The sequence below is a fragment of the Antechinus flavipes genome, chromosome 2, assembly GCF_016432865.1.
Source record: "Antechinus flavipes isolate AdamAnt ecotype Samford, QLD, Australia chromosome 2, AdamAnt_v2, whole genome shotgun sequence".
NCBI lineage: Eukaryota > Metazoa > Chordata > Mammalia > Dasyuromorphia > Dasyuridae > Antechinus > Antechinus flavipes.
In genome coordinates, this window is record NC_067399.1 from 278,944,254 (window position 1) to 279,088,432 (window position 144,179).

General features: G+C 35.8%; 2 protein-coding genes across 5 annotated transcripts; both read left to right on the plus strand.

The window, feature by feature from the left end:
* The first annotated feature begins 12,742 nt into the window (after positions 1 to 12,742).
* On the plus strand, positions 12,743 to 34,736 carry BLOC1S6 (biogenesis of lysosomal organelles complex 1 subunit 6). Its single transcript, XM_051977266.1, has 5 exons — positions 12,743 to 15,602; positions 22,459 to 22,600; positions 28,059 to 28,146; positions 31,268 to 31,354; positions 32,089 to 34,736. The coding sequence occupies exons 1-5, from the start codon at positions 15,500 to 15,502 to the stop codon at positions 32,218 to 32,220; spliced, it is 552 nt and encodes a 183-aa protein (XP_051833226.1). The 5' UTR covers positions 12,743 to 15,499; the 3' UTR covers positions 32,221 to 34,736.
* Positions 34,737 to 35,383: 647 nt separating this feature from the next.
* On the plus strand, positions 35,384 to 103,158 carry SQOR (sulfide quinone oxidoreductase). 4 transcript variants are annotated; one of them, XM_051977267.1, is made up of 11 exons: positions 66,670 to 66,765; positions 67,462 to 67,612; positions 74,234 to 74,484; positions 80,838 to 81,008; positions 82,552 to 82,605; positions 91,613 to 91,807; positions 94,189 to 94,398; positions 98,958 to 99,141; positions 101,303 to 101,370; positions 101,573 to 101,751; positions 102,508 to 103,158. In XM_051977267.1, exons 2-11 carry the CDS (start codon positions 67,588 to 67,590, stop codon positions 102,563 to 102,565), a joined length of 1,395 nt encoding a protein of 464 aa, XP_051833227.1. In that variant the 5' UTR covers positions 66,670 to 66,765; positions 67,462 to 67,587; the 3' UTR covers positions 102,566 to 103,158. The 4 variants fall into 4 exon arrangements, with proteins under 4 accessions (XP_051833228.1, XP_051833231.1, XP_051833229.1 ...); XM_051977268.1 differs by lacking the exons at positions 66,670 to 66,765; positions 67,462 to 67,612 and adding an exon at positions 35,384 to 35,500; XM_051977271.1 differs by lacking the exons at positions 66,670 to 66,765; positions 67,462 to 67,612 and adding an exon at positions 46,923 to 47,020.
* Positions 103,159 to 144,179: the final 41,021 nt, after the last annotated feature.

The window sequence follows — 144,179 nt, forward strand, 5'->3', positions numbered from 1 at the left end:
TCCTTATTTAATTCCAATTTATAGTAACAGTTTATCAACTTCAGTCAGACCCACTCATTATATGTTACAACAGTGTTAGGGAAATTCAGAGGCTTGACAGATCTTTTTTGGGAAAAATAACAAGTTCTGCTTAAGATATATTTAATTTGAGATATCTTTGGTACATCTGATTTGGAATGTACAATAGATAGTTAGTAATATAGTCCTATATTTCAAGAGAAAAATACCCTTGATTTAGTATCCAGATATCTTGATCTAATAATCATTTATAAAGGGATGAAAACTGAACCATGGGAGTTGATTAGATCAAGAAGAAAAAGGAAAAGAGGGCTCAATGAAGAGAGGAATATCAAGAAATCCCAGAAAGGAAAACATACACAGGAAGAGAGCGTGATCAATGTTATCAGATAATGCAGAAGTTAAGAAGGAAGGGACTGAGAAAAAAACTATTACATTTAACAAGCCAGTTTATTATAGGTCGTTTCATTAATAGCTGAGGATGGACAGTTTGTTTCTTTTTAACCCCTTTGTCTTATTAGCAAGAACAAACCAGAGTGTAAACTGTTAGACAGTTAAACATGAAATGGCAGCTGGGTGTTAAGCTCCAAATGAGCTCCAATTGTCCTGGCAATTTTACCTAACGCGTCTTTTGCTTTTGTTCCTCAGGTTCCAGAATTCTTTAGCTAGTCAGTCCTCTTTGCTGCCCATGAAGAGTACAGGGCATAAGAGAGTAATAAAGCTCTCCTTCAGTGTTGTGGAAACATTTCTCTCTTTCCAACTGGTTAGACAAAATGGATCCTAATACTCCTCTCCATTCCACCATCTTCTTCTCATATCAAGTTTATTATTGCTCAGGAACTCAGAGTTAGATCTGTGGGCACTCAACAGAATTTCTTGCATCTCACATGATCCCTGAAAGTTTTTGAAGTCCTGCAACAGTCTTTTTATGTGTTAGGGAATCCAATGATCCCAGAAGATTTTGAAGTCCTGCAACAGTCTTATTTCCAATGATTCCTGAGAGTTTTCAAGTCCTACAATTTTTGATGTCCATGAATCAAACACCATAATTGCCATGCTCTTTCAGTGGTGGGCATAATCAGCAACAGAACCATCTGATGTTTCTTGGGTCTTCTCTTTTGTTTCAAGGGTCTGCTCTGTCTCCCTCCAATGGACAAGGTGAATATGGCTCATTGGCACCCATCTGATTCCTTTTCCACCTGTGGAAATACAAGCAAACCCTCTCCCCCAAGCAGTTAACCTATCTGGTCCCTTCCATTCACCACTTTCTGAGTCTCTCCACATCATCTGGCGATTATCTTAAGATAGTGGATCCACTCCCACTGGACACTGCCCTTCTCGTGGGTTATAGCCAGTGTATCTTTGTCAAAAAGATTTAGATTTAGGGTTAGAGTTAGAAGTTCTCTAGGGTTACCTGTAGCTCTCCCTTTCTTTTCTTTTTGGAGGAGCATCTTAATGTCTCAGTTTCTCTTCTCTACTATTGCATGTGTGTGGGTCAGAAACCATTAATAAAAAAAACTGGAGAGATCTCTAGAAGCAAAGCAAAGTTTATTATACAGGAAAAATCGGGTGTCCCACCGAGCAGACAATTGAAGGGAGGAAGCACAGTAGGGGGCAAGGGTGCGCGCTTTTAATCCCTAATGCAAATTCCCCCTCCCACCACTGAGCCTCATTCTTATTGGCTGAGGATTTTACATTCTTACCCAAGAAATTGAACTTGACCAATAAGTACATAGTTGCCCATATTTGGCTGAAATAGGGAAGATAACAAGAAGGGGGCTTAAGTATGCCCTTAGGGGGATAACAGGGAGGAGACTTTATTGTCCTTAAGAAGATAGCAGGGAGGAGACATTAAGTATGCCCTTAGGAGAATAGCAGGGAGGAGACACTTTAAGTATGCCTTTGACTGAATGCTTAAAGTCCTTCAGGCCTACTCAAACTTTGAAATAGATGAAGCCTTACTCGATTTTCACAACTGTCTTGAAAGATCTCACCTTATCTCGTTCACCTGTCCTTGAGGATTAAAAGGTATGCCAGTGATGTGTAAAATCTTGTACTGTGCATAAAAGTGTGCAAAATGTTTGGAGGTATATGCAGGACCGTTGTCTGTTTTTATGGCTTGTGGCACACCCATAATTGCAAATGCTTGTGTGAGGAATTCAGTGACCACTCAGGGCTGTCTCTTTTGCTGCTGGTATTGCAAAAGTGAATCCTGAAAAAGTGTCTACCACAACATGGATAAAAGACAGACAACCAAAAGATTTATGATGGGTCACTTCCATTTGCCAAATTTCATTGGGTCTCAAACCATGAGGGTTTTTCCCTGGAGGCAGTGTAAGAGCATGGAAAGGAAGGCAAGCATCACGCAGAGAATAGTAAACTGAGGTGGGCTACAATTGTATGCTTGACTTTCCTTACCTCATCCTTATCTCTCACTCTTTTGCCCCCATTTGTTCTCTTTCTCAACTGCTGGATTTACAAAATAAAAGAAATGAAAATATGGCTACTTTTAAAGGATTTAAGTGACAAGTACTTACATAAAAAAATGAGAGTCCTAGGTTTTACCCTCATATTTCAATTGATTTGAGTAGAAATTACAGTCTGGATTAGGTTTCCAGGCTTCAGGTGGCAGTTTTTAAATCATAGAGGGATAGGAAATTCAGAGGATCAGGAAAAAAATTGCTAACACTCCATATAAAAATGATGACTGAACTCTTAAACCAGTACATAGGGAATTAGGCCAATAGAGGAATGCTGTGGGCATAGTACCTTCTTTTTTTTTTTTTTTTTTTTAAATAACTTTTTATTGATAGAACCCATGCCAGGGTAATTTTTTTTTACAGCATTATCCCTTGCATTCACTTCTGTTCCGATTTTTCCCCTCCTTCCCTCCACCCCCTCCCCTAGATGGCAAGCAGTCCTTTACATGTTGAATAGGTTACAGTATATCCTAGATACAATATATGTGTGCAGAACTGAACAGTTTTCTTGTGGGTATAGTACCTTCTTAAGGGACTCCTTGAATAGGAGGCAGGCAGATGGGTAGGGTAATGGTAAGAGTGGGGAGACAATGCACTTTTTTCCTTTTGGAACTTTGGCCAATACTCAAGATGAGACCTGGGTTTGGAGGCCCCAAAAGGACTAAGCAATGACTTACCTCAGACAGACAGGGACTTCAGCACAAGTTATGAAAGATTGGACAAAGGCATATGGCTAGGTCAAGGTTAAATTCAACAGATATTTGTTTATCACTTAGTGTGTGTGAGACACTGAGCAAGTTGATGAGAATGCATTGACCCTCCTTTTCTACAGTGCTTTGCACTTTGTAGGTACTTAAAACATTTATGAACTGATTGAGATTCTTATATTTTTTGAACAATTTCCCCTTCCTTGAATACTGCCAAGCCAAATAGCTCCTGTCACCAGACTTTCTTACCCTCTGCCCCTTGGGATTCTTACTTACCTTCAAAGCTCAAGTCAAGCTCACCTTTTTCTGATCCCTCACTTCCACAGGTGCTAGTAGTTCCTTTTCCCCAAATTGCTTGTGTTTATATATGTATATACACATTTGTATATACATACATATACACATATATTTATACATACAGATATATTTATATGTGAAGGGACAAGATTAACAAAACTTTGAAACTAGTGTTCATGGAATCCCCAGTTTACCGTTCTTGGTTGTGACTCGGCTATTTTAATACCTGTTTTTTTTTTTTTTTTTTTTTTTTAATAATTCAACTGGATTTTTTGAAGTCTGTTTTGTTAAATCAAGAATTCTTGGTGGGTTAGGGATAGAGCAATTCTTCAGATATCCCAATGACAATTTTTATAGAGCTATAATTGTAATGCCGGAGAAACTGAGGCAGGAGAGAGATTAGAGAGATTTAATATTTTATTAATTGGAGAGTAAGATTGACTGGACAGGACTCTCGTCTCAGATTATCCAGTCAGACAGAGATAAGTATACTGGGACCAAGGAATCCATGTTGGTCCCAGGGCTGGAGGACCCAAAGAATCCAGCGTCCAGCATACAGCTGCCAGACGCCATTCTCCAGCAATGAATGAAGGACCCCCAACTTCTTAAATACCTTTTTGGAGACAAAGAAGAGAAAGGGAGGGAAAGTTTTTTTATCAGGGAGGGGAAGCCATGAAACCTAAAAATTCCAGAGACAAAGAAGTAAAGATATCATGGGTTGGTCTTGGAATATTCTAAAGGAATATTGTAAATCCATAAGAGTCAGGAGAGCTACTCTTTTATCTTGCTAATTTATAACCCAAGAGCGAATAATCCTTAGTTTTACTGGGTCAGAGACAGAACAGTTAAGGTAACTGAGACAGGGAAACTGAGTCAGGACAGTTAAAGAAAACTGTGGCATAACATAGTAAACTACTGATTACAACTCCAATATTTTCCTGCTGAAATATTTTACAATGACTTTTATTTTATTCAGTATCATAGATTCTTGGCCACTGTAAATTCCCTTAGAAACACATTCCTCTCAAAGATTTAGAGCTGGAAGGAAATGTAGAGGCAGCTAACTTTTTACAGATGAGGGATTGAAGAAAATAAAATAAGTAGCCCAGGATCTGTTAGTAAGAATCTGAAGGTAGGATTTGATCCTGGGTCTTCCTGATTGAAAATCTAACCTCTTTCCCACTATATTAGTGGTTTTCAAAGTGTATCCTGAGGATCTCTGAAAGCCATTTTAGAGGGTCTACAAATTCAAAATTAGTTTTTATTTCTAATGTGGTGAACATCTGTAAATATAACCTACATAAAAACTCTTTGGACAGATCCTCAATAGTTTTTAATAGTATAAAGATATTGAGAACAAAAGTTTGAGAACCACTACATTATATCATATTGCTAATTCATATTATAGTGGAATTTGATAAGATGCCATTTTCTCTATTCTTGCAAAAATAATGTAGTATTTGGGTTAATTGTTCCTTGAATATTAAATTTTATTTATAAATACATCTGAACCTGTTTTCCATCCTGTCCTCATTTCCCCCATTTTGGGGGGATTCATTTATGGCTTGTTTAGTTTCTTTTCTGAAATTGGGCTTTTAAATTTTTGTATTTTTTATTCTGTCTGAGCATTTTATATATTTATAATTACTCCACTTAATTTATCATTTTATTGACATATAATTGAGTAATAATTTAATAACTCTTTATGACTTTATCTGTTAATTTTCCTTTTTGATAATCTGATCAGTCTTTTTTATCTTTTCCTCTAAAATTACCTAATAATTTATGTTATCAGTCTTAAAAAATTAGCTCCTACTTTTATTTCTGAAATCATTTTTTCCCCTTATTTTCTCTCTTCTTTGACTTAGCACAAACACATACTCTGGAGCTAATTTCCTAAACCTCCCTTCAAACTAGTAATTCAGGTTCCCAGAACAAGATTCATATTTGTCCCTTAGAATCTAAAGGTAGTTCTGAGAGGTTGTGGGGAGAGTGTTTAGTTCTATGGCTCAAAGCTTCTTAAACTGTGGGTCATCACTTCATATGGAATTACATAACTGAATGTAGGGGTTGCAAAAAGTTTGGCAACAATAAAAGATATCAAATATTTTGCCAAAATGTAATTCTTTATGTAAAAATAAACAAGAACATCCATCTCCTTATTATGCAAATTTGCTTTCATTTTTAATAGCAAAATTATATGTATACCAAAGAATTGTTTTAAAATAAATTTGTGATTTATTATCAGTAAATATTTGATTTGTATACTTAGATACCCGGGGTCATGTAAAAATTTCTCAGGCAAAAAGGGGTCATGAGTGGAAAAAATTTAAAAAGTTCTGCTACTGCTCAGAAGCCCCCACCAGTGATTTTCCTCATGATATCCTCTTGTTATCAACCAGTCAGCTGGATAATTAGCTTTAAAGAAGGAGTATTTATTATGGTGTCATAGAAAGAATAGTAGGTATAAAACATAGTCCAAAAAGGCTGTAACACTCTCTTATCAGTATATATAGATTCCAGGAGAAAACTTAAGGTTAGAGAGGATATGGCAAAAGTGGTAACTCACAGATCTTGAAAATCCTGTGGCTATATCCTTCACAGTATTCCCCTTAGGAATAGTGTTATTTTCCTGTTTTTGATTTTTCCTTACTAGATTCATTGTTTAGCTTTGAAAATATAACCAGGGGGGCAGCTAGGTGGCGCAGTGGATAGAGGACCAGCCCTGAAGTCAGGAGGACCTGAGTTCAAATCTGACCTCAGACACTTAAGACTTCCTAGCTGTGTGACCCTGGGCAAGTCACTTAACCCCAATTGCCTTAGCAAAAAAAAAAAAAAAAAAAAAAAGAAAAAAGAAAATATAACCAGGCTATTTATGGCTTCTAATGCAGTAAATGTCACCAGGGCTAACGTTCCAGAAAGATGGTAGTATGTATGCTTGATCTTCTAAACTTCCAAAATTTATAAGGTTCTTCTCCAACCCTGGAGAGGGTGCAGAAGGGACTGAAGTAATTCTCTTACAAATAATTCCTTTTCATGAATTAAACTGGTATGCTCCCTTTTAGCATACTCAAATTTTTTGGGTTCTGAATTAGCTCCTAGTTTTCTACAATCCCAAAGTGATGAAGAGTCTTGAGTCCACTGCATATGATAATCAGTTGAAGGAATCAGGTATTCTTCAACTGAAGACTTCAGGAATGTTTAGCTGTCTTACTTAAAGAGCTTGTCTTTGACCCTTGAGAAGAGACCCAGGAACAATGGGTGGAAGTTGTGAAAAGGGCTTGATGTTAGGAATTACTTCCTAACATTTAGAACAACAAAAGTGGAGTGAGCTGTATTAGGAGGTGGTGAGTTCTTTCTCCTTGGAGGGCTTCAAGAGAAGCTAGATGATTACATTTCAGATATGTTAGAATCAGATTCCTTTCATGTGTGTGTTGTAGTAAAAATGGGCATTGAAGTTTCCTTTTTTTTTTTTTTTTTTTGTGCTTTTTGATGAGGTGATTGGGAGTAAGTGACTTGCCCAGGGTCACACAGCTAGGTAGTGTTAAGTGTTTGAGGTCAAATTTGAATCCAGGTCCTCCTGACTTCAGGGCTGGTGCTCTATCTGCTTAGTTGCCCCCCTGAAATTTCTTCCAACTCTCTAAGTCTGTGATTCTTTAATTTTCTGTACCTGTTTCCTCCTCTGGAGAAAGAGGGGCTGAACTTGAACATTTAAAAGATTTCTTCCAGTTCTGTATCTATGATTTCCATTCAGTAACTGCCAAAGTTACTGTCACAATTAATATTTCTAGTATTCTTTTCAGATTCTTAGATTTTTTTCTTTGCAATATTTATGTCTGAAAAGAGTACTCTGAAGTCTCTAATAAGTACTGCTTTATTATTTCTTCCTGTAGCTTAGCAATTTTTAAGATGCTATGCAATTAACACACACACGTATCTATATATTAGGACTGATACTGTTTCATTATCTAAGGTGTTTTTAAGAACAATTCAATTTCCCTGTTTTTTTTTTTAATCATTCCTATCATAGTGTTTCCTTATCTAAGATCATGATACCTTCCACTGCTTTTTTAAATTCACCTAAAGCATGCTACATTTTATTCTATTCCAGTCCCTCATTTTAACTGTGTTAAGTTTTATGTTCCAACTGTTTCTTGCGGATTCTTTTTAAATGGATATATTTATTTCATTTTCAATAACGGCATGTTCCTCTCTATATCATTCCCTCCTTTTTATCCCTCCTTCCTTACCAATAAAAAGATGGGGAAAGAAAGAGAATGAGAGCAATGGAAGTAATATATAATTAATTAGTGTGGTCTGATCCTATTCTTTTGCCCTTCTCTTCACTTAGCCCATATGCTAAATGAAGCTCAGGTTATTTTTTGTTTTTTCTCTTTCTCCTTTTAGCTATTCCTTATAATCAAATTTCCATAGGTTTTTTTTTTTTTTTTAATCCTCTCTCTTTCTCTCTCTTTTTAAAATAAAGCTTTTTATTTTCAAAACATCTGCATGGATAATTTGACAACACTGACCCTTGCATATCCTTGTATTTCAGATTTTCTCCTCCTTCCCCCTACCTCCTTCTCCCCTAGATGGCAGACAATCCAGTATATGTTAAACATGTTAAAATATATATTAAATTCAATATGTATAAATTTATCCAATTCTCTTGCTACACAAGAAAAATCAAATCAAAAAAAGAAAGTAATTGAGTAAGAAAACAAAATGCAAGTGGACAACAACAAAAAGAGAATGTTATGTTGTGATTCACATTCAGTTCCCACAATCCTCTCTCTGGGTATAGATGGCACTCTTCATCACAGGATCATTGGAACTGGCCTGGATCATCTCATTGTTGGAAAGAGTCACGTTCATCAGAATTGATCATCATATAATAATGATATTGTACAATGATCTCCTGGTTCCGCTCACTTCAGTTAGCATTGGTTCATTAAGTCTCTCCAGACCTAAAATCATCCTCATGATCATAGAACAATAATATTCCATAATATTCTTATACTATAACTTATTTAGCCATTCTCCAACTGACGGGAATCCTCTCAGTTTCCAATTCCTTGCCACTACAGAGGGCTACCACAAACATTTTTGCACATGTGGGTCTCTTTCCTTTCTTTAATATCTCTCTGGCATATAAGCCCAGTAGTAACACTGCTGGACAATTTGATAACTTTTTGATCATAGTTCCAAATTGCTCTCCAGAATGACTGGATGTAGTCACAATTCCACCAACAATGTATCAGTGTCCCTGTTTTCCCACAACTCCTCCAACATTCCACATTATCTTTCCCTGTCATTCTAGCCAATCTGACAATAGTGATATCTCAGAGTTGTCTTAATTTGCATTTCTCTGATTAATAATGATTTAGAACACCTTCTCATATGATTAGAAAGTTTTAATTTCTTCATCTGAAAATTGTCTGTTAATATCCTTTAACTATTTATCAATTGGAGAATGGTTTGAATTCTTATAAATTTGAGTCAATTCTCTGTATATTTTAGAAATGAGGCCTTTATCAGGACTCTTAAATATAAAAATGATTTCCCAATTTATTGCTTCCCGTCTGACCTTGTCTGCATTAGTTTTGTTTGCACAAAACCTTTTTAACTTAATATAATCAAAATTATCTATGTGGTGTTCAATTATGAGTTCCAGTTCTTCTTTGGACACAAATTTCTTCCTTCTACACAGATCTGAGAGGCAAACTATCCTATGTTTTTCTAATTTGCTTATAACATCACTTTTTATGTCTAAATCATGAACCCATTTAGATCTTATCTTGGTATGTGGCCTTACGTGTGGGTCGAGCCCTAATTTCTTACATACTAGTTTTACAATTTTCCCTGTAGTTTTTGTCAAATAGTGACTTCTTATCTCAAAAGTTGGGGTCTTTGGGTTTGTCAAATACTAGATTGCTATAGTTATTGACTATTTTGTCCTGTGATCCTAACCTATTCCACTGATTAACTTCTTAGCCAGTACCAAATGGTTTTGATTACCACTGCTTTATAATATAGTTTTACGTTTGGCACAACTAGGCTACCTTCATTATCATTTTTTTCATTATGTCCCTTGAAATTCTTGATCTTTTGTTCTTCCAGATGAATTTTCTTACTATTTTTTCCAGATCTATAAAATAATTTCTTGAGAGTTTGATTGGTATGGCACTAAATAGATTAATTTAGGGAGCACTGTCATTTTTATTATATTCTCTTGGCCTACCCATGAGGACTTGATATTTTTCCAACTTATTAGATCTGACTTTGTGTGGAAAGTGTTTTGCAGTTGTGTTTATATAGTTCCTGACTTTCCCTTGGCAGATAGATTCCCAAATATTTTATACTAACAACAATTATTTTGAATTATCCTCTGTCTTAAACTACCTTGTTCCTTTCTGTGCTTATTTTTTCTTTCATGGGAGAGACTTGATCTTAATCCTTACATGATGAAGAGCCAAAGATGAGGCCTATCATACCTCTGATACCTCTCTCTCCTTAATCTTTCCTGTGTGTGTGTGTGTGTGTGTGTGTGTGTGTGTATGTATACATATATGTATATGTATATATAAAAAAATATATATATTTAAAATTGAGTTTAATGTATCTTTATATCAAACATTACATGTCTAACCCTTCTTTGCCCAAGTCAGAGAAGAGTGAAGATCAAAAGATATTCAATTCTCAAATCCCCTTCTAATTTTATATATTCTTACATATTCCAATTATACAAAATGGTAACTTCCGTTTTTTCCTCAATGTGTTCAATTTCCCCATTCTTTTCTTTCTGTTCTTAAGATCAATAAACTAGAACAAAACCACCTAAATCCCTCTGTAGCCCTTAAAGATAGTAGGATACTAAAAGGCTATTTGTTGCTTTTCCTCAAAGGAAGGAAACACTTCTACATTTAGCTTCTTTCAGATGCTAAAATGTATTTACCTTTCAAGGTTTCTTCTCTCAATTCTTATGTTTGCTTTTCAAGATCAGTCGTTTTTCATAGAAGATACTTTTATTTTTCAATCTTTTGGCTTTGTTCTAATATTTCTTATTATCTAAAGGGATCATGGGGTTCTCTTTGTTCCATTCTATTTTTCAATGGCTCCACTACTTGAATAAGCTTTTCTCTTTTCTGCTTTAAGCTTTTTAATCTACTCCCTTTTCTTTATTTTCATAAAACAAATAAAATAATACAAAACTACATTATGGTCTTAAATTTCCCTTGTAATGTTTTCTCTTTGACCCTTCAAAACAGTGGGTTCTAAGGAGACAATAGTCTTCTCTTCTATTTAGACATAAGTACTTAGATAACTCTTAGTTCCTTTAACTTGTTCAAATGTTTTTACCTTTATAGGTAATGTTTTTCATTTCAAATAAAATACTCATCTCTGATTTTCTTAAGAGGAATGTTTAAAAGTCATTTATCCTATTAAAAGCTTTTTTTTTTCCTGTCACTGTTGAAAACAAATGACCAAAAAGTCAGAGTTTATGTAATGATTGTTAACTCTGAAAATATACAGGTTGCCACAAACTTATTAACTCTGAAAAATATCAAAGAACTCCTATAGGTTAGGAGTTTAAGAAATAAAATTAAAAAATAAAAACAAAGAGCTTATAGTCATAGCAAAAAGTTTTCTTTATTTTGTTAGAGGAAAGAAACTAAACACATGTGCCAAGGCCTCCTCTAGTAGGAAAGATTTTATTGAGGCCAAATCTCAATTCATATAGCAATGACTATAGTGAGCTGTGTCCTGACAGTGAGGCATAACACCAATAAGAGAAATTTAATTCATAGCAGTGCTTCATGACTGGAATTTGGGTCCTGCAGATACTTTTTTCAAGCTCAAAACCCACCTGAGGCTGGTATGAAATAATTCTGGGATTTTGCTCTGGTAGAGTTCATCTAGAGCTGGGCTTAAATTTTTTTTACTCACAACTCCTTTTCTCCCAAGAAATTTTTGTATGACTCTAGGTATATAGGTATATAAGATAGATATAAAAATCAAACATTTACTGATAATAAATCATAATTTCATGACCTCCCACATTGTTATGAAACCTATATAGGGTTGAGAACCATAGTTCCAAGAAGATCCAGAGGGTGAATGCAAAAGAATGTTTTTATGCCAAGCACAGGGACAGCTTGCTTCTGGGGCCTTAGTTCTAGAACACAGGGTATCTCTAATAGTAAAAAGAGAGGGGTGATCTTAACATGGGAGTCCTGACATTTCCTATCCTAATAGAAATGACTGCTCCCATGTGGGCAGTTAAAGCAGGTATTCAGGAACTAGACTAGGTAAGTTAGCTGTTTCTTCCTCTTTGTTTTTGTCTGATCATAGACCTGAACAGCAATCCTGAGATGGATATGTTCAATCTTTAAGGGAATGTCATGAATTTGAGAGTGGAAATGCTGGGTCCTTACTGGCAGTAAAGGGAATTATGATGTTGAAAAGTTGGCCACTGATGAAAAGATGAGTTCAAGTCTGATCTGGCTGACTAAAATCAGTTCCTAGAAGAAATTGTTTGGACAGTACATAACTGATATGAAAGTGTATTAAAATTGTCTTTTGTTCTAACTCCCTTAATTATTCTTTTTACTACTGTTCCAATCAATATAGTAAATAAGGTTAAGGTAGCTGGTAAAAGAGGCATATTAATAGGAAGTAGGATTATGAAGGGGAACCTGAAAATCACAAAGAAATCATCCCAATTTGAAGGAGCATAATTGTACCATATAATCAAAATTTATATTCTTGTAATATGTACCTCCAAAAAATCATTAAAAATGACTCTTGCCCCTGAGCAGTCTTCTATCTCATAAGGATCCATGATGCTGGAGTGCTAAACTCCAATCGGCAATTTCTTTAATGACTTTTACCCTTTTCATCTCTCTTTTTCAAGATGCCCACCTCCCTTTACCATTCTATTTTCCATCTCTATATTGTCTTCCTCAATGTTTCCACTTTTCATTGCTTGTCTTTGTATTTCTTTTGCTATTTACCCTTATGCCCATTGTAGTTACTGAAGTGTGATTGCTGTTCTGTTTCCTACTGCCAATCATAACCTTTCCTGATGAGTACCCAAGGAACTGAGTGCACATACCCTTATTTCATAAGTTCATGACTTAATTATTAATTCAAATGTGTACTCATGATTCCCACCAAATACTTTGTGTTCTGATGGTGTTCTGGGCTAGGCCTGACTGAGTTTAGTCTCCTGTATGAGATACTCAAATCCTCAATACAAGAACAAAACGAGATGTTCATAATTTATTCAACAATTAACGAAGAGATTTAGCTATATAGAAGACAAGGATATTCAACAAGAATAGGCATTGAAGATACTTGGAGTAGATTCATCTGGTCAGAGTTCCTTTGCCCGAGTTGCTCATAATGTTTTACAGCCAATCATCAGAGAGCCATTGGGATTCTTAGGAGCTGTTTTGTATTCCGGCAACCAGGATAAGACATCAACTCTTGAACTTTTAGCTCCCCTGGATGACCCAAGGGGATCCAAAGATAGTCTTAATACCTTTTAAAGAAAAATAATTCTAACTTGTCAGGGGAAGAGGTAAGGAGAAGGAGGAGAGAGTGGGAAAAGAGAAGATAAGATATTGTTACTACCTCCTATAAGAGGTACCTATAAGAGGTAGTACTCAAGTTCTCTGCTGTGCAGTTATGAGCCTTCTGTATCTAGTAATTCTGTATAGAAAGTAAAAATCTGTCCCATACTTGAAGGGAAAAAAAAAAGTATAGAATCAGATAAGTTTCCTGCCTATGTTAAGTTTACGACTTTAGAAGTAGTCTGGCATAAAGAACATTGAACAACATTGAGTCTTAGCTTTTACCTGTATTGAAGCTATGATCAAGTCATTTGATCTTACTTTCCTTATTACAAAAATGGAGATAATCAAGATTATCCTGTCTATTATCTGAATTGCTATGAGGAAATGTGCTATTAGGTCTCATTTGTTGGCTAGGCTCTGACAAATGGATGTGTGATTACTTTAATATGGGTATTTCCTTCATAGCTGTAATTGTAACTCTTTCTCCTCCCTCTCTACCCTTAACTCTGTTTTATGATGGGGAAAAAATACTTGGGATAATTGAAACTTTTATGTTTATTTTAGCTAAGTAAATGAATTAGCATATGAAATTATAATAGATATGACTTTTGGGTCACTTAACCCCTGGGTCCTCAGTCAGCATAACTTCATAAATTTAATAAAATTGTAGTATTGAAAAATCAAATCATTTGAAGAGTTTAAAAATACTTTTTTATTAAAGTAAGAGTAAGGAAGAAATGAGGGTAAAGGGATGTATGTAAATTAAAGGAGGGGTTATAACTGGAAAGCTTCACCTATCTTTAAACACAAGTATTTATTGAGTCCAATTCACTTTACATATACAACAATAACCTGTATACTAAGTACTATGGGCCACAAACAGTAAAGATTTACATAATACATGTAGCCATTATAGAATATGGTCATAATTAAATTCTAACTGTGTGATTAAGCATTTAGTGTTTGTTGACTAAATACTTAGGAAATCAAAGAAAAGACTTGGAGGATCAACTTGGGCTCCAGTAATCTTCAGGAAGATTGAGAAACAAGTCTTTTTAGCAAACAACACTCACTTTAAAAGTCAGAAAACTGGTATTCAGGGTTTACCAGACTTATCTAAAAGCCACATATGTATTTATTGGTATAGCGTGGCCTTGAACTTTGATCCATTACTTTATAATGGATTTTCTCAAGGTTCATTTAGAAAAAGTCATCCAAACCTAGTCATTGAATCTAGGCAATTACAAGCGTCTTAGATTTCCAGGTTGAGGCAACCCAGAAGTCTATGCATAGAATGCTTTAAATTTCTTAGGTAAAAGGGATAATTTTAGATACTAGAGTTTTTTTCAGAGTTAGTTTGGTTGTATCTGGACATTTTACACATTAGAAAGCTAAGGCTCACTCAAGTTTGCATGATGTAGTAGCAATAGAGATCCCAAGGAAAACAAAACAAGAAATCTCAGGTCACTTCAGGAATGGCGCCATTGGGAGTGATGTGGCCCACCATCACAGAACATGTGAGAAAGAATGGGAGTACTTCGTGTTTCATTAAGGAAGAGGTCGGTGTTAACCCCCGTAACTACTTCTCATCCATCTCCCTATATCATTCACCCTACTCTTTCCCCCAACTCCCCTTAACCAATGTTCTCTATAAATTTATCTGCTTGCTTCTTGCTCTCTGCTACCTTCCTCTCTTGGAATTTAGTTAGCTTTAACTGACATTAAAGTTATAACAAAACGTTGCCTCTTAATTTGGAGATTATCAAAGCCTCTTAAATTTTTCTGGGGCACTTGTATTCTCAAAGTAAAACAGCAATGTTCTGGGCTCACTTCGGAGTTCTCGTTGCATTCACGGATTTTACTAATTAGAAAGTTAAGGGTCACAGAATTGTACTGCTACATTACAAGGCCCGCCCTCAAGGAGCTAAAGGCCGCCAGGGCTTAGCCAAGTGCGGAGATAATGGGCCTTTATCCCAACTAGGGGAAGGGCGGGATTTAGTTTTCTTTTTTTAGCAGCTCGGTTCCCACTCACACTTGATCTTTTCGAAGTTTCCGATTAAAATTTCCTGTTAAACGGTTCCTCCGTCCGCTTCCGACTAAAAACAAACGTTCCCAGTTCCACAGAGATACTACCTCGCAACCAGGCGACTAACGAATGACACCGCCGAACCTCGTGTCACGTGCCCTAGACCTTCCGGCGGCACAAAGTAGCGGCGCTTTGACCGCCTTCCGGACCCCTTTTCACGTGATCAGCGTTTCCGTTTCTGAAGTTTCCTGGTGCTACTGGAATCCGTGTCCGTCCGGGCGGGAGGGAGAGGCATTGCTGTGTCTCTGGCTGTCACCTGAGAGTTCTGGCCTGATAACCCCCTCTCCTTTCCTCTGCTGAACCTGGCGCTTCCTACAACCTGCTGCGAGAGCGATGAGTGTCTCTGAGCAGCAGCAGCAGCTGCAGCTACCGCCGCAGGACTTGGTCCCGCCGGAGCCGCCGTCTCTCGGTCTGGGCTTGCGGCCGTCCGCAGTGAGTACGTAAGGTGGAGTGCCGCTGGGGTCAGGTGGGCCCTAGGGGTCCCAGGCTGGGGCGTCGCACGGCCCGCGTAATGTATGGGGTAGAGGGCGGAGGGCGCTTCCGAGCCGGAAGGGGATCTTGTTCTGCTTCCTCATTTTATAGATGGGGAAAACTGAGGCCCTAAAATAACTTGCCTGAGGTCACGTGGGTAATACGCCTCGGAGGTGTGATTGCAGCCCAGGTCCTTTGACTTCGGAGTCACTGCCCTCTCTACTGCAGGGTTTAACTCCCTTCTTCCTAGTGGGTTGAAATCTGCTTTTGAAAGTCTGCTGGAGAAATCACTGCTGTGATGAAAGACCTGTGATGAAAGGTCTGAAGATCTCCTTAATTTGCTCTGGCCTGAGCTGGGCTTACTGTGTCTGAATAGAAGCTTAATTAAACACGTCTTATCTTCTTCCCTCTCCCCTACCTCCCCCCAAAAAAAGATTTAAAAAAAAAAAAAAGAAAAAATTCTACAAAGTTATTTTATCTAATTTCAGGCCTTCAACCGCTGTTTGGCAAGTCTTTTTTAATTTTAGATTTTATTTTGAAATTATGAGACAAACATCAACATACAAAACCAGAAACATTGCTGTGTTCACAGCAGGCCATAGGAAAAAATTCAATATGAAACAATTTCTATTTCAAGAGAACCTGTGTAATAAACACTATACATTATTTTCAAAGCTGCCTAGATTTTCTTTGCTTCCTTGCTGGTTTTTGCTCCCTGCTGTCTTTTTTTACTACTCCTTCCTCCTTTCCCCCCAAAAAGGCTACAATTAAGAGTGGAGATGTATACACACACACACACACAAACATATGTATAAACATAATACTCATACATATATATATTATGTCATGCTGTGCTTTTTTCCTATCATCTGTTTTTCTCAACATGGGTTAGCATTTTTTCCTCATAAATTCAAATCTTTCCATGTTTCATGTTTTTCTAAATCAACCAGCTCATCATTTCCTACACCATTCTGAATTCAGATAGTATCTTCCTTCACAGGGATCTGAGGTAATTTTGGGTATTTATAATATTGTTGCTCAAGTTGTTCTTAAAATAATACAGCTGTTATTGTTTAAAATGTTTTCATTATGCTCATTTTGCTCTTTATGATTTCGTGGAAGTCTTTCCATGTTTTTCTAAAATCATTGAGCTCATCATTTCTTATAGCAGAATAATATTCTATCATGAACAGATAGCATAAACAGATGTTAAGCTCCCCAGCTGATGGGCGTTTTTGGATTTCTAATTCTTTGCCACTATAAAGAGATCTGATATTAATATTTTACAGTATACAGATTCTTTTCCATTTTCCCTAATCATCTTGGGAAATAGACTTAATAACTTTTTGGGCATGCACAATTCCAAATCTCTCTCCAGAATGGGTTGGATCAGTTCACATATCCACCAATAACAAATTTAAGGTCCAAATTTTTCCATACTGCTTCCAATATTTGTCACTATCCCCTTGTCATTTTAATCAATCTGATAGATATAAAGTAATATCTCAAGGTTGTTTTTAATTTGCATTTCTCTTATCAGCAATGATTTAGATAATTTTTTTTTCATATGACTATAAATTGTTTTGATTTCTTAATTGGAAAACTGGCTGTTCCTTTCTTTTGACCATTTGTCAATTGGGGAATAACTCTGACTTTCAAAGATTTGACAAAGTCCTTGGCTTTCTTGATGTTCTCTTCTAGTTGTCTGACCTTTTGCTGGATCATCATCGATCATCTGTATCCTGCCCAATAAGCAAAGAAGTCCCCCTAAAAAATGGTGTAGGTCCTTTTTATAGGACCAATTCTCAATCCTTGACTTCTCTGCGAAGTTTCGTTAGTTCTAATTGCCTTTAATACTTATATCCAGCAGCCACCTCAAATTTAATATGACTGAAACCAAATCATTCTTTAATACTCTCCTGACTTCTGAGAATCTGCCCCCTTTTCTGACTTTTCTCTTTAAAAGGTGCCATTATTTTATTAGTCATTGAAGTTCAAAACTTCAGTTATCATCTCTGAACCAAGGTCTATAGCTTTTGTTTTCATCTTGTTTCATGTTGTCTTTGGCATCCATCACTTCATTTCTCCTGTCACTGCCATCAACCTAATTCATTAGCCCTTTATTGTCTCTTGCAAAGACTTCAGATTTCTTTCCCTTTCTATCCATCCCACACATTTGACACCTGAATTCTAAAGCATAACAAGCAATATTGCCCACTTCTTCATAAACTGTGGATCTCCACAGCCAAATTTGAATCATATCCAAATCTACAGCTTAGTATTTTAAGATCCTTCACAATAATCTTGTCTCATCCCATCTTTGTTAGATTTCTTTTATATGATTGTCTTACATATAGCCTGGACTGCAACAAATAAACTGCTCTCTCTTCTCTGAACACAACTTGGCTTTTCCAGTCCTCCTACCTTTGTTTCCATGTTCCATTTGTTTGGAATGGCTTACTGATGAAACCATTTGTTATTGTTGTTGTTTAGTTATTTCAATCATGTTCAACTCTTTGTTATACCATTGGATTTTCTTGGCAAAGATACTAGAATGATTTTCCTTTTCTTTTCCAACTCATTTCATGGATGAGGAAACTGAGGTAAATGAGGTTAAATGCTTTACCTAAGATCATACAACTAATAAATGTCTGAGACTGGATATGAATATGGGAAATTGAGTCTTCCTGACTTTAGACCTGGCACTATAATCCACTGTGCTACCAGTCACACCTATATCTTAATTCTCTGCTTAAATGACATCATGAATCATAGATTGAGATGAAAGGTCCTTTGGAGATCATTTTTTCCCATCTTGCTCATTTTTCTAGATGAGGAAACTGAGAACCAGAGAAGTTAAGTAGCTTCTTCAAGCTCATGCAAGTGAATAAGTAGCAGACTTGAAATTTGACTATCTGTCTTCAAACTCCAAATTCAGTGCTTTTTTCTCAAACCTTAGGACTCTGTAGCTCTTATGATACATACTTTAGTCTGCCTTCTATTTTGCTTATTTGTTTCTAGTACCAGATTATAAACATCTTGAAGGCATGGACTTGTTCGTAGTAAGAACTCAGCAAACATGAATGAATGATTCTTTTGGGAGTACACTAATGTAGTTAAGTTTTAGGTAAAAATTTGAAGATCTACATATGAAAATGAAATGACTATGCTATGTGAATGAAGGTACACGCATTATTGTTCAAAATTAGTAGGACGGTAATTGAAACATTTTAAATTTTTGCTCTGATCTGAGCAAGAGATCTGAATTGAATCTGAGTTCTTTTACTTATTACATATATGAATTTAGGCAAATCATATATTAACAATAATGTAAGCTGAAAATTTATGGCACCTACATGTGACCAGGCATTTTACAAAGATTAGTGTATTTCATTTGAACTTTACAATAATTCTAGGTGGTATGTCCTATTATCCGCATTTTTCATTTGGGGAAATTGAGGAATATAGGTTAAATGGCTTGCGCATAGTCATGCAGTCATTAAGAAGCAGCTAGCAGAGGCTAGATGTGTAATCTCATTAATATGATTACTCCCTCAAACATATTCCCATCTTATCTTTTTGGATTATTATTCATATCCTTCTACAAATCTTCCACATGGGGACTAACCCATGTGTTGGAGCTTTCCTCTTAAATCTCTTGATATTGCATGATTAAAGATTATTGGTTTAAAGTGTTTATCAGTGTTATTTTAAATTGTAAAGTTATTTTAAATTTTTTTAAATAGCTTTTTATTTACAAGTTATATGCATGGGTAATTTTACAGCATTGACAATTGCCAAACCTTTTGTTCCAATTTTTCCCCTCCTTCCCCCCATCCCCTCCCCTAGATTGCAGGATGACCAATATATGTTAAATATGTTAAAGTATAAATTAAGTACAAAATAAGTATACATGTCCAAACCGTTATTTTGCTATACAAAAAGAATCAGACTTTGAAATACTGTACAATTAGCCTGTGAAGAAAATAAAAAATGCAGGGGGGGTAAAGTTATTTTAAGGTACATATACCAATATTCTTCCATAACCTGATTCTTTTATGTTCTAACACTTTTTCTTTTTCTTTATTTTTTATTAAAGATTTTTATTTTCAAAACATATGCATGGATAATTTTTCAACATTGATCCCTGTAAAACCTTGTGTTCCAAATTTTCTCCTCTTTCCCCTTACCCCTCCTGTAGATGGCGAGTAATCCATCATATTTTAAACATAATACTTTTAAACATAATACAATATATGTCCTAACACTTTTTCTAGCTTTCAAATTCTATGGTTCCATATTTTTCTACCTGACATATTTAAAATTTTAAAAACTTAAATTCAAAACTTGCTTACTATGTGCACAGACTCTAACTTAAAAGAGAGCATGTGTACCATGCCTTAGTTAGATTTTTGGCATCTTTTCCACCAACACAATATTCTGTAGACAGTTCTTGGGCTTAATAAATTTGTTGAGTTTTATTGCATTTGCTTAAGATGATTAAAATACCGTATCTATTATAAAAGAGATTATATAACCTAATAGGAAAGACAAGACAGGAATACAAATTAGAATGTAATTAGAATGTAGAACTTGCATAGGGCAAGTACCTTCAAAGTGCAATGAGAAGTTCAATAAAGGAGAAATAATTTTTCTGCTGAGAATATCGGGGAAAGCCTGCCAAAGCTTGATTTGGCATCTGAGCTTGATCTAGAAGGATTTCAGCAGAAATGAGGGGGAGAAGAAGAAAGAGAAAGTGTAGGAATATATTCCAGGTGTAAAGAGTTATAAGTAAAAAAGACAAGGGATATTAGTTCAGGGCCATTAAGTAATGGTCTAGTTTGGTTAGAAGAGAAAATGATTTGAAGGGGTGTGATGAGAGATATCAGGTTGGAAAGAAAAGTTAATCATTTTAAGGGTCTCAAATGCCACACTAAGGTGTTTGGATTTTATTAGTAAGTCAGGGGCATCCAAATTTTTTATTAGTTCACTACATTATTGTACATGTGCAGGATTCACAAATTTAACATTTAGTTTCAATTGTAATTGTTAATTAGTGTTATAAGACTGCTAGCCTGACATCTAGTGGTAATCAGTGTGTTGGGATTTTTTCCCCCCTAAATTCCCAAATAGGTTTTAACTTAAGGTTCTTAATAGTCACTTAAAGGTTTTAAACCAACTGTAGAGATTTTTGAGTAGGGATATGATATTGACCAGAACTGTACTTTGAATATACATTAGTGAACTTAATATTGAGTATATTAGAAAGACCAGGTCCTGGAGGTAGAGAGGGAAGAGAATAAGTATTTATATGGTACCTGCTATGTGCCTGGCCTGTGCTAAGCACTTTGCAAATATTGTCTCATTTGATCCTCACAAGAAACCTTTGAGATAGATGGTGTTATTATCCACATTTTACAGTTGAGGAAATTGAAGCTAATAGAATTAAGTGATTTGTCCAGGCTCATATGGCTAAGAAGTATCTGCTTCCATTTAGCTGTTAGACTATTAAACTAGTTCTCACAAAAGGTAATTGATATTGGCTTGAAGTAGGGTGGTGACACTAGAAGTAGAAAAGAGAAGGCAGAGAGTAGAGACAACATTCAAAGATTGTATAGGTTCTGACATCTGGTTGGCTGTAGGAGGAAGAAAAGATGACTGATGGTGTTAAGCATGAACAGGGAAAAATAGGGAAGTTTCAAAGGGCAGATTTTGGGGAAAAGATCACTTCTCTTGTAGGTGCAGGGAGTTTGACGTGTTTATTTACGCAATCCTAGACTTTTAAACACTTGTAACAATTTTCAGCATAACTTATTTAGGAATAATTGTCCTATACTATTTGTGAAAGATTTGTGAATTGTTATAGATTTTTTTTCCCAGTCTTCATATGTTTGAGTGCCTATTAGAAATACATCTAGCACTTTTCTAGGAACTTTGGTGATACCAAAAAAAAAAAAAAGAAAAAAGAAAAAAAAAAGAAAAAAGAAAAAGGGCATAGTTCTATGCCCCAGAAAATATTTATAATCTAGTTGGAAAAATGGGGCAACTAGATAGCACAGAGGATATAGTGCTGGGCCTGAAGTTAGGAAGATTCATTTTCCTAAATTCAAATCCAGCCTCAGACATTTACTAGCTGTGTGATCCTAGACAAGTCATGTAACCTTTTTTGGCTCAGTAAAATGTAGCTGGAGAAGGAAATGGCAAATTACTCTAATATATTTGCCAAGAAAAGTCCAAATGGAGTCACAAAGAGATCCAAATGAAATGACTGAACAACAAAAGGATTTGGAGAAACAAGATTAATATAGGCAGTTCATTAAAGGCTGTATTTTCCCAATTGTCTTTATTTGATTGAAATGAGAATTGAAAAGAACTCTTAATATTTTCCCAGTTCAGTTTTATACTTTTACCATCATTGTGCTGATTGTAAGTGAAAGAAGATACTGCAGTCCTATGGAAAGAATATGCCTCTGGATTAAGAGGATTTGAATTCAAATTCTCCTCCAATCCATACTATCTTTTTGATTTTGGGCAGGTCAGTTAACTTCCGTGGGCTTCAGTTTCCTTTTTTATAAAATAAAGAAGTTTGACTAGATGATCTTTGAAAGTACCTTCTAGCTCCAGATGTATGAAATCTAGATGCTTGAAAATGCTTTCTAAAATTATATTTTTGTTCATGTATATTGTGCTGAAGAAAGAAATACATTTATTTTACATTAGATTTAGCTTAAACTTTAACCATAATACTTTGTTCTAGTAGAAAATTTAAGACTGAATAAGTCTCAACAGTTTCTTCAATATTTTTCCTGCTTGGGGCATAGGTTCAGGTGATGCTTCTCCAGATGAAGGGCTAATGGAAGACTTGACTGTTGAAAATAAAGCTTTGGAGCAACTAGCACAAGGATTACTTTCTCATTATTTACCAGACTTGGAGAGATCAAAGCAAGCCCTACAGGAACTCACGTAAGCAAATCAGAAACTGTTATGAGCTCATGCATTATGCTTTATTTATTGAGAACATGGGAATGGAAATTGGGAGATTTGGACTTAATATAATATTTAGGAAGCCACTTTATCTCTAAATCTGTTTCCTACTTTGTAAAATGGGAATTATATCTGTCTTGTTTGTCCCACAAGATTGTGAAGATCAGAACACATATGTGAAAATGCTTTGTAAAATGTAAGGTATTGTTTTGCCTATACAGTTCTATCTAGCTTGTGGTAACATAGCTGCTTTTGATGTATTCTTCAGGATGTTTTTTATAACATTTAGTTTTGATTATTTCTAACAATTTACAAAGTGGTAATAGAATGCTTTTTAACGTAGCTGCAAGACATTGTCTATTTTTTCTTCTTATTTTGGGCAGTTATCTCCAAATCACAAGTAGAACCTGGAATTAGCTATAGTTGCCATTATTTTGTGAAATAATCCATTTGATTATCTTATGGTAAAATTTGCATGTCTTTGTTTTAGAATAGTTTAAGAAAATTCCCCATAACATCTTTGTTTCAGAAGGCAGATATTTCTAATGATTCAGTGATTTGTTGTTGTTAGTCATTTCAGTCGTGTTTGACTCTTTGTGACCCAATTTGGGGTCTTCTTGACAAAGATATTGGAGTCATTTGCCATTTCTTTCTATAGTACATTTTACAGATACAGAAACTGAGTTAAACAGAATTAAATGATTTGCCCAGGGTCACACAGCTAGTAAATGTCTTCCCATTTACCTGTCCAGATTCAATAAATACTTTGCTTTTTAAAAAAATGAGAGATGAGAGAGTATAGACATTATCTAGACATGTATGGTCAAGAACAATAACTCGCCTAGAAATCAGACGTACTCACTGTTTCATCAGGGGGATAAAAACAACCTGAAATTTCTACTCAGAGTGAGAAGCTAAATATGTCTGACTGTTGTAGGCCAATGATTTACCTTAAAACTCAGTTCAGGGGCAGCTAGTTGGCACAGTGGTTAGAGCACCAGCCCTAAAGTCAGGAGGATTTGAGTTCAAATCTGGTCTCAGACACTAAACACATCCTAATTGTATGACCTTGGACAAGTCACTTAACCTCAATTGCTTCAGCAAAAAAACAAAACAAAAAAAAAAAAACCTCACTTCAGAAGTGACAGTTTATCAGGTTAACAAAGGGGCAACATTGTCAATACCTATTTACGTAATATCATTAGCCAATGATTTTATAGGTTTTATACTTGGGCAATGATCAATTATGAGTCAATAATGATTTTTAAAATTTTACTTTAAAAATTTTCAGTAGTTTATTTTCCAAATACATGTAAGATAGTCAATTTTACCTTGATCTCCTCCCCAAAACAACAAATAATCTGATATAGATTAAATATGTACAATCCTTTTAAATATATTTCCATATTTGTCATGTTGTACAAGAAAAATCAGATTAAAAGTGAAAAAAATCATGAAAAAGAAAAAAACCAAAAAAAACCCCAAATCAAAATACTATGTTTTGATCCATATTGGATCTCCATAGTTCTCTCTCTGAATGTGGGTTGGAATTGCCTTGAATCACCACATTGTTGAGAAGAACCAAGTCCATCACAGTTGATCATCACATAATCTTATTGTTGTTGTGTACAATGTTCTCTTGGTTCTGCTCACTTCACTAAGCATTAGTTCATGTCGGTCTTAATAGGCTTTTTCTGAAATCAGTCTGCTCATCATTTCTTATGGTATACAGTAATATACCATAACTTGTTTAACCATTCCCCAACTGATGAGCATCCACTTGATTTCCATTTCCTTGCCACTATAAAAATGGCTGCTGCAAACAGTTTTGCACATGTGGGTCCTTTTCCCTCTTTTATGATCTTTTTAAGATATAGATACTGCTGGATCAAAGAGTATGCACAGTTTTATAGCCTTTTGGGCTTTAGTTCCAAATTTCTTTTCAGAATGGTTAGATAAGTTCACAACTCCACCAACAATACATTAGTGTCCCAGTTTTCCCTCACCCTCTCCAACATTTATCATCATTTCTTGTCATTGAAACCAATCTGAAAGATGTTAAGTGGTACCTTAGAGTTGTTTTAATTTGCATTTCTCTGATTGATCAATAATGATTGAAAACATTTTTTCATATGACTAGAAATGGCATTAGTTTCTTCATTTGAAAATTGGCTGTAGGATGAATACAGAGAGGCTTGGAGAGACTTACATGAACTGATGCTAAGTGAAATGAGCAGAACCAGGAGATCATTATACACTTCAACAACGATATTGTATGAGGATGTATTCTGATGGAAGTGGATTTCTTTGACAAAGAGACCTAACTGAGTTTCAATTGATAAATGATGGACAGAAGCATCTACACCCAAAGAAAGAACACTGGGAAACGAATGTGAACTATTTGCATTTTTGTTTTTCTTCCTGGGTTATTTTTACCTTCTGAATCCAATTCTCCCTGTGCAACAAGAGAACTGTTCGGTTCTGCAAACATATATTGTATCTAGGATATACTGCAACATATCTAACATATATAGGATTGCTTGCCATCTAGAGGAGGGGGTGGAGGGAGGGAGGGGAAAAATCGGAACAGAAGCGAGTGCAAGCGATAATGTTATAAAAAATTACCCTGGCATGGATTCTGTCAATATAAAGTTATTATAAAATAAAATAAAATATTAAAAACAAAACAAAACAAAACCCCCCCAAAAAAGAAAATTGGCTGTTCATATTCTTTGACTATTTCTCACTTGGGGAAAGACTTGTATTCTTAAAAATTTGGGTCAGTTCTCTGTATATTTTAGAAATGAGGCCTTTATCAGAAACCCTGAATGTAAAAATTGCTACCCAGATTTCAGCTTCCCTTCTAATCTTGACTGCATTTTGGGCAAAACCTTTTTAATTTAATGTAATCAAAATTATCCATATTGCATTTCATAATGTTCCCTAGTATTTTGGCCATAAATTCCATCTTTCTTTACAGATCTGACAGACTATCCTTTGTTCTCCTAATTTGCTTATAGTTTCATCATGTATGTGTAGATCATGAACTCATTTTGACCTTATTTTGATATAGGGTGCTAGGTGTGTTAGTCAGTGCTTAGTTTCTGCCAAACTATTTTCCAATTTTCCCTAACAATCTTTGTCAGTAAGTTCTTGTCCCAGAAACTGGGGTCTTTGGGTTTATCAAACACTAGATTACTATAGTCATTGACTATAGTGTCTTGTGTCTTGTGTAACCTATTTCACTGATCAACTACTCTATTTCTTAGTCAGTACCAAATGGTTTTGATGATTGCCACCTGACTGCATTCTCCCCCCCCCCCCCCCCCTTTATATTGTTGAAAGTGGATAATGCATATATGTTTGTAGTATTTTTGTAGTGTCTGAGAGGTCTTTGTTAACCTTCTTTAATGCTTATAATGTTTATAATCTCACTCTTTTTTCTGGATGCCCCAAATATTCTTTAAACATCCAAACCATATAATTTGCTGAATAACAGTTACTTTGTTTCTTGAGAGCTAAGGAGCATCACAAAGAATGCTGTGCTTATGATCTTTCTGTTTCTTTACAGATTTCATTAGCAACAATTGTGTTGTAGAAAAAATACTGAGTTAGAAATTGGGAGTTTGGGGGTTTAATTTTGGCTCTGATAGCCACTTATGTGAGTCAGCAAAAACCTTTTGGGTCTTAGTTCCTTCATCTTTGCAATGAATCCAAGGCTTTAATCTTTATAATTCTGTGATACTAAGTAGCCTTTGTGGTTTAGTGTAGACTGAAAACCTTTTTATTTTGTAACTTACTAAGGGTAAAGAGTCCTAGAATAAAATGTGATATATTAGGACTTGGAAGAACTATTTGCTTATACATGTTTATGCTCAGCCTTATGTCTTCAATACTGGGAAAGGGGAGGCAGACAGAGGGCGGAGAGGTAATCATTTACTACTTTTGAATGGAAGCAGATTCTTCAATGATTCATATTGAATAACATAGTCATGGCATATATAAAATGAAAATTTAAAGATTGATCTTTACCATCTTAAGGATTTTGTAATTTTTTTACTGTGAAATTTATAGATGGTTTAGGCATTTTCATTTAATTTGTCAGTGTAATTAAAATTTTAAAAAAATTTTCCCCAGTTACATGTAAAGATAATTTTTAACATTCATTTAGAAAACCTTTTTGAGATTCAATTTTTTTCTCTCCTTCCTTTATTTCTTCACCCCTAAAACAGTAAGCAATTTAATATAGATTATTCATGTTCAATCATGCAAAACATATTACCCTATGTAATAATTTTTTAAAACTCCAAAGTGCTATATTATAATTTTGTTTTTAAATTTCATACATTGCTGATTTCTATCTATAGGTTTATTTTTGAAATCTATGGGGCAAGATATTGTGCTTTAGAGGCTTCTTTTAATTGTTTCTCACAATCATTCTAATAACACAGGTTGCCTAGGTAAGCTAGTTTATCTGACTGTGCCACATCGTGCCCCCTGCTTCTGAACAGATTTTTCCTCTTCTGAGATCAGTAAATGTAGCAGATTGTAGGAAGTCAGGTGAGCGTCTGGCCTGTAGGATGTATAATCTTTATTATTGGAAGCTTCTTTACTCTTTTTGTTTCTTTGATGTTTGTCATGTTTTGCACTCTTTTTCTCTGAAAGTTTTAAAGAATAAATTGCACAACCAGATGACCTCAGGACCCTTTGGCTCTTTATATTTGACCCAGGTTTCAAAGTATAGTGAGGTCATGTGAAAGGGAGTTGGAACACTGGTTTGTTTGTTTGTTTTACTGGATAGACTTAGAATCATCCTATTTGAAAGACTTAAGGGATTTAGAAATATTATTTAGTCTGATTCTTCTCTCTGCTCCTTAAGATTTGTTCAGGGTCACCTGACTAATTAGTGATAGTCTCAAGAACACTTGGTTCCTGGTTAACAGCTTTTTTTCTTCTACCAGATTGTGACTTTTAGCTTTGGCTTCTTCCAATACCATTAATGTTACTTAAAATATTTAAAATAGGAAGTTTTACTATATTTGCCTTCCCAGTATGTTGTATTAATGGGAAGTATGCAAAGCGCTAAGGATTTTAAAGAAGGCAGATCAAAAGTTCATTTTCTTTTTGATTCTAAGTTGGTAGAGAGAAGGTAATGATACTTTAACTTTAAATTATTAAATTGACTTTAATGGAATCTGAAAGCTGGAGTTTGGCAAGAATAGGAAACAGTTGACTACTAGCTGCTTTCTGTTGTTTTGTAAAAAGTTTTACTGACAAAATAAACTTGGAAAAGATTAGATTTTCTCCAGACTTGTTCTCATATTCTTCCAAATTAATTTCAAGCTCATTGCAATAACCAACATTGAATTGTTAAATTGAAATATGGAATTTAAGGTGGTTTTATTTCAATCCTCATCTCTATTTGCTTTTGTTTCAGACAGAACCAAGTGGTATTACTAGATACATTAGAGCAAGAGATTTCAAAATTCAAAGAATGTCATTCTATTTTGGATATTAATGCTTTGGTAAGTCTGTTTTAGTGTCTGTGTTTTAATAATATTGCAGTTTAATGTTAGCTGAAGTAATTTTTCCAACCTAATATTGTTTTGATGTAGAGGTTTCTCTACCTTTTTAGAATTGAAAAATGAGATTTTTACAAAAACTCTTTAAATGTTTTTAATGTTTTATTAAAATTTGTATTTTTCAGTTACATGTAAAACAATTTTTTACATTTATTTTTAAAACTTTTTGAGTTCTTGATTCTCTCCCTTCCTTCTCATCCTCCCCCAATTGAGAAGAAATAATAATCTCTGATAATATTAATATTTTGAAAGATAATTTGTTACATAAAAAACCTAGTTGTATTGTCATTTAAGAGTTTTTATAGGAAAGGTAGGGTCAAGATGGTGAAGTAAAGACAGAGACTTTGTAGCTCTTTTTAAACTCCTTTAAATAAATGACTCTAAACAAATTTTAGAGCATCAGAACTGCACTAAAAGATGAAACAGAAAAAATTTCCAGGCAAAGACAACTAGAAAGTCAGCAGGAAAGGTATGCAGCAAGGTGGGAGTCTAGCCAAATTTCAGCCAGCACAGCCCCAGCCTCAGCAACCCAAGACTGGGCCTTGGGGCCTTTGAATCAGTGACAACATTGCTGGTTTCCAGACCTCTCAGCCCAGAGACACCAAAGATGACTTGAAAGGTCAGCAGGAAAGAGTTCTCGGAAAGGAAGGATTGTTTTTTTTCTTTGAATTTTCAGAGCCTGGATCAGTATCTTATATTTAGTGAATGTTTACTAAATGCTTGTAGAATTTAATTTTCACTTAAATTGGTTAAACTAACTAGTGGAATAGTCCCTGATATATATATATATATATATATATATACACACACACACATACATATTACATAGGTTTCTTTGGTTGTATTCAGCAGATATTTGGTGTATAGTAGGTCAAGCCAGGAAGCTTTATATCCCCTCCTAAATGCAAACACTAGATGTAATAAAGTGACAGAAAGAAAATAGTGTCCTGGGTCTATAAAGAATAGGAAGGGAAATCCTCTTTGAGATATTTTTGTTCAGTGGGTCATGTCAGAGCCTTATATACAACCTTTGACAAGAAACATGAAAAATTCTTGACTTTCAGCTAGGAACTGAAAATTGGAGAGCTGAGTTCTGTTTCTCTGCAGATAGAATTATAGTATGTCATTAGTTTAATTCATATGGCCTAAAGAATCCCTTTTACAATACCCCAAGAAGTGATCCTCTTTTGGAGAGCTGTCAGGGTTAGAAAGTTTTTTTGCACATCTATCTGAATCTCTTTGTCACATTGACTCCTTGCTCCTGATTCTATCCTCCAGGACAAGAACAAATGTACATTCTTCTACATGGCAAGCTCGTAAAATATTTAAAGATAGTTATCATGTCCCAAACTTTCTCAGTTCTTTAGCAGCCCGTAGAGCATGATCTTGAGCCTCTTCATTGTCCTAGGAGATCCTCTTTCTCACTTTTCATTGTCTTTCTAAAATGTGTCATCCAGAGAACACTTGTTTCAGTTGTATCCAACCAGGGCTGAGTATATTGAGACTGTTACTTCTTTTCTTAGTACTATCATTTAGTTCTTAAGGTAGCCTAAAATTGCTTTAGGCTTTTTGGCCACCACTTCAGTGTTTGCTATGTAAGACTCTTAATATATTAAACTTGCACTTTACTAAACTCTACTAGGTCTTTTCTCAATGAATTGTCATCTAGCCAAGCTCTTCCTGTCTTGTAATATGAATTGTATTTTTTTCTTTTTGAAATCAATTAACATTTTGATTTTAATTTCATTTGATTAGATTCAGGCTACTGTTTTAGCTGATTTAAATATTTTTGCTTCTGACACTGTATGTTTTCTCACCCTCCTAATGTTTCACTTGTAGTTTTGATAATCATGCCATCTGTGCAGTACTGTGTTCTGGAAATAGTGTTGGCTCTAGAGTCAGAAATTCTTCTAATCTTTTCTCTGGTTACTAACTTTATGACACCTTGGGCAAAATATTTAACCCTTCTGATTCTCAATTTCAACTTTAAAATAAATGGGTTGGACTAGAGGACCTCTGAAGTACCTTTAAGCTTTAAATTTATAATCCTATTACATTATCCAAGTCATTGATTAAAATGTTAAATAATACAAGCCTCAGTATGTTCCTAGGGCATGCCACCAGAGACCTTCCTTTGAAGCTTACATTGAACCATTAAGGTCAATTCTGGATGCAGACACATGTAGATAAAGAACATAAAACCAATAATTACTAAGATCTGATTTGAATACAAGATCAGAAGGTTAAGTTGCAATTTCTGATTCTTGTTAATCTGGACTATTTTCTTGACAATTAATTCTTCCTTTTTCTTTTTTCCCTCATCCTTTCTAAGGAAAAATTGTTTTTCTTCTTCCACCTATACCTACATTACTTCTTAATCTTCTCTAATTTGGGATCCTGCTTTTTTTAGGAAATCCAGTCATCTTTAAGATATTGGAGGCTATCCAGGAAGAAACCTTTCCATGGACATATGTACCTCCTTGATTATAGCTCAGGAATAATATTGGGCCTAATCATAAGTAGGAAAGTTCAAACTGATGTTTCTTGGGTTATTGAAGAGGATCATAAGATCAGGCAGTACTGTTTTAGTTCTATAACTTAGTACTTTTTGTCAGGCACTTAAATTAACCTTTTGGGGCTCTTGACTTAAGTTAGTGAAATGTAGGCATGAATTTTAAAAAACTTTCAGCTTCTTCTGAATGTAACTAATAGCAACTGAGTAAAGTAAAGCAACTTTAATTCCATATAAGATACCTGTTTGTGCAATGACTGATTTAATTGTATAGCAGATTTTAAATAAAGAAATGTCTTTCTATCATGTAGTAGATATTATATTTATTGTGTACCAGTGTTATCTCTATTCTCCCTCCTCCTACCAATGGCTTTTAAAGTATTGCATGTGGTTTTTAAATGTGATTTGTAGAGTATAATTAAAACATGAAGATAATGGATCACAAAACTGATCAAATTTAGGAAGACTTGTTTGGGATTTGTACCACAAATTTGTTTGGCTATTCCAGTGAATTTTTAACTTGAATCCTAATTTAGTTTTTCCTGTTTTAAGTTTACAGAAGCTAAATACTATCACAGCAAGTTAGTAAATATAAGAAAAGAAATGCTGATGCTTCATGAAAAGACATCAAAGTTAAAAGTGAGTTGAATAACTTTTAAATATATTTTAATTAGTTGGAGAGATTTAATGCTGTTTTTCTTTTTTGTTGAGGGTTCCTAGTAATAAACTTTTAGATACTTAATACTTTTGTCACATTTACATTTTAAATGAACTGAAAGTGATGTTTTTATTTATATATCACATAAGATTTATTGATCTTATAATATATTTTTTAAAGATAATGTGAATTACTAGATACCTACAATTATAACAATATTGATGAATTATAGAAGAGAACTTGTTCTCTGATTATGGAGTTTCTAAGTACTCCATTTAGTTGAAATATTCAAGCAATTAAGCAATTCCTTTGATATAGAGACTCTTTATAATAGGATAGACTATTGGGATTTACTTAAGATTATATGAAACAACTGAATTTATGCAGAAAAGTAAGTCTGAATGTGGAGAAACAACACAATATAAAGACTTTGCTGTTTTGATATTCGAAAGACCTGTTAATAATATCGATTCCCTTTTACACACTGTCTTGATTAACTAGGGCAGGTCTCTCAGTGTCTGAAATGATTGAGTTTCAGAGCAAGTGATGACTTCTCACTAGGAGTTTCTTATACAGATGAAACCAAGGTCTAGATCAAAAAAAAAAAAATGCTAGCCTCATAATAATATGTTGCTCTGTCTGTTTAGTGGTGAAGTATTTAATTAAACCTTGATGTTTGGTACAGTTCCTTGTTTTTGTTTCTTTTCTAACTTAGAAAAGAGCACTTAAGCTCCAACAAAAGAGACAGAAAGAAGAGTTGGAGCGGGAACAGCAGCGAGAAAAAGAATTTGAAAGAGAGAAACAATTAACTGCTAAACCAGCTAAAAGGACAGAAAAAAAAACCTAAGAAGCACTCATCCTGCTAATGTATATATGTTTATTTTTATATGTATATATGTATGTGTGTACATATTTTTCCCCTTCCCCTAATCCATATTCTTTGGATTTAAGAGAGTTTGATTTAAGAGAGTAGGATCAGTTTGATGTAGTGCCTTATGCCATTGTTCAGAATTCTAATGTGTTTTGCACTCATTGAATTGCCATGTTTTCATTCTAGTCATTTAGGATGCCATGTTTTTTTATTGGTTGTCAAAATAGAAAACTGTTGTAATGTTTAATTTTTTTTCATCTTAACTTTTCTCATACTTTAAAAAATTAACTGCATTTTTGCCTCAATACATTTAATGATAAAATGGCTTAATATCATTCATTGTACATTTAATAAAAGTATTACTTTGTGTAGTATTCTTAGGGTTGAAAGAGTAGTAAGATTCTGTTACTGAACACATACAAAATTTTAAATTTGTTTTTTTTTATTGGAATGCCTTGCTCTTTTTTTGAGCCAAAAAATGGTGATTTTTGATTCTCAGCTCCATGATTAAATTTTAAAAAATCTATTGCTTTTGTTAAGAAAGAACTCTACTTGATATTGCTATGCCAGTTGCCTAATAATAGATGTCATTAACAGGAGGTGATTTTGTAAAGCCTACGTGAGTAGGTAGGAATTTTTTCATGGGAAATTTTAACACAGGAAATAAAGGCATGGTGGCATCTTTGAGATAGGAAAGTGAGTAAAAGGAAACAAATTGTCTTTGTAGAACAGAGACCATCTAGTTTTTTTCCTCCCACCAATTTCAGGCCTCATATATTCTTAATGATGTAAAATATTTTGTATTTTAAATTGGACTGTTTGATCTGTAAGCTGGTATTGTAGGGGTACTGTGGTACTCTGACCATTAACTTCTTTACTTGAATGTTTATGATATTTAATAATAGTTTTCAAGCACTGAAATGATAATTAAATAGATAGGGATACTTGGGACCCATTTCTTGACTCATCAGTATGGTCTCTTAACTTTGTCTTGTGATTTTTTGTGCGTCATTAGTGCTTACCTTATTATTCCATTGCTTCATTTTTAAAATTAAAATGATGTGTTGCTTATCCATTTTATAATGATGCTAATGGATTGAAGAAGGTAGGTAAAGAAAGTCTAACCCCAAAATGAATTCTTTTAAGAAAGAGACACACCATTGTGAAACTTAAATCTTTTTCAGAAATTGTTTGAGTCTCGCAAGGAAATACTAAGTAGGAAAAATTATAGTTTCACTTTTTAAGATCCAGAGTGTGCGTATCCCTTTTTTAATATTAAGGGGTATTTGACAGTTGTCTCATCTCTATCATATAGGGAATGAGCAGAAACCTAGAAGGATATGTGATTAGAATATATATCTTTTCTAATTCACATGACAACTTGCAGATATTTTTTATTAAACTAGAATCTACCTCTGGTCACATATCAGGCTAATACAGAAGGAGAGGAAAATATTTGATTTTTGGAAGAATGCAAAAAAAAAAAAACTAGGTCCATTAATATCCTTTGATTATTTTTCTTCTCAGGTTAATGACTAATCATCATAGTACATACCTATCTGACTTTACACTTATGAATGTTAAGTTTCACATGGCCAAATGTTGAGATCTCTATACAGAAATTACATGGATAAATTAAAAAAACTTGCAGAAACAATATGAAAAAAATTTCTGTGTATAATTTGGTAGAGTTGAGTGGTCTTAAGTTATTGACCTAGTTTAAAATTATGATATATCCTATTGTTGTGTGATCAGTTCTGTTATCTGCCTATTTAAATTTTTTTTTCCAAGAAAGACTTTAAGACTGAACTCTTAACAGGTAGTAAATAGATTGAGAATTCTAGGTTGCATGAGTTATTCATTTAATTTGCCATATTAAAATAGTTGATGAGTTTGCTATGTATGGCAAGGCACTTATGGTTTATTTTTTTGCATTTTAATAATTTGTATAACAAGTTGAAAAGCTGATATGTAAATAACCAACCATTTTTAGGTTGTAAGTCAAAAAGTACAGTTATTTAGTAATTGAAACAGCTTACAGATTTAGCTTTTTCAAAATATTACAAAGCTCTTGAAGTGTATATAAGAATATAAGTGTGTAAGAAATTGAAAGTTACTAACAAATTCATTTGTTACTATATTGAGCACAAAACCAATAAAAAAAAAGCAATGACTTGATCCTTAGAATCTTTTCAGTCTACTTTTTAAAAAAATCATTCCCTTTATTTTAAAACTATATCATGGATGTACCAAGGATTATTTTGCTTTTACTTGTGAAATTTTAAAAATACTGATTTTTCAACCAGGTCTCATATAGTTTTTACAGACATTGAATGTAATTCAAGTTGTGCAGGTACTGAGATTTTTTTTTGATAGTTGTCAAAACTTATTCTGAATATACTGTATATTCCTTCATACATTAGTCTGGTTTTTGAGCTTGTAAAACAAGGAATATTTTTTACATGTTTAATAAAAAATGGCTTATGATGAAATTTTATGATGTGCTATTTATTAAATACACTTCGAACCAGCAGTTCTCATAAACTGCAGTTGTTCAAACACTAATTCTTGTGCCCTTCACTCCTCCCTTCCCTCTGCCTCACTTTTCTTCCCTTAACTTTTTCCATTCATCAGTCTTCCAAGTTTATACATATTTTACATAACTATTCAGGAATTATTTTTCAAAAAGGTCATAGGATGTTCTATTTCAGCTAGACCAAAAGATTCTGCGGTATTTGGGGACTTTTGCTCATACTAAGAATAGTCGCTGCTACATGGCCTAAAATTGAATAAAAGAACAATCTGAGTGAAGTCTGGAGGTTGTGGTGACAATGGCAAGTTCTGATCTTGTTCTGCACAACTTGATGACAAATACAATCTACCTGATGAATTTCTGATATGTTACCCATCCTCTCAGACTAAATATATTCAAAAGTATATTTCAGGAAGCCTTTAATGCCCAGTTTAGAAATGTATCAAAGCTGAAATTGACTTGATACATTTCATGGATTCACCATTATCCTAGACTTGCTTTACTAGCCAATTGGAAGAGATATGCAAATGAATTGGCAGTGATGAGGTAAGCTTTTAGCATCATAATCAAATATTTATTGAGCTGCTAGTTATATCCAAGATACTGTGCTATATAGTCTTCAGGGTGATATGAAAAATATAAGATGATATAAGAACTGGAGGGCCCCAAATTTAAATCTATTTGAGGAGACATGAAATGTATATGTGAAAAAATAGCTACAATGTAAGTACCAAATGAGTGGTATTACAATTATAAAAGTTACAATTTTATATATGAACTTGGAATGTCTTAAGAAATGCTATTATGGTCAGATCTCTGCTTCCAGGCCACCTCTGCCCTCTACTTAGGAAGTGGAAAAATGAACTCTTTGTGTTATTTTTTGGTGTGATAGCTTTTTTTTTTCTTTTTCTTTTTCTCTCTTTTTTTTTTTTTTTTTTTTTGGAGATTCAGGGACCAAAACAGACTCTAGTGGCTCCAAAGAAACTACTCTCCAACTGAGATAGAGATACTAGATTTTACATTATAACATCCATCAACTTTAGGCAAAATAAATAGTTTGACAGAAATGCTGATGGGATGGAAAGCCATGGAGTAGTCCCAGTAGATGATTGAGGAGACTTTTGAATATGGGATGGCAGTGGGAACAGTTCTGTCCTTTAACCCAATGGCTTGTGACTAGGTTCGTTACCAATTTAGGTTATGACTGGCTTATAATAGATGACTTTTGCTGCCATCTGCTGACTATATAGTGTCTTTTCTATACTTGTAGTTATATTGTAATCTGTAGTCTATTTTATTACAACTGGGCACAATGAGATTTTTGCCAATTAACAGATTTTCTTTGTGATCTGAACTTTATTTTATTTTATTCAAGCTTTTTATTTTCAAAAATATGCAAGGATAATTTTTCAATATTGACCCTTGCAAAACCTTGAGTTCCAATTTCTTCTTCCCCTTTCTCCTCCACCCCTCCCCTAGATGGCAAGTAATTCAGTGTATGTTAAACATGGTAAAAATGTGATCTGAACTTTAAAAACAACACTGTCACTACCATCACCAATACTACCAATCCAACCCACAACTTGTTTGGGATTATTCATTTTGAAGCATATGGAAAGGTTTTTATTTTTATTTTTTTAATTATTATTTTTAATTATAGCTTTTTATTTACAAGTTATATGCATGGGTAATTTTATAGCATTGACAATTGCCAAACCTTTTGTTCCAATTTTTCCCCTCCTTCCCCCATCCTCTCTCCCCAATGGCAGGTTGACCAATACATGTTAAGTATGTTAAAGTATAAATTAAATACAATATAAGCATACATGTCCTAACAGTTATTTTGCTGTACAAAAAGAATCAGAGTGTGAAATAGTGTACTATTAGCCTGTGAAGGAAATCAAAAATGCAGGTGGAGAAAAATATAGGGATTGGAAATTCTATGTTATGGTTTATAGCATCTCCCAGAGTTTTTTTTTGCTGGGTGTAGCTGGTTCAATTTATTACTGCTCTATTGGAACTGATTTATTTCATCTCATTGTTGAAAAGGGCCACGTTCATCAGAATTGATCATCATATAGTATTGTTGTTGAAGTATATAATGTTTGGAAAGGTTTTTAAAGCAATCTCTTGTCTGAATTGGACCTTTTCTGTTTGTGCTAGAATTGAAGTTCTTTTCAGAGGCTTTCTTGTTAGCTGTCTATTCATTCCTCTAGCATTAACAAAACTTTCCCCTGTACTTGAGCTACTTTTAATCTGCATTCTTCACTGCTTTCTTGAACTTCTCCAAAATGGACAGTTGATTAGAATGGACAATTGACTCTAGAAATGACTAGAACAAACATGTCCCAATAATTACCAATGACCTAAATTGCCCTCGAAGGGTTTAGTCTTAATCTTTTATTAACTCCTAAGCCTGGCTGCACTTGCAGATGTGTATTTAGCCTTGTTCCAATTTTCAGTTATTATTATTTTGACTTCTTTATACTTGCTTTTATCTTGGTCACTAGTTCCCAAGTCACAATCCACTTATAGACTTGCCCTTGTATCTGAACTCTCCAGGGTTGAGCCATCATCATGACCAGCTTCTTCATTCTGGACTGTGAGTTTCAAGGTTATGATAGTACTCTGATATAGCATAATGTATACACTGAAGCCAGAGCCAAAAAGTACTTCTGTCCCTTCCTTGACATCAAGTCCTTTTAAATTCTCTTTGTAGGTGGCTGAAATCAAATTTAAAACCTAGCTAGTTATGTGAGATTTTAGTTTTAGCTGAGAGACATAATTATCTTGAAAAATGACAGTTTGCTTGTTGAGTTAACAAACATCATGACAAAATTCCAAACTCAGTTGTTGATCCTCATTTCTATAGATCTCCTACTTTTGTCTGAGATTGCAAACCAAATGTATAATCATTTATATAGTGCTTTTAATGCTACAAATGCAGTTTACACAATCTAGTCTTCACAATAACCCTACTAGGTAGATTTGGACCAGCCAAATCCCTACACTGATTGGTATAAAGAGCTCCTGTTGAGAAACTTGACTAGCAGACTAGAAATTATCATCTCATCTTCAAATTGAAGCCTTGTAGAATTATATGGATCACTGAGAGATTAAATGACTGGTGCCCTGTGCCCCATAGCTAGTATGTGACAAAAGCATCACACACAAAAGCAGGATCACACAGCTAGTAAGTATCTGAGACTTGATCTGAACTTAGTCCTCCTGACTCCAGGATTTGATGCACTATTCCATTTATCACCTCGATGCCCTGCTAAGTTTAGTTTACTATCTATATGCCATATTAGATGATACAAATAGTATCCTTAATTTACAGAGGAGGTAACTGATTTAAAGGTCATAACTTGATCAAAGTCATTCAGTCATTGAGTGGCAGAAGGGATTGAATCTGGCTCATCAATCACCATGCTGAGAGCCGAGTTGCCTTTAATCTTTAGAGATTGATCCTTGTATCTTTTCTTCCCCTGGTTTTCATTAGATTAACCCAGTTGTGATGCCAAAAGAACCAGAAAATCATCACACTCATTTTGTTAGGATAGAACATAGAGAAGAAGTAATGCTATGTTAGTCTAAATACTATTTCATTCATCAAATAAGATTAGTTTTTGTATTAATAGATGTTAAAGATTTTATGAAGCACAGAACAATTAAATAAGATGATTAATTATATCATCATAAAGGGCTAAGGACATCATAAAGGGCCAAGTTATGCAATATGGACAATTGGAAAATAGGATCATATACAATGTAGTATTTTCAGATCAAAAGAGCCAAGTAGATTTTATGTTACACTGCCATCTAGTGTCTTTTTCTGGTTCCTGTCTAAGGTTCTGACTTAACCAGAATTTGTCTCTACTTCCCTTTATGACTCTGCAATAATTGGTATGTGCATTGATTGTCACTACAATATTAAACGGCTTCCACAAATTTTCTATACAACTTGGACTTTAAACATTAAGTTTGGAATAACTATTTGAAACATGGAAACGTTTTTTAAAAGCCTAAAATCTGAACCCTCATCAAATTTTGTGCTCCTTCTGACTCCCACATAAATGCAAGTCTAGAATGTGTTCTACTCAATTCTGACTGGAAGGGTATTTAGCTTCTTTCAAAGCATCAAATATACCACCTCTGTAGGGAAATCTAGGTGATGATGCTTTCTTCCACTTGAAATGAGCTTGTTTTTGCTTATCTGGAGAGATGTTACATTCCTTCAGTAGAATGTAGACTTCAGAGTAGGTTGTTTAGTCTTTGTATCTTAAGTGCCTAACAAAATGTGCAGTATCTTGCACATGGTAGATATTTTAGAAATAGGGAGTCAGTGAAGTTTTTTGAGCAAAAGCGTGATATAGTCAGATCTGTGCTTTGGGAATATTAAATTGGTGACTAGTCTCAGAGGCCTGATTGAAGAGGGGAAAGTAAATGGAAGCAATAACTTTTTTTTTTTTTTGGCTGAGGCAATTGGGGTTAAGTGACTTGCCCAGGGCTGGTGCTCTATCCACTACATCAACTAGCTGCCCCAGCAGTGACTTTTGAGAACAATTTTAATAGAGTGGTGAATGCAGAAGCCAAATTGCAAGAGTCAAAGGAGGTCAGGAAGTAAATATAGATACTGAATCTACAGACCAATGTAAGAAATTTGAAAATGGATAATAAGAAAGATGACAGTAGCTAGATACATAGTAACTATAAATGGCATAGATACTAGAGTTGAGGAGCAACTTGGTGGTACAGATAGAGTACTGAGTGTGGAATCAGGAATTTGGCCTTAGACACATAAGATCACTTGCTTGGTGATCTTATGCAAGTCACTTAATCCTGTTTGCCTCAGTTTCCTTATGTAAAATGAGCTAGAGAAAAAAATTGTAAGCCACTCGAGTATCTTTATCAAGAAAATGACTGAAATAACAACAATGAATAACAATAAAAGAGAGTAAGGAAGTTAGGATTTAAGTAAAGAACCTTAAAGGTGTGTCAGGTTTTACCTGCTCATTTTACAGATAAAAAAACTGTGAGAGTTTGTGACTTGTGTAAGATCATACAGCTAGTAAAAGAGTTAGGATTCAAACTCATGTTCTCTTACTCCAAATTTAAAGTCAAGGGGGAGAATATGTAGGATTGGAGTTTTATAACTTTTGATATCATAATACTGTTTGATCACTGTAGTTTTAAAAATTGCTAAGATGTTTTCTAGAACCATCAAAATTAAACAGCATTCTGAAAATAGAAGTGTTCAATAAAGAGAAATTTAAAATGCTATTCATCCAAGGACAACATCAATTTCAAAATCAAAGATTAGGAAAAACTTTTATTTTTTATTTTTTTGCAAGGCAATTAGATTTAAGTGACTTTTTCAGTGTCCCATAGCTAGTAAGTGTTAAATGTCTGAGGTACACAAGTTTTCCTGTCTCCAGGGCCAGTGCTCTATCCATTTAACCATCTATCTGCCCTAATTAGGAAAAACATTAATAAAGTTGCCAGAATTAGAGGTTGATCTTCCACTTCAACTCTGTTGTATTTTTCTTAGTTATATTAGAAATCACTATTGACAGGTCAGGGTGATCCTTAGAGCAACTCTGAAATTTGCTAAAAACTGCTCTTGAGATCCTTTACCAGGTAAAACTGTTAAACCAATAAACATTTACAGTTATCTCTTCCACATTGTGACTTTCCCTATTGAAGTTTTGATATATTGTGGGTTGGCTAAAGAAGTTAAATGGGAATTTTGGGGAGTTTTGTTGAAATTGCAGTAGGCAATCAAAGACCAGCAGGCAACATAGAAAAAGTTCTTTTTCATATAATATTTTTACTTAATACTGACCTACATATAGCCTATGATCAAATACTTAACCCAAATTTTACAATAAGATACTTTAAACACCCCATAAAAGAAAAAGGAAAAAAAAAACACAAACCTTCTCTTGTACTAAAAGAGTCAAAACATTTTCTGTTGATTTTCCAGATTATGGGGGTATTGTGCCTATACTTCCAAGATATGAAAAGTTTAACTATTAATTTATATGCAGGTCAGTTGCTATGTTAAGTGCTAGGGATATAAAAAAGGCAAAACATCTCTTGCCCTCAAAGAGCTTCTATTCAAGTGAACAACTATGAATATCCAAGATAAGGAAATATTTTCAAAAGGAAGAGACTGGTATGGCAATGGAGATGATGGAGTCAGGAAACCTCCAGAAGGTTAGGATTTGAGCGGAATCTTGTAGGAAACCTGAGAGGTCAGGAAGTGAAGAGAGAGAATTTCAGATAAGGGGAACAGCCAGTGAAAATGCTTGCAGTTGGGAGATACAATGTCATGTATAAGGGACAACAGGAAGGTCTGTGTCACTGGATTGGCTGGTTGTTGTCCTTTGTTCTCGAAGAGGACTAAAATGGCATCATTATGTTAGAGTCATGTTACAATGTGTCTGACTGTGGCTGATCAAATCAATATGAGTTTGGAATTCCTTACCACACAACAATCACAAATACTTCCTATTAACATCTGGGATGGCTTCTCTGACTTTGTGCATCTCTTTTTTCTTCTGAGCTAATTCAATTCTACTTTGCTCATAGAGCACAGCATCTTCTTTAATGAGGGCACACCATGCTGTGCCAGTGTCTTCTATGTCATACAACCAATTCTAAAGTTCTTGAGGGACCTTGAGAGTGTCCTTAGATAGCTTTTTCTGACTACTTTGTGAGCATTTGGCCTGTGTGATTTCTCCTTAAAATAATTTTTTTGGCAAGCGTATATTTGACATTCAAACAATGTGGCCAGCCCAGTTGAGTTGTGCTCTCTGCAGTAGAGCTGGAATGTTTGGTAGTTTAGTTTGAGAAAGGACCTCAGTGTCTAGTCTCTTCTGCCAGATGATCTTCAGATGTGAAGACCGCGTTAGCACCCTGGTTACCTTAGAATCAGCCGGAGTCAGGATAAACAAAAGTCCTTGGTTTTTATTCTTGGTCTTTAGGGGTAGAAGTGAAGGGAATGGATACAAGCTCTCCACAACCTCCTCATCTACCACCGAAATGACTCTGGCTTGTCTTGTTCCACCCCCTAATCCCTCCTGTAATTATCTGTATACCCTAAAACATCGAGCCAGCACAGAATAGTGGGAAGGATCATTTTCTAAGCATATGCGAATAGAGTATTGTCCAATCAGTTGTTAGCCTTAAGTGTTCGGTTGTCTGATTCCAGTGCATCTACTCAGAGTTTCAGCCCTTTACATTCAGACTCTTCTTAAGACAATTCAAATGGAAGTGATTCAGTTTCCTGGCATGATATTGATATGCTATCCAGGTTTCATAGGCACACAACAATGAGGTCACACACAATTTCACAGTGGTGAAGTTTTGAATGCTGTGCATAAGTTCTCTTACCTTTGTAGTATACTTTCCATGGATGTCCACATTGATAATGACATTTACACTTGCATTGCCAGAGCTAGTTTGGTGTTTGGGAGTCTCTGAAGGAAAGTGTAGGTAAGGAGGGATATTGGATACTGGATAGTAGAAACTGGAAGGAGTAATGTATAAGAAAGGTGGAAATGGGTTTTAAAAACCAGGGAAAGATATATAAAGGATAAGAATTTTGAACAATATCTTTAGCCCTTCTTGCCAATCTTTGTTCTGCCATTGAAAATATAAGGAAAAGGAGAAAGCATCCTCATTAATAGTGAGTTTGAGACTGATTGACAGTTATAGCCCTTATCTTAGATATAACCTTTTTTTTAAATTTAATTTTATTTAATAATAACTTTGTATTGACAGAATCCATGCCAGGGTAATTTTTTACAACATTATCCCTTGCACTCGCTTATGTTTTGTTTTTTTCCCCTCCCTCCCTCCACCCCCCCCCCCCCAAGATGGCAAGCAGTCCTATATATGTTAAATATGTTGCAGTAAGATATAACCTTTTAAAAGCAAGAGCAAACACAAAAATAGAACCAAAGTTGAGAGGAACCTCACAAATTGGAGTTTGTTACCTGGAAGGGGCAATTGGTGGATAGAGCACATGGCTTGGAGTCAAGAAGACTCCAAGTTCAAATCCAGCCTCAAACACTTACTAGTTGTCTTTTCCTGGGCAAGTCACTTAGCTCTGTTTACCTCAGTTTCTTCATCTGTATTTTGAACTAGAGAAGGAAATGATAAACCTCTCTAATATCTTTGTCAAGAAAACTCCAAATGGGATCATGAAGAATTGGACACTACTGAAAAATAATTAATCACCATCATCAGAAAGAAAGCCTGTGGATCTTTGAAGCCTTTCTGTAGAACTATGAAACCATCCTGAGGTCCTGAGATGGCTGAGGCTGGAGGCGTAGTGGTAGAGCAGCCAGGAACCAGCTTGGAGTTTCAAAATGAGAGCCAGTGGTGGAGTGATCTGTCCTTATTGGTGACAAGAGTAGTTTGTAGACAACACTAAGTTCTCTGAGACTCTTGCAAAGAAGAGGACTAGTTTCTGGACCATGTGTAAACGTTATAAGATTAAGCAGGAGCTAAGGATTATCAAGGAACAGAGATCTAAGATGGAGAAGGAAAGTCAGACGTGGCCCATTCACTCATTAATCCTGACAGACAAGTAGATAGACAATGTAGGTTTGAGAAGGTTGACTCTAGTTACTCTACATGCTTTCTCTTTGCAGGATGATTCAGCCCTTGAGTACTGCTACTACTGTTATTACTACTGCTGTTGCTAGCATTTATATAGCTCTTTAAGATTTGGTAAATGTTTAAAAATATTTCATTTGATCTCACAACTATGGTAGATATTATTCCTGTTTTACAGATGATAAAATTGAGGCAAAGGTAAAGGCAAATCTTTGATTTGAAGTTAGGTTTTCCTGCCTTCAGGCCCGATACTCTACCCACTGTGGGATTGCTGTTCAAGAAAGCCAAAACCCATTTGGAGAGGGAAAGCAAAGAAAAATAATCATCCTGAGTTGTTTTTTTTTCTTTCCATTTTTGAAAAATCATCCTGGGTGTTGTTCCCTCCCCCATCCCCCTTTTTGAGGTTTTTGGTTGGGTTTGATAAAGCCTGACCTATTTTGGTATATTGTAACACTGACTCACTTGAATGAGAACAGAAGATGTTTTTGTCCCTATCTGGAGATAACATAATATTTTGGGGTGGGGTACTTAGAATTGGGGGAGTCCAGAAAGGCTTTTTTCCCCTTTTTTCTTTTTAAGGATATAGCAAGGGAGTTGCAAGGAGTTCCAAAGGTTGGAGATGAGGATACTGAGCAGCCCAGAGTAGGAGAGGAGGGGGGAAGCATAGATAAGAAAAGGAAATATCATGTCTAGAGAAAAATAAATAGGCCAGTTTGACCTCAGTGAAGCATATAGAGTACATGAGGAGCAAAGATGTGTACTCAGCTTGAAAAGATAGGCTGAAGGCTGATTGCATAGGGAGCTAATTGCCAGAAAGAATCCACTTTATCCTAAAGGCAATGGGATGTCTCTGAAGCTTCTAGAACAGAGGAGTGACTGGCACTCTCAGAGACTTGGCATCATGACACTACATCCCTGGGCATCCTTTTCAGGACTATGGAAAGTTCTCTTTTAACTCTTGGACTCAGTGGTCCTAGAACTACACTCTTTAAGTACTGCTTACCATCCCTTGCCAACCCTCTCTCTGACTTCTACTCTGCAACCTCTCATTTATGCCATGCAAATTTATCCCCCATTTCTGAAATTTGTTTTACCTGATTATAATCCCCTATCATTCTTTCTCAGTGCCTTTCTTCTCCTAACCCTATTTATCCTCACCTTGATTAGCTTCTAATATTCTTTAGCTCAGTATTTTTCTAAGTTTTTAGAAAATCGTCCTACCCTTTAGTACTTTCTAAATACGAGGTATTTAATACTATATCCCTCCCTTCCCAATCTTATTTCTTTGTTAACAAATCCTTGCTCCTCTACTTTCTAATATTTTACTTTGTCACACCCTGATGCTAGATTATTTTCATCATTCCCCTGGTATTACCTACTCATGTGGCAAGGGGGAAAGGGAATTAAGAATTTATATATGACACATAGTAGGTGCCAGGTGCTGTACTAAATGTTTTACAGATACTAGCTCATTTATCATCACAACAATTCTGCAAGATAAGTGCTATTATTATTCTCACTTTACAGTTGAGGAAACTGAGGCAAACATCAATTTACCTTGTCAAGTCACTTAGTCTCCCTTACTTGTACACTAGTGAGTGTCTGAGGCCTGATTTCAATCCACATCCAATGTCATATTTCAGATACTTCTGTTTTTAATTGGAGGAAGTCGCTTAATAGTGCTGACTGGGTTGGATGCAAATTTTTATTATCTCAATTCACATATTATCTCACTGCTTTCTGGTGGAGGTAGCGGACAGGAGAGAGAGTGTGCCATTTACTCCTCTAATAGATTTTCTTTTCCAATTACCACAATCGCTGCTCTAAACCATCTTTTCTCTCACAAGCTTTTTTCATTTTATTTCCCTCCCTTTATACTTTTAGTTGAAGACCATTCATAGTTAGGTATCTGTTTTTTGCCCCTTCTCCTTTTCTCACAACTTCTTGATGTCATCCCCTACTATTTACTCTATTGGTATTTTGATTTTGTTCCCATCTCTCTTTCCAATAGATTGCTCCCATTCCTTCCTATTATTTTTCATTTTCCTATGTCTTTCCTATAGTCCTATAGTCTACAAATACAAATCAGGAGAGATGATGGGAGAGAGAGAAGAACAGGGAGAGGGAGAAGGAGACAAGCAGAAGAGAGGGAAAGACAGAGAGACAGAAACATAGAAAGACAGAGAGATAGAAACAGGAGAGATACAGAGATAGAGATAGAGACAGAGAAAGAGACAGAGAGAAACAGTAATGGGGAAGCGGGAGGAAGGAGGAAATGAAGGGAGAAACAAAGGAGGAGTGAGAGGAAGAAGGAGAAAAGGGAGTTTAGAACTGAGCCCTGATAACAATCACACATAAAAGGTGGGACATGGATGATGAACCCTCAGAGGAAACAGAGAAGGGGCTGCTGACTGATAGCAAGAAAATTGTTATCATGAAACTTGAGAGAATCCAGAAATGATGGCCATTCCACAATGTCAATGCCTTAGAGAGGTCAACAAGACTGATAGTGGGAAAAAACTCAATAGATTTAGCAATAGATCATTAGTAACCCTGGAGAGAGAGTTTCATTGCAATGATGGGAATGAAAGTCAGATTGAAAGTAGAAGCAAAAAGAGGAAATAGTATTTTCTAGAATTTTGTCTATAAAAGGAGAAAGAACTGTGCCATGATAGCTGGGGGAATAGTGTAGAATCTACAGAATTTTTTTTTTTTTTAAAGTAGAGGATGAATAACAGATCTGGGCTTTTTTGCAGACAGTAGAATAAAGAATCAGGGAATAAGCAGAAACATAATTTATTTCTGCCCATAAACTCTCCTGCCCTGTTTACGTATAACAATCATGATAAAAAAAAATCCCTTCCCAAACAAAAATAACAAAAGCCTATTATAGAATTTCTAAAGTCAATCTATTACACTAGGTCAATCACATTTATTAAGCAACTACTAGTGTCAGGCACCATACTAACCGCTAGGGATACAAAAAGAGGCACCGGGTGAATCACGGGATTGGATCAATAGCTTTGTCTGCAAACAAAAAAGCGCTAAAACCTCTGAATATAATACCTTTTACTCCCTTTCCACCTTTACTGAGTTTTAGTTTCATATTTTCAATCTTGTCATCATTGCTCAATACCATAGCCTTCTTGTGCAGGGAGAAATTTCTCAGCAATTTAAGCCCTATTCCTAGGAAAGAAGAAGATCAGTGTGTTTACAGGAGGCTGCGAACTTGGGGGGTGGGGAGTGTGTCACACAACTGCAGACTGAGGCCTTGGGCTCACTCGGACCCTCAGTTAAGAAGGTATTTGTCTTTCGGGTCACCCGATGACCAATTAGCGTCCCGGGGCGTTTAAGTGCCTCGGTCCGGCGTCTGTAGGAACTTCCAAGGTGAGGTGGCGTGCCTCAGAGCGAGGTCCTTTCCTCCCAGCCACCGCCCCCGGGCTCCTGAGGCTGGGCTGGACTTGGAAGGGCAGGGCAGGGTAGGCATTGACGTCGGGTTTTGGCAGAAGGTAGGGCGGAGTTCTGTGCTCTGTGCTGCCCGGGCCCTGGGGAGGAGACACCCTGTTGCTCTGCAAACGCCCCTACTGGCTTACTACCTGCTGCTCTCTCTCTTGGGTAAGATGTACTGGGTCGGCGACTGCTAACTGGGAGGGTAATTTGGCAGGGGGATTCTACACCGTCCTGGAAGACCGATCTCATCCCTTTGGGCTGGGCTGTCATCCCAACTCCGCCCTCTTCTCACTGGAGTCAAAGCCCAGGGGATTCGAACTGTGTAATTAATACGCCCCCACTGAAGGGCCACCGGTGTGTCTGAGCCGGAGCTTGGGGGCAAGCAGGTGCTTCATTTAGGCACCGGTTAAACTTGCTTTCCTACCTCTAGAGTGCTTAGCTATTGCTGCTCTCTTATCTTTCACCTCCTTTGGGGAGCTTCGGACCTGGGGAGACAGCTGAGAATAGGGATTTGGGCCGAAGCATGTCTGCGTTTCTCTTGTCTCTGTGTTGACAGTCTTTCTGTGCCGGCTTTCCTAAGTTTTAAACAGGCCGAGGGCCGGAACTGTTTTCCTCAGACTCTGTAATATTAATTACACAAACTTTAGGAAGCGTAACAGTGCTCCGTGATAATATAGAGGTCTGAATACTGTAATGTAGAAATCAAGAGTTCCTGGATTCCAAGAGGGTAGAACTGCAGACTCTCAGGAGTGTGTGTAGGTAGCAGCTGAGAAAAACACCAACTTCTGAGCGTCGTGTGTGAGTGTATGTTGGGGGTGGGAAAGGGTACAGGTGGGCATAGATGCAGCTGGCTGTAGTGGAGACAGCTTTGGATTTGGAGGTAGGAAGATTTGAATGCTTGAAATATTTCCCAGTCTTGTGACTCTGAGCAAGTACTTAGCTTCCCCCAGCCTCAGTTTTCTCCATCTGTAAATGATGGGGATGATAATAGGATCTATTCCTCCACATTTTTGCAAACTAAATTAGATAATGTCCTTAAAACATCGTGCAAATTTGAAAATGCTATGTTTTTAAAAGTACAAGGAGTCTAGCTAGATACTTGAAAGATAGAATTGACAACTTGTTGGATTCTTGCTGTTAGCCCTCCACATTGATTACTTAATTTAATTTACTTGGTCTTCTCTGGATGTGTACTTGGAGTGGAAAAGAAATGTTTTTGAATTTTTCGAACTTGCTGCATAACCAAGGACAAATTATTCAATCTATTTGCCCCTTTTTCTTTATGTGTAAAATGAGCATTATATCTCTAGTGGGTTTATGAGGAAGATCCAGAGAGGTACGTACAAATGTTTTGTGGTTGATTTTCAGTCATTTCAGTCATGTCTGACTCTTCATGACCCCCATTTGTGGTGATTGTTTTGAGACACTCAGAATTAAGTGATTTGCCCAAGTTAGTAAATTTTGAACTCTGAAATTTCAGATGAGTCTTCCTGACTTAAGGCTGGGACAAGTACGTTGCACTATTAGTACAGAGTTTTATAACTTAAAAAAAAAATCTGATTGCAGTGGAGTATCTTCTAGTAAGGGAACTCCCTTTCTCAGTACAGTTCAGCAACTGTTTTGAAACTTGAAGATTTTTTTAAAAATATATTTTATCCCCTCCCATTACAAATTAAAACAATTTAAAAACTGTTTAAAAATAAAGCCTTGTATTATAAAGGGTCCAGAATATTGAGAGGTTCAATGATTTGCTCAGGATCACAGTTAGTACTCCGCAGCAGTCTAACAGATATTCTCATATGGATTTGTGTTTCAATATAACTGTGTTCCACCAATTGAGCAAAAACTTTTAGATCTAGTAGTTGATCATATTGAGCAATCTTTACTTCTTTCCTTTTTTTTTTTTCACAGTTAGTACTCCGCAGCAGTCTAACAGATATTCTCATATGGATTTGTGTTTCAAATATAATTGTGTTCCACCAATTGAGCAAAAACTTTTAGATCTAGTAGTTGATCATATTGAGCAATCTTTACTTCTTTCCTTTTTTTTTTTTTTTTTTTTTTTTTTTACCCTAAATAGCTCTAAATGGAGAAAAGAACCAGCTGGAATCATTTGTATTGTGAAAGGGAATGGTTGCTTTTAACTGTTCAAAAACAAAGCTGAGAAGACTAGTGGTTTAGAAGCTGAGTGCTTGAATTTTATATTGCTTTTTTTTGCTGGGGTGGGGGAGGGAAGATATGGTAGAGAGGCAGAATATGGTATAGTGCATCTATCTCTGCCTTGAATACAGAAGACCTCCATTCAAATATTGTCTCTGTCATATATTGACAAGTCTTCAGCAAAGTCATTTAACTTCCCAGTGCCCTAGGCTATTCTTCTCACAATATAAGTGAAGGTGATGTCCTGCTTTGGTAAGGTGAGTTTCTATCATCCAGCAGCATCCTATGCAGAAGAAATCACAGGATCAATCTCTTACTATTTCTATAGTTAGTTTCTATCCTAAACTAAACTATAGTTTAAATAGAGGTGGTAGTCTAGAGGGCTGTAGCTAAACCGGGTTACATGTGGGATGATCTAGAGAATCTGCCAGAAAATAGAAATGTTGATAGAAAACTCACATTCCATACTAGGGCTATTTCCCACTTTTATCTTGTATTTTTAAGCCAGTTAATCAGTTAATCCTGTGAGTTATAGCATAGGAAGTAGCTTCTAACGCATGAAGCTAGGTAAATGACATCGAGTTTTGGTGGCCTTGGTATTTGTATTCCATTCCCTTTTTTCAATGAACTCTTCATTAACCTCAATCTCTTTTCTTCCCATAAAGTCCTTCAGGTAGCAATAGAAGTGGGACCAGGTTGGTATGGAATGAAACCAGTGTGCTCTCTGCTATCCTTTATTTTTTTTCCTTTTAAGTTCCTTGCCCTTTAAAGCTTATATAATCTAAGGAATGTTGGCTGATGTGGAAAGAAAGTGTTTGGGAAGAAAAAAAAACAAAAGAGAACAGTTAGCTCTTTCTGCAGTGGTTTAGTTTGCAAAAGAGGAGAGGAAATGAAGAAATCATTGCTCAAGATAAGTGGGATCTGGAGATGCTTTTCAAATCAGCTGTTTTTGCTTATTTCAGATCAATCAACAAGTATTACAGTAGTTTCCATGTACCAGCTAAGGTGATACAGTAGATAGAGTGCTAGATCTGGAATCCAGAAGACTCATCAGTAAGGAGCTTTTGTTATTTTTTGTTTGTTGTTTAGTCATGTCTGACTCTTCATAAGCCATCTGAGTTTTCTTAGCAGACATTGTAGTGTTTTGCCATTTTTTTCTCCAGCTCATTTTACAGATGAGGAAATGGAGGCAGAAAGGATAAAATGACTTGCACAAGGTCACACAGCTACTGAATGTCTGAGACCAGATTTGAACTCAGGAAGAAGGGTATTCCTGACTCCAGGCTTGACACTTTATCCAGTACATCACTGTCAAGGCACTTTGGGACAGCTTTAATTGCTAAAAAGTCTTTTTACTTATCCTGAACCTAAATAAAACTCATTCTGTTCTTCAGGGTTAAGCAGAAAAAGTCTAATGCATTATAGGACAGCTATGTGCTGAAGCCTCTAGAGATAGTTTTCTATGTCCTGTTTTTGGTTTCCAAGCAACTTGCAACAGAATAGCTCCATTTGTCTCCAGGGATAAATATTGAACTCTAGACTGAATTTTAATTAAGTTTTATGTAATAATTTTCTACCAGGGAGAGCCTTTATGCAATTAACTTGATCGACTCCAAAAGAATAAGCATTTATGTTTTAAGTGAATGACATTTAAAACTCTGAGGGACCTTCAAGATCACTGGTCTAACTTCCTTCATTTGTAAGATCAGTAAACTGAGGCTCAGATAAGTTGTGTGAGTTTCCTAAGATTACATCATGAAGTAGGAGAGAAGAGGATTTGAACTTGATTCACTTAAGGCAGTGAAATACAGTAGTGGAAAGTGTACTGGATTTGGAGTCTGGGTGGACAGGTTAAGTCTGGCTCCACTAATTACTACCTGTGGGACCTTAGGCAAGTCAGTCTCTCATGGCCTCAGTTTCTCAACTGTAAGATGAGGAGGATGATGGACTAAATTAACTCTCAAGTTCCAGTTTAAACTTATATTGTTGTTGTTTGTCCTTTGTTCTGGAAGAGGGCCATGACATAAAGGAGGTGATGCTATCACATGCAAGGGAATTGGATTTAAGTGAGGGAGGACTGTGTAAAGTCATCTGCCTTACTTTCCCCTCCAGAGCCACTTGGGTCTAATGGCCAGATATAGAGCAGGATTACTGGAGGTGGGCCTGGATGAAATGGTAGACCTTGGCCTTTTTAAACTAAGATCTTAAAGAGTTTCAGTTTGACTGAGGACCTATTTAATAATTAAGGTAAGGCTAGATAGCAATTGAGGCAAAGAATCTCCTCTTTCATCTAGTAAAAAAAATAAAATAAAATTATTACTTATATAGTGCTTTAATGTTTGCAAAGTGCTTACATTTTACCCCTACAACTATTATTATTTCCATTTCACAGATGAGAAAACTAAGGTAGAGACAAAAGTTAAATGACTTATTCAAGGTGACATGGCTAATCATTGTCTTAGACTGAATTTGAATTAGGTTTTCTAATTTCACATCTAATGTTATATCCACTGGGCTGTTGTCTAACTACCTATGATCTAGCATCCTGGGGTTTCAGGTCTTTTCATTTCCATCCTATTTGCCTAGATTATTGTAACGATCTCTTAAGTATTATCACTAGCTACTGTTATTAAAATAATATTGTTTAAGTAGAGAACTGACTATGTAACTACCCTACTCAATTAACTTCAGTATCTTCCTTATCACCTCTAGGATAAAATATAAACTTCCTTATTTAGATTTTAAAGCGCTTCATAGTCTGATTCCAGCTCACCTTTCCAGCCTCAGTAAACACTATTACTACTTCTTTACTTTTAGATCTTCTTGCTTTCTAGTCCTTAACCAAGATACTTTCATCTCTATGATTTTATGACAAAGTAAATCTTAGGCTTAAAGCCCAAAACAGCTTAGATCAAGACCCAACAATCAATGACTATATCTCCCAATGCTCTGGGAAGTCCATGACAATCAAATCAATCAAAAATTGTTTATTAAATGTCTACAAATGTGCCAGGCACTGGAAAAAAAATACAAAGAATTAAATAATCCTTCCTCAGAAAGAACTTAAATTCTTTTTTTTTAAATAGCTTTTTATTTACAAGTTATATGCATGGGTAATTTTACAGCATTGACAATTGCCAAACTTTTTGTTCCAATTTTTCCCCTCCTTCCCCCATCCCTTCCCCTAGATGGCAGAATGACCAATACATGTTAAATATGTTACAGTATAAATTAAATATAAAATAAGTATACATGTCCAACCTGTTATTTTGCCATACAAAAAGAATCAGACTCTGAAATATTATACAATTAGCCTGTGAAGGAAATCAAAAATGCCGGCGGGCAAAAATATAGGGATTGGGAATTCAATGTAATGGTTCTTAGTCATCTCCCAGAGTTCTTTCGCTGGGTGTAGCTGGTTCAGTTCATTACTGCTCTATTGGAACTGATTTGGTTCATCTCATTGCTGAAGATGGCCAAGTCTATCAGAATTGATCATCATATAGTATTGTTGTTGAAGTATATAATGATCTCCTGGTCCTGCTCATTTCACTCATCATCGGTTCGTGTAAGTCTCTCCAGGCTTTTCTGAAATCATCCTTTTGGTCATTTCTTACTGAACAATAATATTCCATAATATTCATATACCCCAATTTATTCAGCCATTCTCCAATTGATGGGCAGCCACTCAGTTTCTAGTTTCTGGCCACTACAAAGAGGGTTTCCACAAGCATTCTTGCACATACAGGTCCCTTTCCCTTCTTTAAGATCTCTTTGGGATATAAGCCCAGTAGTAACGCTGCTGGATCAAAGGGTATGCACATTTTGATAACTTTTTGAGCATAGAGGAATTTAAATTCTTAAAAAAGATTTGGAAAAATCTAATAGGGAAATAATAAGTATGTGTAAAAATAATAGAAACAGCATAAACATAAAATAAATGAAGATTAAATGTATACAAAAAAGTTATATAGAAGGTAGTTTTGTTGGGAAGATCAGGAAATTCATGCAGAAGATATGGTGTATGAGTTGCATCCTAATAAAAGAGACTCTGGGATCGAGTTAAGAGAGAGTATCTTCCAAAATGGAAGATGGTCAATGGAAGGCACAATAATGAAGCAGTGGAAAAATTGAGGCTAGAATTCAGATCTTTTCTCAATCTATGACATTGTACTACCTTTTGTTGAGCTAGAGAGCAGATATGTTCACCCCAAAAGATAATGTTTTTCACCCAACTTAGAATGGGAGAAAATTTGGTTTTCTAGAGGTTTGAGGTGGAAATATAGAAGTTCTCTGGGTTCCTTCATGTCCAGAACTTTGCTCAGTTCCTTAAATATAAATAAGTCCTCAGGAAACACTGGTAGGTGAGAATAATGTTTTAATGGTCAAAATTTCTTAGAACATTTTGCTGGGATCTCTCCTTGGTACTTAACTTGCTGTCCCTTCTGTCATAGTTAACTCTTGTACTTGGTCTTTTCTCTATTAGTTTGTATACTCCTTAAGGGTAGGAACTGTGACCTCTGTTCTTATTTCATCTGCATCCAAACACAGTGCTTTGGTATATAGTTCTGAAAAGGAAAACTTTTCTTATTATATTTAAGCCATTAAAATTTTGATTCCTGAAATCTATACACGAAGCGACTTGAACACATGTTCTCCTAAACTATCATTTCTCAAACTTTAACCTCAGTATTTTTTTACACTCTTAAAAATTATTGAGGACACCAAATAGCTTTAATTTATGTGGGTTATAGCTATTGATATTTACCACATCAGAAATTAAAGCTTATAAAATTTAAAAATATTTATTAGTTAATTTAAAATAATATTAAAACCAGATATGCCAATGTAAATAATACATTGTTATAAAAATATTATAGTTGCTAAAATAAAAATAATTTAGTAAAAAGAATGTTATTATTTCATGTTTTTACAAATCTTTTTAATGTCTGCCTTAAGAGAATTCAGCTAGATTCTTATATTTGCTTCTACATTTTTTTTGCTTAAAATAATGAAGAAATCTGTCTTCCCACAGTTAGAAAAGGAGAGAGAATGTTTTAAGAAACAAGTAATGTCTTAGCATTATTGTGAAAGTAGTTTTGATCTTAAAGACCCGTGAAAAGATCACAGAGACTCTAAAAGTCATTGAACCAAACTTTGGGAACTGCTGTTCCAAGCAAATCATGTAAAACTTTAAGCTTTGTTTCATTGTGTCTCCATTTAGTTTTGATCCTAGACATTGAATTCTTGACAAAAATTTGGCTTTTCTAGTTGGCCAACTCTCCACCTATACTTTGCTTATTAATAGCAGCCACAGTTCAGCTAAAAATCTAAAAAGAGAATTCCATTCCCCTTAAAGGGGAGATAGACATTTTTATGCCCATTTCATAGGTGGAAGAAGACCAAAGTTCTAACTAGGAAATACTATGGTCACTTCAGTTAAGTTAATTTTATGTTTCAGAACTTTGGATTCTAGATTTCTCCCTTTTTCTCTAGATTATCTTTAAAATGAAGACATTTAACTATATCTCCTCTGAGGTTCTTCACAGCTTTTAAATTTATGATCTTTTCCCTTCATTTATGTTCCTCAGACTAGTTTTTATGTGTGTGTGTGTGTGTGTGTGTGTGTGTGTGTGTGTGTGTGTGTGTGTATGTTGTTATTTCTAGGAATTGAAAGGGAATATATAAGATATCCTTACTAGTTAGAATGAAATGTGACATTTTGAAAGAATGGGACTGAGTAATTTCCTACTTATTGCAAATTGGAAGGGAAACATCCAAGGTCTTTTTTTAAACTGAAACAGAACGAAGGCAAATATTTACAAATTTATATTAAAGAACACACTTTTTATGTACTTAAGTGACCCAATTAATATGACTGATTTTTTTCCCTTTTTCCTTGATTAGTGACTCATAAGTGGCAGAAGAGATATCTTGTTTGAAATTTTGTTTTTTGTTCATTTCTTATTTATTATATTGATTAACAATATTAGTCATTTCTTTTGCAACATTTGAACATAAAAAAAAAAAACCCAGCACCAAATAACACTCTCTATTCAGTTAATTTCATAACTCTGAGATTTTACAAAGAATTTTTTTTTCTAAGAGAAAGATTGTTATACCTATTTTATATTTGAGAAAAACTAAGGTTCAAAGTGATGAAATAAGTGATCTTGAATAGGGTCATCCAGCTAATATTTAGATTTCAATACCAAAGTTGTTTTTGCATTACACAGGGGAACTTGTTTGGGAATAGATGCCTTGGAAGGAATGTTTGAGATAGCAAATTTCTCATTGGGAAGTGGGAGATCTTAAAGAAAGTAACAGTGGGTAGAGCATTGGAGTCCTGGAGTCAAGAAGGCCTGGGTCATTATTAGCTGTGTGACCCAGGGTTGATTTAACCATGTTTGCTTTAGTTTCCTCATCTGTAAAAATGAGCTGATGAAGAAAATGTTGAGTCACTCTAGTATCTTTATCAAGAAAACCCCAAATTTGTCAGTTGGACATGACTGAAAAGACTATAACAACAAAGAGTAATTTTCTTTCTGAGCCATCTGTTATTTATTGCACACTATGTACATGCATATATGCATATGTACATTTGTGTGTGTGTGTATATGTATGTATATGTGTTTTATGACTTTACTGTCCCTTGAAAAACCAGTGCTTGCAAAGACTCATAATATAGAAGAGAGTGGAGAACGAGAGATCTCCAAATCTGGCTCCCTACCCCCACTCCAACATCACTAGCCAGTATATTCAGGCTTCCTGGTCTTTGGCTATTGACTTAATCTTGTTCTCCTACTGGAATAGTCACCTTCAAGCTTAATATTTAAACAAATGTTCAATATTTAAACTGTTCTGGGGCAGAGATCTACCATATTCTCTTACAGAGTTGAATAAAAGAGAACTTTGTGATTGCTCCATTTAAAAAAAATTTACTTGTTAGTTGTGGAGGGATCTAGTGCTAAACATACAAAGCAATGATACCATTAGTCACCAACAAGGCAATGATACAATTAGTCACTAAGGTAGATGGCCAACAGACAGGGAGCAGCCTGATGAATTCCTGAGTTACAACATATTTTTGGTTTTCGTGACCTGGCACTTTTTTCATCTCTTACCTGGCATGGGACCTTTAGAACATATTGAGTAATCAAAATTCCTCCTCCCTGTTCAGTAAAACCATTTATGTGGCCTGTTGGTAATTACCAAGACACTTCCTTCTCTTGTCTTGTAGATCTAGGGCTGGTAGGGACTTCAGAGGACATTTAGTTTAATTTATTATTTTGCCAGTGAGAATATTGATGTTCAAGGAGAGCTACTCTGTGAACCAATTTGACATCAGGTCTTAATGATTCTTTCTTTAAAAAATAGTTCATTTATTTCTTCCTCCACATTTTTTACTGTTACCACCATTGTTTAGGCTCCTATGACCTCACTCACATCTGAGCTACTATAATATTCTCTCTAATTCTATATTCCTTGAATTTCTCATTCTTCCTATATGCTGCTATCATGGTAATTTTTTCCTAAAATATCAATTTCATCTTGTTTCAGCCCTCCTCAGGAATCTATATTGGTTCCCCATTGCCAACCAGATCAAATGAGATAATATATGGAATGGATTGTTCAACTCAAAGCACTATGTAAATTTTTATTGTTATTATAGAATAGAGTCTAAAATCTTTAGTTTGACATTCAAGGTTCTTCACATTATGGTCACATCCTATCTATCTGCTTGTTTTGTCTCATCCCTCCCCAACAAACACTTTTCTTTCCAGTTAGGTCTGTTTTCATGAATGAACAATACTCTTTCTACTTGGATGTACTGACTAACACTTAAAATTATCATGTTTCAATCCTCCAGTGGATCTCTGCCCTTACCAATGCAGGTATTAACTATAAATCACAAATTATCCAAGGCTTCCCATCTTGTGCTATTCTGTCCATATCTTCCCATTAGGTTATCACAAACAATCTGCTCAATGTGGGGAACTTGTTCTCTTGACGTTGTAAGGATCACAACAGGGCACTTGAATTGTTTAATAATCATTCTTTGTTTAACAATTTTCCCCCTTCTTTTAATTCTAATAGAGAGATATATAGTATAGTAGGATTACAGAAGCTGTAGTTCTATACCATACCATACTGTTTTCTGTACTACCAGATTTGGTGCTAGAGAAGCCCTTTCACTCAGGGGACTGGGCTTCCCATTCTTAGACTTCCTGGCTTGATAACAAATCCCCACCCTTGGGATCTTCAGGACCCTGATAATTATAGTAAAAGTTGTGGCTCATAAGTGCAGTAAAAGGATAGGAAAGGGAAGTAAAAAGGGAACAAACATGAATCATGTATGGGAAAGGTAGACAAATGTTAAGCATAGAAAGAAAGAATCACAGTGTGCATTAACACAATTATTTAAACAAAATTCAATACCATAACAACTGTTATAATTTGCTGAGAGCTCACCATAGTAAGTGTCATCAGAACATAAAACAGTTTAAAAGGCTGCCAATTAGTCACTTTATATTTTACCTTGGTCAGGCACTATTTGATCAACTCTTCTGGTAAAACAGACTAAACCATTCTCCTATCAGTGGTCATTTTTTCCTTAGGGCACTGGAGTAGTTGTCAAGTTTTTTTCTTTTCTCTAGCCCAAACAATGATCAATAACTCCATTGGATGCTATTACTGCCACCTTGCTAGAGAATGAAAAATCGTGAAAACTTACAGGTCAATAGTTATCCTGTTGAATAATCACAAAAAGACACAAGCCCTCAGGGGCTCTCAGCAAAACTTATTTGGCTATGTTCCCTGCCACTAGCGCCATATGGACTGGAACACCATGATACCAGGATGGTGTCTTTATCCTTTTACTGGAGTGATGTCTTGCCATCTGGAGAAACATAGGCAAGATAGTGCGAGCTAGAAATCGTCTGTTCTTATCTTGAGCCATGTTGCTATCACGTAGTTCTAAGGGTAGGACTGATGACCACTGGATCAATCAAGCAAGATCTGTTGCTTTATTTCAAAACATCAAGTCCTTTCAGCAGTGGGTCACCACATGTCTACAAGCAGATTCATCCCAAATTTCAATATGATTGACTAGTACCAGGCAGGGACCAGGTATATGGACCAAGAAGTAGTCCCTCTAGGACAATTGACCCATATTATATGATTATTGTGAACCTGATGAACATAATAGACATGAACATTTACCATACAAAGAAAAAACAGGAAAAGAACACTATATATGAAACTCAGTCTCTATAATCAGGCAATTAAAAAAAGTATATTTCCAATTTAACATGACAGTTTTTATATTGCCATACCTGTCTAAGTTATCTTCTGAGCTTCTTAAATCTGTGTTCTACATATTTCTTTAAAAAAATGATTCATTGATTTCTTAATTCTGACTGTTCTTTATTTTCTTCCTTTTTTGGTATCACTATCACTATATATCCCTACTTGCACAACAACCCTATGTATGTTTTCCATCATAACAAATAACTATAGGCAAACAAAACATATCAACACATTAGCCATGCTTGAAAATGTATGTCTCACTCTGCTTTTTTAGGTCATTACTTAAGAGATGCACCTTTTACTCTTGCCAAATGCCCAGTAAGTTTTTTCAATCATATGTCTCTTTGAAGTATGATTCTTCAAACTCATCAAGTCCAAAATAAATTTATGTTCTCTCTGATTTCCAATTTCTCTTCTTGGTTCCTCTGATTTTGTCTCCCAATCACCTTGCCATTACACTTGGATGAGCATTTCTGACCAAAAAATTGATCAGGTGTTTTTCAATTCATTCTTCCATCACAGGCTCTTTAGGTACCATCCCTTCCTTTTCATTCTCATTAGTCTTAGCTTCATTCTGTTCCTAACTACCTTTTGTCCGATATTTCTGTTGTAAAATAAAACTTTTATAGTCTTCCTTCCTTCCTTCCTTCCTTCCTTCCTTCCTTCCTTCCTTCCTTCCTTCCTTCCTTCCTTCTTTCCTTCCTTCCTTCCTTCCTTCCTCTTCCCTCGAATCTCTCTTCCTTCCATCTTTAATTTAGCATCACTTCCTAACAGTTCTTTCCCTCACCCCCAACATCATAGAACAAGATTCCCATCTTGCATAAAACAGACAGAATAATAAATGCTGGTAGAACTGATGAAACTTTGATTTTTCACTAGTTCCCATGAAAACAGCACCCTTTGGATCTAACAGAATTTGAAGGCCTTTGTTGGTGCCGCGTTGCCCTTGCAGTTGTTAACAGCCAGAGAATCTGGGCTTCCCCTGTATTATGGCTAAACTCAGATGAGCCGCACAAACTTAGGACAAATATCAAAGCTTTGTCAATTTCAATGAAGTTTGATTAGATATGCTAACATCCCCTAATGAGGATATCATCCATTAAGCAAACCATTAATATAATGATCAACATGAACATAATCTAATTTCCTGATGGTTATCAGCCAGCTAATTAGCTGGTGCTAATTAGCTTGATAATGACATGTCTCAGCAGACATTGGACTGAGCTTTCTTTTATAAGCAGTATCAGATATGAATCCTTCACTTTGCAAGAATCTCCATTTTCTAGTCAAAGCATTCTGTAAATAATAATAATAGTTGACATTTCTCTAGGACTTTTAACATTTTCAAGGCACTTTTATCTATTGTCTTATTTCAACCTTGTAACAATCTAGTCGGGTAAGTTCTACATCTACAAGTGTTATTTATCCAATTTTAGAGTGTTACAACAAGCATATTAAGTGGAAAACAAGAAAAAATAACTTAAAAGTCCTAAATATATAATTTCTGCCCTCAAGGAATGTACAGTTTAATGGGAATGTCAACTTGCAAACAACTACGTACAGTCCGTGGAAGATCTATACAGAGCTGGGAAGGGATCTGGACAGTTCTCTTGTGGCTAAATTTTGAAAGAAGTCAGAAAATCTAACAGGTGGCGGTAAGGAGAGAATGTAAGGAGAGGCAATGGGAAGCCATTCTCACGCACATAAACATTTTAAAAAATGGAATGTTGTGTCCATTTAACAACATTAGGCCAATATTTTTGGATCATAGAGTATGTGGAGGATAGTCAAGTACAAGAATAACTGGAATGGTAGGAAGGGACTCTGTAGTGAACGACTTTACAAGCTGAAAGATAAAATTTATATTTCATTCTGGAGGTAATAGTCACTATAGTTTATTATTGTTCATTTTGGGGGTCAGCTAGTTGGTATAGTGGATAGAATGCTGGGCCTGGAAGCAGAAAGAGCTGAGTTAAAATCTGTCATTAGACATTTATAAGTTGTGTGACTCTAAGCAAGAATATTAGCCTCTGTCTAGCTCAGTTTCCTCATTTTTCCCAGGGTTGGTGCAAAGATCAAATGAGATAATAATTGCAAAGTGCTTAACACAGCCTGGCCCATAGTAAGTTCTTTATCAATAGTAACCATTATTATTAGCAATTATTAAGTGATACAGTAGATAGAATTCTAGACCTGGAGTTAAGAAGATGAGTTCAAATCTTATCTCAGATGCTGCTGATATAACTATTGACTGCCTCTGTTTTTTTCAACTGTAAAACAGGCATAATAATAGCACCTGCTTTATAAGGGTGTTGTGAGGATCCAGCAACATATCTGTAAAGATGTCAGCACAGCGCCTGGCATATAGTAGGTGTTAATAAACTCTTATTTCCTTCCTTCCTGATCCCAAGTCCCACAGTCTTTCATTTTTACCACATCGTCCCTGCTCATTGAAAATTACAAAACTGTTTCTATGTGGAAGGAGGACAGTAATTCAAATGATGGAAAACCAGGGGCAAAAAGAAAAGTAATTGTTTTGAAACCAAGGTTAGAGAGGAAGTGTGTGGTATTAGGGCTAGAGAAAAAACAGCCTTGAATAAGGGTGCAGTTGCCTTTTTTGATACTCAATGGCTATGGGACCCTGAATGTCAACCTTCATTTATCCTCTCCCTCAAAAAAGGTTCTAAGACTAAATACAGAATCATAGATTTGCTTTGGTAGAGTGAATTTCCTTATTGGGAGTTCTCTTCATGAATAAAATCTCAATTCCAGAATAAACCTGGAAAATTCAGATCAAACAAACAAACTTCAACCAGACAAAAATGAAATCTAACTGAAATCAAAGTTAGAAATGTGAAAACTATAGAGACAAGCAAACATTTAGCCAAAACTCCTAAAACTTTGCTTTTCCTTCTGGTACAATAGTGATTCAGTCCTGGGTGTTCTCCTGACAGTAAGAACTGGCTGTAAAGGAGAAGCCAATCCCATACTGCTGGAATTTATGGTGTTTCATCCGTTTCCATTTTCAGCATTCTAACCTTTGAATATAATATCAAACTATTGTTAATTTTTTGAACATTAATGTAAGAAGAAGCTTGGCACGGTCTGCTGGACTTGGCGTCGGGAAAGCCTAAGTTCAAATCCCAGCTCTCTCACTTAGTTGTGTAACGATGAGTGAGTCAGCTTCCTCATCTATAGTATGGGAATAATAATACCTTTTGTACCTTCCTCACGAGTTTATTGTGAGGTTCAAATGAGATAATTAAGGCTTCATGTTGCAAACCTTTAAAATGCTCTATAAAAATCAACTATTATTCCAATGAAATATTAATATCTTGCTAAGAAAGTTAAAAACAAAACTGCCAAAAAGAATTACAGAATCAGCGATTTAAATTTTTTTTTTTTCTGTCTTGAGTCTTGTATCTAAGGACCAATATGTCATTCCCTCTCCAAAGACTGTTTAACTTAAAAATTGAAGTTAATAGGAATATATAAAACCAATGTGAGTCCAATGTATATATGCCTACAATGATGACCCATTACTTTTCCTAACATACTGTGTTGCAGTCAGATGGGTCTATTGGCTGTTCACAACATCTCATCTCCTGTCTTTCAGCACTGGTCTGTGAACGCTTTCCATCCTTCTCTCAGCCTCTTGGAACCTCTTTTGTAACAACAGTCTTGTCCAGCTCTTCGTGATTCGGTTTGTAGTTTTCTTGGCTGGAGTGGTTTCCCATTTCTTTCTCCGGCTCATTTTTACAGATGAGGCAGACAAAATAAAGTGATTCTCCCAAGGTCACATGGCAAGCCTAGATTTCAACTTTCAATAGGTTTTCCTGATTCTAGGCCCAGTACTCTATCTACTTTATGGCTCAGCTTAGGAACTGCTTGTTAGAAGAGGCCTTAGTTGACTTCCTCTGTTTTTAACAGTTTATTTTGTAAATTAATAAAAGTGTTTATATCACTTCTCCAAGTAGAATGTAAACTCATTATTGACTGGGACTTGGTTTTAAAATTTTTTGCTTTATCTTCTCAGTACCTAGAATAGTGCCAGGTACATAGATATTTAAATCCTTTTTGAATTGATTCAAATTGAAAATAGAAATTCACTTTTCAGCAAACTATTCTTATAGACAAAGGGCTTTTTGTTTATAAGAAGCAAAAGTGTGAGCAGTGGCTAGAATGCTAGCCTTAGAACCAGGAAAAATTGAATTCAAATAAGGGTATGATTGAACCAGTTTGGGAGTGCCAGTTGTGAAATTTTTAGTGGGAATATTTATAGCGCAATAGTTGGCAAACTCTACCATTCAGGAGCTTGATTTATTGTTTTGTTTATTGTCTAGGTTTAAAGTATTAAATAATGCAGATTAAACTGAAAAGTATGCATAAAGTTTTCTTAGAATAGTCTTAGTTAATTATTGACCAACATACTTCTGGTTCAAGCTCCATTTCTGGCACATATTGGTTATAGGACTGATTGTAGACAAATCACTTCAGGATGATGGATAATTCTCTTAAGCCTCTATCTTTCAGAAATGGTGATGACCTGCATTGATGACATTTCCTCATCTGAAAGTTCCAATGGGAATGGAATTCCAGGTCCAGTCTTTACCTTATTTATTTATAATGCATTGTTTGAAAGGCAATGGTTCAGAGGTTCAAAAAAAGTACTTCAAATGGGACTTGAAAAACCTGGGTCCTAGCCCTGTCTTCTTCACCTGTTTCTGGCTGGGTAATCTTGAATCACTCAGTTCTGATCTTTTTTCTTCTTTTGTAAAATAGAACCCATAGTATGTGCTCAGTCTTTTTCACATGTTAGTGAGAATGCATCAAGATAATTTATATGAGAGTCTTTTGAATGATTTTGAACTAAACAACAATGTGAGGTATTATTTTTAGGGGGGTGTTTAGCACCTGTGGTTTGAAGGCTTGCTGAGTTTTTTTCAGGTCTCCTTATCCACCAAGGCACCTCCCTGGTACTCTAAGAAGCTATAACTGTGACCATACTGGGTGAATTGTCTTGTGCAATGTGCTAAGCCAGGTTGAGGGTAACCAATAAGCCAAAATTCCTTTGGTGAGTTAGCAAGGTGTTGAAGCATGTCTTGAAGCAATCCTGTGAAGATTTTCCCCTGCAGAATGAATGAATGAGAACAATTTGTTCTGGTGGCCAGGAAGGTTGCTGAAGTAGCGCTATGTATGATGTATTTAGCCTGATCATACATCAAAGATGCCAAAGTCATCCCCTTCTTTTGTCTTGCCACTGGACTTGGATGGCTCTGGAAGAGAGAGGGAAGCTTGATTTTGTATAACTCTCATTTAAATCCAATTCATGGGCAAGTCAAGACAGCACTCTCATGATGTCATTAGTCGTCTTCAAAAATAAAGGATAAACCACATTATTATAGATTAAGGGATAAAAGCAAAGAGATAAAGTGATCCCAAAGCTCCAAATAGTAGTAGAAAATAGAGTCAAGATCTTAAACTTGATCAACCCCCTTGTCTTTTTTTTAATGACCATATTTAAGGGTGAAACAGAAAGTCCTTAATACTGAGGTCATAACATAAACTGGACATACACATTAAGCCCTTTAACCCTCCCCTTTCTGCCTCTGAGTAATGGATAATGAGACATAAGAAAGTGAAACTTAAGACTGGGATGAGATCTGACCTTTAGAGCTATATTTTGTACTATGTTTTGTACAAACTGGGTAGCGAGGTGGTATAATGGATATGCTGAGCTTGGAATCAGAAAGATTCATCTTCATGAGTTCAAATCTGCCCTCAAACATTTATTAGCTGTGTGATCATGGACAAGTCACTTCACTCTGTTTGCCTCACTTTCCTCATCTGTAAATGAGCTGGAAAAGGAAATGGCAAACCATTCTAGTATCTTTGTCAAGAAAACTCAAACGGGGTCATGAAGAGTTGGACAGGACTGAAATAATTAAACAAGAACAAACATGTAGTATACAGTTGGTGCTAACTAAATAGATGTTGATTAATTAGCTCTTTAAATAGTAGTAACAGAGCAGCTAGGTGGTACAGTGGACAGAGCATGGACAAAGCACAGAGTCTAAATCTGGCTTCAGATACTTTCTAGTTGTGTAATTCACTTAACTCACTTGCCTCCCCCCAAAAAATGCATGTTGAATTTATTATATATTTACAAAGAAAAGAGAATTGTACATTAGCTATTGTACACTCCTTTTTCTATTCTACTTATATAGAAACACTCATTTTGTTTGACATTAAGTTCAGAATGAATTTTTTTCTTTTAATAAGGGAGTTGTACTAAATAATTTCCGAAGTCTAACTTTAAATGCAAATATATTTAGTGTTTATCTTTATTGCTACTGTTGTTCTTTAGTTGTTCTCCATCTCATTTTGTACAGAATCACATAGATCCGTAAGTATCTGAGACTGAATTTGAACTCAGGTCTTCTGACTCCAGCCCAGTTCTATCCACTGTGACACCTAACTATCAATTATTTCCACTAGACTCTTCAAATTTTATTTTCCCCCCAACTTGCTGGGATATCAAAAGCTCTCATGTTTACTACTGACTTGCCCTATCAAAATATGGTTTCTGGGAAGGATTTGAAGTTCATCCATCTTAACATTTAAATTGATAATATCTTAAAATGTTATTGTTGAGTCCTTGTGTAACCCCATTTTGGGTTTTTCTTGGCAAAGATGCTGGAGTAGTTGGCCATTTCCTTCTTCAACTCATTTCCACAGAGAGGAAAATGAGGCAAACAGGGTTAAGTAATTTGTCCAGGGCCCCACAGCTAGAAAGTATTTGAAAACAGATTTGAACTCATTGAGACGTCTTCCCACTTCCAAGTTTAGTGCTCTATCCACTGTGCCAGCTTTAATTATTCCCAAAGATACATACTACATGACTCATTGCAACAAAACTTAAAAACTGAATTAGTGATGCTCCCTGTGGAATTTCAGGCATCAACTAGAGAATCGTGGATCATAGATTTAGAACTAATAGGAATTTTAGAGGTCATCTAGCCCAGCTTCTCTTGTTTTACTGAGGAAGAAACCAAGACATAGAAAACTGGAATGATTTTTCCAGTTACACAGATAAAAAGTACAGAACTGAGATTTGAATCTGGATTCCAGATTCCTAATCTCACACATTTCCCATTATACCAGGTAAAATGTTACTTGGGGCCAAGCAACCTTTCTAGAGCCCCTGAAATCATACTATGACTGCTCTTTTGACTCTGTTTTTTTTTTTTTTTAACCAAAACTTTGTATTTTAATTTTACATTACCACAGAACCATAGAAAAAAAGTTCTTGTCAAAGATATAAAAACGTAGTGACAATGTGATCTGGGCCTCAGTTTTCTCATTTGTCAGATGAGGGGGTTAGTCTGGATATTGTTTTGAGGTTCTTTCTAGCTTTAAATCTATGATCTTATGAGCCTAAAATGATAAAGTGGGATCAAAATAATTAAACACTGATGTGTAAGAACCAGGGAAGTTCTTGATTTTTCCTTTATTTGTATTTTCTTACTTGTTTTGAATGCATGTCAAAATTACCCATAACTGTCATTTATGTTATGCTTTAAGGTTTAAAAAGTGCTTTATGTATTCTTATCTCATTTGAACATTACAACAATTCTGTGAGGTAGGTGCTATAATTATCCTCATTTTACAAATTACAGAACCTAAGTGGAGACAGATAAGGTGACTTGCCCAGGATCACACAGCAACTAAGTATATGGGACAGGAATAGAACTCAGATTTTCCTGGTTTCATGTACAACATTTTATCCAGTATCCTCTAGATGCCTTGAAGTAATTTAATTCAGTGCATGAAACTGAAAAGCATATATGTATTTTCTGTCTCAAGATAAAATAATCTATGAATCTATGAGGAGAGTGTGATTGATAGAAGTGTATTGTAGAAAGAACTCTGCTTTGAAACCTACATTCAAATCCTGACTTTGTAAACTTTGGCATGTTACCTTGTTTCTTGGTTTCCTTATCTGTAAAATGAGTGGATTGAATTAAGTGGTTGCTAAGATTCTTGTCAGCCGTAAATCTGTGATAGATCCTATCTTATTTCCTGCCCAAAAAAATCCCAAATGGGATCACAGAAAGTTGAACTTGAATGAAAAATGACTAAACAATGAACAGCAATCAAAATCGTCTGGACATGATTCTAGCACTGGCTTGTTTGGTGGTTTGTTTAAATGTAGCTAGAAAAAGAATCTGTTTCTCAGTTCATTCCCTTGGATGAAGGCCAGTCAGGTGGCTTTGCCAGCTCAGTCCAAGTACGTCCCTCCAATGTCATGTGATGGGGGAATTAGGAAGCATTTTAAAGGAAGAGACTAGAATTAACTTCTTGACAGAAAAACTGGATCTTCGGGAATAGTGAAGCATTACAAAAGTTATGTTAAGGACCTGAAACTAATAGGAATAGAAGTAAGTAGGAGTTTTTTATGTTTTCTAATCCCATCTTTTAGAAAAGTAACAAGTAATTTACTACTTTCCTATTTGGATAGCAGATTAAAAAATGATTGGGTTGCTTTATTCTGAGGAAAATAATTTCTTTTTTGGATTTCAGGATGTAGAAATTAAAGGATTTAAAAAAATCTTATTTAGATTCAAAACTGTTTTGCATTTAATATAAGATAGAGCACAGCCTTTATTTTTTTCCTTTCCTTTTATTTTATCCCTCAATAGTATTTTATTTCCCTCCCAATTACATATAAACATAGTTTTCAACATTCACTTTTATAAGATTTTGAGTTTCAAATTTGTTCTTCCTTTACTGTCTCCCCTCTCCCCAAGATGGCAATCTAATATAGTCATATTAAATATTAAATTATAGTCATTAAATATATTTTTACATTAGTCATATTGTGAAAGAAAAATAATAACAAAAGGGAAAAACCACAAGAAAGAAAAAACAAATAAAAAAAAGTGAAAATGGTGTGCTTCAATTCACATTCAGACTTCATGGTTCTTTCTCTGGATATGGCTATTGTTTTCCATCATGAATCTTTTTGAATTGTCAATGGAGCATTGTGCTGAAAAGAGTTAAGTCTATCATAGTTGATCATTTCACAGTTTTACTAAATAGAATTTAAACATGCATTACTAAACTACATTTCATAGGAATAACAGTGGCTGTAGGCTCAAGAGTAAATATTAGAAGAGTTCAAGAGTGGGATGGATATTTGGAGAAAGTAGTATATTTTCACTTACCAGAGATGAGTGAAGATTGGACCCAATTTGTTGAATATGCTTACAGGGGATTCATGTGAAGGTAAGAAGTGGAAGATTTCTGAGATCCCTCCTAAGTCTTGTGTTTTATGAATTTAAAGTTTTTTTTAAAGAAAATCTAGATCTTTGATTTCATCCACATAGGAAACTTCCAAAGTTGTAAGGTCTTCTAGTGATGATGAACAATACCTGGACTCTTAACTATTCATCTTTGCTTGTTGCCTATGACATTGATTGTTTTTTTCATGGTCACACACTTTATGTATCCATGTATGTGTATATATATATATGTGTGTGTGTGTGTGTATAGTATAAGAGAGAAAGAGACAGTAGGTTGGAGAGAAAAAAAGTAGATAGATATAGAGATGGATGTGCTGGTAATTGTTTGACAGTTGGCTTTAGGCAAAAAGTATTTGTAAGACATAACCTGGGGGCAGCAAACACTGGAGAAGAGAACACTGACCTCAAGTCAGGAGGATCTGATTTCAAATCTAGACTGAGACACTTTTAAGCTATGTGACTCTGGGCAATTAATGCTACCTCCAAAAGAAACCTTAATCTGCATCATTAACATTTTCTCCACTGCTTTCTTAAATCTAGATGATAAACAAAATAATGATACTTCTGTTAGCATAAGTAAAAGGCAGGACTTCAACACAGACCTTCATGCTTCCATGCTTCCAACACTGGCTTCTACTTATCATGTCAACTGCTATATGTCTCTATAAACAATCATGACAGAAATGTCAGCACTGAAAACTACTTTGTATTTTTTATCTCAAAAGAACTTGGGAATAAATGAGTCACTTAATAGATGGAAAGAAGAATCACTAGGAATCAATTTGTTTACCTTCTAATAGATAGATCTGCCATATAAATTCAAAGGTACGTGAGGGAGCTGGCAATATTAGTGGTTCATGGTGTTTTCAGCATTATTTATTCATTCATTTTTTATTATTGCTAATTTTTGTTTTCTTTAAAAATATTTAATTTCATTAAATATTTCCTACTCACATGTAAAATTTTTTAACATTCATTTGAAAAACATATTTTCTTTTCCAATTATATGTTAAAACATTTTAAAGGACTTTTAAAAAAAGTTTTGAGCTCCATATTCTCTCTCTTCATCCCTGAGAAGGTAAACAAAGATATAAGTTACATTTGTTTAACATTCATTTAAGAAAAATTGAATTCCAGATTCTTCCTCAATTTCTTGTCCTTTCCCCACCTGTTGAGAAGGTAAGCAACATGGTATCAAGTATACATGCGAAATCATGCAAAGTGTATTTTTATATTAGCTATGTTGCAAAAGAAAACATACCCACAAAAATAAGAAAAATAATGTTTTTTAAAAAGTATGCTTTAGCAATGAGATGAACCAAACCAGTTCCAATGGAGCAGTAATGAATTGAACCAGCTGTATACCCAACGAAAGAACTCTGGGAGATGACTAAGAACCATTACATAGAATTCCCAATTCCTATATTTTTGTATGCTTGCATTTTTGATTTCCTTCACAGGCTAATTGTACACTATTTCAGAGTCCAATTCTTTTTGTACAGCAAAATAACTGTTTGGACATGTATACTTATTTTATATTTAATTTGTACTTTAACATATTTAACATGTATTAGTCAACCTGCCATCTGGGAGAGGTGGTGGGGGGAAGGAGGGGAAAAATTGGAACAAAAGGTTTGGCAATTGTCAATGCTGTAAAATTATCCATGCATATAAATTGTAAATAAAAAGCTATAATTAAAAAAAAGTATGCTTCAATCTTCACTGATAGGTTATCAGTTCTCTATCTGGATATGGATAGTATTATAAATTGTAGATTCTTCAAAATTTTTCTCTGTCCTTGTCTTGATCAGAGTAGCTAAATCTTTCACGGTTGATTACAATATTGCTGTTACTGTGTACAGTATTCTTTTGTTTCTGCTCACTTTGCATAAGTCATAGTGGTATTCCTAGATTTTTTTGAAAACACCTTGCTCATCATTTTTTATGGCACAATATCATAATCTTATACCATAGCTTATTCAGCTATTCCCCAATTGATGAATGTCTCAATTTCCAATTCTTTGCCACCACAAAAAGAACTGCTATAATTTTTTTTTTTTTTTTCGTATAATAGATTCCTCTCCCCCTCCCTCCTTTTTTGATCTCTTTGGGATATAGTACTAGGATTATACTATTACTTCTTAGTAGTAGTGCTTCTGGGACAAAAAGCTTGCAGTTTTATAGTTCTTTGGACATAATTTTAAATCATTCTCTGGAGTGTTTGGACCAGTTCACAACTCTACCAGCAGTGCATTAGTGTCTCAATTTTTCCACATCTCACTACATTGATTTTCCAAATAATTCTTTCCTGTCAGTGTGAACTTTTCCTTCTAGAAAGGGTTAAAAGAGTAGAAAAAAGTTCATCTAGCTAAGAAAACCAGACAGCTAACATGTTGGCTGTATCTGACAGGATTTATATATTTTCATATTCATAATGTCCCATTTCTGCAAATAAAGGATTCAAAGTGAAAAAAAAATTATGATTCTTCTCTTGGGTAATTATAATTAGTGTCCATTTTAAATTGTTGTTCTTATAATCATTGTACATTGTTTTCTCAGGGAATTTATTGGTACATTTCTTATTTTTGCTGACCCCAAGACAGAAATTGATCTTTTGTATGGTTGGAGTTCACGAGTATCTTTGTGCCTTTGCCCATCACACCTGGCCAATGTCAGGAATGCATCTTGGTTCTAATGTTAGGTATTAATTTTTTTCTATTATTATTATTACTATCAAATACTGTTAGTCTGCCTTGTTGCTTCTTGTAATTTGTGGGGAAGGTTTTGCCTAATTGAGTCATTAGATTTTGAATTATGGTCCCTGCTTCTATGGGTTAGATGTTCTAGTTTCTAGGAGAAGTACATAAACTTGATTTGCAGTAGTTGTCAGGAAGTTATCTGAAGCTTGGAACAATTTTCCCATAAATTATTTGTTTCTTTAAAAACTTGTTTATCTTTTAAAATTCTCTTGGCAATATCTCAGGCTAAACTGATCTTGAAGAGTTTTGTGTCTCTAGTTGCCTATAAACCAAACTGCTAAGTGTTGAAATAAGGCAGAGGCTGGACTTCTTAGCTGAATCAGAGAAATCTATGGTCGTCCTGCAGCTGCTCACTCAAACAGAAAAATTATAGGTCACCAGAGCAAGAAACTATTTTCGAGAGCATCTAGTCCAGGCTTCCCATTTTACAGATGAAAAAACTGAGGTTCAGGGAGGTTGCAACTTATTTAAGTCTACATAGATCTGAATATCTGGGGACTTTTCTTCTATACTCAGTTAAATAATCAGTTTCCATTCCTCAGGGTTAAAATCAGGCTTCCAGGATTGGAAAACAATTGTTTCCCCTAATGGCAAAGTAGAGATTATTGCAGTCATTTCCCCACATGGAAGATTTAATTCAACAAACATTTATTAAGTTCCAATTATTGTTTTGAAATACTGGGGATACAAAGATCAGTGGAATGATTAATATTGGAAGGGACTCTGGAAGTCATCTAGTTCAATGTTATCACCCTTCCAATTTTTAGAGAAGGAATTGAGGCCCAAGGAAGTCAAGTAATTTGTCCTAGATGCAGGTACAGGGGTCAGGAAGACTGAGTTCAATCTCACCTTAGATACTTGCCAGCTGTGTGACACTGGGCAAATCACTTAACCTCTGCTTGCTTCAGTTTCCTTATCTGTAAAATGGAGATGATGATAATAATAGCATTTACCTCTCAGGATTATTTTGAAGATCACAAGTGATAATATTTGTAAAACTTTTAGCAGAATTGCCTATCTCATAGTAGATTCTGTACAAATGCTTATTCTCAAGCAACAGATCTGGGTTTTGAATGCAGGATTTAAGATCCTAAATAGATTACATTACTTTATCAAGCAAATCCCTATTTAGTTGTCCTTAAGGAGATAATTAAGCAACCTAATTTCTTTTTCTTTTTTTATTGTTTAGATTTTTTTATTATAACTTTTTTATTGACAGAACATATGCATGGGTAATTTTTTACAATATTATTCCTTACTCTCACTACTATTCCGACTTTTCCCTTCCCTTTCCCCACCCTCTCCCCTAGATGGCAGTCAGTCTTATACATGTTAAATATGTTACAGTATATCCTAGATATAATATATGTGTGCAGAACCGTATAGTTCTCTCGTTGCACAAGAAGAATTGGATTCAGAAGGTAAAAATAACTTGGGAAGAAAAACAAAAATGTAATAGTTCACACTCATTTTCCAGTGTTCCTTCTCTGGGTATAGCTGATTCTGTCCATCACTGATCAATTGAAATTGAATTAGATCTTCTCTTTGTCGAAGAAATCCACTTCCACCAGAATATGTCGTTGAAGTGTATAATGATTTCTTGGTTCTAAGCAACCTAATTTCAAGGAGAAGATAATGCTAAGAACGAGGGGGAAATCCGGAAAAGTTTTTTTTTTTTTTTTTTTCCCTTTTCTTTTTTGGAGGCAATCTAGGTTAAGTGACTTGCCTAGAATCACACAGCAAGTATTTGAGGTCAAATTTGAATTCAGGGGTATGAATCTTCCTAACTCAAGGCCTAGCACTTTATCCACTGCCCCACTTAAGTTGAATAGTACAGACCTTCTATTTTATTTATTTATTTTGATGAGGCAATTAAGATTAAGTGACTTACCCCTTTCACACAACTAGTAAGAGTTAATGAGGCTGCATTTGAACTCCAGTCCTCTTGACTCCAAGGCCTATGCTCTATCCACTGTGCCATTAAACTGTCCCCACAGCATACTCTTAATGTAGAAATTGCTTACTGAACTAGTTTCAATAAAATCTTTTTCTTTAGAATATATTGACTTTGTATGTAAAATCTATTTTTTACAATCCCAAGTCTAGATCAGTTTTATTGACATTTTAGTCTTGTTTTAAGTGTGGATAGCTGCTTGCAAATCTGCATCTGGTGATTTGATTAGCAAAGACTTTCTCTCACAAATTGCATTATGGATTTAGAATAAAGTATTTGATTCCTGAAAGATCAATTTGATCCACTGTTACTTCTTGTTTCCATTTATTCAATTCTCACTAGGTCCTAAGCAGTCTGAGAAAAGAAACTCTTTACAATTTCTGTAGATGTTTTTGCAAATTGAATTTAAGGGGCAGGACGCAGAGATATAAAGGTAGAAGTGGAAACAGTGTCAGATTTATATTCTTAGACTCAAAGATCATTGCAGACAGCATTTGCAGCCATAAAATTCAAAGATGCTTGCTCCTTGGAAGTAAAACTGTGCCAGATCTGGACGCATGCTAAATATACGTGACGTTGCTGACAAAGGTCCATATAGCCAAAGCTATGGTTTTTCCACTCAGTGAGTTGGACTACAAGGAAAATCGGACACTATAGAATTAATGCTTTTGAATTGTGGTTCAGAAGACTTTTGAGAGTTCTTTGGATTGTAAGGAGATAAAATCAGACAATATTTAAAGAAATTGATTCAGATTTCTTGTTGGAAGAACATATACCAAAGTTAAAGCTTAAATACTTTGGCCACATAATGTAAAGACAGTACTCTTTGGGAAGATTAAAGTGGGAAAGATTCACTGCAAAAAGAAAAGGGTGTGGCAGAGGATGATATGGATAGGTAATGTCAAAGAAGCCATGAACATGAACTTGGACAGACTTCAAGAGATGGAAGGGCCATCTCTTGCCTCATGGAGGTTCATGGAGTCAGGGAGAGTTGAAAATGGGTAAAGGAATGAATAGTACCTATGTACCAGGTACTGTGCTCGGTCCTAGGGATACTGAGCCGGATGGTCATTGCTTTCAAGTTTACATTCTAATGTGGAAAGATAATTCATAAAGTGAAGCTGGAAGGGAAGAGGGTGATATGGAGGTAGTGGCTGGGAAAGGGATCTTGGTTCTTGATAATATCAAGTGACAGCTCACCCAACGGAGCCCAGCATAGAGTCTGGGACAGACTCTAAATTTCTTTGGGGTAAAGATGGTGTAGAATGAGGGAAGGCAGGAATACAAATGAGAAAAAGTGAGTTTAATGGTCTACTTGTATATGATCCAAAGGGTACTCATGGAAGACATTAAGGATTGAGAATAGTATAAGAATACTCACTGAAAACTGTGGACATTGGTTTGAGTTTTTTTTTTTTTGCTGTGGCAATTGGAGTTAAGTGACTTGCCCAGGGTCACACAGCCAGAACGTGTAAGTATCTGAGGCCAAATTCAAACTCAGGTCTTTCTAACTTCAGGACTGGTATTCTATTCTCTGCATCACCTAATGGTCCCATGAGTTACCTAAGTCTTGAAGATAGACAGGTAATATAATGGATAGAGAGTTGGACCTTGAGCCAGGAAGACAGCTTGGACACGTAATGTGTAAACCTGGGCAAGTCACTTAAACTCTGTTTGCTTCATTTTCTCATCTGTAAAATATTACCATGGGGATAATAATAGTACCTATCTTAGAGGGTTTTCATGAGGAGTAAACTCATTTATTATGATTGATGATCAAGTTCCCAGCTCAGCCTTTGTCACTTCTGTGTATTATTTAAGGAAAATATTATATATGGGAGTTACTTATTATTTATAATGCTGTCTTTTCCCTCCTTCTTCTCTCTTACAGATCGACCAAGACCAAGGATGACTCCCCTGGTCATGGTGGTATCCTGCCGCCCAGTAAGACTTCTGGGCTCTTTCCTCCAGCAGGGAACTCAGCAGGCTAGCAAATTTCAGCTGCACACAGGAACTCCCTGTGCTGCTAAGGACTACTATGAGTTCCTGATACTGGGTGGGGGAAGTGGTGGTATCACCATGGGCTCCCGAATAAAGAGAAAAGTGGGGGCTGGAAAAGTAGCCATTGTTGAGCCTAGTGAGGTAAGTTGGAATTAGAATCGTGTGTGTGTGTGTGTGTGTGTGTGTGTGTTGGGGTAGTGGTATTGTAAAACAACGGTTTTTGAACTTTTTTATTCTTGAACCCCATTAGTAAAATTTTTTTTTTAAATTGGAGTGGGGAGAGACTTGAGAAAAGGACACAGTTAAAAAGGAAGCTTTAATAAGTCAGAAAAGAGATGAAGAGAGCTACAACTAGAGTGGGTGGCTGTGGTAGTAGTAAGAAGGGAACAAATGTGAGATATGTCAGGGAAGAAGCAATAGAATCTGCAAATTAGTTGGATAATAGTAGTTAAAACTATGAATTAATCTTAAGTAGCATTTAATTTTGTTTAATATTTTGTTAATATCGTTAAATAGTTAACAATATTAAGTAGCACTTAATATGTGCCATTCATGTGCCAAGCATTTCACAAATATTATCTCACTTGATCCTCACAAAAACCTAGGATTTAGGTGTATTTTTATCATTCACAGTTTATGGATGGGGAAACTGAGGCAAATAGAAGTTAAATGATTTACTTAAGGCCCTACAGCTTGTGTCTGAGGCTAGATCAGCACCTAGCCGTTTGATATGTGGGTGAATGAGGAATCAAAATTTACACTGAGGTTATGAGCCTGAGTAACTGGAAACTATCCTCAACAGTAATTGGGAAATTAGAAAGATGTAATAAGATCTGTATTCAACCTATCCATGTTGCTGTTTATTCATTTTTTAATTGTCTGACTTTTTGTGCTTCCTTTTAGAGTCTTCTTGGCAAAGATACTGGAGTAGTTTGCCGTTTTCTTCTCCAGCTTACTTTAATTTTGGGGAAACTGAGGCAAACAGGGGTAACTGATTTGCCTAGGATCACCCAGCTCTAAGTGTCTGAGGCAAGATTTGAATTCAGAAAGATGAGTCTTCCTCACACTTTAGACTTTGTGCCACCTAACTGCTCTCCCCAACTTTTTCATGCCTGAACTTGAGTATGTCTGGCCCAGTGCTTTGTTCATCACCCTACCTAGCTGTCTCTGATAGTTCTGCAAAAAGACCCTTAAGATGAAGTATCTGAAAGAGCCAAGAACAGATGGATACTTAATAATCTGTATCATGAGGGGATGCACTTGGTATTTCCTTACAGTTCTAGATCTGTAATCTGAAGGGGAAGGATATGGAAAAGTTTAGATGGATGTAATAGTGGTTTTTGGATTCAAGGGGGAGAGGTACTACCTCTTTTCATGCTGCCATAGAATTAAGAAATTTTATATTGATATCAGGCAACTAGGTAGCATTATCAATAAAATACTGGACTTGGAGTCAGAAAGACTTACTGGCTGTGTGGCCCTGGGCAAGTTATTTAACTCTGTTTCAATTTCCCCAAATGTAAAATGATCTAGAGAAGGAAATGGCATATTACTCCAGTATCTTTTCCAAGAAAACTGCAGATGAGGTTATGAAGAGTTGAACAAGACCAAAATAACTGAACAGCCATATCGGGATAATAATAACACTAACTTTATAGAGTTGTGAGGAGAATCAAGTGAAATAATTTATAAGGAGATTTTCAAACTTAAAAGTGCTATATGAGTGTTATAATATTATTATTATATAAAAACAAAAGTTATTTGCGAAGCTTGTGAGAGAGCCACAGTAGCAAGTTTCAGACCAGCAGTTAGACAGCTCTTTCACAACACTATGAATGTGAGTGGACCCCAGCCCCTTTCTCTCCCTTGTCTCCTAGCACTTTCCTCCAAGTATTATTGTGAAGATCAAATAAGATAATATTGTAAAGCATTCAGCACAATGTCTAGTACTTAGTAGGTACTTAATGAATGCTTATTTCTTTCCTTCCTTTCCCATCTCCAGCTGCATACCTAGCAACCAGGGCTTTGCTTTGGATATTGGAATGTATAAAGAACTGATTTTAGCACCTATTTAGCAGACATAATTAGTTAAAAATAGGAAATTGTAAATGTCATGTTTTCTTTTTCTAACTGTTTCACCCAAAGTGAATTTTGTCTTGCCTCAGATATACAACTTCCTGTGGCAGTGACTTTCCTGGAAGTGACTGTTGTAGAATCCTGGGCTCTCCTATTTGCTTTTCCAACCCCCATGTCACTTGAGGGTAGCATCTTTTGTTGCTTTTCCTGGTTTCCATTTTATACCACTTGCCCTAGGCACAAAAATTACTATATCAGGGACATCTCAATTATAAGAAAATTATAGCATAATTTTCATTAAGCATAAGAAAATTATTTAGACATCTTTTTTTCAAATAAAAATTCTCAACTTAAAATACCAAATAAAAGAGCATTTCCTATATATTTGCATACACATATATTTAAATATATTTGTACATATGTGTATGTGAATGCATTAGAGCAGAATGAAACTGGGAATTCAGATACTTAAAGTGGTATATAAAAATAGAGATTAAAGAATCCTATGCACTTATGAATATTTCAATCAGAAATAAATCATATGAGAATGTAGACCTGGATTGATATGATTTTTTTAGTGGCTAGGGGTTGTACATATGGATAACTTTATTGTTGTTGTTGTTTTTTAAAGCAATTCTTTCTTCTCTCTAAGGAAAGGTAGTTTGAGTACAGTCTTAATAAAGAAGATGGTGTAATAATAATAATAATAACATTTACTTAATGCTTTATTTATGTGGTCTCATTACTAACCATCAACATTACATAGCATTTTAAAGTTTACAAAGTACACTACATAGGTTATCTCATTTCTTTCTCACATCAACCTATGAAGTAGGTGAGGAACCTGAGGTTGAGAGACATAAATTAACTCCCCCAGGGTCATACCACTAAGTAAACATCAGAGGCAGGTTTTAAATTCACTTTTCCTTAGCTCTTATTTCCAGAGCTTGGCCTACTACATTTACCCTGCAGCAAAGAGAAAAAGGAGTTAAATAAATAAATAAATTATAAATCAAGATCAAATAGAATTATTAATGCAGGTTAAAAATTTCCAAAAATTTCAGTGAAATGTTCCCAATTAAACTTTTTTAGGGGGTGCTAGGTCCATTTTTTTCTTTTACTTCTGAATGGCAGGAACTACCTGAGGCAAACTATGTGGAAAACTGGAGGAAAAGATAAGGGGGTGAAGTGAAGATAAGAACAAAATTTCCCACCCTTATATTTGTTTTGACTGAATAAGGAAGGTGAGGTGACTAGGAAATAAATATTCCTAGTCAGGATATATTCCTGAAATCAAATTGTGTTATTTAGAATTCACTGATTGGTAGTTACTTGTCATCAAGTAAGAGTGTAAGAAAATTTCTCATATTTTCCTTTAGATATATTTTCATTTTTCCTCTTTTAAACAGAATGACCATGGAACATCTATGGCAGCAATGTTGTAGGCTCCCTTTTTGACCTTCACTCTGAGACCAGAAATTTGAATGATGCATTGATTGGAGAAAGCAATGGGACTTCAGGGATTAGCTTTGATAATTGACTATAAAGCATCAGGGAATCTTCAAGGAACTTATTAAACTATAAACTACGTGAGCAGGATCTATGATTTTTATCTCAAGTTTGTATTTTCCTAAAACAACATTCTGAATATACAAAGTATCTGATGTTTGAATCCCATTGAGGCTCAGAATAGCCAGAAACCCAAATCTTCTGATACTTGGCTCCTAGTCAACCTTTAATTTCTTGGTTCACTTGCCTCTGTTCCTGTTGTTGGTGAACCACTGTTTATGTAAAAGTGAGCTAGAAATAAGAAACCCATTGCTTTCCATGGTGGCAGCAGATTGATCAATTCCATAGCCACTGCTTATATCCACTATTAGCCATAATGATCTTAGGAAACAATTACAAAGTACTTTAGGGACTATTGACTCTCAGGCTAAGATAGCTTTTTATATATTGGGAGGGTTGGGGAACTTTTCAACAATTTTCTGTTGTCAGAAAGCGTCCGAATATTTGGAATAGTTTTGGATCTATGAAAATGTCTTGGGATGTATATTAGCAAGAAAAAGTCTCCAGGGAGTTCATAGCTATCCCATGTATATTAGCAAGAAAAGTCTCTAGGGAGTTCATAGCTACCCCATGTATATTAGCAAGAAAAAGTCTCCAGGGAATTCATAGCTACCCCATGAGATTATTTATGATCCTTGACTAGTTCTAACTTAGCCCGTGAGATCTGAAAGTCTAAAGAATCCTGATTTAGACTATCTTTCTTGGGATCTTTTCCTCCCTTCTTAAAGGGAGTTGTTCCTTATAACAACTCTGTAAAAAGATAGTTTGAATATTCACAGGCACTGTAATAGCATATAGAGGAACCTTATATGGCTTTAAGAAAGCCATGAAGATCTAAATTCTTGGAACCTTCTTGAAATGAACAAGTTACTTTAACTCTCTGAACCTCAGTTTCCTCATCTGTAAAATGTAAGGTTGGATCAGATGACCTCTAATGTCCCTTCTAATTCTAAATTTTACTAATAGATTGAAATTCCCAAAGTATGCATTAAATTAGGTTGTTTCATCCTTTATCTGGATGCCTGCCTATTTTCCAGCTCAGTTTTTATTCAGAGTATTTTCTCCTAGTTGCTTTTCAGATTTATCCATCCAGTGATTTTTAGACTGATGGACAATGGAGGTCTCTGGTAATATACATATATTAAAATGCTTACACCTGCCTTACATATAATGTATAGTTTATAAACCTTATGTTTATATGTAGTATAGTGTAGTTTAGAAAGAGAGAAAGCCTGGGTCTAAATTCAAGCTCTCTGGTTCATTTGGGAAAAATAATTAATTATTCTCTTAGTGGATCAGATAACTTTTGAAGATTATTAGGTTTGGATGCACATTGGTAGATGCAGTTTCTTCATTAGAGTTTCCTGCAACAATAAAATCACAAGTCTGTCCCTCTCTTTCAAAGGCATTATATAAATATATTGTCTTGCTATGTATTATTACTATAGTTTGACATTGTAATGAATGAGTAATGAAGAGAGAGAAAGAGAAAGAGAGAAAGGATACAGACACACACACAGAGACAGAGGAGAGGGCAAGAAGAAAAGAAGAGAAAGAGTGAAAACAGTTGAGAAAGGGGCAGAAGAGGGAAAGAGAAAGGGGAAAGGGAAAGGAATCATATAAATTAGCAGTATGACACTATATAGAAAGGTGATCTCAAGATCAGGAAGACCTGAGTTCAAATCTCACCCCTGACAGATTGCCTTTGTGACCCAGGGCTGGTCTCTTAAGCTGTGTAGGCTCCATGTAATTCTTTAAAACTATATATTGTTGAGAAGGTGCTGACCTATATTGGTAGGGAAGTCTCCCCATTCTAGAGTTTCCCCTTAACTAATGAATTCCCAGTCCTTATCCCTGTAAGTACTAAATGAGATTTCAGCCAGATATCATTCATACTCACTGAAATGAGTTTTGTTATTAGGGGATCTGATAGATAAAATTCAATTCTTATTCCCCATAATGGCATGGAGGTGACCAAATTCTTCTAGGCCATGCTAGTATAATGTAAACTCTGGTGAGGGCCATCAAACTAGAAGACTTCATAATTCTATAGGAAGTTAGAGCTAAAAGGGACCTTAGAAGAGAGACAGGAAGTATAGGGTAGAGGAAAGAGTTCAGAGACAGGAGACCTAGATTTGATAGGAAGCTCTGTTACCTGCAGCATGTATGATCTTGTCCCTTGCTCTTTTTGGGGAGTCTCAGATACCTCATGTGTTTTCAAAAAAAGGGGGGGGCTAGTTTTTAGGTAGCCCTGTCTATTTCTTTGATAGGTGATTATCAATGAATGAATCATAGGACAATATGATTTAAATTACTTAGAGATCATCAAGAATGACCTCAGAATTTTGTTGATAAGGTCACACAACTAGAAAATAACAGAATCAGTACATGAATTTATTACCCTTACTTCCAAGGCCAAAGCCCTTTCACCTTACCAGATTGTTCTAGTGATGGGATGCTTTCCAAGAACAATCCTAGCCAAATGTGAAAAGGCTCTTCACCAGAAAATTAATCACCATGGATTGGGTATTTTGGGGATCACAATAGCTATGAAGTAATCTGCTAAGTGATAGAAGATCTGAGATCCACAGAGAAGAGAATATCCATCTTGATGAAATCAGAGGCCTTGAAATATTACTGTATCAGGGAGTTTCTGTTGTAATTCTATGGTTGGGAGTATGGCTGTCTTTCAGGAAGCAATAGCTAGGGGGACCTGTGGGCCTAATTTTCAGGAACTTTTCCTTGGGACCCATTTAAGAGATCAGTAATTAGTGCAAGGAGTTATCTTTTCTTCTACCCCTTGGGAACATATCCATTGAGAGGAATTCTTATAATATTTTGTTTTTTAGAAACATTTTTACCAGCCTATGTGGACATTGGTGGGTGCTGGTGCCAAAAAGCTGTCATCATCCAGCCGTTCCATGGCAAGAGTTATTCCATCAGGAGTAGAATGGATCAAATCAAGAGTGAGAGAACTGGATCCAGACAAGAACCGCATCCTCATCGATGAAGGCAAAGAGGTAACTTATTCTTTCAAGGCCTTTCTGTCTCACTTGTTTTTCCTAGGATAATCTTCCTTTCATAGGTCTGATCACAATACTGCCCTGTTTAATAACCTGAAATGAGTCCCTATTGCCTATTAGATAACATTCAGACTTTTTTGTCTAATATAATCCTACTTTTTCAGGCTCAGATCATATTATTCCCCTTTATGCACTCTATATCTTAACCAAGTTCAGGATACTCTATCTTCCAAATATTCCCATGCTTTCCAGTCTTCACACCTTTGCTTACATGGTTTCCTATGCTTTGAAGATGTTTCTTTTCCCTCTTTGCCATTGAATTTTATCAGTTCTTTAAAAGTCCAGTTCAGATGTCATTTCTTCCAGGAAGCCTTCTCATATTTTCCTGTCAGGAATGACACCCCCCTTGAACCTCACTTTGGTATTTAAATGCATTTATTATGTAATCTTGCCTATTGGTTCTCTCCTACACTCCTAAAAGCAGGTTGTTTCTGATGGCTTGCTCTTAATAAGCTTCCATTTTCAAACTGAAGCTACTTTCATCTCAATCACTTTGGAAAATAATGGTTATTTGTTTCCCTAGACTAGAATGTAACATTCTACTACCTATACTTCCCATAGATATTGTCAATTCTTTGATTTTTCAACTTCATCTTAATTTATTTACTGTTTATTCTTTTTCTTCTTCCAACTCATTTATAATTGTTGCTATTTTTAAAACTAACTTCTGTTTTTTTTTTTTCCTAGCTACTTTCTTAACTCCCTTCAAACCCTTCCCTTTCTAGTAAGTTCTTTGCTTATTAGTTACATTCTTCTTATTGATACTTCTTGACATGGCAGTGTCCTTTTGTTCTGTTTCTGTCAACCACTCTGGGTCAATATAAAATTAACATTCCCTTAAATCCACCTTTCTACCAAAATAGTTAAGATAAATTTTTTTGTTCCCAACAGAAAAGGGATACAAATGCACTGTATATTTTTATGGTAGGATAATGTAACTCATCATCCAATGATTATTAAAGAAGAGCAGATAACTTGTTACTTAATTCAACTGTATATTCTCCAACTATGATGGCCCAGCTCACAGGTTACCTATATACAGGTCATCTCTCTCTCTCTCTCTCTCTCTCTCTCTCTCTCTCTCTCTCTCTCTCTCTCTCTCTCTCTCGTTCCTTTCCTCCCTCCCTCCCCTCTCTTTCTTTTTCTACACACATATGCACACACATACCCCTATCCCTCCCTCCCTTCCTTCCTCCCTCCCTTCCTTCCTTCCTTCCTTCCTTCCTTCCTTCCTTCCTTCCTTCCTTCCTCCCTCCCTTCCTTCCTTCCTTCCTTCCTTCCTTCCTTCCTTCCTTCCTTCCTTCCTTCCTTCCTTCCTTCCTTCCTTCCTTCTTTTTTTCTTTCCTTTCTTCCTTCCATCTATCCATCTTAGCATTCTACAGAAGGCTATTTGTTCCTGAAACAATGTAACCCAATTCCATGAGTGCCTATTTTGTACCAAAGTTCTATTGTCTGAAGTACCATTCTTTTTGTATTATAGATTGCTTATAAATATCTCATCATTGCTCTTGGAATTAAGCTGGAATTTGAAAAGGTATGTCTTAAATGATTTTTCTGTTACAGAGATTCATTTATATTGAAGTCCAGTCTTGTATTTTGATTTGGCCAGAAATTTCCATCTAGCTGTAATTGATAATCCAAATTTTTTCCACCCAGTTAAAATGTTAGGTAAACATTTTGCCTATAGGTAAAAGTTAGATGGAGGTATATTTTATGAAAAAAGATTGATAATCATGAGAGAAATCTTAAAATGGAATGACCTCCTTCAGGAGGTGTAGTGGCTTTGAATCCTCACTATGGTCCTTAAAGTAAAGACTGGGTGATCACTTGCCTAGTATGGTTTTGAAAGTATTCTTTTTTGGTATAGGTTGAAATAAGTGACTTCCCAGATCCCTTTCAACTTGAAGTACCAGATTCCATGATTATGGGAAATACTATTATTTCCAACAATCTTATGGGGAATTACTGTGTCAAATAATTGTGTCAAACAACTCCATGTGATTACTTAGGAATAACTGCAGGGATGTAGTAAAATCAATGATTTTATTTCTTTGAGTTCATAGATGTTATCTAAGGAGTATTGTTACTATAATCTAACAGGATTCCCATTATTTGCCTTTCTAGTGCTCTAGTTGGCCCTGAGATCCCAGGATATAGTCTCTGACTTTCAGAATAGTATAAACAAGGAGAGATTTGTTTGAGTGAATTTATGCCCCTGGAATGAATAAAGATCCATTTTTCTCATGTATGTTGACCAAGAGTGGAGTTTATATTCTAACACCAAGTAAATCCAGACTTCCTTAAAAATAGCTGTTGGAGAATGGTGTTGGATTTGACTTCTTCAAGACAGTTTTCTTTAAAACTTAATTGTTGGTTTTGCCATAAGACAGACATTTTTCAAGGCTTCCAACCTTGCTTAGGGGTATCAGTGATTTGATCCTAAAAACGAGGCATCAATCTACCTGCCATCTTTGGAAACAAGATGAAAAGGAAGATAAATTCTTCAGAGATAAGGCAAATCAATTACATTTTTATTTATGCCTGACTAAACATTCAGGATGAGGTTATTGACCTGAGTATATGAGTTGGACCTCTCTATTTGTTATACAGTATACAAAGAGGTGCATATTTTAGTTCATATTTATTAAGAATTTTAAAAAATAGGACAAAGGAACCACACACATGTGTATACACACATTCATATGTATCAAACACATATATACATATACATATAAATACATACATGCATATATATATATATACACACACACATATATTTAAAATGACTAAAATTGGACCTGACACATTTCTAGAGAAAACTGAAGATTTGTGTGAACTAAGGCAGAATGAAGTGAGCCAAAGAGAACAATTTATACAATAAGAACAAATTTTAAAGATAAACAACTTTAAAAGATTTAAGAACTCTGATGGGTGTCATGATAAACCAGTCTAGTGAAGTTAAAGTACACTGCTACTCTCTTTCCAATGATGTGATGAATTTAAGAGCTGCAGAGAGAGGCATATATTTTCATGCATGGCCAATATGAGAATTTATTTTGCTGGGCTTTATAGGCTTATAGTGAGGTATATTTTTTGTTGGCTTAATGGATAGAGCATTGTTATAAATGCACATTAGAATTAATTAATTAGAAAGATGTTTGCTACGTAAAATAGAAATATTAGTAACAGTCTTACTGCTTGGTAAGTTGACTAAACATCAATTTGTAATCACTAACATTTTCTTCTTCTAACCAAAGAGAAGAGAGATCATGGACACATCCAAACCATTATCTTACTGATTTATATTATAGTTTGGCAATGAGATTTGACAGTATAATTACTGTTACCCTGAGTGCTTAATGGACTGCTGCCTAGTGAGTTCTAAACTGTTACTAACAAGAGAACCAATATATCACAAATTGCCAAATAAGTCTTCTAAAGGATTTAGTATCAAGTTCTTACAGAATACTAATAAAAAACTATGTCAAATTTCAAATGTTGGCAAGACTTCAAGTACAGTTCTGGCAATGATTGTTTGCTTTATGAAGACGAACCTAGAAGTACATTGATGCTTATTGCTAGTAGGCTAGCTCCTTGGCTCTGGTAATGTGTGGGGACAAAGAAAAATGCAAAGTATGCATTTTGTCCTGTATGATTCCTTCCTGTTTCTTTGGTGATGGAAGAGTGGCAAAAAAGCGAGCAGAATACTGGTGTTGAGACTCTTGCAGATTTTAGGCTATCTATAACCATTAATTTAATTGTTGGTACTCTAAGTGTTTTAATCTTTCCCGAAATATCCATAAGTGGATATCTTATTGAAGGAATTGAATTATGTTAATCTTGACATTCTGATTGTAAATGAAAACAGAAGACAGATGGAATTTTCATTTAAATGGAAAAAGGGAGTACCAAATAAAGGAGTTGGCAGAATTGGTTTGGTTGCTTATCCAAAGAAACATTATTTTAAAGGACATTTGACTATCTCATTGCAAAAAGATTACCATGAAAATCTTATCTGTTTTGTTGTGGAGGATTAAAAAACAGAGAAATTAAATTTATTTTCACATCCCAGCTCTGCTAATTCTTATTTGTGTGATTGAAGGTAAATTTCTAGGATTCAGTTTCTTCATCTGTGAAATGGAGAATTGGGACCAAGTGAGGACTAAAGCTCTCTTCAGCTTTAAATCTAAGGATGGCGGAGTGGTTAGAGTGTTGGATCTGGAGTTAGGGAAACTTATCTTCCTGAATTCAAATCTGGTCTCTGACACTTACTGACTGTGTGATCCTGGGAAAGTCACTTAAATTTGTTTGTCTCAGTTTCCTTATCTGTAAAATGAGATAAAGAAGGAAATGGAAAAAACGTTTATTCCAGTATCTTTCCCAAGAAAATCCCAAATGGGTTCTGAAGAGTTGGAACTGAAAATGACTGAACAACAACAAAAGAATTATAGAGTAGTTTTTTGGTCTAGATTCTTGACTTCAGTTGAATGAATATAAAATCCAATGAAGAATAGGTATGTGTTTTCCTAAATATTTTTAAAGGACATATGCTTCCTAGTCTTCCTTAGGCATCATTTTCTTTAATTTCTTTGACAATCAAGAAATCCAAATTAAATCTAATTATATCCAATTGAAATATCTTCTGTTTTTTTTTAAACATAAATCCATTTACCCCTTTCCACTCTAATGTAGACAAATTGCTCAGAATCTTCTTCATAGTCAGACAAGTGGCAAAGTATAGAGCACAATGGTTAGAATATTGGACCTGGACTAGGAAGGCCTGAGTTCAAATCCAACTCGGACACTAAAATGGATGATCCTGGATAAGTAACCTCTGTCTGCCTCAGTTTCCTTAACTGCTAAATGAAGAGAAGATTAGCACCTCTTTCAGGGTTACAAGATATTTGTAAATTGCTTAGTGAAGTTCCTGGAATATATTAGGTATTTCATAAACACTTATTTTGTTTCTTCCTAAAAAATGCTTTTTAAACTTGAAGTAATCAACTTCCCCTTAGCTTTAGAGGCAGTATGGTATAATAGAAATAATGCTGATTTTGGAGCCAGTGAAATTTGACTACAAATCTATGATTCTTTTCTCTAAAACAGATATTTTCTATTCCATTAATTTTTGTTCAGAGGACAAAAACAGTTTTTAATACCCTTTAAATCTTCTTTGTCATCCATCTTAAAAAATCCATTTATTTATTATAGCTTTTTATACAAAATATATGCATGAGTAATTTTTCAATATTGACCCTTGCAAAAACTTCTGTTTCAACTTTCCCCCCCTTCCCTCCACCTCCTCCCCTAGGTCATCCATCTTTAAACCTCTTATTTCTACACATCCTTCTTTTTTTTTATTATAGCTTTTTATTTACAAAATATATGCATGGGTAATTTTTCAGCACTGACAATTTCAAAACCTTTTGTTCCAATTTTTCCCCTCTTCTTCCCCTCCCCCAGATGGCAGGTAAATCAATACATGTTAAATATGTTAAAGTATATGTTAAATACAATATATGTATACATGTCCATACAGTTATTTTGCTGCACAAGAAGAATCGGACTTTGAAATAGTGTACAATTAACCTGTGAAGGAAATAAAAAAATGCAAGTGGACAAAAACAGAGGGATTGGGAATTCTATGTAGTGATTCATAGTCATCTCCCAGAGTTCTTTCTCAGGGTGTAGCTGGTTCTATTCATTACTGCTTTATTAGAACTGATTTGGTTCATCTCATTGTTGAAGAGGACCATGTCCATCAGAATTGATCATCATATAGTATTGTTGTTGCTCTATATAATGATCTCTTGGTCCTGCTCATTTCACTCAGCATCAGTTCATGTAAATCTCTCCAGGCCAGTCTGAAATCACCCTGTTGGTCATTTCTTACAGAACAATAATATTCCATAGCATTCATATGCCACATTTTATTCAGCCATTCTCCAATTGATGGGCATCCATTCATTTTCCAGTTTCTGGTCACAACAAAAAGGGCTGCCACAAACATTCTTGCACATACAGGTCCCTTTCCCTTTAAGATCTCTTTGGGATATAAGCCCAGTAGTAACACTGCTGGGTCAAAGTTTGATAAAGTTTTGAGCATAGTTCCAAATCTCTCTCCAGAATGGCTGGATGTGTTCACAATTGCACCAACAATGGTCTACACATTATTCTTAAAAAGTATGCTATCAGGGGCAGCAAGGTAGTGTAGTAGATAGAGCACCAGTCCTGTAGTCAGGAGAACCTGAGTTCAAATGTGACCTTAGACACTTAACAGCTGTGTAACCCTGGGCACTTAACCCCACTTGCCTCAGCAAAAAAAAAAAAAAAAAAAAAAAAAAAAAAAAGTATGTAATCAGATTCTTACCTGGTACTTTAATAGAAATCTTAATAATGCAAAGAATTGAGTAATGTTTTTTTTTTCCTTGTTTCTTGCACTTCCTATTTCTTAGTGTTAAAAGTACTAGGATGTTTCTATCACATTTGAACAAAGTTTTATTTTTATTTTTTGGCAAATTAAAAAAAATTAATTTATTGTTAAATTTTAAATTCTGAACTGTCTACCTCCCTCATTCTCTTTCCATCTTGCATTAGAGAAGATCTTTGACATAGATTTATAAATATATATAAAACCATATAATGCATACTTCTATTTATAGTTTTTTTCCTCTGGAGATAGACAATATCTTCCTTCACAGGTCTTTTATAGTGATTTGGATAATTATAGTACTTAGAATAACCTTATTATTTCCAATTATTCTTTGAACAATATTGTTGTTACCAATACAACATTCTCTTGGCTCTGCTCACTTCACTTGTCATTATTTCATGCATATTTTTATTTGTTAAGGTATGGCATAAAGGGTGTGCTGGAGGCTGTTCTTATTGACTCCAGAGAGTTATGACTATTAAAAAGGTTTGAGAGACATAGTTTCTAGGTAACTTAATAATTTTCTTAATGAAACTAAGGCAGATAATTAGTGAAAAGATGATCATTTACTGGTCTCTCTTAGACTAAAGGCAGTCATGATAGTGGAATCATAAATTTATATGCCCTTCAAAACAAGAGGTGATCTATCAAACAGTAATCAAATTTAATTGGTTAATATAATTGGAGGTGGACTATATTAAAATGACTATCTGAGTATCTCTCTTTTTTTCCTCCTAGCGGCAATTAGGGTTAAATGGTTTGCTTAGGATCACATAGCTAGTAAGTATTAAATGTCTGAGGTTGCATCAGGGCCAGTACTCTATCCACTATCCCATCTAGTTGCCTTCTCAAGGAAGCCTGCTAAGGAGCAGGACATAGTGGGTTTCCCCACTCCAGATTAAATTCCTTGCAAGACTGAGTGGCATCTGTCTCAGACAGAAGGAAGTCAATGCAATCTCATTATCAGTAATATCCATCAAGAAAAGGGAACTTTATAAAATGAGAAATTTAGAAAGAATGGAGAGCCTCTGAATCTCCCCAAGATATGGGTTATTAATAATCATTTCTCACAGAGCCAATTGTTAAATTTTTAGCATGAGCATTTACACTTCAGAAACGGACAAATAGTACAAATCAGAGCTTACTTTATTGTTTTGTTGATTGTCTAGGGGTAAGAAAGTGATGGATAAAGTGGTGCAGATTAAACTTAAAAGTGTGTGTTGCATACTTTTATTTCCTCTTGAAGAGCTAATTGATTTGCCAGAACAGCTCTGCATAAGGCACACATGGACCTTGTAACATCTTTCTTTATTCTCAGGTCCTTTTGACTAAGGAGTAGTAGATTCATCTCCTGTTGGTCTATTATTCACTTCAAAGTGAACCTTTTTCAAGACTGACGCCAGTGAATGGGGGAGACTATAGGAATATAACATAAATTGTAATATTGCATAAACCAGATTTGTTGTGTTGATTGATTCTGCTAATCTTCTTTTTCTCTTTTTTACTTGTTACAAAAGAGTGGCTCACTAGATCAGGAAACGGGAATGAATGTGATGAATAAATAAAAGATAGCATTGAATTTTTTTTAAAGTGGTGTCAGTGGATCAAAGATAAGTATGCCTGGGACATATTGAACAAAGAGTTTAGAAGGGAAAGTTGACAATAATAAAAAAGGAAGTGGAATTATTTTTCTTTTTGTCCTTTTTTTTTTTTTCTTAAAGCAATTAGGGTTAAAGGACTTGCCCAGAATGGCATAAATGATACTTATCTGAATTTGAACTCAGATTCACCTGATTCTTGGGCCAGTGCTCTATTGCTCCCTAGCCTTAATCACTGAATCTCAGTCAAACTGAGACCTGTTGAAGACCTTAGCTTAAAAAAGCCAAGGTCTCCCATTGCATCCAGGACTGTCTCCAGTTGTTCTGATCTATATCTGGCCACTGGACCGGATGTTTCTGGAGGGGAAAGTGAGGCAAGTGACCTTCCACAGCCCTTCTTCACTTCAATCTAACTCACTTGCACATCATGGCAACATCTCCCTGATTTTATGTTCCTCTTTGAGAACAAAGGACAAACAGTAACAATGACAACAGCAACTTATCCCTTAGGGAATGGAATTTGAAGTGAACTTTCAGAAGAAAAATGTGATTTTGTAGCAAAGAACCTGGGCTGAACATCAAGAGACTAGATTTGTAGGCCTAGTTCTGCCACTATTCCAACTATATGATTCTGATTTAAAGAAAAACTTTCTTTAGTTGTAAAATTGGATTAATTAGTACTGTGCCTGTTAAGCTGCTTAAACTCAGAAAATATATCACAGTAAGGGTTAATACATACCGGAGTTGGGTTAATAAAACAGGAGATAGTTGAAGTTCCTTCCCTGGGAATCTTTAGGTTGGCCTGGGAGGACTCCATGTAGTAAAGCCTTTATATGATGGCAGGAGAGTGGGTCCAGGTGGCCTTTGGGAGAAAGGAGAACTTTTCTAATCTGGTGATTGTATTACTCAGGGGCTGATCTTTCTCTGACTGGGAAGAACAACACTCATGTTCCATAAATTAATCTGTGGCATTTTAGTTGGACCCTGGAACCTTTTAAACTTTTTAGAGGTGTTCGCCTATGGTTTGTTATGCCCAACAAGGAGGGGCTTCAGCTCACTACAATGACACAGAGCTATTTTAAATGGAAAAACAGGCATCCATGTGACTTCCTGTCATGTCTGTGCATCTGTGTACTTCTTCCAAGGAAATGACTGGTTTTATTTTTTTCAAAATGAGCAGTATAGATGGTTTCTTGATCTGTGTTTTGACTAAGAATTTGAGCTCAGTGTAATTTTTTTAGGTTCAGAAAATCTAGGTTTAAACTCATTCAATTCTCACTCATTCAATTCTAACCTTCTACCATCTCTTAGTATGGCACAGTCAGGTTTTAAGAGCTCTTCTCTTTACTCCCCTTCCATAAAATGCATATAATACTGGCCTGCTGCCCAAGCTTTTTTTTTTTTTTTTTTGGTGAACTTCCAGAAGCCATGCCCTTGTTATCCTCATCTTCACCCGGGACATTTTCTCCTCACCCTTCAGGCATATGATTCTAGTCCCCTGTTTTCTCCCTTTTGTTTTGAGAAGTATAATCAAATTAATACTGTTATAGCTTCTGAGAAGAAGACAAGAACCTGGATGGAGCCTACTGGTCTGCTTCTTATCTCTGTGACTTTCCTGACCGGATTTTCCTTCCCTAGCCACCATTCCATTACATGTTTTGGTTTCTGTTTATAGTACAGTATTACTACGTATAGTGAGCATCAATGCATGTCTTATATTGAATGTTCATTGAAAATAAGGAAGAAATGCGATCTTATTACTTACTATGTTCATTCTTCATTCTTTTTTTTTGGCTGAGGCAATTGGAGTTAAGTGACTTGCCCAGGATCACACAGGTAGGAAGTGTTAAGTGTCTGAGGTCACATTTGAACTCAGGTCCTCCTGACTTCAGGGTTGGTGCTCTATCCACTGTACCACCTAGCTGCTCCTCATCCTTCATTTTTTTTTTAATTATAGCTTTTTATTTATAAAACATATACATGGATAGTTTTTCAACATTGACCCTTGAAAAACCTTTGGGGATCCCTGCCAACATCTGGGATAGGTAGTCAGCAGGGGACTTCCCCTTCTTTCCCCTACCCCTAGATGGCAGGCAGTCCAATGCATGTTAAATATGTTAAAGTATATGTTAAATATAAAATATATATGCATATTTGTACAGTTAACTTGCTGGACGAGAAAGATCTCATCTTTCATTCTTAAAGAGGACCAATGACATTATAAAAGTATTGTCTTGACTCATATGTGAATTGGATTTAATTGAGGCAGGGCTGTGCTGGGTCATCAACCTCACTTTCTCCACCAGAGTCATTGCAGTCCAATGACAGGATAGAAGTCAAGGTGATTGCCAATGGTCCAGGTTGCAGTGGGTGACCTTAGGCTTTTAAAATTAAGATCTTTCCCTAACCTCCGTTAATCTGAGGGCAATTATGGGGTGTAGTATATATGCTCAAACTTGAGAGTACCTCTGTCTTGTTTTGTTTGACCTTCTTTTTCCCATTTGTTTCAGATCAAAGGTTTGCCTGAAGGATTTAGATATCCTAAAATAGGGTCTAATTATTCCATTGTAACTGTGGAGAAAACATGGAAGGCTCTGCAGGGCTTCAAGGAGGGCAATGCAATCTTCACTTTCCCAAATACTCCAATTAAGTGTGCAGGAGCACCACAGAAGATCATGTATTTGGCAGAAGCCTACTTTAGGAAGGTATGTTTCATTTCTAAGGTTGAGAAAGTGATGTGTAGTAAGCCCCTTAAGACCAGGGACAGTGACTTAATAACTAACATTTTCAATCCCCTGTACTTAACAATATTAGGAAACATATATATATATGTGTGTGTGTGTGTATATATATCTATGTGTGTATATATATAGATAGATATAGATATAGCTAGAGAGAGAGAGAGAGGTGAATGCAAAATCTAAATGATTAGGAGTGGCAGCATTAGTATCCTGAGAAATCTAGGATAAGTATGTATATATAAATGATAGAAAAGATCCTTCTCTGACTGGGGAAAAGAGCACTCATGTTTCTTAATTTGATCTGTGGCATTTTAGTTGGGCCTAGGAGCCTTTTAAACTTTCAGAGGGTATTTAATATCTTTACTCCACTCTGATTTGTTACTGCCTACCAAAGAGGGACTTTGAGTTCACTATAATAAGGAAGCGCAATTCTAAAGGAAAAATAGGCATCTAGCTTTCTTGCCATCAAGACTATGAACATAATATGTTGTCTTCTCAGGAAGCATTTGTATGTGATTGTAAAAAGATTATGAATTTAAAAATTATCAACTTTAATATTTCCCTATACAAAAGATAGTAAAAAGATAATTATACATGTAATTATGAATATACCATGGGTCACTATTTTTAAAAATACAAAAATTTTACTGTGTAATTTGTATTTTAAAAGAGATCTGATGCTCTCAGGGAAAAAAAACCACAGAAAGTCCTCCATGAATAAAGTGAAATGCTATTCTCAGTAGTACAATCGTCCATGACTACTCTGAAGGAATTATGATGAAAAATCCTATCCATATCCAGAGAAGGAATTGATTGTGTCTGAATACAAATTGAAGCACTCTCTCTCTCTCTCTCAACTTAATTTTTCTTAAGGCTTTTTATTTTCACTAGAGTAGGAGATCTATATTTTCTTTCATAACTTGACTTTTATAGAAATGTTTTGTATAACTTCACATATGGTTTCTTAATATTGGGTGGGGATAAGGGAGAGAACTTAGAACTCAAAATCTAAAAAACAAATGTAAAAAAATTGTTTTGAACTGGGAGAAATTATTAAATAAGTTAATTAATTAAAATAAATTTTAAAAAGATCTGGGAGATAAAGGGTAATGGTTAATATAAAGGCATGAATTGAAAAAAGTTGAATTTTAGGTAATTACTAGTTCTTCTCAAAGATACAGATAATCACATACTTTGCCAAATATGGCATGATCTATGGACAAAAATATTTATGCAGTTACCAGTATGGTACTGCTAACTAAGAAGCTATTTGGCACTGTAATTGGAGTGTGGAACTTAGAATGAGGAAGACCTGAATTTCAACCTTGCTTCAAACATTAGCTAGCTATGTGATTCTGGATCTTACCTCCTTCCTTCTCTCCTCCTCCCCCTCTCCCTCCTCCCCTCCTCTTCCTCTCTCCCTTCTCTTCTCCCTTCCCCCCCTTCCCCCTCCTCCTCTCCTTTCCTCCCCTTCCCACCCCCCCTCTCTCTCCTTCTCCTCCTCCTCCTCCTCCTCCTCCTTCTTCTTCCTTTTCCTTTTCCTTTGGCAATTGGGGTTAAGTGACTTGCCCAGGTCACACAGCCAGGAAATGTTAAGTATCTAAGGTCAGATTTGAACTCAGGTCCTCCTGACTTGAGAGCTGGTACACTAGCTATTACATCAACCAGCTGCTCCTAGCTATGTGATTCTGGACAAGTTATTTAGCATCTCTATATCTGAAGGCCTGAAGACATATATATATATATATATATATATACACATATATACATACACACACACATATATACACACATATATATATGTATACTTATAATTTATAATAATAATAATATTTTTTGTTCTTGGCATAAATATGGCTTATAATTTTAGAAATGTGGTGGTTGTGTATATGTGAGGTCTTTGACTAGGCTTGGGTTGATTTTGATATTCCAAACAGCTTGTAGCACCTCTATCCACTTTGGGTTTTGGGAGAGAATACCATTTCCTTTGGTATTGACAAAGGTAATTCCAAATTTATATTTCTTCTTGTTAATACCTTATCTATTTTTATTTCTAGCCTGTGCTAATGATTTATCATTTCCTAACACTGGGCATTTCCAGTTCAAACCTTCAACTTTATTGCCTTCACTTTTGACCCCATCCCATGTTCTCACTCGACTACCATGTTGTTAGTAGAGAGTAAGATGAGAGCAGGTCATCAAATTTGTCAAGTACAAGAGTCACAATGACAGGACTTAAATCGTATGAGAAAACTAGACTCTTCTTCAAAGAGAGACAGCAGCAGTGCCAGTTCATTCTTGATAGTTACTGGTCACACATGCCCTTCTCCATTTTTTTTCCTCAGACAGGAAAGCGAGACAATGCCAATATAATTTTCAACACTTCCCTGGGAGCCATTTTTGGGGTTAAGAAATATGCAGATGCCCTGGAAGAAATTATCAAGGCCAGGAACATCAATGTGAATTATCGGCAAAACCTTATTGAAGTTTTGCCAGAAAAACATGAGGCGGTGTTTGAGGATTTGGACAATCCTGGAAAGACTAACGTGATTTCGGTGAGTAGCCTCTCTCACTCTTGAGAGGCTCTTGTAGAATCACTTCTACAGCTGGACCTGAACCACTTTTTATATCCTACCTTAGATACCAGCTTAACATCTTTGAACCTCAGTTTTTCACCTATCAGATACAGCTAACAGTAGCAGCTATCTCTTAGGGGTAGGTGAGGATCAAATGAGGTAATTTTTCTAATAGGGGAAGGGGAGAGTAATTTATAAATGTCTTTGAATACCAAACAGATTTTTTTATTTGGTTCTGGAGTTGATAGAAAACCAATGGAGTTTGAATAAAGAAGAGACAATAGTGAAGACCTATGTCTTAGGAAGACCACTCTCATAGTTGAATGGTAGGATGGGAATGAATAGGTTTTTGGAATAGTCCAGGCATGAAGGCCTGTACCAGGGTAGTGACAGTGTCAGAGGGGAGAAGTGGACATTAGGAGGGATCTTAGGAAGGTAAAATCGACAGACCTTGGCAATAGATTGGATATGGCAGGTGAGAGAAAGTGAGGAGTGGAGTGACTGGGATAATATTGATACTCTAGACGCTTATAGAGTTATAGAGAAGTTAGGAAGAAGGAAGAATTTAGAGGGAAAGATAATGAGTTTAGTTTTGCACATGTTAAGATGTCTACTGAACATCTAGTTGGAGATGTCTAATAGGCAATTAGCAGAGAGGTTGGGATTAGATAAGCAAATTTGAGATTCACCAGCATAGGGATGCTAATTGAATCCATAAGAATTGATGAGTTTAACAAGTGAAATACTATACACAGAGGAGAGAAGATGACCAAGGACACTCATGTCAGTTTCTTCTCCAGAGAAGGTCTGTTAAATCACCCTTTAATAGAATAGGGACATGTATGATATCTCTGGAATGACTTAGGGCCCAGGTTAAATTTCACTTTTTTGGCATCCCTTTCCAAAAAGGACTTTGCTAATCCTTTTCATTATTCATCTTTTCTGTTTATTCTAGATCTTCATTATCTAAATCATGACTGTTATAATTTATCTAGTATTCTTCTGCAATTTCTCTGTATTCTTCATGCAAAGTTTCCAAAGTATCCATTCTAGCGCCTCTTCTCTAGATGCTTTGTGCATCTTCTAAAGCTTACTCCCCATGCCTTTTCCATCATGCTTTGTTCCTAGAAAATGTTAGTTATTGCAGATGAAGGAGAAGGTACTTCTCCATGGTAAGGTCCCTTCTCCACTCTATACTCTCTCTTGTTTAACATTTAGCTGACTTTTGGGTGGCCAGAACTGGCCCCAGCTGGATGCTATGCTTTTTCTGTCTGACTTGATAGAGTGCTGCACACTCCCCATATGCTCTGTGCCTTGTTCTTTAACCTGTTTTTTCAATTCTCTGGACATACCCTAGCAATTCAGAACTTGTTTTACCTGCTATTAGTAAGTTAGAACTTTGCAGCCCTGGTGCATCTCAGTTGCAGCCCTTGGCAGACTTTTGCTCCTAAAGAGCTGTGGTTATCTTGGCTGTTAAAGCCTAAGCTTTGACATATAACCTGAAATTGGGATTTCTTTTGTAAAGAGGGAAGGGGAACAGAGCATAGGGATAGGTTTTGATGTAAACCCATGTCAGGTCTTTGGATCTTTGGACAGACAGCACAGCTTGTCTGTCAAATAGCTTGGGAAGTGGGAGAGAAATGCTGAATGTGCTCAGGGTCAGCGAGCATCAGTTTCTGGACTTTTAAAAAACCTTTTGGATTTTGGATGTCTTAGACCATGGAGATAGATGAAGTTGCTTTATCTTTGGTACATAATTTCTGGTTTGGAAAAGTTTGAGAGATTGTGGAGATCAGAGAAAATGTCTAGTCCACTATTTTGTTGCTCATGTGATCCAGAAGAGGACCCATGTTAAATCCTATAATGATTGTGTGACTTTGGACAAATAACTTAATTGTTCTAAGATAATTCTAAAACTATCCCATGCTATCTTGCATTGCAATTGGTAAATTAAGGGAATTTAATCATCTGGGAATTCCCTAGACCAATATAATCATGGGTCCATTCCTTATCCCTATGGGGGCACCTGGACAGGTGAAAACTAGTAGAAATAAAAATGAGATGAGAAAGGTTGGAGGATGGCAAGAAGGATATGTCTGAGGAGAGAGACTGCCTATGTATAACACTGATAAAGGCAGAAAGTTCAGGATGACATAATTTGGGAAAATTTCTGAAGTAAACCTGTGATTTCATTGGCATAAGAAAACCTGGGTAAGAAGAATTCCTCTACAAAGGCAAATCAACACATTTTCTGCAATTTAGTCTTAACAAATTTCCTAGGACAGAGGTTGAGTTCACTTGCCCAGAGTTACATAGCCAGTATGTGATTAGAGGCAAGACTTGGACCTAAGTCTATCTGAGTGAAGCCATTTCTCTATCCTCTATTGCATGCTGCCTTTTAGCTCATATTTAAAAAAAAATAATGCTGATGGCAGCTCTCTTCTCTCCTACTTTGAGTTGCTGTGAAGTTCCTTGAGTCATAAAGGATTCTTCCAAGGTGTAGAGTCCAAGATTGTGTGTGTGTGTGTGTGTGTGTGTGTGTGTGTGTGTGTGTGTGTGAGAGAGAGAGAGAGAGAGAGAGAGAGAGAGAGAGAGAGAGAGAGAGAGAGAGAGAGAAAGAGACCGAGACCTCAGTAAATGGCATCTACAGACACAGATCATAAATTTAGAGTTCAAAGAGGGCAGCGTGGTCATCTAGTCCAGAGATATCAAACAGCCACAAGCAACCCCAACCTTCTGGAGTGCTACTGGAATCAGATTAATATAGAATTGGCAGGTGTACTTAGGTGGTGCAGTGGATAGAGCACCAACCCTGGAATCAGAAGATCTGAGTTCAAAGCTAGCCTCAGATAGTTGACACTTACTAGCTATGTGACCCTATGTAAGTCACTTAACCCCAATTGCCTTGCCAAAAAAAAGGAGATAAAATTGGGAAATGCTTAATTAAATAAGTCAGACTACAATACAATGTAGAAAATGTTCAAACTACAGTACATTGTAAAAAATATTAACTTTTCATTTTCATTTTTCATTTGAATCTGGTCCTCTGACTTCAGAGGACTGTGTTCTGCTTCAGCTTTCTTCATCATATATTGGAAGAGGCTGTTTAAGACTTTATTATTGCTGCTGAGTCATTTCAGTCATCAGTCTGATTCTTTGTGACTCCATTTGTGATTTACTTGGTAAATATGCTGGAGTTCATTTCATTTCATTTTATTTTCATACAGGATGTTCTTTTTTATTCCTTAGAGTCAACATTCCCAGTACCTTAATTGTTTCTTTTCAATAGTATTGTATTTTTTCAATTATAATTTTTAATATTAATTTTTTTATATAAAATCTTAAGTTCAGTATTTAGCTCCTCCTTTCCTTCCTCCCTTCCTAAGAAGTTAAACAATTTGATATTATTTATATATACATTCATGTATATATGTATATTATACATATGCAGTTGTGTAAAACATATTCCCCAATTAGTCATTTTGGAAAGAATAAACAGAAGAAACAGAAACCCCCCCCCCCAAAAAAAAATAAGGAAAGTGAAAATAGTGTTCTTCAAATTGCATTCAGATTCCATCTGTTCTTTCCTTGGATGTGAAATAGCATTTTCCATCATGAGTCTTTTGAACTTGTCTTAGATCATTGTATTACTTAGAGGATCTAATCAATCATCGTTGATCATCACACAGTGTTGTTCAGCTCATTTTACAGATGAAGAAACTAAGGCAAACAAGGTTAAATGACTTGCCCTAGATCACACAGCTAGTAAGTAGTTGAGACCAGATTGGAACTCGGATCACTCTATCTACAGCACAATTTAGCTGGCTAGGTCAGTTTTATAAAAAAGTACCCAAACTACCAGCTTTTCACTGTATTCTTAAGATATATGGTATATATGCCTTCAAAAAGTTTTAATTCCAGTTACCATTAATGACTATTACTCTGGAACACAGACATTGAGGCAGCTAGATGGTTACCAAGAGTAAAGGAGAACAAAGACTTTCACAAAGCTTTTTATGTACCTTATGATGCCAGGGTTTTTTTTGGTATCTTAAAAGGACATTCCATAGTAGTCAATTTTAAGTAACTTCCAAGCCTCTAAGAACTGTAATTTTCTAGGATGTTTATATTCTAGAGGTATTCTGTTCTAGAGGTATTTATATTCTAGAGGTAATAAGAAGCCATTGAAGATTTTTGGAAAGAGGTCAGACTGGTCCTTGGGATTATCAATTTGGCACAGTGCCATGTCACACAAGAAGTACTTTAAAATGTCTGTTGAAGTGATTAATAACCTAAGGATACTCCAAGTAAAATCAATTATATAATAAAGGATGGACTGGAGTGGAGAGAGAATTGATGGTAGAGAGTGCATGTCATGCCAAAAGAATCTGTAAATTTATAGAGCTTGAAGACTTGTTATATATCTGACATGTATACGACCTTAATGGACTTATTAGGCTGACATTATCCACAGGGAGAAGAATGAAAAAAGAATAAGGGATAACAAGTTTAGTTTACTTTTCTCTCTTTTCTCCTAGTATGAGATGCTTCATGTCACTCCACCCATGGGGCCACCAGATGTGGTCAAGGAAAGTCCTGTTGCAGATGCTGCTGGCTGGGTAGATGTGAACAAAGAAACTCTGCAGCACCAGAAATACCCAAATGTTTTTGGTATTGGAGACTGTACAAACCTTCCCACATCAAGGACAGCAGCTGCAGTAGGTAGGATTAAAATATTGCCATTATTTTTCCAATTCAAATTTAGGCTAAGAAGTTCCTATGATAACTAATGATAAATATTTGCCGTATTTCTTCATATTCCAATGGATCTGGGGGCAGCTGGTGGCAGAGTGTACAGAGAGCTGGACTTGGAATCAGAAAGACCTGAATTCAAATCCAGTCTCAGACACTAATAGCTAGCTACATGACTGTGGGAAAGTCTCTTAATCCTGTTTGCCTCAATTTCTTCATCTGTCGAATGTGCTGGAAAAGGAAATGGCAAACCATTCTAATATCTTGGCCAAGAAAATCCCAAATGGAGTCACAAAGAGTAGGATGCTACTGAAACAACTGGATAATAACAAAAATTATTATTATTAGGTATTAGTTCATCAATTTGGATTTCTTTCAGTGATTCAGGTTGCAGTCCATTTATTCCTGCGTCTTGTTCAACTCTTATCTCTGTACCTTTTTTCATATATTCACCTATAGGAGTCCATCCCAGCATACTTGAGGCATAAAGCCATCCTCATGTTCTCTTCATATTGTGTAGATTACAAGTCAGGCAACCAAAGCCTATTACTAGTGTCTCTCTCCCTCCTCTTCTCCTATTCTAAAGTGAGAACAATTAATCAATTTCTCATTTGTAAAATGACTGGTGAGGTCCCCTAAATAGAACTATTTCTTCTAAATTTATAGAAGTAGGCTACTTAAAAACTTGCTTTATGGAATTTTCTGAATAATAAGTGCCTAATAAAAACTTTTGGATTAACTGACTAAAGAATCTAAGATCAATCAGTAAATATTTACTAAGTGCCTACTATGCCAAGTTCTGTATTTTATAGATGAGGAAACTGAATCTTAAAGAGGTTAAAAGGTTTGTTCTAAGTCCCAGAAGGGAATAAATTACAGAGATGAGATTCATCCCCCGTCCTCTTGACTACAAATTGATTTCCTATCTCCCCTGTACCACACTGTCTCTTTTCAGTTGTCTTTTGTGGTACTACAAAATAGCTACTATCTTGCTAATGCTGGTGATGTAGGTCAGGAATAATATGTCCCAGTTTAGTACTTTTTCTGGTGCAATTATAACAATATATTATTTGATGCAAATATAAATGTTACTGGTAATTTTGTCACCATTTATTAAATAAAAAAACTACAAATAAGGCATACAGAGGTTAAAGGACTGACAATAACACAAACTAGTAAATACCCAGGTAAATCTAAGGATTCAAATTTAGATTTTTTTTTTGACCTCAAATCCAGCACCATATTGCATCTTCATTAACAGTGATATCTAGGAGGATTTATTTCAAATTAACAGATTTTGAAGTTAAATACATGTTGGCATTCTCTCCAAAAAAATTGCTACTGTTATTCACTAAAAGAATAAGAACCTGAGGTAGAGAGATGCAGCTCGAATCTTCCCTTTTGTTCCTGTTGTTTGAAATTGTTAACCCTTTTAATCCCTTCTTCATAACAGAGCAGGTTCATCAGTTTCCTACCAGAGAAGAGAGGTGGGCCATTGTGGAAATGTCTTATAAATATTTAACACCCAGCTCTCTGGGGGGGAAATATGTATGACATACTTTTAAGTTTAACATACATTATTAATATTTTTCTTCATTATTTTCTCAAGTCTGGAAAATCAACTAAGCAATAAATCAAACCTTGATTTGTAGCATTTATCGGTTCCTGATGCATAAATAAATGCTCACACTAAAAATTTAAAACCAAATTTTCATGAGTTCTGACTCTAGAACATGTGTGTGTTTGTGTGTGTGTGTGTGTGTGTGTGTGTGTGTGTGTGTTGAAACAGATGACTATGAACCTGCCTCCACCAGTAGCTAGAGATTTTTGGGAATCTAGAAATGGAAAGAATAGGGAAAATGAGGAGATTTGTATCATACTAGGTGGGTCAGGTTAATTGCTTGAGAGGTGAAAAAAATGAGGCTCTGAGAGATAACATAATAAGCCTGTAGTAGGGAATGAATTCAAACTCAATTATTGTACACTTTACTTTATGTAGCATGTGATCTTTGTGGTGGTAGTGGGGCATATTGCCTGTCTTCCAACCTAACTTGTTTACAATGAAAATAATTTACAAACTGATGAAATAAAATGAATAGAGCCATCCTAACTATTCATTTTTCTCTTATAGCTGCTCAGTCTGGAATACTTGACCACACAATTTCCCTGGTAATGAAGAATAAAAAACCAGTCAAAAAGGTATACTGTTGTAAGAGTTACTTAGCCTAGAATACATAAAAATCCTTCTTCTTAGCTTATGCATAGTTGTTGTCCCTATTTTTTTTTTTACCATGATCACTTTAATTATCTTAAAAAAAAACCCATCTCTTTAAAGACTTTAAAAGTCTACTCTGTTTGAGATAAATGAGTATCACTCTCTTTTTCTCTTTATTTGTTTCAGTATAATGGGTATACATCTTGTCCACTTATTACAAACTACAACAGGGTGATACTTGCTGAGTTTGACTACAATGCTCAGCCTCTAGAAACCTTTCCCTTTGACCAGAGTAAAGAACGACTCTCCATGTATCTTATGAAAGCTGATGTGATGCCTATTCTCTATTGGAATGCAATGCTAAAGTAAGTATTATTTCAATCACATACAAAACTAGTTCATAAGAACCACTTCTAGCATATTATCGTAACCTGACTGAGTTCAAGAGAAATATTTTCAGGGAAATGGTCTTCTTTCTCATAAGATAGGTGAATTTTATACAATGCTTTTCATATATTATCTCATTTGAGCTTCATAATAACCCTGTGAAAGAAGATGCTATGGGTATTATTATCCCCATTTTACAGATAAAGAAGCTTAGTTTTAAAGAGGTTAAGGGATTTTCCCAGAGTCACCTAGCTAGTAAATGTCAATGCTAGTATTTCAAGGCAGCCTTTCCTAATTCCAAGAATGGTACTCTACCTGCTAGATTAGGAGGTGTATCCCAAGTCTGGTGTCTTTTGTCCATCACACTATCTTTCCCCACTCTAACAGAGAGCATCTTCTAGCTAAATCACAATCTTAATAATAAGAGTTTATGTTTATATAATACTTTATGCTTTTCAGATACTCTTCAGTATTATCATACTAGGCAGGTCAGGTTGATTGCTTGAGAGGTGGAGAAAATGAGGCTCTGAGAGATAACAATAAGTCTGTGGTAGAGAATGAATTCAAACTCAAGTATGGTACCCTTTATTTTATGTAGCATTCTAGCTACATTATATTAAATTTTCCCCACTGATCTGTAATTTCTTTTTTTTTCCAGCATCTAGATGGTTTTGTTATTAATCACACATCCTTTCTCTGTCTTTTCTTTCTTTCTTTCTTTCTTTTTTAAACAGGGGATTTTGGAATGGCCCAGCTCGTCTTCGCTCATTGCTACATTTGGGTAGACATTAGAGAAGACTGAAAATCTGCATTCTTGACCAGCCTCCTCCAATGGAGGGTTTCTAACCCTAAACCACTGCCTTCAACCCAAAGCAGAATGAAGGGCTTAAAGTTTAGTCCTGTAAAATAACTTCTACCCTTACAACTGCTTATTTTATCATTTGTCTTTGAAAAAGCCAACTTGCTGATTGACCCACCTAAATGAAAGAGACTGATGTTTACTTTCTGGCACATGTGTACCAGTGTTGGTATTGGTATCAGAAGTCCATTAATGATAATGGTGGAAATGAAATACCACATTGATATTTTTCTCCATTATGAATATTCACCACTAGACTTACATGATTTTTTTTTTCAAAAAAGCAAGTCACAGATCACCAAATTAATCATAGATTTTTAGCATTTTTGTGGGTTTTAGGTGAGGCTGATTCTTAGATAAATGATCAAATTGCCAAACTGGGACATACATTGCTTTTAGACCATGTCTAATCATAAGACTGTTGAAGTGGGGAGATTTCCAGTTTCATTACTTTCAAAGTGGAATGCTAACGTCTTGTCCCTGTGAATATTTTATTGAAGTGCATTAAATTGCATTGTTGTGTTGAGTCTGTGCATCTTCTTAGTCTCTTATTGATTCTCTCTATATGTATGTACCCATTTTTTTTTGATCATGTCAGACTCTTCATGTCTCCATCTAAAATATATGCACATAAATATACATTATACACACACACACACACACACAACAGGTACATTTTATTTTTGGGAAGAAAGACATTAGTTGCTGAGGGGACCAAGAAAGGTCTCAATACAGCATGAGCTGAGACTTGAAGGAGAGTAGGGATTCAAGAGTCTGAGAAGGGGAGAGAATATGTGTGTGTATATATATACACACAAGGCATACACGCACACATGTATATCTGACACACTCACATATACATGCATGTGTCTATGTATATAATCTGTACATCAATACCTTCACATACACACACACACATACTTGCATGTGGGTGTGTGTATATGTATATCTGACATGGAGAACAGCTAGTACAAAGTTATAGAGATTAAAGACAGGAACAGGAAGCATAGTTTTTTAAGATTGTAGAGTGTGTGAATAGGAGTAATATATTCTAAGTTTAAAAAGATGGGATGGTGTCAGATTTTGAAGCATTTTAAATACTCCAAATACGCCAAAGAAGAGTTTATAAAAATAATAAGGAATTTAATGAGAAAAGGGAGTGGCGATGATGTGGCTTGAGTAGTGGTTTAGGAAAATCATTTTGGCTGCCAGAGGATGGTGAAATTGGGGGATACTAGAGACAAGGAGACTCATTAGGAAGCTATTGTAATACTCCAGAAGAGAGTAAAAATCTGATTTAGTGTGGTAATTGTAAATGAAAAGAAGAATATGGATTCTAGGATTGTTTGGAAATAGAAATAAAATTGAACAACTGAATCAATATTTAAGGATGAGTGAAAATAAAGAGTCCAGAATGACACCAAGATTGTGATGTTAGGGGACTGGAAGAATGGTGGTGCCCCAGGCATAGCCTGGGAATTTTGGAAGCAGGTAGGTTTTTAGGGAAAAGATAATGAGTTCTGTTTTGGGTATGCTGAGTTTGAATTGTCTATAGGTCATCCAATTTGATGAAATGTCCAATAGGAAGTTGACAAGGTAGGACTTCAGGGGAGGAGAGTGACTAGAGCAAGATGCTTACAACTGATCAAAATCTCTATAAAGGTAGTGCAGTAGGACTAATATCTTTCAGCATAGGTTAGATTAATTTCTCTTTCTTTCTACAAGCATTAGTTTTCCCTAGGAGGAGACCTAGTGGGTCTCTCTTTCTTCGATTAAGGACATAAAAGTCCAAGCCCCTTGGTATCTCAGCCTTTTAGATTTGGTGGTTGCCTTAGATGTCTTGCCCTGATGATCTACTGACCCAGATGTATCTCCATACGGAGTACAGAAGATGAGGATTACTGTATTCCTGTTGCATATCTTTGCTATATTAGGATAAAGTAAATCTTTTTGTTTAGTGACTTATAAATGCCCAATTTCATTTCCAAATTAAACTTAATCTAAGAGTCCGATGGCCATTAGTTCTTATCTCCTGCAGATAATAATCAAACTGATGGAGGCTGATGAGAACACCAAGTAAGAAAGTGAAGACAGAATAGAGAAGGAGACCTGGAACAGAATATTGGACCATAGCCATAGTTAGGGAGAAGACATTGATGATCATACATTAAAAGAGACTATGAGAGGAGAATAAAATAAAGAGAAAAAAAACAAAAAAAGCGAGACATAATAAGTATGATTCCACTTTCCCCCCCAATCTCCCAAAATAAAACAAAAGCTCAGGTCAGAGAAAGTATCCAGGAGGAAAGGGTAGTCAATAATATTAAATGCCAGAGAGAAGTCAGTAGGGATGAGGATTGAGAAAAGTCCATCAATTTTGATAAGAAATTATGAGCAATTTCAAGTTAGTATTGAAATCTGAAGGCAAATTGCAGACAGTTCTGAAGATTAGGAAAGGAGAAGTGGAACAAAAGTGGAACAAAAGCTAGCAGCTTTTAAAAAGGGGTTTTAATGATAAAGAGGAGAAAGTATAACAGGGTTGATAACATTTACTGAGAGCTTTTTTGATAGTATTTTATTTTTTCAAATACATACAAAGATAAGTTTTCAACATTTACCTCTACAAAAACTTGTGTTCCAAATTTTTCTCTCTCCCCATCCCCAAGACAACAAGCAATCTGATATAGGTTAAACATGTTCAATTCTTCTAAACATATTTTCATATATATCATGTCGTGCAAGAAAAATCAGATCAAAAAGGTAAAAAAACCACGAGAAACCGCCTTCCCCACCTCCAAGCAAACAATAAAAACAACAACACAAAGGGAAAAGTACTATGATTTGATCCACATCCAGTGTCCGTAGTTCTCTCTCTGGATGCAGATGGCACTTTTCATCCCAAGTCTGTTGGAAATGTCTTGGGTCGCTAAATTGCTGAGAAGAGCCAAGTCCATCAGTTGATCATCGCATAATTTTGCTATAATTGTGCATAATGTTCTCTTGGTTCTGCTCACTTCACTTAGCATCATTTCATATAAATTTTTCCAGACTTTTCTGAAATCAGTCTGCTTATACTGAGAATCTTTTAAAAGGGAAAATTTTGATAAGGATAGCAGGAAAGGATCCAGAAGATAAAAAGAATGAAAAAACTTGCTTTGGTACCTTTTTTGTATAGGAGAGCACTGTTAAAATAAGTTTTGTTCTAATTGTGTGTGTGTATGTTTGTATATAGGTACATACATATAGATAATAGAGGTCTGATCAGAGCATTTAGAAGATCTTTGTTTAAGTTGTGCTCAGATACATACCTGCTGTTTGACAAGTTAGTGTCTCAGTATCCTGGACTCACTACTGTCTAAATCATATATAATACTAGATGGTAATATTCATCTGTGTGGATAGAGAAAATTCAGGAGTCCCTATATTACAACAACAAGCTAAAGACCAGCAAAAAAATATCCATAAAGCTCTGCTTGCCTCTAAGGGGAGAGAGGAGGAAACAAACATTTATATTTATCTACTATATCTATCTAGTATGTGCTAAACATTATGCTAAGTGATTTATAAATATTAGCTCATCCGAGTCTCACAATAACTTTGCAAAGCAGATGGATGCTGTTATTATTCTCATTTTACAGTTGAGGGAACCGAAGCAAAATGCTTTGCCCAGGTCATATAGCTAGTAAGTATCTGAGGCTGCATTTGAACTGAAGTCCTCCTGACTTCAGGACCTTTAGCAAATATTATTTTGAGGAGTTACTATTTGCAAGGTATTCCAGGGGAATGCAAAGAAGAATAATATAGAATTCCTGTTTTGTGGGGATAACAACTTAGAGAAATAAGAAATGGACACAGATACCCATAATATATGGTAGAAGATGAAGGTACAAAAGACAGGTACAAAATGTTCTTGTTTTATTGCCCAGGAACAAGTAAGACTTTCATGGAGAACTTGGCTTTTCAGATGACCCTTGAAGGTTAGGTAAAAATTAGATAGCTGAGGGAGGAGAAAAGGGCCTTCCAAATGGTAGAAATAATGTGGGATATAAAAAGGAGATGAGTAAGTTTAGGCTAGAATAACACTGTTAGGGTTTGCTTTGGGATTCAGATTTCAGCGTTCTTGACTTCTTTCCAGCTCAGGGCTCTTTTCACTAGATCATTCTATGTTAGTGAAATTACAACACCAACTTTGAAATGTCAAAAATTGCTAATTCCATTCTGTATTGTCCTGAGTAGTCTGTTGTAGACTAGCTAAAGGGACATGTGTTTATTGAGGAGACAATTAGATACAGTAGACTCTGACTTCTATTGTGTGAGCTATAAAAGGTCACAGTTGTGAGTTATGAAAGATCCAAAATATGTTCACTTCAGAAAAAGGGAAGTTTGAAATCTTATGGATGAATGAATGGGAAAAAAATTAAGCATTTACTATGGGCAAAGCACTGGCTATTTGTGCTCTAGATACAAATAGAAAAGTAAGGCAGTCTTTGTTCTCAAGGAACTCAGTCTTAACAGGGGAAGACAGTACATGTAAAGATTTAACTATAAGTCAGATGGAAAAATCTCAGGCTCCTCAGGAAGCCACAGGAGAACCAGTGATCTTTAGAGTCAATTCCATTAAATTAATTAATTTTATGATTCTAAATTATTTGGCAATATCAAGTATCTTAGCTTATTTTCACTTTTATTTTATCTTTAATAGTTGTGAAGATAGGAAGTAGCATCTGGGGAAACAGTTGCCAAGTCATGTATCCACAAGGGTTACTTCCTTAGATGCTAGCTGTAGAATCAGGCTGGAAGCAGGACTGGTGGTTTTGTTGTTGCTGTTGTTAAAGCTGCTATTCCTAGTGGTCTTGGGCTCCCTAGGGCTCCCTACCCTATCATAACAAGTGGTTAGCAATTGGGATAGATGGTGGTTAAGAGGTCAGCCTTTTTGACAAAGGACATTGCTCCTCTGGTTGATGGCTGTGAGAGTGTGTGTGTATGTGTGTGTGTGTGTGTGTGTGTGTGTGTGTGTGTGTGTGTGTGTGTGTGCGTGTGTGTGTGAGAGAGAGAGAGACAGACAGACAGAGAGAGAGACAGAGAGACAGAGGAGACACACACACACAGACAGAGAGAGAGACACACACACACAGAGAGAGAGAGAAGAGAAACAGACAGAGAGGGACACAGAGACAGAGACAGAGAGACAGAGACAGAGACAAAAAGAGAGAGAGAGAGAGACAGAGAGAGAGAGAGGAGAGAAGAGAGAGAGAGAGAGAGAGAGAGAGAGAGAGAGAGAAAGAGAGAGAGAGAGAAAAAAAAAAGAATAGGGGTGGAAGAAAGAGCAGGTGGTCTGAGAATGTTGTTATTCTGGAGATCTTATCCCACTCATTTAGGACTGGGCAAGAATTTATCTGATTTAATCCCCTTATTGTATAAAAGAGGAAATCAAAGGCCAGAGAGGTATAGCATCCTTCCTTTGTTTGAGTTAGAGGTGCACAGCAAGATAAAAGGAGATGGAAACAAACCCTTTTTCTCTTTAATATGTTGAGTCATTCTTTTAATCTTCAGAGAAACACTATCCTAATCAATCTGTCTTTTTAGTTAAGGACAAATTAAAGGAAGTGAAATCCCTTTGACAGGATATAGTTTTCTTGTTTATTAAAAGGAGTGTCTATCTCTCTGAGGGGGCAGTATGACTCACTGCTCCTATGGGAGAGAAATAAAAGATCTTAGAGGTAATTAAGAAAAGCTAACATTACTTTATTGAATATTGATTTTTAAAATGTTCTGACTTCTGTATCTAGGATTCAGTTACAAATAAAAGCCCAAATTATTTTATAACATGCAATATATGACCCTATAAGGTTATTGTTATTGTACTTCTCAAGTACCACACAGAACAACTCCCAAGAAATAATGTCAGGCAGAGGTAAGAGCTTATCATAATTATATATAGGCAAAATGGACATTGGCAGATGTTTATCTTCAGATATCTCAGCCCCTCCTTTATGTACTCATTTCTCTCAGAGGTCTCTATTGTAATGTTACTTATGGGCAGTGACCCAAGTTCTAGGACTATCTTCAACTCCCCTCCATCTATTAGATTTCACCTGTCTAACATGCCATTTCATAAAATGTTACAGTTACAAAAAGCTTCATACTATCATCTAATTTTCTTACTTTATAAAAGAAGAAACTGATGGTTAGAGTAGTACTCATCCTCGGGTTTTGCTAGGTAATAGAAACTAGTTAATAAAGAATTTGATTTATGGTATTTAATGTCTGATATTACCTCAATGTGTTATTTTATCCAGATAAAATTTGTATTTTAATGTTTTCTCCCAAAGGTATAAATAATATGGATAGGGCTAGTAGTGGTGGTAGAGTTCTTTTAAAAAATTATACTCCAAATTCTAGAGGTACCTACTCTGCTTATATGTATGGTTGTCTTTGGCTTTATAGACCCAGTTTATTCCTCATTTTAATCTCCAAAGGAACCAGAGTTGAACAGATTCAGGAGAAAAGTCTGTGTTTCTTTTAGGGAATTGCAAAATTCTTCTCCTAACCCCTAAACTTCATTTAGAAAACAGTTTGGTGATATAGTGGATGGGGCATCAGGCCTGGAGTGAGGAAGAAATGAGTTCAAATCGAACCTCAGATACTTCATGGTTGTGTGAACCTGGGCAAGTCACTTTAATCATTGTCTGCCTCAGTTTCCTCAACTCTGAAAATATAGAGAATATTTTAACTTGAATGATTATAATGAGGATCAAATGAGATATTTGTAAAACACTTAGCAAAATGGCTAAAACAGATGCTTTATAAATGCTTATACTGTTGCCTTTGAAAGCAAAGTCCCATATTTTTAACCTTACTATTTTGCTGGTATTTGCTGATATTTCTGTTTTATGGCAAGATATGGACCACTATTGTCTCTGAAGAACAAAAAATGAGTATGATAATGGAGAGGTCCATGGTGTGGACATGAACAGACTGTTACATATAATAGAGATCCTGAGAAGAACAGGAATAAAGGATATCATCAGGGAAAGGATGGGAAGAGAAGATAAGCTGATCAAGTGGAAAGAGTGAGAAAGGAGAGTGCTGTTCACTGTTAGGGTCAAGAGAAATGGAGGAAGGCTTCAGCATGGTAGGTGGGCTTCTCTTGGAGAACTTTTGGCATATAGAGGTGGATCACATAGGATGGGAAGGTATTGTTAGAAGGGGATAGATGGGAGTATCATTGGGAACTCTCAAATCTATGAGATCACAAATCTATTTGAGAACAGATCTTATTTTCTATCATTGTTTTTGCCACCTTTATAAGTTTCCATTGCCATAATTTCCTTTATATAGTACTATACTACACTTTACAAAGCATTGTATAGTTATGATCTTATTTGATTTTCACAGCAACCTTAGGAGGAAGTGCAAATTATTGCATTGTTTGTAAAATGGAGATAATGAAATTTAAAAACCTTACATAAGGTAACATAGCAAATAATCAACTGAGCCAGGTGGGATTTGATCCCAGTCCTATGATAGGTTACTGCCTCTGTCAAAAATCTCTACATTTTGAGGCAGTTAAGGGAGCAGTAGATAGAACACTGAACCTGGAGTTGGGAGGTGCTCTATTCAATTTCAAGACACTGGCTGTGTGATGCTGAGCAAGTCCCTTAATCACAATTGCCTTTTAAAAAAAAAATCTCCATTTTTTTTCCTCTGATAATAAATGCCACTGCTTCCAGACCCAAAATACTACAAGGCATTGAGAATAGAAAGGACTTGCGCTCATTCCATGTAAGATTCACTTGAAGGAACTTGTTGATATTTTAGCCTGGAAAAGAGAAAACTCAATAGGCCCATGCCATTTATGTTAAAATATTTGAAAGAATGTCATTTTTAGTTCTCATTTTCCTCTTCTACAAAATAAGGGACCTGAACTAAATTAGAAGGTTTTTTTTTTTCCCTATCATGAGTCCCTTTGGCAATCTATAGATTCTTTGGAATAATTTTTGAAAGAGAATTAGAATAAAATACATAGGACTACAAAAAGAACCAATTATAGGGAAATAGCAGTTGTTAAAGTTTACTAAATATACATTATTAAAAAATTTTAAGATCACACTTCTGACTGAAAAATATACATAATAAACTTATAAATATAATCCATTTTAACATTTTCTATATCATTTTCCTAAGTCTAAGCAATCAACAGAATAAATCATATGCTGATTTATAGTCAATTTCTGAGACCTAAATGCTCACAGTGAAAATTTAATCCTCAGCTCCCCTGAGTTGAGCCAGTACAAGTTGACTCCAGCTTAAATATGACCTCTGATTAGGAACCCCTGGCACTAGAATTCAGAGATCCCTTCCAGCAATGATGTTGGGAAAGGAAAAGGGACTTTGTTCTATTTAGACTCAAAAGACAGAGCTATGGAGGGCAAAGATTTTAAATTATTTAGCCCCAGTGGAAAGAAAATCATGAATACCATCCCAAATAAGAATGATATACCTTGGGAAGTAGTTTTTCTCCTCACTGGAGATCTTCAAGCAAAGGCAAGATGATTCCTTGTCAATAAACATTAAGAACCTACAAGTACCAGGCAGGCACTGTGCTAAGTTTGAGGGATACAAAGAGGCAACAGATAGTTCTTGCTTTTATTGGGCCCATGGTAGAGGCAATGCTTTTTGGGGTAGATATTGGATTAGATAGCCATGAAAGTTCTTTTTAACTCTGAATTTCTATGAAGTGAAATTAGGCCTAAAAGAAATTAGGCAGCAGTTGAAAAATACTTACTTAAAGGACTTCTTCAGGTTGCCACTGATGATCTATCATGAAATGGTATCACATTTGTTATTACTAAAACTTCTGGTACCTGTGGGGATACTGCAGAGTACCCCCTGTACCTGTACTGGGGGGTACTGGGAAAGATGGCCAATAGTATCACTCACCTCTGCCCTGCAATTCTGGAGCCTCAGCAATCATTTTAAGTGACTGGGGCCTGACAAAACTTATAAATCAGTCTCATCTTAATTTAAAGAGTACAACCAGATAACAATATATTAATTAAAAATAGAGGATATATCCATGGCTATAATTAGGAATTCTTGCGACTTGGGCAAATTCATTTGAATGATGGGGGTGGTGGTCGAAAATAGCCTATTTTGGTTGAGTGCAGTAACATTGGCAGAAGGAGCCTTATTCCATATAGAGTCTGTTTTTTCTCCTCTCCTCTACCTTCAAACTCATCCCGGAATTGGAGGACTTTAAAGAAGGGTACCATGGTAACAAAACCCTGGTTGGGTTTCATCTTGGGGTTAGGTGAGGGAGCAGAGGTGGTCATTCTGTTTGATGTGGCAATGGAGATCTGAGAGGTATATAGAGATAGCTGCTATGGGCAGGAAGTACATGCCCTATATTGGCATCTTGGGGTAAAGCCCAGTTATTCAGCCCCAATTATGGCTCTAGATGTATCTGCCACAAAAACTATCTTTGTTCAGAGTTCCCAGTTTATCGAGCATTATCCAGATTCTTGGAAAACCTAATCATTAATCAGAAGGTTGCTTGGTGAATGTTGAACAAAGGGAGTTGAACATTTTAAAAGACAAAGCTGGATCATGGTATTTATATGTTTTAGGAAAGATTGAGTGTGTCTTTCTCTTCCCCCTACCCCCATTAATCTCTAAATGAGATTATGAAAGCAAGTCTACTTATTAAAAGGTATTAAGGAAAGAGGGCTATATTTGGAGTCAGAACACCTGGATACTCTTTTCCTGACATCATTTTTATCTTCTTGTGCTTCCCTGGAATCACTCCATATAGACATTATCCTTCTTAAAATGAAACACACAAGATCAAACCCAATATTACAGGTAGGTTCAGGATTATGTATCTGTGTGTATAATCTATGAACTCAAATGCACAACTCTGTTATGTGTGTTGTGTATAAATATATATACCTATAAAAACTATATGCTATATAAATATGTAAACATAAATGTATGTACATATATGCTGCTGTTGGGAATTGGGAAGGAAACTGGGATTTCAGGGATAATGAAAAAAACAATTTGAATTATCCTTTAAGTTCTTTGCTCCAGTCTCTACATACATTTTATTTTTCCTCATTTTTCTGCTTTCACATTTGAGAAATAATATGTGCTGCTTCTTATGACTAATTTCCCACCTAAAAATTTCCATGGCAGTTAATTAAGAATCCAGCATTTGTTGGATTCCCTGCCACATACACATATATATTAAGGATATATATTTATACACACACAAATCTCACATATATATATCCTTAGTAAATTTTATCAGATCCATTTTTTTGTTTTCACCTGTTGAGATCTTATGGGATCTTATTTTTTCTCATTTATTATACTATTGTTTCTAACTTTAAAGTCATTAACAAACATGTTAAACAGAACAGGATCAAGAGGAGGACCTTGTTGATTCTACTAGAGACCTTACTCCTATTGACATTCATCCTTTAAATTTTCTGAAGCATCTATGACCAGAAATTCTAGTAGAATAAAGATTGGAGAAGACAGAAGAACTGAACGAAACAGAAAAATAAGTAGAACAAATAAAAATAAAGAATATGAAGAAATGGAGGGTTTAAGAAGATGGAAATGATTTAAAAATGAGAATAATTGGGCAGATGGAGATTTGGGGGGGTGTATAATCTCTGCATTTCTTTTAGGTTTCATTGTGGGAACCAAGCTTAGGGAAATAAAGTCTTATTCCTCACTCCAGCTTTAGTGACTAAGATGAACATTAGTTTTGGATAATCAGTTTCAAGTCAGGGGCCACCTAATCTGTAGTTAAATCTATTGGTCAGCATGCATTTATTAAGCAACTACTTTATGCTAGGCACTGTGCTAAGCTTTTACAAAAAAAGGCAAAAAACGGTATCTACCTTTAATGAGATCAATCAAATAGAGCTAATATGCAAACAACTCAATCAGCCAAATATTAAGTAGTTGTTTATTCTTCATTCTTTTTTTTATTATAGCTTTTTATTTACAAATTATATGCATGAGTAATTTTTCAGCATTGACAATTGCCAAACCTTTTGTTCCAAATTTTCCCCTCCTTCCCCCACCCCCTCCTGCAGATGGCAGGTTGACCAATACATGTTAAATATGTTAAAGTATAAGTTAAATACAATACCGTGTTTCCCCGATAATAAGACACTGTCTTATTAAGTTTTTTGGACAGAAAAACACCAGAGGGCTTATTTTCAGGGGAGGGCTTATTTTAATGAACATCGACAGCAATTTTAATAAACAGGTAAATGTGAACAAAAAAAAGTACCTTTATTCAATAATGATCATGTCATCTTCTTCAACAACATCGTCATAAGTGTCCATACCCTGAATTCCGTCCTGGATGTCTTGCGCCTCTATTTCCTTCAGAAGAAGTGGACCCAATCTGTCATGTCCAGCAATATAGCTCTCTTTAAATGAACATGTCTTGTCCAGGTAACCTGCTCGTAGTGCCTTGGCGACACAGCTGTCAGTAATTTTATCCCATGACTTTTTCACCTAAGTCATGACTTCTTGCAGACAGGGCTTCACAAAGTTTCCACGCTGATTTCTTTCCATTCTATTTTCAATGTAGTCATTGACTTCCATGCGCAAATGGTCCTTGAATGGCTTGTTTATTGCAATATCAAGGATCTGGAGATAGGCAGTCATTCCTGCAGGAATCATTACTTGATCTATTCTTCTCTCTGCAAGGAAGTTCTTCATTTCTTTAGCGCAGTGAGTTCTGGCTGAGTTCTTCTTTCATCCTCCATCATGCCCCCTGAGTTCTTTTTTTATCCTCCATCATGCCCCCTCACTCCTGCTTACATACTGGGTTTTTATGTTGTCCTGCCTCAGCTCTCCTCTGCGGCACTGCTCTCAATGGCGCCAGCAAGCAAATCACTGGGGAAGAACAGGATGACGCACTCACTGCTGCAGCTCTGATTGGGTGCAGCTCGGAGCGTGGCGTGCGTTTCACCCGGGGGGGTGGGGGTGGGGGAACGGTGCATACAGAGGGTACCGTAATGTAGCATGTACTACAGTAGCAATCTCAATAGGGCTTATTTTCGGGGGAGGGCTTATTTTAGAGGAATCTTACACAGTAAGGGGAGGGTTTATTTTCGGGATAGATCTTATTATCGGGGAAACATGGTATATGTATACATGTCCATACGGTTATTTTGCTGAACAAAAAGAATTGGATTTTGAAATAGTGTACAAATCAAAAATGCAAGCAGACAAAAATAGAGGGATTGGGAATTCTATGTAGTTGTTCATAGTCATCTCCCAGAGTTCTTTTGCTGGGTGTAGCTGGTTCAGTTCATTACTGCTCTATTGGAACTGATTTGGTTCATCTCATTGCTGAAGATGGCCAGATCCATCAGAATTGATCATCATATAGTATTGTTGTTGAAGTATGTAATGATTTTCTGGTTCTGCTCATTTCACTCAGCATCAATCCATGTTAAGTCTCTCCAGGCCTTTCTGAAATCATCCTGCTGATCATTTCTTACAGAACAATAATATTCGATAATTTTCATATACCACAATTTATTCAGCCATTCTCCAATTGGTGGGCATCCATTCAGTTTCCAGTTTCTGGCCACTACAAACAGGGCTGCCACAAACATTCGGTCCCTTTCCCTTCTTTAAGATCTCTTTGGGGTATAAGCCCAGTAGAAACACTGCTGGATCAAAGGGTATGCACAGTTTGATAACTTTTTGAGCATAGTTCCAAATTGCTCTCCAGAATGGCTGGATGTATCCACTCCACCAACAACATATTAGTGTCCCTGTTTTCCCATATCCCCTCCAACATTCGTCATTATCTTTCCCTGTCATTCTAGCCATTTGTCCTTCATTCTTGAAGAGAACCATGACATCAGGGAGGTGATGCCATGACATGCAAGTAAGTTGGATTTATATGAGGGAAGGCTGTGCAAGGTCACCTGGCTCATTTTCCTCTCTAGAAGCATCTGAGTCCAGTGGCAAGATATAGATCAAGACGTTTGGAGATGACCCTGGATGAAATGGCCTCTTTAAGCTAAGGTCTTCCACAGGTCTCAGTTTGCCTGAGATTGTACCATTCTGTGATTAAGTCTAGGAGCAATTGAGGTCTGCTCTTTTAGTCAAAAAAAAAATCTAAATATAAATCTGCTAGGGAAGACTCTCAGGATTTTTGGCCAAAGCAGAAGTGATTGCTATTCACATTCAATTTTATTCAATCAGGACCCAAAGAATTACAAATAGGGCTTGGTCTGGGACCTATTGGTGGCCAATAAATGAAAATTTATTTTTGTGGTTTTGGTTTAAGGTATGGCCAAAGCATGATCAAGGATCCCAACTGGTTCCTGAACTTCAACAATCTCTTTTGAGACATCAATCTCTGGTGGAGTGATTCAAAAAATCCAAGAGACTGTTTCTGCCTAACTTTTTTTTTGGGGGAGGGGTAATTATGGTGGTGGTAAATAGACACAAAAATAAGAACTCTTCTGAAAACAGTGGAAAGTTAAAAAAAATCTCATATTTATTGCTTTTAAGCCCAATAGGGCAAGCACTTTTAGTTGATTGTTGAACCATCCCTCTTGATTCAAAAGGCTCAGAAAACATCATGCTGAGAGGATTCTATGCTGAAACAAAAGGGTGGGGATGTACATATCATTGCTGAAAGGGATCCAGTGACTGAAAAGATCAGCAGAATGGAGAAATAAAAAAAAATTTGCCTGAATTTTATTATCCAACTTTGAGGCTTTTAGCCAGGTTCACAACACAGACAGGTAGTAACAAAAGTGCAAGCAATTTGAAGTGTGTGTATGTGTATGTGTGTGTGTGTGTGTGTGTGTGTGTGTGTGTGTGTGTGTGTGTATGATGGAAGGGAAATATTGGCTATGTACCAACTGCTCTGTCCATCATTCATATTTGACCCCAAATATGTTCATTGATCTATATCTCTATCTTGTTTTGGAGTCCAAAGGAAGGTAGCATTTCTTGGCTATCAAAATCTTTCCAAAGGCAAATAGAATGAGGAAGACTAGCATCCTGACCCCAAGTTCTCTTCTAATCTTAACATTCTCTTTTTTCTTTTTTTAAGTTATAATAGCTTTTTATTTACAAGATATAAGCATAGGTAAATTTTCAGCATCGACAGTTGCAAATCCTTTTGTTCCAACTTTTTCCTTCCTTCCTCTCATCTCTTCCCCCACATGGCAGGTTGACCATTACATGTTAAATATGTTAAGGTATAAGTTAAATACAATATAACATTCTCTTTTTTCAAGTGCTAGTTGTACTTGTATCATTTGAATTAGAAGTATATAAATGCAATATTAAAGTAGTTTGTGTGGTAATTAAAAATGGCATATGTTTTCTTTTTTAATGCATTCATCTTTATAAATAAAATAAAATTAGCTGGTTTTCCAGATAATTACATCTTTTAAAAAAACCTTATTTATTTATTTTATACATTTATTAAAATTTTTTTTGAGTTCTAAATTCTCTCCCTCTTCATTTCCTCTATCTATTGAGAAGGCAAACAATATTATATCCATTATACATATGAAGTCATACAAAGTATATTTCCAAAGTAATCTTGTTGCAAAAAGCTAATAAAAAAAGCCAAGAAAAATAAAGTAAAAACCAATATGTTTCAATTTGCAGACATAGTTCATTAGTTTTCTCTCTGGAGGTAGATAGCATTTTTCATCATGAGCCCTTTGGAATTGTTTTGGATCCTTGTATTGATCAGAATAGTTTAAGTCTTTTACTATTTATCACTGTTGCTAGTATATATAATGTTCTCTAGGTTCTGCTTACTATACTTTGCATCAGTTTATACATCTTCCAGGTTTTTATGAAACCATTCCCCTTATGGTTTCTTATAGCACAATACTATTCCATCATAATAATTTAACACAACTTATTCAGCTATTTACTAACTGATGAGCCTCCTCTCAGTTTCTAATGTCTTGACATCACAAAAAGTTCTATTTTACATCTATTTATTTTTTTTAAAAAGTGAAACAACAACCTTTCCTGGTATGTAAGCAATTTGAAGACAAAAATCCACTGGCACATCTTAAACTAGACATAGATAATAAATAATAAAATTCAAGTAGCAGAAATTCAGAAGCACAGAATGAAAAGCCCAAATCTAGAACATATAATCCACTATATTTACATTATGATTTACAAGGAAGCCTCGGACAGAGTGTGTGTGTGGGGATTCATAGTTAATAGGGATGATCTGGATGAAGAAAGAAAAAAAATGATTAAGGAGAGATTGGATAGATAGGAGAAGCAGAACAATGATGTGAAAATGAGAAAATAATCACGAAAGGAGGTAAGTATTAAGTGTCAAATATTGCAGAGTGATTAAGGAGGATTAGAATTGAGAAGAGGCTATTAGATTTGGCAATTGAGAGATCACTTTTCATAATTTTTTAATCTTTATTTTTTGCAGAGGCATTTGGGGTTAAGTGACTTGCCTAGGGTCACACAGCTAGGAAGTATTAAATGTGTGAGGTCATAGTTGAACTCAGGTCCTCCTGATTTGGGGCTTGTACTCTATTCACTGAACCATCTAGCTACCCCAATTTTTTAATTTTTAAAATAAGTTTTTGTTGATGTTATAAAAAAAAATCATTGTAGCTTCTCCCAGGAATTCTTTTCTCCTCTTTCTTGAGGGCACCACCCCATATAACAAATCATATTTTTTAAAGGAAAAAAGAGAGAAAATATGATTAATATATCAAAAAATCTGAAAATTTGTGCAATGTGCAAAACTTGTGGACCTCTCTACCTTTGTAAAGGGATATGTTGGAAGTATTTTTTCTTCTTTTGAATCATTCTTGTTCTTTATGATTTTGCTACATTCAATTTTGAATTTTTGGTTTGTTCTTTCCATTTACATTTTTGTACTCATTATATTTATACTTACTTTAGTCTGCGTCTAGCTCTTTCTAGTGTCTCTCTATTATGAGAGTCAGAATTTCTTACAGTATAGGAATATTCCCTTACTTTCCTTTAACTTAATTTGTTTAGCCTTTCTCCAATAGATAGGCATCTACTTTATTTTCCATTCTTGGCTATCAAAGAAAGTGCCTCTATCAGTACTTTGGTGTATGTTGCATATAAGTATAATGATGGAATCTCTGGGAAAAGAGGTATGGACAGTTTAGTCACTTTTTGCATAAATTCTAAATTGCCTTCTAACCACAATGTATTAGTGTGCTTATCTTCCTATATTTATGTTTTTGAAATTTTTTGGGATCCTAACAATTCTCAGGTTATCTCTCTGAACTTTATTCTTTCGCTTTTTAAAAAATAATTCATTGAGTTTCAAAACTTCCAGTTGGGTCAGTTTCTCATTTTGTCATGCTTTTTGTTATTTTGTGTCTGTTGTTTTATTTCCCATCAGGATTATTATATTTTTTCAGTGAGTCTACAGGTTTGCAAAGACATTATCCATTGATTATTTTCACCTATTAGCAAAGAAAGTGATTGTAATATTTTATATAAAAGTCAAAGTAGTCTCATTTTCATAAGCCAATCATACTGAGAATACCAAAGTGATATGGAATCCTTTAAAGCTGGAGGTTCTAAGTCATTTTTGTTTCTTGGACTCTTTTGGCAGTTTGGTAAAGCCTGTGAGCCCCCTGTCAGAATGAGCTTTTGAAAGATATAGCATAAAATACATAAAATTACAAAGGAAACTAATTATATTAAATTGGTTCTCAAAAAAATAAAAATGAGGTATGGCAATATATCTAACAGTGAGTCAAATAACTAATTTTGAAAGAGCATAAATGTTTTGAAATATTTGCTGCGATGATATGATATGAAAATATCTGTGATTTCTATTGGTGACAAAGTCACCAATACTACTTATAATACTGTGGCTTTTTGCTTCCATTCACACTTGAAGGAAATGTTCAATTTTAGTTAAAGTTTAGTGAAGATAAAGATGTAGTTATCTTTTTCATTCACATTCTTGGACTCTGAAATCTGAAGTCTCCCTGATTATATGTGGATGCTGAATTAAAAATCTTGGCATTCAAAGGAAGCTAAAAGGAATTGGTTCTGTCAACTACAGTAACAGCAGAAGAGAATAACCATCCTAGTGGGAATAGGACAGGAACAAGGAGAGAGATACTAAAAGTATAGGAAAAAAAGAAGGAACGGGGAAATTGTTCAGATCAGTAGGGAATTAGACTTATATATTTTTTCTTTGTTATGCTATGTTTACATGTCTTCTCTCCCCAGCTTGAGGGTAAATATGAAATTCTTGAATTTTCTCCTTCTAGCTCTCATTATAATTTCCTAGCAGAGTACTATGGAGCCCATAGTATGGACTCAATAAAATGAAACTGACTAGCTCAACAATTGGGTAGTTTTCATCAGATTCTATTGTGTTGGTTTATTATTTGATAAAATGAAGAGATGAATGGACATGATTTCCCATAGAAGGGATTTACTTTCTTAATTTTGGAGAAAAGATAGGGTTAAGTGATTTGTTCAAGGTCACACAACTAGTATTGGAGACCAGTTTTGAGCTGAGTCTTTCTGACTCCAAGTCTGGCGCTCTATCCTCTGTGACATCTAACTATATAAAGGACTATAGACTCCTTAAATTTCAGTACTGTGGAGCACATAGTGGCTCCCCCACCATAGTTAAGGCTCTGGAGAGAAGTAATCTAAACTATTTTCCAACTACTGGTCTGTAGATATGAAAGTCTGAAACAAACTTTTACCAATCTGTGACATTTTTACTACCCATTCTCTGAAGAACTTTGGAATCAATTGTGAGATGTGGTCACCTCAAAGAAGGCTCTGTGTTCTAAGAGCAAAGCAGAATTGCAGCAGTTCCAAAGAACTGTAAGATGCATAAATCTAGAGAAATCTTCATTCCAAATGTTCATATGAACTTAGGCCTGACCTGTGACAAGAGTTTTCTGAGCTCAATTTGGATTGATCAGTCACAGTCAGACACACCATATGTGCTCCACCCAACACAGTGATGTCATTTTTGGGGTCCTTTCTGAGTAAAAGGACAATAACCAATTTCTTAAAATCTATAAGCTTGATAAAAGCTTCTTTTCTTCCTGCTTCCATCTACTTCTGCCTCAGGTTTCCTCCTTCCTGGCCCTTAGTCCTAACTCTCTAAGTTATGGAATTTGCTACTCTCTGGCTTCAAAGGGCTAGGGAAAGAAAATTTAGCCTGTAACATATTGTGGTTTGGGAAACTGTCTTAAACATGCAGTTTTAAAAAAAGGCAGATAGTTACTTGAAAGTTTTGATATTTCCCTAAGTAGCCTATTGAGGCTGCTAGCTGGAGAGGTTCAGGTGGTCACAGAGGGAAAGGCATAGGATTTTATATTGGCACTCTGGCAGATAGACTGTGTCCTTATTAAAATGCTATACATTCTCTTTTAAAGCCTTTCCATCCCTGCCCAACAAAATCAACGCACTTTTGATTTTATCAGAGTAAACTTTTGCCCTTTGAATATCAAATTGTCTTCCGGAATCACATCATACACTATCTTCCACATGAAGTTTCTGATCCCCCCAAGTTGCTAATGCTTTGGCTCCCTTGTCCCCCAAATTATCTTTTATTTACATACTTATGTACTATTGAATGGAGCTTGACAAAATCCTCCCACCAAGCCAACTGGGTCCATGACAAATTTATGTTATTTAATCTCAGCTGGCCCTTCTCTGCAGCAAGGCAATCCTTTATCCCATTCCAAATTGATTCTTTATCCCATTTTATCCCACTTGCCATTCAGGACTGTTCCAACTTTTCTTTTCTTTTCTCAAATTTTCCACACTACTGCTTCCCTCCACCCACCCTCTCAACTGAGGATCTTGCCTCATGTTTTACTGAGAAAATGGAAATCATTTCCTGTGAACTTAGAAATCATCATATTCTCTCTCTCTCTCTCTCTCTCTCTCTCTCTCTCTCTCTCTCTCTCTCTCTCTCTCTCTCTCCCCCCCCCCCCCATTTAATAGATGAGGAAACCGAGGACCAGAAAGATGTTTTGTTCAAGATTACAACATTACTAAGTGAGGCAAGATTTGAACTGAGATCTTCATTTCAATTTCAATCAAGTCCAGTGCTTACCCATTAGGACATATGACTTGTCAACTCACTCTTTGCATCTGCTTCCTTTCTTCTCATTCTCTTTTAAAGTCTCTAGTTTCTAAGCTTGTAATTTAACTGAAATTGTTCTCCCCAAAGTCACAAGAGTTTTCTTAAGTTGCTTGATTTGCTGTTTTTTTCTCAATTCATACCCTTTTAAACTTTCTTAAGCTTTTGACCATGTTGATCATCCTCTCTTTCTGAGTTCTCTTTAGGTTTTCATGATTCTAATCTCTTTTGGTTCTCCCCCTACCAGAATGATTGTTCCTTCTCAATCTCTTTTACTGGTTTATTTATTAACATCTGCCTCCTGATTTTGGGTGTACCCCAAGACTCTATATAAGTCTCTTTTATCTCTCTTCACATTCTTACTTGCTGATCTCAACAATTAATTCCAAGGAATTAACTATCTATCCACTTCACTTGGCCTATATAACAAAGACAAGCCCAAAGTAATACCTTTAGGCAAGTTATAAAATATACACAAATGCAGACATGTTAAATACCATATCATGATAAATACAGTTGTGAAATGAAAAATAAGTTAATGATAAAGCATGCACAATACGGTACAGTAAACAAAAGTGTGCAGTATGTTGCCTTCCACACCCACTGTCAGGTAGCCTTTATTTTGGGTGGTTGGTTGAGACTTCTTTAAGAATTTTTTATGTAAAGTTGAGTTTGTATAATGTGAATTTATGTAAACTGAGAACTGTCATTTATTTGTAGGTTTGTACCTATATGTACACTCAATTGTACATATACATGTAGATGTGTATGTATACATGCATAGATAAGTACATGTGAAATATGTATATATCATTTTCTTAGTTGAATGTTTTGATATCCTCAGATTCTAGATTGTAGCCTCTTGAAATCCTCAGATCTTTTTTTTTTCAGGCAAATTATTATCTTGTACTTACAAAGCTGATTTTTTAACCCAAGTATTAGATTTAAAAATTATCCCTATAAAATTTTAGTTTATTATATTCAGTCCAGTGTTCTAACATGTCAAGAATTTTATAGATCCTTACTTTGTAATCCAGCATTCTAATCAGTTATAGTGGCACAGTGTCAGTAGAGTGCTGGGTCTGGACTAAGAAAGATCTGCAATCAAATGTGGCCACATCAGCTTTGTGACCCTGAATAAATCACTTCATTTGTTTACCTCGGTTTGCTCAACTGTAAGATGGGGACAATAATAGCACCCACCTTTCAGGATCGTTGTCAGGATCAAATGAGATAATATTCATGAAGTATGCTTAGCCAGTTCTTGGCACATAACAGGAAATTAATAAATGTTCATTTCCTTCTTTCTCAGTTTTGTGTCATTAGCAAATTTATGAACATGCAATTTTTTTCCTTTATTTAAGTTACTGAGAGCAATATGAAACAAGAAAGGATCAAGGAGAGAAACTCCAGCAGAAACTTCCTTCCAAGCTGAAACTAAGCTTTTAACTCTTGGTTACCTCTTCCGTTCCAGACATCCAACCAGCCCTCTCTCTTTCCACAAGAATATCGTGAGCATAAGAGAGACTTTATTAAATCATTTGCTAAAATCTTGGTAAATTATGTATTCATTTTCTCCCAATCAATTAAGTTTAGTTATTGAATTAAAGAAGGAAATAAGGTTAATCTGTAATTCCTTATCTATAAAAGAAATATAAAACAATCAAATTGTTTCACTTTTATCTGACTCTTCAAGATCCCATTTGGAATTTCCTTGGCAAAGGTACTCATTTTACAGGTGAGAAAACTGAGGCAACCAGGATTAAATTATTCCACCAGGGTCACACAGCTAGTAAGTGTTTGAGTTCGGATTTGAACCTAGAAATATGAGTCTTCTTGATCAAAGGCCAATGCTATATCCATTGCACCACTGAGATGCCCTATTAAGTGATACAGAATCAATTAAATTTCTTCTACTCTAAGGAGCCAAAACCATTAAGGGCAGTTAGGTGTTCTCTTACTACTTCCTCGTTTGTATTGTATTCCATTTTCTTATTAGGCAGTTTTTGATCCATTCTTTCTAAAATTATTCTTTTGGGCAGAGAAAACAGAAACCAAGAAAGAAGGTATTATTAGCTGGGACTTTTTTTGTCCTGGAACAGTTCCCAGTTGATGAGGTTGTTCTGGCTTGTATTTCTGGACTCTCCTGTCCTAACCTGATAAGTATGATGTTCCCAAAGCATCCCTCCCAGCTCCTACACACCCTCTTTCCTTCTATCTTCCAGCAATGATGAATGGTGTTCTACTTTCATTCTCTAACCCAGGGTCTGATACAGAAGTGTTAAACATACCTCCAAATGTGACTTGGGGCAACATTCTGTAAATGCTGACCAAACTGGACAAAAATGTAATTGGAAAATAATTAACAAAATAAATAAAATAGAATCAGAGCAGCTAGATGGTGCAGTGGATAGAGCATCAGCCCTGAACTCAGTAGGAACCGAGTTCAAATCTGGTCTCAGACACTTAACACTTCCTGGCTGTGTGACACAGGGAAAGTCACTTAATCCCAATTGCCTCAGCAAAAAAAAAAAAAAAAAAAAAAAAAAAAAAAAAAAAAGAATCAAACCTAAATAACAGTAATTTTAATACTAAGCCACTAAACTGCCTATAGAGATCCTTACTTGAGGATTAGTGATCTCTATATTAGGGCAACTTTCAATTCTCCCTACAGTCAGAAAGGGGAAAAGAGACAGGATACAACCGATATCAGACCAGTACACAGGAAAAAAGGACTGATGGCCAGTGACAGGCGAAAAATCCACGCATCTGCACAGTGGTGTCAGGGACTCTGACTGGTTCATATAATGTTTGCTTACATTCACTTGGTGCTTGAGAAACTTGTATGTAAAGATCACAGGGGAGAGGGAAAGGCAGGGCAAACTGAGGCTGGTATCACAGTCAAATGTTAAGAGTAATGGGAACACTAAAGAGGAATAGGTAAATGTAGGAAGAGAACCAGGAGAGGGAAGGAGAGCAGCATCCTAGAGGCCAGGGGAGGAGAGAGTAATCAGGAGTAGTGTGTGACCGAGAGCAGTGAGAATAGCAGGTCTATGTCTGTGTCTGTGTCTTTGTCTCTGTCTCTGTCTCTCTCTCATTCTTTCACTCTCTTATTTTTTCATTCTTTCTTCCTCTCACTTTCACTCTTTCCCTTTCTTTTTCTCCCTTTGCCTCTCTCTCCTTTTCCCTCTCCCTCTTTCCCTCTCCTCCTCCTCCCTCTTTCTTTCCCTCTTCCTCTCCCTCTTTCTCTCTCTCCCCCTCTCCCTTTCTCCCTCTCACTCTTTCCATCTCCCTCTTCCTCTCTTTTCCCCTTTCCCTCTTTCTCTCCTTTTCCTTTTCTCTCTCCCTTTCTCTTTCTCTCTCTCTCTCTCTTTTCCTCTCCCTTTCCCTCTTCTTCCTCTTCCTCTTTCTCTCCTTCTCTCTCTCTTTCCTTCTCCCTCTCCCTTTCCTTTTCCCTCTCTCTTTCCTTCTCCCTCTTCCTCTCTCTCTTCTTTTCCTTCTCCCCCTCTCAAGTATTTTGCTTGCTTATATATTATGTGAAAGGAAAGATCATTCCTGACTGGCCCAGCAATTCTACTTACCTGGATAAAGCTCTTAGCGAGTTGGTTCCAGAGACACTTTGGTGGGATACATGGATAATATATACTCCTGAGAGGCGATGAAGACAAAAAAAAAGACTTTGAAATGACAGACATTCAGGGGAAGCCAACCTTATCAAGTCCTTGCTCTTCCTTGAAATTTTAGAGATTTATGAAAATGAATCTCTTCTGCATCAGATTGTTCACTCTGTCTTGGCTTGAAAGGAAATCTGTTCTCAGTTGAAGAGCTCATTATTCTTTGATGAACTCTAATCTGTCAGATGTCTGGATTTCTGTTCATTGTTTTGCTCAGATAAATAGGTTTACTTAGTATTTATTATTTGTAAAGGTCTTTTGTTTCACTAGCATTTGGTAGAAAAAAGCTAAGTAGGTGAGAGTAAGCTAAGAGCTATCCTCCCCATTAAGAGCAATTAAGCAAACAGCTTTTGTTCTGAACCTATAATCTCTCAGACTCCCAATATTTGGAGAGAACAGATCGATATAATTCTAGTTTACTGCCCCTCTTGGAAACAGGCCTTAACACTTCACCTAGGGCCTGTGTGTTCCTCACACATTTTCAGCTAGCCCAACTAGCTAGGTTCAGTCACAGCTCTTGGCTTTCCTGTCTGCAAAGGTGAGCTAGAACTCAGATTCCTATCACCAGCGAGCTGCATCTATACATTTAGCACCCCTAACCCCAATAATATCTTACATGTAGATACATACCAATATTATAATTATATATCTATAGTATTTCTTCTAACAGAGTATAAGTTCTATGAGGGTAGATGCTGTTTGAGTTTAGTCTCTATGTCTCAACTATTAGTCAAGGTCCCTGGCACATAGAAAGTGCTTAATTTTAATTTGTTGATTAATTTAAGTTGATTAGTTCTTTTTTAAGAAAAGAAAAGTCAGCACAACTGAATGATACATGCACAATGTTGAACCCTTATGGGTCTCCCATCTCTATGGATAAGGAAGGGGTGCCTTATATCTCTTGCCATACTACCTTTTAATATAGGAATCTTAGTGTATTGGATTGGTAGTGATTCTGATTTTTGTTTAGTGATTGATCTGCTCTTGAATGACAAAAAAGAAAGACTAAAAAGCACAGCTTGGCTCATTAATGATTGGTTGATTGATTGGTAAAAAGAACAGGGAAGTATTCTGAAAAAGCAGATATTGAGAGTTTGAGGAGAAAGAACATTTGGGACAGTGGTTATGGAAAATATGGCAGAGAGTCAAATGTGAAAAATTTAAAGACATGCCATATAATAGAGAGAGCTCAGCTGAATTTAGATAGCAGTTGAGTTGAAACAGCACTACTTTGTGGTGGACTAAATAAGAATATGTCATGAAAGTTCTTTTGTAACATCAAAGACTGTGCTTGCTATAAATACCCTTTCCTTTCTTTTTCTTTTTTCCAGGGGAGGTGGAGGCATTTGGGATTTTGGCTTGCCCAGGGTCACATAGCTAGTGCCTGAGGCCAGAATTAAATTCAGGTCTTTTTGATTCAAGGACCACTATTCTCTCCACTGCACTACCTCACTATCCTTTGCTTTCAAATAGATCTCTTTTTTTTTTTCTTTTTATAAGGGGTAAAAGCTATTGAAGTAGATTATAGGCAATGAACAATGTCCAGATCCCTGAGCAGGAATTTAAAAACAGTCTGAGGAAAAATAGGGTTAACAGTTTTCTGAAGGGCAAAACAGGAAAGTGCATAGTTTGGATTTTCCACAGTTTGCACCTCCCCCCCTTCCAGTTTTACTTTAGGTTGAAGGGTGGAAGCATAGTTAGAATGTATGAATTTCATAAAGCTGCTTTGAACCAGATTTTTTTTTTCTTTTCTCCTTTTTGGATGGAATTAGACCTCTAGTGGCTATTTTTGAAATGGCAACCAAAGATTTAAAAGAGTGTTCCTAGATCTTGGCATTTCAGTATCAGTATTGCCAAGGGAACACAATAAGGACCGTTTAAAGTACCTTTTGTGAGATTGGAACCTATAAGGAAAATACCCATCTTTAGACTTTTCAGATGGGTATCATGCTTGTTTCTTGTAACAGAACTGAAACTGACCCTTGTTTGTGATGTAGTAGTAATGAGATCCCACAAGATCACAGATTTACAATTCAAAGGGACTTTAGATTTCATTTAGTCCAGTCCCCTCATTTTTTCTAGATGAGAAAACTGAGGCACATAGAATTTAAATGGCTTGTCCAAGGTCACACAAGTGAGAGAATCTGGATTTGAACCTAGTGTGTCTGGTTCTAAAGGAAGCTTGGTATTTCCCAAGGTATCACATTTCTTTTTTTCTCTTTTTAAAAAAATAAGTTTTTAGAGACAGCTTGGTGGTGCAGTGGATAGTGCACCAGCCCTGAAGTCAGGAGGATCTGAGTTCAAATCTGCTTTCAGACACTTAATACTTCCTACCTGTGTGACCCTGGGCAAGTCACTTAACCCCATTGCTTCAGCAAAAAAAAAAAAAAAAAAAGTTTTTATTGATATATTTGTTTCTTTTTTTTAAAAAATTGACGTATATATTAATTGCCCTCCAGTTACATTTGAAATATTTTAAAAACTATTTGTTTAAAAAATTTTTATGTTCTAGATTCTTTCCCTTATCCCCACCCACTTTTAAGAAACTACATGTGAAGTTACACAAAACATTTCCATAAAAGTCATTATGAATGAAAATATAGATCTCCCATCCTATTGAAAATAAAAAGAAAAATTAAGATGTGTGTGTGTGTGTGTGTGTGTGTGTGTGAGAGAGAGAGAGAGAGAGAGAGAGAGAGAGAGAGAGAGAAGAGAGAGAGAGAAGAGAAAGAGAGAGAGAGAGAGAGAGAGAGAGATAGAGAGAGAGAGAGAGAGAGATCCAGAATGCTTCAATTTGTATTCAGACACAATCAGTTCCTTCTCTGGTTATGGATAGAATTTTTCATCATAAGTCCTTCAGAGTAGTTTTGGATGACTGTATTAATGAGAATAATAAAATCATTTACAGCTGTTCATTCCAGAACATTGTTGTTATTTTATATACAGTACATTTCACTTTATTTGAGTTCATGGAGGACTTTCTAGGTTTGAATTTTTTTTTTCCTGAGAGCATCTTGCTCATCATTTCCCAAAGAACAACACTATTATATCATAAACAAATACCACAGTTTATTGAGACATTCCACAATTGATGAACACTCCCTCAGTTTCCATTTTTTTTTGCCCCTAGAAGAGTTGCTATTAATATTTTTTGCACATATAGGTCATTTTCCTTTTTTTAAAAATCTCTTTTGGTATTCATGCCTAGTAGTGGTGTTGTTTGGGCAAAGGATATGCATGAATTTAATCATCCTTTGGTCATAGATTATATCTTTTGGTCGTTTATCAGTTGGGTCATGGTTCTTATTTTTTTCTAAATTTGACTTAGTTTCCTCTGAGAAATGAAGCCTTATTAGAGAAACTTGCTTTGAAATTCTTTTTACAATTACTATTGCTAACTTTATTTCCCGCCATTTATTCTCTCTCCTTTCACCCTGTCCTTTCTCAAAAGTGCTTTGATACTTACCAGTCCCTCTCCCATATATGACCTCTCTTTTATCACCCTTTCCCCCTTCTCATATCCCATCCTTCTCCTATTTTCCTATAGAGTAAGATAGATTTCTATACCATATTGAGTATGTATGTTATTTCCTCTTTGAGCCAGGTTTGATGAGAGTAAGGTTTACTCATTCATCTTACCTCCTTCTCTTACCCTTCACTATAAAAGCTTTTTCTTGCCTCCTTTTTTATGGCAGATAATTTGCACCAGTCTACTTCTCCCTTTTTCTTTCTCCCAGTACACTATTCTCTCACCCCTTAATTCCTCATTAAAAGAAAGATATCTCTTCATATCCAACTCATACCTGTGACTTCTGTCTGTATATACTCCTTTTAACTACTATAATAATGAGAAAGTTCTAATGAATTACAAGTAGGAATGTGAACAGAAAAACCTTATTAAGACTCTTTGATATCATTTTTCCTGATTACATCCCTTATGTTTCTTCAGAGTCCTATATTTGAAAATAAAATTTTTCATTCAGCTCTGGTCTTTTCATCATGAATGCTTGAAAATCCTCTATTTTATTGAATGACCATCTTTTCCTCCGAAGGATTATACTCATGTTGGGTAGGTGATTCTTGGTTGTAATCTTAGCTCCTCTACTCTCCAGATATCATATTCCAACCCTCCCATACTTTAATGTAGAAGCTGTTAAATCTTGTATTATCCTGATTGTGCTTCCACTATACTTGAATTTTATTTTTTTGATATTTGCAATATTTTCTCTTGACTTAGGAGTTCCAGAATTTGGCTACAATATTTGTGGGAGTTTTAATTTTGGTATCTGTTTTAGGAGGTGATCAGTGTATTTTTTCAATTTCTTTTTTACTCTCTGGTTCTAGAATAGCAGGATTTTTTTTCTTGATAATTTCTTAAAAGATGATGTCCAGGTTCTTTTTTGTACCATGACATTCAGGTAGATGAATAATTTTAAAATTATCTCTCCTGGACCTATTTTCCAAGTCAGTTGTTTTTCCAGTGAAATATTTCATATTTTTTTTCCCTATTTTTTCTGTTTGGCTTTTGTTTTATTGTATCTTGATTTCTCATAAAGTCATTAGCTTCCATTTCCTCAATTCTATTTTTTAAAGAAATCATTTTTCTTAGTGAACTTTTGTACCTCCTTTCCCAACTGACCAATTTTGCTTTTTAAGGCATTCTTCTTATTATTAGTTTTTTTTATTTCTTTTTGTACCAGTCTCAATTCTTTTCCTAATTTTTCCTCTATATCTTTTTTTTTTGCTAGATCCTCTTTTTTTTTTAAATTTTTATTTAATGATTACTTTATATTGACAACATTATCCCTTGCACTCGTTTCTTTTCCGATTTTTTCCCCTCCCTCCCTCCACCCCCTCCCCTAGATGGCAAGCAGTCCTTTATATGTTGGATATGTTGCAGTATATCCTAGATACAATATATGTTTGCAGAACCGAACAGTTCTCTTGTTGCATAGGGAGAATTGGATTCAGAAGGTATAAATAACCCAGGAAGAAAAACAAAAATGCAGATAGTTCACATTCGTTTCCCAGTGTTCTTTCTTTGGGTGTAGCTGCTTTTGTCCGTCATTTATCAATTGAAGCTTAGTTAGGTCTCTTTGTCAAAGAAATCCACTTCCATCAAAATATGTCCTCATACAATATCGTTGTCGAAGTGTATAATGATCTCCTGGTTCTGCTCAATTCACTTAGCATCAGTTCATGTAATTCTCTCCAAGCCTCTCTGTATTCATCCTGCTGGTCATTTCTTACAGAACAATAATATTCCATAACATTCATATACCACAATTTACCCAGCCATTCTCCAATTGATGGGCATCCATTCATTTTCCAGTTTCTAGCCACTACAAATAGGGCTGCTACAAACATTTTGGCACATACAGGTCCCTTTCCCTTCTTTAGTATTTCTTTGGGATATAAGCCCAATAGAAACACTGCTGGATCAAAGGGTATGCACAGTTTGATAATTTTTTGGGCATAATTCCAGATTGCTCTCCAGAATGGTTGGATTCGTTCACAACTCCACCAACAATGCATTAGTGTCCCAGTTTTCCCGCATCCCCTCCAACATTCATCATTATTTTTTCCTGTCATCTTAGCCAATCTGACAGGTGTGTAGTGGTATCTCAGAGTTGTCTTAATTTGCATTTCTCTGATCAATAGTGATTTGGAACTCTTTCATATGAGTGGTAATAGTTTCAATTTCATCCTCTGAAAATTGTCTGTTCATATCCATTGACCATTTATCAATTGGAGAATGGCTTGATTTCTTATAAATTTGAGTCAGTTCTCTATATATTTTAGAAATGAGACCTTTATCAAAACCTTTAACTGTGAAGATGTTTTCCCAGTTTGTTGCTTCCCTTCTAATCTTGTTTGCATTCGTTTTGTTTGTACAAAGGCTTTTTAATTTGATGTAATCAAAATTTTCTATTTTGTGATCAGTAATGGTCTCTAGTTCATCTTTGGTCACAAATTTCTTTCTCCTCCACAAGTCTGAGAGATAAACTATTCTATGTTCCTCTAAATTATTTATAATCTCGTTCTTTATGCCTAGGTCATGGACCCATTTTGATCTTATCTTGGTATATGGTGTTAAGTGTGGGTCCATGCCTAATTTCTGCCATACTAATTTCCAATTATCCCAGCAGTTTTTATCAAATAATGAATTCTTTTCCCAGAAGTTAGGGGCTTTGGGTTTGTCAAACACTAGATTGCTATAGTTGACTATTCTGTCTTGTAAACCTAACCTTTTCCACTGATCCACTAATCTATTTCTTAGCCAATACCAAATGGTTTTGATGACTGCTGCTTTATAATATAATTTTAGATCAGGTACAGCTAGACCACCTTCATTTGATTTTTTTTTTCATTAATTCCCTTGAGATTCTCGACTTTTTATTGTTCCATATGAATTTTGTTGTTATTTTTTCTAGATCATTAAAATATTTTCTTGGAAGTCTGATTGGTATAGCACTAAATAAATAGATTAGTTTAGGGAGTATTGTCATCTTTATTATGTTCGCTCGGCCGATCCAAGAGCACTTAATATTTTTCCAATTATTTAAGTCTGACTTCCTCTATATCTTTTACTTGATTTTCAAAATCTCTTTTGAGCCCTTCCATGGCCTGAGCCCAATTCATATTTTTCTTGGAGGTTTTGGATGTAGGGATTTTGATTTTATTATCTTCTGAGTGTGTGTTTTGATCTTCCTTGGTACCATAGTAACTTTCAATGGTCGGAAAGTTTTTTTGTTGTCTGTTCAGTTTCCTAGCCTATTATTTGGCTTTTAACTCTGTTAAAGTAGGACTCTGTTTCCAGGGTGGAGGGTGCCCTATTCCAGGCTTCAGAGTTTTGTTTTCAGAGATCCTTCTAGGAATCTGACCACAAGTACTCTTTTCTGCCCTGGAGCTGTTAGTTGCTGCCCCATTATAACTATAAGATCTAGTGTGCTAAAGTAACAAAGTCCTGCTTTGCTGAGGCTAGCATGGCTTGTAGTGGGACTACTTGCTAGACTCCCACCTGGTATTACAGATCCTCTCTGCTGACCTTCCTTGTCCTTCCTGGTGTCCCCTTCTTCCCTCACAGAGATGTCCAGAAGCCTCCAGAACCTGATTCAGATGTCCCACCTTGCTGATGCTGGGGCCAGGAGCAGGACTGAGATTGCACTGACGCCTATGCTGGGATTGCATGCTGGGCTCCCATCCTGGTTCCACAGGCTTTTTCTACTGACCTTCTAGGGACTCTTTGGTATCTCTGGGCTGAGAGATCTAGAAGCCACCAGTGCTGCAACTGATTCAGAGATTGGACTGGGGTCAGGGGCTGCACACTGGACTTCAATGCTGTGTCTTAGATTTTTGCTGCTCACCTTCTAAGTTGCCTTCAGCTGGAAAATGTTCTACTTTGTCTTTCTGGATGCTCTGATACTCTAAAGTTTGTGTGAGTCCTTATTTAAAGGAATTTGGAGTGGTTTGGGGAAGAAGTTGGGTGAGTTCCTGCCTTTACTTGGCCATTTTGACTCTGTCTCTATTTTTCTGTTTCTTATCAAAGTATTCCATATATTTCTTCCCTTCTTCTCAAAGAGTACCTTATATGATGAATGGTGTATTTTTTTTTAAGAAAGGAAAAATAAAGTCAGCAAATCGATTAATACATGCATTAACATGCATTAATACATGTTGAACACTTATAGACTTCCCATCTCCATGAGTAGAGAAGAGGTGTCTTCTCATATTTTTCCACATTCTGCCTTTTAATAGGAATCTTAGTGTACTGGATGTCAGAGACCAATGATGATTGTGATTTTTGTTTAGTGATTGATATAACCTTGAGTGATAGAAAAGCAGGACTGAGGAACTCAGCTTGAAAATGCCAGGTAAAGTAATGAAAAGAAGTAGTATGATTTTTAGATAATAAGTATATCCTTTAGTGCCAGAAACTCTTCTGCGATACAATGTACCAAGATATGCTTGGGAGAATTTGTCTCACTTTCTTGACTCATAGGCACCCTTGAAAATGTAAATTTATCTGTGTACATGTGCATATAAATGTAGCAGCTAGGTGGCTCATTGGTAAAAGAATTGGACCTAGAATCAGTCAGAGCTGAGTTCAAATCTTGCTTTAGATCCTTACTGGCTATGTGACCTAAGCAAGTCACTTAACCATGTTTGTCTCAATATGAAAATGGCAAAGCACTCTAGTATCTTTGCCAAGAAAACCCCTTGAACAGCATTGGCATTCCATGGCCCATGGGCTCACAAAGAGTCAGACACTGCTGCATACCTAACAACAACAACAACAATGCAAATTTGTAAATTTGTTTTATGTCTGTCCTGAGATGGACTTTCCACCTATAAGTTCAGTTTACAAATTAGAGAAGATAGAGAAATATATTTAGCTGCCCGATGTGTATTAGTAAAACAAAAGAAATTTATCATTGACAGATACATATGATAAAGAAATGTGAGATAGATGGATAGAAAGAAATGACCCTCTCTCTTTAGTTCATCTTTCGATAGGCCTCCATTTGATTTGCATACTAAGGCAGAGAGGATCTTGGAATTTTTCCAGCCCTAAGTTTAACAGATCTCTACCAAGACTCTTATGGGTCAAAAACAGTCTATCTTAGCCTAGAGGCATTTTGCCTGTTTTTTGTTAGCTGGGTGTCTTACTGAGAGGTTCAAGCCTCTAGGTTAGAGATTCTAACCAACAGAAGTGGGCTGAGACAGCTCAGCCACCATGCCAGCAGCCACTATGAGACAAGTAATTTAGTATATAGATGATATATTGTATAGATAATTGTATAGATGAGACAAATGTCCGTGGTCATCACCATCTTACCCTGAGGGCAGCAGAGAAACTCGAAATCACACCTGGCAAGGTATAGACCTAATGAGAGAAACTTGGTGATACTTCTAGAAGGTATTGATGGTTCTACAGAGGTGAAAGTATAAGTTGCCCTTCTATGCATTCTCTATGTATATATGTTTGTCTGACATGCTTGTTTCTTGTGTATAACTCATTCTCCGCAATGATAGTTTGTGTATTAATGGAAAAGGATTCCCCAGATTTAAAAGGTGATGAGGGAGAGAGGAGAATGTTCTCTTGTATTTTTTTTTTTTTGCTTTATCATTTTATTAGGATTATTGTTATTTTTCTTCAAGCTAAATGTATTCTCACAAATTGACTAGGGAAAAAAAAAACTAAACACACCTGTGGGGGCTTGTGAACATGGCCATGAGTGAATATGGACTTACAGAGAACCTTGATCTAGGGGTAACTTTTCTAGGGATCCTATATAGGAGAAGAAGATACTCCAGAGCTATATAATGTTACTAGACTAAGTTTGGCCCAAAGGAGGAAAACAGCACAAATCATTGAATTAATTCTTGGAGACTTTCCTGGTGGGGGCTAGAAAATCAAATTCATTATTCCTTCCCATCTAAGGCAAGGACCCTCTGGAAGCTCCATTTTAATCTCTCTGTCCATCTTCTAGGAGATATGAATAGATAGGTACAAATATAACCATGCAGAATCTTCCACCATTCAAAGCAAATGCTTCTTTTAAATGGACTGCTTTTTGTTTTTTAAATTAAAGAGTATGGTAGAATAGCTGTTCTCCTCAACTTTAACAGTCTAAGAGTGGCTTACTTTTCTGATTTTATGTTCTGGCATTTGACTTAAGATTTGAAAATTCTAATGATAATGGTGACAAACATGCAAGAGCAATCTGGTCTCAGTGAGTGAGGAAGGTCAGGGGGTGAGGGAATTCTTGGGACATTTCTAAGTCAGAGGAGGAAGCTGAAGGAAAAACAAAAGGGGAAAGGAAGTTTCTGAAGAGCTGCTGATCTGCATTGGTGGGGAGAGTTTCCTCATCCGGAATTCCTTATATCAATAAAATTATAAATTCAATCCTTGTTCCTAAAGACAGAAATAAATATAATGATAACCCAGGCAGAATTTGGGAGATGTTCATGTAGAAAGGTAATCTGAACAGATGGATTAAGGGAAGGTCATTCGCTGTCTTTGGCAGCTGGTAGTTTTAACTTGGGAAACACACAATTAGCAAAAAGGAAAGGGGAAAAACCATCCCCAAAGTGAACTAGCAATGAACATTTAGATTTATTATGGGCATGAACTTCTTTTCTTCCCATCTTTATTTCATTTCCAAGTTTTCTGCTAAAGCATTTCCTGTAGTCAGAATATTTCTTAAGAGTATTCATTCTTGATGGGAGTCTTGAAACAAGATATATTTATCCAGATAATGTCTCTGGAGAACCAAAAGAAGATAATGGGGGACTGTTCATTTGGAGAGTTTTTGGAGATAGTGCAGAAATAGGATTTTCTAAGACCTAGCAGCTTTTACTTTAAAAGACTACATCTTGGAACATTATATTTTGAAGAGCAAAAGAACTGGGATTTCATCCAACAATAACTTAAATAACAAAATTGAGTATAATCCTGAATTAAAAAAAAGGACATTTGATGAAATGAAAGTCTTCCAAGTATTTGTAATAAAAAGACCAGAACTCAATGGAAACTTTGATATAAAATATGCAGAAGGATTAAGAAAAGTGGCATGAGATGGGTTATGGAAGGATGATGGTTCTTTTGCTTAAACTCAATATCTTTGGAGTAAGAGGGATTTAAACTCACCAGCCTCAGTACCAGGGAGGGAGAAAAGTAGTCAAGGAAAGGCTACCCAATGTAAGCATTGCTTCTATTCCCAACTTCCCACCTTTGTCTGTTCCAGAAGAGGAAAGAGTAAGCTCAATGGTGAAATCTTCAGCCACCTGTGATCATCTTGGGTTTTAATGTGGTTATGAAAGCCACCTAATGCCAAAATTATAGCCATCAAAGCATTAGGAGCTCCACCATAGCTCCACTAAGCCAATATTTATTTTTATTCACCAAACCAGAAGTAGGTGCTCGAGTACCTTAGAGAAAGAAGCAGGACAAGGTGAAGAGCTAAGTTTTGTTTATTTTTGTGTTTGGCAGTCCTTAACATAGTGCCTTGTATATAGTAACCAGTCAGTCAATAAGGATTTATTCAGCACTTACCATGTTCCAGAGACCCTGATAAATATTGGAGATGCAAAGAAAGGAAAAAATCCCTGCTCTCAATAAGAGACTGGAGAGAGAGGGACTTGAAGGAAGTTAGAGTAGATAACAGATGGAGGTAAGGAAGGACACTCTAGGCACAGAAGTTGTTTTTATAATAAAATGGAATGAAATATTCATTCATTTCAGTTCTGACCCCATTTGAGGTTTTCTTGGCAAGGGTACTGGACTTGTTTATTATTTCCTTCTCCAGTTCATCTTACAGATGAGGAAACTGAAGCAAACAGGATTAAATATCTTGCCCAGGGTCACCCAGCTAGTAAATGTCGGAAGCTGGATTTGAACTCAGGAAGATGAATTTGCTTGACTCCCAGGCCTGGCACTCTGTGCATTATGGCACCACCTAGCTACCTTTGAGACATGGGGGACACCAGTGCAAAGCCAAGAGTCCAGAAATGGAAGGTTATTTTTGAGAAGCAGCAAGTACTCCAGTGTAACTGGATCATACAGGGCATACATCCGAAGTAAATGCTTTTTTAAGTGAATATAAATGAATGAGTGAACTTGAGAAGGGTTACCAGCCTCTGCCAATGTACCATACCTCCTCCTCCCCAAGGAACCTCCAACCTAAAAACAAACCACAATACCTCCCCAGTTATGGAGCCATCAGTGTTGATTTTGAAGCCTGTCAATCCTCTCTATTATTTTTTGAACAATTCTATGAAGACAAATATTGATGAATAGGACTAACAATATAAGTATATGCCTGTTTTGTCCCATTAGATTTCAGTAGCCCCTGTCTCACCATTATACCCTCAATCCTTTGGGTCAATAAAGTAACAACTAGCATTTATTAGTTATTAACTGTTAGAATCCTTACAAAGTGTTAACTCAATAGAATTGATAGAAACAATGCTTATGTTTACACCTTTGAGAGATCACACATTAGCTCACACATTAGTTCACAAGTTTGGGAGATTTCAGGATTCAGGATGAGATTCACAAGTTTATACTTCCCACAATCCCACTCTCTCAGAGGAGGAGTCAACCTTTGGGTTCACACCTTTAAGAGATCATATATAAGAAGCTCTTGGAGTCAGTTGGGAAGGGTAGAACCAAGATTCAGAGAGAACTGGAGGTTGAAGCTGGCAGACAAACTGCAAGAGCTCTTGGAACCAAGGAGGGAGATAGGTCTCTAAGAAAACTAACTGGGCTATTTTGAAGGAGACAATAAAAGATTTAAACTTTTAACACCTGGCTGTATTTGAGGTGATTTTATTGAACTGAAACCAAGGGTGCCTCCAGAAAACCTCCCTAAGAAATCTGCTCCCAGAGAACCATCATATTTTAGAAAAGAAGAGAACACCACAATTAACCACCCTTTTCCTCCATGTGCCAATCCCTAAGGAAACAGACAAAAATGAGACAATCACTGCTCTTAGGGAATTTACATTTTTTGGCATGGTGGTGGTGGAGAATAGATATATCTATACATTTACATATATTCTCCATCCCCAAAATATTCACATATATACATTTATATTATCTACCCTGAAAAATATATAAATATAATATAAACATATATTACTATATTGTATATGTATGTATGCATACAAATACAATATAGAGATATATATGTTTGTGTTATACACACACTTTTCACTGAAGGATAAATATCTGTGGGATGGATTGTTGCAAATTAAGTAGAGCTTAGCAACAGATGAACATTACAGAAAGGACCATCTAGTTGTTGTTTGTCCTTCATTCTAGATCTAATCACTGGACCACTCCCATCTCTTCTTATTTTCTAGAGGTGAGGCAAAAAGTGGGAGATAGGGGCAAAAGTCTAGATGAGATTATCTTTCTAGGAGATTATAGATTCTACTCTTTCAACTGTTGTCCTTCCTTCTTATAAATTAATGTTTTATCTGAGGGGAATCTTGCTTTCCTTCTATTATCTCTTTGAATCTCTTCATGAGTCTGGATTTATTCAGTAAAGGGATAGGCAGAGCAAATCCTAAGAGCTGTTTACAAGAAATGCCCCTGTAACACACATACACACACACCATACCACACCACACATATGATACCCATACAGCAATTCATATAGAAAGAAGATAGAAAATTACCTGGACCCAAATTGAATAGGAAGAAGAAAGTAGACTTGATTGCCTATGGGAAATTACTGATTGACACAAAAGTGGCCTTTTTAATGGCAAGATTCTGCTAGTGGTAATAAATGACTGCAAATGATAGAACAAAACTAGCTCCAAAGAACTAAAATGGCAGCTGCTCCAAAGGACAATCAAAAGATGCATGATGGACTTCTGTAGGCCATATTATATCATAAATTGTGATTTGCATGCAAGGTATGTCATGAAGGATACATAAAAATGTAAGCTTGGAAAAGGACACCCATTTATTATATAGTGATAATAAAGGATAATTGTGTGAATTGTCTGAATGTGTTGTTGGGGGAGACAGAGGATCAGAGAGAGAGAGAGGGAGAGAGAGAGGGAGAGAGAGAGGAGAGAGAGAGAGAGAGAGAGAGAGAGAGAGGAGAGAGAGAGGGAGAGAGAGAGAGAGAGAGAGAGAGAGAGAGAGAGAGAGAGAGAGAGAGAGAGAGAGAGAGAGAGAATCAATGTAGTTAATGGTGCCACCAGACAGAACTTGGAGCCACAAGAGGATAAAACAAATCAGATAAATTAGAAAAAAGGTATTTGGTGCCTTTGGAACACATCTATGAAAATCAATGAATAACCTTTGGCTTTTAAAATTTGAGAACTTAGTTGGAAAAATGTATAAAGAATCAGGGAGAAGAATCCCTTGAATCAGAGACACAGAATGAAACACAGCATTTTCAGACGTGGAAGATGCGCTGATGTGTCCTATTTCACTATATTCATTTGTTACAAGGAAAGTCTTCTTTGTAGGAGCAGAGAAATGAATTAGTAGAAAGTGACAGAGATTTGAAAAGAAAGAATTAATAAAACATTTTTGAAAAGCAAAGAGCAAATGAAAAATATTTCTGAAGAAGATAAAACCAAAGCAATGAATCTTGCTATTCCTTTGTTATATTTAATAGATTAGGATTGGATCTGTTATTTCATTGCCGTTGGGAATTATTAATGAGGAACTTCTCTCCCAGTGCAGCTCAGCACCTTCTCTGTAACTTAAAGAGAAAAGCCCAAGGTCACACAATCAGTATGTGGGAGGGTGAGATTTGAACTCATGATTTCTTTTATCTATCCACTCTCCACTCCAGCTCTATCCACTACATCCCATTGCTTTCTGTTAAATATAACATACATTTTAAAACAACAAACAGAATCTACTTTTTTGCTTTTTCTAAATTGGGATGTTTTTATTAGTCGACAAATTGAATTTTTTTAAAAAAGTAAAGCAATCCTCCCATAGTCACAACTCATATTACAAATATTTATTTATTTTTGAGGCAATTGGAGTTAAGTGACTTGGCCAGGATCACACAACTGATAAATGTAAAGTGTGAGGCTAGATTTTAATTCTGGTCCTCCTGACTCCAGGCTTGTGCTTTATTCACTGCACCATCTAGCTACCCCCAATATATAATTTTTTTATTCACACTCTATTAGATTACAAACTCCTTAAAGACAGGGCCATGCTGTTCTCCTTTTCTCTACTTCTACAGTATTTTGCACATGTTAGGTTCTTATGAATACTTAATTTAATCTGATCCATTACTTAGATGAATTAATTGATTATAATGTAGGGGGGTTAGGATATTGGTCCTAAGATCTTCCCACTTGTTGAAATGTTTCCCATCTTTTAAGTCTCTGTTCAAATACCACCTCTTCTATAAAGCTTCTCCTGAGTCTTCCCAGTCAATCATCTTCCCTGCCTACTCACCACCATCCACACTGGGTCAGTATGGTCCTTCCCTTGTATCTTTCTCATGTACATTCCCATATATTGTGTCAGGTCTTGTTCCTCTAGTAAGTCATAAAGGTTCATAAAATTAAGGATGGAAATGAATCTTGGGGATGCTCTAATCCAACTTCCTCTTTTAATAGATGATTGTGAGATGAAATAATTTACCCTAGATCCTACAAATAATAAATAGCAGACCTGCCTGACATTTGAACTAGGTTTTTTGACTTCAATTTTCATGAATTTTCTAATGCATTATTCTGCCCCAATAACGTATTTTGTTTTTTTTTTTTTTTTCTCTCTCCTCATAGCAGGAGCTTAGGTGGACTCCTAGGTCTATTGCAGTTGTTATGGTCCCAGTTGGACTTCCCACCCAACCCTAGGCTCAGGCCATATGGCAACTTCAACTATAAAAGAATTACCACAAATAAGAAAAATTGTCAGAAATATTTTAAAAATCTTTTTCTGTTATGCTTGAAGGTCATTTTCTTCACTTCCTCACTCAGTTACTATGCGTAAACATGGGCAATTTTGTCTTTTCTGGTCAGAACACGGAAGGTCTTCCCTTCCCAGATTGATTCTTCTATGAAGACAAACTAGATTATCTTTCATCTCAATTCTTACTCAGCCTTTAATTACTGAGTGAGCATTGCCTGAGAAAACCTGAGACCTGGGAAAGATCTTAGCTTTGCAAAGTCTCCTAATGCAACCTGGGACATATCTAGTTATCTTGATTTTTGTCTTGCCACTGAATTCTGTTGATTCTGAAAGAGAGAGTAAGGCTGATGACTGCAGGCTCTGTCTCACTTAACGCCAGTTCATTTGCAAGTCAAAATATCACCCTCCTGATGTCATTGGTTCTCTCCAAGAACAAAGGATGAACAATAACAACAATAGAAGATGATAATATTTACCTTATCTATTCTAGGGGCTTGTTATGAGAATTAAATGAGATTATGTGAAAGTTTTCTATACCATAAAGTACTCCATACATATAAGATAGGTCACACTGAACTCTCAGGAGTGACTCTAGGGGTGTCAAAGGCCACAGATGTTATTCTTCTGATGTCAGGTATTGTCTCATTGTGTGTGTGTGTGTGTGTGTATCCCAGATATCTGGCAATGTAGGTGCTTAATGCCCATTGCTTGATTTTCAGCCATTGTTACATAGAGCAGAAACTCTTCCAAATGAAAATCATGTTAAAAATCAAGAGCTAGCAGGTATGGGAGGGAAGAATGCCTTAGCAAGAAGGTAAGACGTACAACTCAGCCTTTGTAGAGGACAGGCCTTGAAGAAATGTGACCAAATGTGAGGATGATTTCGGAGTTCACTAAGAACCTGAAATTCTTCAATAGGGGAATGAAGAGGGGAAAGACAGAAGCAGAAAAGAAAAAAAGGATACAATCCAGTTCTTCCCCACAATTATTCTAATGAATATAGAAGAATGCCAGATTGAATAATCTAAGGAAAATCTAAAAAGAAATCACTGAGTCTTTTTTTTTTTTCAGCCCAAAATCACAAATTCAGTTCATGGATAAGTGGACAGACCAAGAACAAGATAGACTGGGCACCTCTGGTGTTTTGACTTGAAAGAAGCACCATGGATTCAGTGAATGGGTTCCCATATCACAGGTAAGTGATCGTTGAGCAGGTGTAGTCTTACAGTTTTGTAACTGAACCTGCAGAACCTTCCAGGTGCTTAAGAAGGGGTAGGCAGTTCTCTACTGGAGTTCAACCCAGAGGTAAATCTCTCTTTGTGTCCAGATCCAAACCAGGATCTAGAGCCTGCAAAGCTCAGACATGGAAGGCAGAAATCAGATTGTACCCTAAATCACTTACAGTACTTGGGACAGGTTTTTGCTCTTTGTCTTGAGCCATCCTGAGATCCTTGAAGGACATAATGCTGAATACCAAGGGGATGGATTGTCAGGACTCCTATAATACAAACTAGAACTATATAAGGCCTTCAACTGTGTTCCAATATTGGAAGGACTGTGGAAGAGAGATTAGACTTGTTCTGTTTGACTGTAGAGGTCACAAGTAGGAATAATGCAATTTAGGCTCAATCTCAGGAAAAGCTTCCTAAAAATTAGCAGCTGTCTAAAAGTAGAATGGCTTGCCTTGATAGATGATGGATTCAGAAGCTGGATGTCCACTTGTCAAGTATATTTTGTGAGAATTCCTTCATCTGTGAGTTAGAGTAGATGTCATCTGAAGTCCCTTCCAACACTCAGAATTTTATGATTCAGAATTCAGATATGAATCTATCTGTGCTCCAAGGTAAAGTAAAAAAGTTAAGAATATAAATTGTAGAGTAAGTGCTCATTGCCCTTGCAAAAGGGACTGCTCCCACTGAGAGTTCTTTATTCCAATAAAAAACCAGGTTTAGTAAAACATGTTGACTTGACAACTTCCTTGTTGTGTTAGAAATGGGGTGAGGCAGGCTAATAATAAATGCATGTTGGTTAATTGATTTAGCCATTATTATATAGAACAAAGATCTCTCCAACTTTCTATTTGACGTTGGAGAAATCACATGCCTCCCTAAATTTTCTTATCTGTAAAATAGGCTGTGTGTACACGAGGGATGATTTCTCAGGTCCATCCCAAACTCTAGTACTACCATGTAATGCCCCTAAATTTGGAAATACATACAAAATGGCTCTTGGAACCTCAAAAATCAGGCCAATTTCTTCCTAGAAAATGATTATAGAATTTGTCAAAGTGCTTTAAAGGAATAGGGAGCAGCTAGCCTCTGGCATAGATTGACTCTGGATATTCTGGATAATGGTATTGCCATCTCTTCTCATGACAAATATTCCCAATTTTCTAGTTTGCAATTACTGTTACTTTTTCTGACACTAGATGGCGGTGTAATACTAAGGTTTACAGAGAAATGTTCCCAATTGTTGGAGACTTCAGTTTCTTTACATTATCAAATATTACCAAAAAAGGCAGCATTTTGATCCTGAGCATTAGCATCATTACTAGCTCAAGCATATGGAAAAAAAACACTCTATAACTTTGTCTTGATTTTCCGAAGAGATTGACCTGGTGATTTAAATCTAAATAAAGTTCCTTCTGATTCTAAATTCCAAAATCCTATCATCACGTTGTCTCTAATTCTGGATTCCACATTTAGGGAGGGCCAAGAAGGATTTAATCTAAGTTTGGGAGAAAGTCACAGAAATGATGAAAGTATTAGAAAATAGAAACTAGAGGGAAAGGCTAAATCAATCCACAATCAATTAGCATTTATTAAGCACCATGTGCAAGATACATGTGATACAAAAACAAATATATTATCTTTTCCCTCAGGGAGCTTACCTTCAAATGTAGAAGACAGTATGAATATATATGTGTATAACACCCCGTTGGGGATGTGTGATGGAGATACTCTTTCCTGCTTCAGAGTAAGTGCAATTATTCTTTGACTATTTCCTATTGTCTACTTTGACATTTTTAATGGATTGTTGAGCTAGAATTCCATGGATATACTCGAGAGACATTCTTTGGCCCTCAGGTCTTCTCCTTTTTGCTGGCTTTGATGTGTGAGGATGGTTCTTCATTCCAGACTGTTGGTAGGGGAACAGTATTGCCTCTCACTGGTTCAGGTCCCACATGGTCTCTTAGAAAAGACTGTGTTTGGGATAGGGCCGACTCTTGTTTGTATCTTTTTTCCTTTCTTTGGAGTCTTGTGTGATCTCAAAGGGCAGTTGGTGTCTTTCAATTTGTC

Excerpts from the sequence above, each read along its gene's own strand:
- BLOC1S6 (XM_051977266.1), top strand. The coding sequence starts at position 15,500 with ATGAGTGTCTCTGAGCAGCAGCAGCAGCTGCAGCTACCGCCGCAGGAC. Across the intron at positions 15,603-22,458 it reads CTTGCGGCCGTCCGCAGTGA|GTTCAGGTGATGCTTCTCCA; the intron begins GTACGTAAGGTG and ends CTTGGGGCATAG. Across the intron at positions 22,601-28,058 it reads CAAGCCCTACAGGAACTCAC|ACAGAACCAAGTGGTATTAC; the intron begins GTAAGCAAATCA and ends CTTTTGTTTCAG.
- SQOR (XM_051977267.1), top strand. The coding sequence starts at position 67,588 with ATGCTTACAGGGGATTCATGTGAAG. Across the intron at positions 82,606-91,612 it reads TTAAGCTGGAATTTGAAAAG|ATCAAAGGTTTGCCTGAAGG; the intron begins GTATGTCTTAAA and ends CATTTGTTTCAG. Across the intron at positions 99,142-101,302 it reads AAGGACAGCAGCTGCAGTAG|CTGCTCAGTCTGGAATACTT; the intron begins GTAGGATTAAAA and ends TTTCTCTTATAG.